At 42.5% G+C, this 144,179-nt stretch overlaps 4 protein-coding genes across 5 annotated transcripts in view; 2 read left to right on the top strand and 2 right to left on the bottom strand.

Annotated features, from left to right (window-relative positions):
* The window catches only part of LOC124789434 (ice-structuring glycoprotein-like), a 12,935-nt gene extending 4,080 nt beyond the window's left edge, over positions 1–8,855 (top strand). Inside the window, exons 2-3 of one of the 2 annotated variants that reach the window (XM_047256781.1) lie at positions 7,011–8,240; positions 8,304–8,855. In XM_047256781.1, the coding sequence (XP_047112737.1) occupies positions 7,011–8,240; positions 8,304–8,711 (1,638 nt within the window). In that variant the 3' untranslated portion in view covers positions 8,712–8,855. Of the gene's footprint in view, positions 1–7,010 lie in introns of both variants that reach the window. The other variant, XM_047256780.1, reaches the window with a different exon arrangement.
* Positions 8,856–25,944: 17,089 nt separating this feature from the next.
* Positions 25,945–120,574, bottom strand: LOC124787663 (cuticle protein 16.5-like). The gene is made up of 2 exons (XM_047254470.1): positions 120,417–120,574; positions 25,945–27,067 (listed from the first exon to the last, which is right to left on the bottom strand). The coding sequence occupies exons 1-2, from the start codon at positions 120,537–120,539 to the stop codon at positions 26,408–26,410; spliced, it is 783 nt and encodes a 260-aa protein (XP_047110426.1). The 5' UTR covers positions 120,540–120,574; the 3' UTR covers positions 25,945–26,407.
* LOC124789214 (son of sevenless homolog 2-like) lies at positions 120,558–130,750 on the bottom strand. Its single transcript, XM_047256508.1, has 2 exons — positions 130,570–130,750; positions 120,558–120,800 (listed from the first exon to the last, which is right to left on the bottom strand). The coding sequence occupies exons 1-2, from the start codon at positions 130,687–130,689 to the stop codon at positions 120,558–120,560; spliced, it is 363 nt and encodes a 120-aa protein (XP_047112464.1). The 5' UTR covers positions 130,690–130,750.
* Positions 130,751–131,673: 923 nt separating this feature from the next.
* On the top strand, positions 131,674–134,605 carry LOC124789213 (zinc finger protein ZIC 5-like; the record flags this gene model as incomplete). The annotated part of the gene is made up of 3 exons (XM_047256507.1): positions 131,674–132,338; positions 132,394–132,401; positions 132,488–134,605. Coding segments are annotated over 3 exons (1,287 nt in total), but the record flags the coding sequence as incomplete, so codon positions are not given.
* Positions 134,606–144,179: the final 9,574 nt, after the last annotated feature.

Raw genomic sequence — 144,179 nt, 5'->3', positions numbered from 1 at the left:
TCGAGACGGCGATAAACGTGGTAATACATGAGATGATGTTGATAGCACGTGCCGTAATAACTTCTCTCTGAAGTGGGAGGGCCTCTTCTGTCTGTTTCCTTATAGGCTGTTGAACGTGAATGTAATATATTTGACGAATGGTGTTGTTTATGAAACATATTTGTTTGCTGATGGTTTGTTCAGTTTTTCTGTAAGTGAGGTACAACGTGGACGTGCAATGTCGGTAAGAAGTTTTAGGAATGCGTTAATTATATTAGGAAAAATGTTATTATATTTGTATCCGTGACAAGAATAATGGAATATTTTAAAATTTCATTGATGAAGATAAGGTATACAAACAAGTGTACTAATCTACTGATTACGTACGTAGCAGCGATTAATAATGCTATAAAAATTCGGAAAATTTGCTTTACTCAGTTCGGTACCAGAAACCAATAAGAAGCTACTCTAAAAAGTTTTTAACAAAAGAAAAAATGAATATGACTAATATCCTGAGACGTATTTACAAGAAATTATGAATAAAAGATCTACGATCTCTTCAAATATCGCTTGAATTATAACATTAGCGAATGATGTTAAAATATAGACAGAATACATAACTAATAAATTTCAGTTAGAATGTTGATTTGTAGTCGTCACGGATCACGAACGAAAACGGACTCATTAAAAGATGAAGTCGAATAGGAGGAGTTTTAATACTTTTATATTGGTAACTATGATACCCACGCTTCACTGGCGAATAATTATTCAGTGACGTTGAGTTGTAATGTAACTTAAATATTTCAGTACTGGCTCCGAAGGTAAACGAATTATCACTTACTCGTGAGTATTAACACGATAAACTGGGCCATGAAAGAAGAATATCTAAATGATTCTTTGTCACTAGCCTAGTTTGAACAGATTTTGTGGAACAAAATGATGTACGTATTACAGTAGTACATAAAAAGTGCAGGATGTTTAAAAACTTAATGGGAAATAAATGATTTTCCTTTTTTCCTGTGGTGATCGATTGTTCTGTCACAAAACAGGATAGCCTATCGTATGTCTGTATATTTAGCACGATACCTGGTTACGTACGGACCGCTTAAACGTTTAGTGTAGGTGTCGGAAGCGAGACCATGTCTACAGTTGTGTAACGACTCGTCAGTTGCCGGTAATGGAAATAGTTGACGGACAACCTTCTTCAGTCCTCAATAGACACATAAATGCAACCACACTTAATGTATCCATTTAGGGGTTGAAACCACTGAGACAGTATCTGAATGCCTCTACTCTGTTCTGCATTGTTCTGACAGTAGTTATAGACCCAAGATGTGATGGTACAACCAGGTGAATAGAGCTTATGGGCAACTAGTTCGCCTCAGGCGTCCAAATTGCTATAGAGAGAATTGATGTTAGACGGAGGTTTCGTCGGGAGTTACGTTTAGAGATTGATGTGAATATCAAATTCAAATGGCTCCAAGCACTATGGGACTTAACATCTGAGGTCATCAGTCTCCTAGACTTAGAACTACTAATACCTAACTAACCTAAGGACATCACACACATCCGTGTCCGAGGCAGTATTCGAACAAACGACCGTAGCAGCAGCACGGTCACGGACTGAAGCGCCTAGAACCGCTCGGTCACAGCGGCCGGCAGTGAATGTCATCTGTGATATTTGAGGTTGGTGTGTGACTAGTACATCATTAACTTTGACTGGTTAGTTCACAAAGAGTTCGTGCTGAAGTACTGGCACCTCCGTTAGACACTACCGAATAGAGTTGTATAAGATAGTTTTACCACTGTGACTAGACGTTCAACCAGTGAGCAGCTCAGTGGTAAATCAGATCGTTAGGTGATACGAAGGTCAGATAACTATTATCACCTGCGAGTGAACGGTGAAGAGCTTAATTTTATTAATAGTTGACACAACCACTCAAAGTGTTTGCAATACATCAACGAAAAAATGAACCGGTATATAGGTGTCACTCTCAAATTTGTACTACCTTATGACGAAATGTTGTCTCTTGAAAGGAGTTACAAATTTTAATGTCTACTCCGTCTTTATTGCTGTTCTTCTCCACTTACTGTATTAGACTGAAATCGTATTCCTTCTTTATTCCATTTGGCTTTTTATCGGTCTATTAATCTTTTTTTTTCAGTTTGGCCTCCATTTTATTACTACTAGAATTTGTAAAGGTGGTGCCTTTCAACTCTCGTGTATTTTATAAAAGGGTCATGTTTCAGAGCTGCTCTTAAAATGTATCTTCATTAATTGCTGGTTCGACCATATAACTATCATCTGGCATTTTAAATTATGTCCATTAGCTGTTGTTGTTGTGGGCTTCAGTCCTGAGACTGGTTTCATGCAGCTCTCCGTGCTACTCTATCCTCTGCAAGCTTCTTCATCTCCCAGTACCTACTGCAACCTACATCCTTCTGAATCTGCTTAGTGTATTCATCTCTTGGTCTCCCTCTACGATTTTTACCCTCCACGGTGCCCTCCAATGCTAAATTTGTGATCCCTTGATGCCTCAAAATATGTCCTACCAACCGATCACTTCTTCTAGTCAAGTTGTGCCACAAACTTTTCTTCTCCCCAATCCTATTCAATACCTCCTCATTAGTTACGTAATCTACCCACCTTATCTTCAGCATTCTTCTGTAGCAACACATTTCGAAAGCTTCTATTCTCTTCTTGTCCAAACTAGTTATCGTCCATGTTTCACTTCCATACATGGCTACACTCCATACAAATACTTCCAGAAATGACTTCCTGACACTTAAATCTATACTCGATGTTAACAAATTTCTCTTCTTCAGAAACGCTTTCCTTGCCATTGCCAGTCTACATTTGATATCCTCTCTATTTCGACCATCATCAGTTATTTTACTCCCTAAATAGCAAAACTCCTTTACTACTTTAAGTGTCTCATTTCCTAATCTAATTCCCTCAGGATCACCCGACTTAATTTGACTACATTCCATTATCCTCGTTTTGCTTTTGTTGATGTTCATCTTATATCCTCCTTTCAAGACACTGTCCATTCCGTTCAACTGCTCTTCCAAGTCCTTTGCTGTCTCTGACAGAATTACAATGTCATCGGCGAACCTCAAAGTTTTACTTCTTCTCCATGAATTTTAATACCTACTCCGAATTTTTATTTTGTTTCCTTTACTGCTTGCTCAATATACAGATTGAATAGCATATGGGAGAGGCTACAACCCTGTCTCACTCCTTTCCCAACCACTGCTTCCCTTTCATGCCCCTCGACTCTTATAACTGCCATCTGGTTTCTGTACAAATTGTAAATAGCCTTTCGCTCCCTGTATTTTACCCCTGCCACCTTCAGAATTTGAGACACAGTATTCCAGTTAACATTGTCAAAAGCTTTCTCTAAGTCTACAAATGCTATAAACGTAGGTTTGCCTTTTCTTAATCTTTCTTCTAAGGTAAGTCGTAAGGTTAGTATTCCCTCACGTGTTCCTACATTTCTACGGAATCCAAACTGATCTTCCCCGAGGTCCGCTTCTACCAGTTTTTCCATTCGTCTGTAAAGAATTCGCGTTAGTATTTTGCAGCTGTGACTTATTAAACTGATAGTTCGGTAATTTTCACATCTGTCAACACCTGCCTTCTTTGGGATTGTAATTATTATATTCTTCTTGAAGTCTGAGGGTATTTCGCCTGTCTCATACATCGTGCTCACCAGATGGTAGAGTTTTGTCATGACTGGCTCTCCCGAGGCCATCAGTAGTTCTAATGGAATGTTGTCTACTCTCGGGGCCTTGTTTCGACTCAGGTCTTTCAGTGCTCTGTCAAACTCTTCACGCAGTATCTTATCTCCCATTTCGTCTTCATCTACATCCTCTTCCATTTCCATAATATTGTCCTCAAGTACATCGCCCTTGTATAAACCCTCTATATACTCCTTCCACCTTTCTGCCTTCCCTTCTTTGCTTAGAACTGGGTTGCCATCTGAGCTCTTGATATTAATAAAAGTCGTTCTCTTCTCTCCAAAGGTCTCTTTAATTTTCCTGTAGGCAGTATCTATCTTACCCCTAGTGAGACAAGCCTCTACATCCTTACATTTGTCCTCTAGCCATCCCTGCTTAGCCATTTTGCACTTCCTGTCGATATCATTTTTGAGACGTTTGTATTCCTTTTTGCCTACTTATTTACTGCATTTTTATATTTTCTCCTTTCATCAATTAAATTCAATATTTCTTCTGTTACCCAAGGATTTCTATTAGCCCTCGTCTTTTTACCTACTTGATCCTCTGCTGCCTTCACTAATTCATCCCTCATAGCTACCCATTCTTCTTCTACTGTATTTCTTTCCCCCATTCCTGTCAATTGTTCCCTTATGCTCTCCCTGAAACTCTCTACATCCTGTGGTTCTTTCAGTTTATCCAGGTCCCATCTCCTTAAATTACCACCTTTTTGCAGTTTCTTCAGTTTCAATCTGCAGTTCATAACCAATAGATTGTGGTCAGAATCCACATGTGCCCCAGGAAATGTCTTACAATTTAAAACCTGGTTCCTAAATATCTGTCTTACCATTATATAATCTATCTGATACCTTTTAGTATCTCCAGGATTCTTCCAGGTATACAACCTTCTTTTATGATTCTTGAACCAAGTGTTAGCTATGATTAAGTTATGCTCTGTGCAGAATTCTACAAGGCGGCTTCCTCTTTCATTCCTTCCCCCAATCCATATTCACCTACTATGTTTCCTTCTCTCCCTTTTCCTACTGACGAATTCCAGTCACCCATGACTATTAAATTTTCGTCTCCCTTCACTACCTGAATAATTTCTTTTATCTCGTCATACATTTCATCTATTTCTTCATCATCTGCAGAGCTAGTTGGCATATAAACTTGTACTACTGTAGTAGGCATGGGCTTTGTGTCTATCTTGGCCACAATAATGCGTTCACTATGCTGCTTGTAGTAGCTAACCCGCACTCCTATTTTTTTATTCATTATTAAACCTACTCCTGCATTACCGTTATTTGATTTTGTATTTATAACGCTGTAATCACCTGACCAAAAGTCTTGTTCCTCCTGCCACCGAACTTCACTAATTCCCACTATATCTAACTTTAAGCTATCCATTTCCCTTTTTAAATTTTCTAACTTACCTGCCCGATTAAGGGATCTGACATTCCACGCTCCGATCCGTAGAACACCAGTTTTCTTTCTCCTGATAACGACGTCCTCCTGAGTAGTCCCCGCCCGGAGATCCGAATGGGGGACTATTCTACCTCCGGAATATTTTACCCAAGAGGACGCCATCATCATTTAATCATCATACAGTAAAGCTGCATGTCCTCGGGAAAAATTACGGCTGTAGTTTCCCCTTGCTTTCAGCCGTTCGCAGTACCAGCACAGCAAGGCCGTTTTGGTTAATGTTACAAGGCCAGATCAGTCAATCATCCAGACTGTTGCCCCTGCAACTACTGAAAAGGCTGCTGCCCCTCTTCAGGAACCACATGTTTGTCTGGCCTCTCAACAGATACCCCTCCGTTGTGGTTGCACCTACGGTACGGCCATCTGTATCGCTGAGGCACGCAAGCCTCCCCACCAACGGCAAGGTCCATGGTTCATGGGGGGGGGGGGGGGGGGGGACCATTAGCTAGGATGAGACAATTGTTGCTGTGCCATCAAATCAAATAAAAACTACCCTTCGTTAGTGCTGCCAACAATAATGAGTATTGCTATTGCTAATCAATATTCTGAGCTGTGTACCGTTTAGCTTTCTGACGAGATATAACGGCTTTATGATCGCAACTGGCAGGTAATTAAGAATTATCCATCAGCATCACTTGATGGTTCTGAATTATGATTTTTTTCAATTTATTACTTGTTTCATCAGTATTTCTTGTCATCTATTCTCCAATATGTTTTCGGACTTCTGCAAACTGTCCTCAGTTTTAGAGTGTAGCCTTACAACTTTAATTCGCCCCTTACATCAACGTTCCTTATGAGGTATATAAATTCTAAAAATTAATCTGTCTGTCTTGTTATTCATTGGGCCGGCCGGTGTGGCCGAGTGGTTCTAGGCGCTTCAGTCTGGAAGCGCGTGACCGCTACGGTCGCAGGTTCGAATCCTGCCTCGGGCATGGGTGTGTGTGATGTCCTTAAGTTAGATAGGTATAAGTAGTTCTAAGTCTAGGGGACTGATGACCTCTGATGTTAAGTCCCATAGCGCTCAGAGCCGTTTTCCGCTGCGGATCTCTGGCGAGTACAGCGGAGCACGCGTTCTAGAGCCCTTGATGCACCTGTTATAACTTAGCGTAGGTCAGATGAGAAACGCAGATTGAAGAGTAAGGAGATTAAAAAAAAACTGATACTGGGTTAGAAAGTGGCTCACCAGCAGCGGTGAATTACAGTGAGAACAGAGATGTGTAGTGGTCTCCGCTTAACAGAAGTCGATGGTTGAGATGACAGCATCCTATATGTAGTCTGCATAAGGTATGTCAGAAATACTAATTAAATTAAATACTTAGACAAATCACAGATCTTATAAGGTAGGCGTGACTCTGTGAGTACAGAGGAACTTGCGAGGACATGCTGAAGAGGTGCCATATGTTAGATTTCTCTTCAGTTGAAATTTTTTTTCAATTTGTGACGAGTTCTATGGGACCAAACTGCTGAGGTCATCGGTCCCTAAGCTTACATACTACTTAATATAACCCAAACCAACTTACGCTAAGGACACAGAGATGCCCGAGGGAGGACTCAAACCTCCGACGGGAATCTCTTCAGTTGAAACCACTGCACTGTTAGGATTTGATATGACACGAGGAACAGGTAGTGGCGTAGTGTTCCAACGAGCAACAGACGAACCAGCATAATGTCTTAATGCTCTACACTAAAATAGTGTCTAATAACAAGTATTTATGTAAAAACTCGACGATTCATCAGTTCTGTATTCTGGCACTTGGGATTTGTGTGCACTCTCTGTTTTATTGGCTCTTTTTATTATTTATAATAACATATACCCCTCAAACTGTGCGCAGGTTGCCCTGTCGTGCGCCGTGGCCGCCGCTTCGGCGGAGCCCGGCTTCCTCGGGGCCGCCGCCCCGGCGGTCGTCGCCGCCGCCCCCGCCGCCGTCCGAGTGACAGTGCCCACGGCCGCCGTCATCCCGCCGTCCATCTCGACCCAGTACCACGCCCAGGACGAGCTCGGCGGCTACGCGTACGGCTACAACGGCGGCCCCTCTGCCAAGCAGGAGGTGCGCACGCCCGACGGCGTCGTGGCCGGCGCCTACTCCTACGTGGACGCCAACAACATCGTGCAGAGCGCCCAGTACGCCTCCGACCCCGTAAATGGCTTCCGCGTTGCCGCCACCAACCTGCCGGTCGGCCCCGCCGCCCCCGCCGTGGTAGCCGCGCCCGCGCCCGCTCCCGTCGTCGCTGCTCACGCCGCCCCCGCAGTACTCGCCGCGGCCGCCCCCGCCGTAGTCGCCGCCGCTCCAGCTCCAGCTGCCGCCGCTGCCGCCGCACACCTAGTAGCCAAGGCGCACCTGCTGGGACGCAAGAAGAGAGGAATCTTCGGAGCGCCCGTGGCGTACGCCGCCCACGCCCCCGCCGTCGTCGCCGCCCCCGCTGTCGTCGCCGCATCTCCCGGGTCAACAGTGGTCACAGTGCCCGGCACCAGTGCATATTCCTTCAGCACCGCCTCCCTCCACCCACCGCAGGTAGTCCCCGCTAGTCCTCAGACTGCCGTGGCTGCCGCTGTCGCTATCGACCCTCACCTCGCAGCCAAGGCGCACCTGCTGGGCCGCAGGAAGCGCAGCCCCGGCTATCTGGGAGCCGCAGGGCTGGTGGCTGCCGCCCCCGTCGCCCACGCCGCCCCCCTCGCCTACGCCGCCCCAGCCGCGGCCGTCGTCCCGGCCGGCCCCGTCGTCGCCACCGCCCCCGGCTCCACCACCATCACGAACCCGCCCTTCCGTAGCTTCTCTTACGCGGCCGCCGCCGGCCACCCTGCTCAGGTGGTACCTGCAGGTCCTGCCGTGGCGTACGCTGCCGCCGCTCCGGCCGTCGTTGCTGGCCCGGCTCTGCCCGTTGCCCCGGCTGTGGCAGCCGCCCCCGCCGTGGCCGTCGCTAACGGAGCTGCAGCTGCTCACGCCGCCAATGCCGCTGCAGCTGTGAACGCCGCCAACGCCGCCAACGCTGCCAACGCCGCCCACGCCGCCGCAGCTGCACGTGCCGCCAATGCAGCTGCAGCTGTGAACGCCGCCAACGCCGCCAACGCCGCCAACGCCGCCCATGCCGCCGCAGCTGCACGTGCCGCCAATGCAGCTGCAGCTGTGAACGCCGCCAACGCCGCTGCAGCTGTGAACGCTGCCAACGCCGCCGCAGCTGCTAACGCCGCCGCAGCTGCCAACGCCGCCGCCGCAGCTGCCGCCCCCGCAGTGGTGGCTGCACACGCCCCCGCTGTCGTCGCTGCTCACGCCGCGGCTCCCGCCCCCGCCGCCGCCGCCGTCCTTCCAGTGACGGCCTCCAGCCAGTACCGCGTCCAGGACGGACTCGGCCAGTACACCTACGGCTACGCCGACAGTAATTCTGTCAAGACGGAGAGCCGCGCCGTCGACGGCTCGACTGTCGGTGGCTACTCCTACGTTGACGGGCACGGCCTGGTGCAGAGCGTCAAGTACCACGCCGACACCCTGGGTTTCAGGGTTGCAGCCACCAATCTGCCAGTAGGACACGCTTAAACCGCCGACGACGATTATCAATAACTATGTTACCCCGCTTTATAAGTTATATTAACTTCGAGACGCCAAACATTGCTCTGTGTAAATACTTTTCCTTCTGTACTTTTCAATAAAAACACATTGATTGTTTGCTCTCACAGGAAACACGTCTTTTACTCTGTCTTAACCTGTTACATGGGTCTGATAGATATATATGTAGTTGAGTGGTCAGCGTGATGGGTTGCCATCCTATGGGCTTGGGTTCGATTCCCGGCTGGGTCGGGGATATTCTCTGCTCAGGGACTGGATCTTGTGCTGTCTTCATCATCAGTACATCCCCATCCGGCGCGCAGGTCGCCCAATGAGGCGTCGAATGTAATAAGACCTGCACCAAGGCGGCCGGACATGCCCCGCAAGGGGCCTCCGGGCCAATGACGCCAAACTCTCATTTACATTTTTTCCGTAGCTGCTCGTTTTCATTGGGTTCGATGGACATATCAGTTTGCAGCATTTTTTTTCTCTTGTAGCTAATTGGAATGACGAGTTTCAAGTTGGCAGGTGTTAATGATATTATTTAATATAACAAAAAGACAGTAATAACCTTCGTAGACTTCACAAAGGCATATGACTCCATCGACAGACAGATTCTTGTTAGGATCCTGAAGAACAGAGGACTTGATGGAACTACACAAGAACTCATAAAAGAAATTCTGACAGACACAAAAGCAAGGGTGAGATTCAGAGGAGCACTGTCAGAAGAATTTGAGATCAAGACTGGTGTTAAACAGGGAGATGGATTGTCACCATTGTTGTTCTACATAGCACTGGACGAAGTGATCAGGCAGTGGAGAGCAATAAACGAGGAAATGGGAAGACCAAAGACCCATGTGGGGGACAAAAAGGACAACAGGGCTCAAGTGGACTGCCTAGCCTTTGCAGATGACATAGCAATAGTAAGTGAGACGGAAGAAGATGCAAAGACACAACTCAACAACTTAAGTAAGGTAGCCAGAAAGGTGGGACTGAGGATCGCCTATAACAAGACAAAGACATTAAACACCACTGCAAACTGGGAAACACCGGAAGGCACTGTGCAAATGGTGGACAAATTTAAATACCTGGGAGAATTTATAACAGGAAGGAACAGGAGCAAGGAGGGAATAACAGAGAGGATAGAGAAGATGAAGTCAGCCTTCTGCATGACGAGAGAGGTATACAGTAAAAAGAATATATCTACAGAGGCAAAGATAAGCCACTACAAGGCAACAGTGAGGAATGCAGTATTATATGCTGCTGAGACGATGACACTAGGAAGAAATGGGGCAGAGCAACTAGAGAAAGAAGAGAGGAAAATACTGAAAAAAATACTAGGTCCCAAAAGAGGTGGAGAGAGGTGGATGCGAAGACCTAGGGAAGAATTGTACCGGAACATGAGAACAACATCCGGGGAAATCAGACTGAAAAGAGCAAGGTTTGCTGGACATGTAGTTAGGATGAGTATGGACAGAATGACGAGGAGAGTGTGGGAAACAACAGGGAGATCAAGGGGAAAGACACGAACCAAGTGGATTGTTGAACTTCGGAAGGACTGGTTGGAATTGGCGATCAAGGTCGAAGTAAAGGAAAATTGGAGGAACAAATATACACCGACAAATATGCCGGAGATCAATGACAGAGAAGAATACAGGAAAAGATTAGAATGTCACCAGTGGAGCCGCCAGGAGAAACGGAAACTGAAGATCTCGAAAGAAGAGCGGGAGAGGAGAAGAGAAAGAATGAAGAGGTTCTGGGAGAAGAAGAGGAAAATGCAGTCCACGAAGGGGCTACCCGTGGTCCTACTGAGGCCGTAACGCAAGAAGAAGAAGAATATTATTTAATGCTTCTTGTAGTCAGACAAGATAAAGATAATTTGATAACAACACAAATAATGCCAGTCACTACCCTGAAGAGAAAACATCTCGCTTTCTCCCGGTTTGATCAGATAGAGTAATTGTACTTATTTCGACAACTTATTAACTAGTCCGGATTTGGTTGACAAACGAAAAGGTAAGAACACAGACATTGTTAGCGAGACAGAAAGGAGCTCCCAGACTGTGTGTAAATGAAAGCATGGCAAATAGATAACGGAGCATAGAAACAAGGAGATGTTCATCAGATGGAAAGACGACACGACCCTCAGACATTCCATGATGCATTTCATGAAGAAAAAAGACTGACACTGTGCAAAAGTCTAGCGTTCTCGTGGATTATAGGAGCTACCAAATGACAAGAACCAGACTGGAAAAATTTCATCGGAAGCTTTTTGACATCCATTGGGTGTTGTAAGCTTAAATTCCTCCGTTTTGTACAAAATATTTGGTGGCGAAGAATGCAAATCGGTTTTCAAGACCAGTGTCGGAGAACAGCTGATCGTATCCTCTCTACATCTTGTAGGCATCTTTTTAAAAGATTGGGAATTCTTACAACAGCCTCACAGTACATTTACTCACTAATGAAATTTGTTCTCAACAACATGGACCAGTTTAAAAACAACAGTGACATTCATGACTATAATACCAGAAAAAAGAAAAACTTAGACTATCCTTTACTCTACCTATCTTTGGTCCAGAAAGGGATAAATATGCTTCTATAAAAATTTTCGCCAAATTACCAGATGAAATAAAATGTCTGACAGAGAGCAGTAATAGCTTCCAAAAATAAATTGAAATCATATATATTTGCACTGCTTGTGCACTTGACACGTTCCACATCATAACGGCTACCGTACCGTGCGATTGAACACACAACAAGCTAACTAACTAACTAACTCTCCACAAAAGAGGTCATCCATTGGACACCCACCTCGAGCACCAAACGTGACTCGTCTTATAACGACACATTTTACAGAATTTTTTCAACGACAACGAAGGAAAGACCAACAAGGTAGTGTCGAGTGTGCACGAGAAGAGGCCTTCCTAAAGAGACATCTTATTGGTGTGCAGAATGTTTTGCGGAGTATACTCGTAGATATTCATAACTCAGTATTGCCTACTGTGGTCAGAACATGAGGATGATGCGCCAAGCTGAGAATACGTACAAAATTAATGTTAAGTTACGTCTTGCAACAGGTTCTACTTTGGGCCCACTCCTTTCCAGTTTGCGTATATACGACTTTCCTCCTTCCAATTCAATAATTTTCAGGAAATCTTGCAGCAAGTAACAGGGACTTTTGTCAATGTAACCATAAGTACTTTGTACATTTGTGGATTTTGTTTGTTTATGGATCAGTGTTAAGATTGCGTGAAACCTTAGAAATTGGTGAGACGTAACGGCCTTACAGTCTTTCTAGTGGTATTAGTGGTATGTCACTTAACGCCTCTCTCGTTAAGTCTTCGTATCATGAGCTTAGTCCCACAGATTGCGCTCGTATCTGATAGGATATTTTGTGGTGTACTTCGGTGTCGCCAGGTTTTTTCCTTGCACTCTTGCATGTCGGTGGGGCAGTTTAATGTCTAGGAGTATAACTTTGACTGAGACTTCACAGGATCGAGAATATCGTAGTGGCCGAATTCGTAGGCTCCATTGGTCAACGTGGCATCTTTGTATTAAAAGTAAATTACGCTGCTGCCCATTAAAATTGGAACACCACGAAGGCGGCATACAACAAATGTCGACCTGGTATGAAGCATATTGTACGTTTGAATATGCAAATGATTAATATTACTTCGCAGCCTCACAAAGTAAGTAGCGGTACCGTAATCAACTTGCTGTGTCCAAAGAAAGATTTTGCCACGCGTTACTCGTTCAGAAACGGCGTCTGAATGTTAGTTGTGTGTGACTAGATTGCATAAGAGGGAGAAAAACATAGCAGTAGGAATTGGAATTCGATATCGGCAGAATCGAGGCCTTTGGAAACAACAGTTAGCCATTCCATGATATTGCTGCAAATTTCGTTCAGGATACTGTTTCTGTTAGGTGAATATGGAACCGATGGATTCGTGAGAGTCATACCGAACGCCACACAGGACCCCAGTAGACCCTCGCGATTAGCATGTGTTCCACCGGCGATCCAGTTAAAAAGGGCCTCATAAGCCTTGTATTTGTGTAGTCAGTGTGCCATGAGATTCATGAAATGGTCTAATGATCGACCACACTGGACCGTTTGGTAGTTGTAAACAAGTAATTTGGGGTGATATGTCCATCATGCTGGACCTTGTGGGACTCCAATGGAAGGGTTTGGGTTTGGCGAAAGCCTGGAGAACGTTACCTGCCATCATGTGTAGTGCGGACAGTGAAGTACGGTTACTGTGGAGATGGTGTTGAAGTACGGGACTGTTTTTCGTGGTTTAGGATGTGGACCTCGTATTTCGCTGAAGAAAAGCTAAATGCGGCCGGATATTAACACACTTTGCAGCACTGTGTACGCCATACAGTAGAGAAACTGTTCAGGGACGATGCATCCTGCCATAAAGCAGCATATGTGAGGCAGTGGCTTGTGGACAACAACATTCCTGAATAAGCTGGCCAGTGTGGAGTCCCTGCCTGAACCACATTTGGAATGATATAATTCTTCAACTTCGCTAGAGATCTTATCGTCCACACTACTACCTTCTCTGGTTTCGGCTCATTCCTTTACATACATTGAAAAGCTTCATTGAAAGTGTCCCCAGCAGAGTTGAAGCCGTCATAAAAGCGAAGGGTTGACAAACCCTGTATTAAAGTGCACTAATAAGTGTTCTGATACTTCCAGGTTTTAAATTGTAAGACATTTCCAGGGGCAGATGTGGATTTCCAGGGACTCTGACTACAATTTATTGGTTATGAACTGTAGGTTAAAACTGAAGAAAATGCAAAAAGGTAGGAATTTAAGGAGATGGGACATGGATAAACTGAAAGAACCACAGACTGTAGAGAGTTTCAGACAGAGCATTACGGAACTCTTGACAAGAACAGGGGAAAGAAATACAGTAGAAGAAGAATGGGTAGCTTTTAGAGATGAAATATTGAAGACAGGAGAGGATCAACTAGGTAAAAAGACGACGGCTAATAGAAATCCTTGGGTAACTGAAGAGGTATTGAATTTAATTGATGAAAGGAGAAAATATAAAAATCAGTAAATGAAGTAGGTGAAAATGAGTACAAACGTCACAAAAACTAGATCGACAGGAAGTGCAAAATGGCTAAGCAGGGATGATTAGGGGACAAATGTAAAAATGTAGAGGCGTATATCAATAGGGGTACGATGGATACTGCCTACGGGAAAATTAAAGACACCTTTGGAGAAAAGAGAATCACCCACATGAATGTCAAGAGCTCAGGTAGAAAACCAGTTCTGAGAAAAGGTGGAAGGAGTATGTAGAGAGCCTATGCAAGGGCAATATTATGGAAATGGAAGAGGATGTAAAGGAAGATGAAAGAAGACATATGATACTGTGTGAAGAATTTGTCAGAGCACTGAAGGACCTAAGTCGAAACAAGTCTCGGGGAGTAAACAACTTCCCATTAGAACTACTGATAGCCTTTGGGGAGCCAGCCATGAGAAAACTCTACAATCTGGTGAGCAAGATGTATGAGACAGGTGAAATACCCTCAGACTTCAAGAAGAATAGAATAATTCCAATCCCAAAAAAACAGGTGCTGATAGGAGTGAAAACTACCGAACTATCAGTTTAATAAGTCACGGATGCAAAATACTAACACGAATTCTTTACAGAGAAATGGAAAAACTGGTAGAAGCCAATCTCAGGGAAGATGAGTTTTGATTCTCTAGAAATGTTGGAACACGCGATGCAGTACTGACCCTACGACTTACCTTAGAAGATAGATTAAGGTAAGGAAAACCTATGTTTGTAGCATTTGTAGACTTAGAGAAAGCTTTTGACAGTGTTGACTGGAACACTCTCTTTCAAATTCTGTAGGTGGCAGGGGCAAAATACAGAAAGAGGAAGGCTATTTACAATTTGTGCAGAAACCAGATTGCAGTTATAAGAGTGAAGGGGCATGAAAGGGAAGCAGTGGTTGGGAAGGGAGTGAGACAGGGTTGTAGCCTATCCCCAATGTTATTCAATCTGTATATTGAGCAAGCAGTAAAGGAAACAAAATAAAAATTCAGAGTAGGAATTAAAATCCAGGGAGAAGAAATAAAAACTTTAAGGTTCGCCGATGACATTGTAATTCTGTCAGAGACAGCAAAGGACCTGGAAGAGCAGTTGAACGGAATGGACAGTGTCTTGAAAGGAGGATATAAGATGAACATCATCAAAAGCAAAACGAGCATAATGGAATTTACTCATGATGCTGAGGGTATTAGATTAGGAAATGAGACACTTAAGGTAAAAAATGAGTTTTGCTATTTGGGGAGCAAAATAACTTATGACAGTCGAAATAGGGAGGACATATAATGTAGACTGGCTATAGCAAGGAAAGCGTTTCTGCAGAAGAGAAATTTGTCAACATCGAGTATAGATTTAAGTGTCAGGAAGTCTGACACTGGAGTGTAGCCATGTATGGAAGTGAAACATGGACGATAAATAGTTTTGACAAGAAGAAAATAGAAACATTTGAAATGTGGTTCTACAGAAGAATGCTGAAGATTAGATGGGTAGATCACGTAACTAATGAAGAGGTACTGAATAGAATTGGGCAGAACTGGAATTTGTGGCACAACTTGAGTAGAAGAAGGGTCGGTTAGTAGGCCACATTCTGTGACATCAAGGGATCATCAGTTTAGTATTTGAGGGAGGTGGAGGGTAAAAATCGTGGAGGGAGACCAACAGGTAGGATTTTCAGTAGGTTAGTAAGTAAGACATTTCCTATATACAACGACCTATCTGCATGTATTTTGGGTGTGGGGGTGGGTGGTTGGATGACCTTGAAAAGTAGTCGAAACTAGGTAGTTGAAAGTGTAGTGGCCACATTTCCATACCTATATGAGATCCTTCCTCTCCACCGATTTCTGAACATTCCATATATTGCCTTGAATCTTCTAAATTGTTGAAATGAACAATATTTCACATAATGAGATTTTCGCTCTACAGCGGAGTGTGCACTGATATGAAACTTCTTGCCAGATTAAAACTGTGTGCCGGACCGAGACTCGAACTCGGGACCTCTGCCTTTCACGGGCATATTGTCTAAATTGTTTAAACAGTATTCCATAGCCAGTAATCGATTTCCCTCCAAATGACCGATCAACAGAGTCTTTTTCCCTGCAATTTAGGGGAGGGAGGGTGACAGAGGAGGGCGTCTACCAGAGGGAGAGAGGTTAATTAATTGATCAATTTAATTAAGTAGTCAATCAAACTGATAAGAGTGAGAGGTACTATTCCAATAACTCAGACGTGAAAGTGTACCTGTAGCAGTGAGAGGTTAGGGGGTGAGTGAGGGGGGGGGGGAATAATAGATTAAGTGCCTGTCAATCGAAAGGAAGAATCCTTTTAGCAGAACAATTGGTTAAGGACCTGTCAATCAAAGGAGAACAATAGGTTGAGTACCTGTTAATCAAATGAGAACAATTGGTTTACCCCTGAGTGCATACCTGCCCCAGATGTAGGCAACCCGAACTATAAAATGCCCTGAGGCCTGCTTCTGCTGCAGTATCCAGCGAAAACGTATCCCAGCACAAAATTTAACTATATTAAATATCCTAAAGATCCTGTATGCGTATAGCGAGTGAGAGAATATGAAAATCTCACGTGTGGTTTTTGTAGCTGCTGCAGGTTGCATAAAACCAATAAGTAGGTACAGCAAAACCACCCTGTATATAGTGTGTTTCGAAGCGTTTGCGACAAACGTGTAAGGTTGATGGACCACGTTATGGTGAACAACTTTTGTTTGAGGAACAATGATCGTTGACGCTGCTCGGCGGCGCTAGAACGTCGTTTAAGACTGCTTATGCCCCTGAGAGATGGCAAGTCACAGCCACTCTGCGGCATTGTTACGTAATGTGTGTTGCTTATCATTCAGTCACCTGCTCCGCGTGAAAGGCGATAGGCTCGAGAAAAAGTGAAGCTCCTTATTCACATCGAAAATATCTTTATCCGCTTACAGACAGTTATTCTTATCATTTTCTGGTCGAAAAACACGTAATCAAGTTACTGGGGCGCTTCACACCTGGTTAGAAGGCCCTCCTAGTTCGAGGAAATCTCGTCATCCCTAGGCCGGCGAATAGTAAAAGCAGCCTATCACTATAGGAGCCAAGATCGGACATTTTGTCTCTAACAAAAGTTGTTCTCCATGACATGATCTGTCACATCTAGACGACTGTTGCAGAAAGTTTGGAACAGTCTGTATACTACAATATACGAGAGGAGTTCAATAGGCATGCAACACATTTTTTTCTGAAAGCAGGTTGGTTTTATTCAGCATTCTAGTACACCATACCACTCATTTGGCTAAGAAACCCTATTTTTCAACATACTCTCCGTTCAATGGGACGTCGTTGCGTCGCCACCCTGGCGGGGCCTTTATATCCACAGCGTACCATTCTACTGGTCGACGTGGGAACCAGAGTTTTGCTGTGTCAATAACTTCCCCCCTTCTAACAGCCGTGTCCCGCAAGTCTCTAGAGGAACGGAAGGTTCCAAATGATTGGAAAAGCAAAGGTAGTTCCAGTTTTCAAGAAGGGTCGTCGAGCAGATGTGCAAAACTATAGGCCTATATCGATCTTTTGTAGAATTTTAGAACATGTTTTTTGCTCGCATATCATGTCATTTCTGGAAACCCAGAATCTACTCTGTAGGAATCAACATGGATTCCGGAAACAGCGATCGTGTGAGACCCAACTCGCTTTATTTGTTCATGAGACCCAGAAAATATTAGATACAGGCTCACAGGTAGACGCAATTTTCCTTGACTTCCGGAAGGAATTCGATACAGTTCCGCACTGTCGCCTGATAAACAAGGTAAGAGCCTACGGAATATCAGACCAGCTGTGTAGCTGGATTGAAGAATTTTTAACAAACAGAGCACAGCATGTTTTTCTCAATAGAGAGACGTCTAGAGACGTTAAAGTAACCTCTGGCGTGCCACAGGGGAGTGTTATGGGACCATTGCTTTTCACAATATGTATAAATGACCTAGTAGATAGTGTCGGAAGTTCCATGCGGCTTTTCGCGGATGATGCTGTAGTATACAGAGAAGTTGCAGCATTAGAAAATTGCAGCGAAATTCAGGAATATCTGCAGCGGATAGGCACTTGGTGAAGGGCGTGGCAAATGACCCTTAACACAGACAAATGTAATGTATAGTGAATACATAGAAAGAAGTATCCTTTATTGTATGATTATATGATAGCGGAACAAACACCGGTAGCAGTTATTTTTGTAAAATATCTGGGAGTATGCGTACGGAAAGATTTGAAATGGGATGATCATATAAAATCAATTGTTGGTAAGGCGGGTGCCAGGTTGAGATTCATTGGGAGAGTCCTTAGAAAACGTAGTCCATCAACAAAGGAGGTGGCTCTCAAAACACTCGTTCGACCTGTACTTTAGTATTGCTCATCAGTGTGGGATCCGTACCAGGTCGGATTGACGGAGGAGATAGAGAAGGTGCAAAGAAGAGCGGCGCGTTTCGTCACAGGGTTATTTGGTAACCGTGATAGCGTTACGGAGATGTTTAGCAAACTCAAGTGGCAGACTCTACAAGAGAAGCGCTTTGCATCGCGGTGTAGCTTGCTATGCAGGTTTCGAGAGGGTGCGTTTCTGTCTGAGGTATCGAATGTAATGCTTCCCGCTACTTATACCTCCCGAAGAGATAACGAATGAAAAATTAGAGAGATTCGAGCAGTTGTTCTTCCCGCGAACCATACGCGACTGGAAAAGGAAAGGGAAGTAATGACAGTGGCACGTAAAGTGCCCTCCGCCACACACCGTTCGGTGGCTTGCGGAGTATAAATGTAGATGTAGATGTAGCCATGCACTGCTTCTTGCGGAATGCATCCTTCATTGGGCCAAACAGACGGAAGTAAGAAGGTGTGATAACCTGATTATAGGGGCGGATGACTAAGAAGAGTCCAATGAAGTTTTGTGAGCTCCTCTTTGGTGCAGAAACTTTTGTGAGGCCTTGAATTGTCGCTGAGAAGGAAAAGTTCGTTTGCATTTTTGCGGCAACGAACAAGCTGAAGTCGTTTCTTCAGTTTCCTGAAGGTAGCACAATACATTTCTGACTTGATCGTTACACTATAAGGGAGGACATCAAACAGGATAACCCCTTCAGAGTCTCAGAAGACCGTCGCCATTACTTTGCCGGCTGAGGGTGCGGCTCTGAATTGTTTTTTCGGATGAGAGGTAGTGTGACGATGTAGCGACACAGGTATCATTACAACACTAAACAGTATCTTTGTTAACTGAATCGAGCGGTTCTAGGCGCCACAGTCTGGAACCGCGCGACCGCCAAGGTCACAGGTTCGAATCCTGCCTTGGGCATGGATGTGTGTGATGTCCTTAGGTTGGTTAGGTTTAACTAGTTCTAAGTTCTAAGGGGCTGATGACCTCAGATGTTAAGTCCAATAGTGCTCAGTGCCATTTGAACCATTTTTTGTTAACAGAATTACTAAATTTCGATCAGGTAAGTTGTTCGTCTTTGTAGGTGCACGTGTGTGGTGTGTGCGTGATTAAAATTGAGCACCTGTTAAAATTAGGGCCGGATGACTGCTGAATGATGCTACTATTTTACAGAAACTGCAGCTAAACTGTGTGTTACGGAGGAACTGGCTTGCTCTGACTTGCAGTGCAGCAAAAAGCCAGTTGTATTGTAAACCAGGAGGCTCTGCAAGCTGGAAGAGACATATTGCTGGCTGTACGTACAACTGAAGATCCTATGGCATTCAGAACAACAAGTAGTGATCTGCCGTTTCACGTTTGAGTAGCGTTTGTTAGAGAGACTTGGACATAGCTAGTCATCAAGTTAAATGCAACGGTTTTATTTGGTCTGTGCTACAACATGTGACACTCTTATTTTGACTGTGCTACAACGTTAAGTGGACTTCGAGTAGGTAAACCACATTAGCAAAATCTGTGAAAGCCATGACATAATTGGAACTGCAAGTTGAGTAATAATACATTGGTTATTGATAAATCAAATGCTTATCTCGTGTGTTTATTTGTGTATTTAAAAATCAAGACCCTTATACTTTCAATCTTTTACATCAAAAGTTTTTACGGTGATAAAAGCTGGTATTTATTGAATACAAAATCGTTGCCGCGCGGGGTAGCCACGCGGTCTCGGGCGCCTTGTCTCGATCCGCACGGCTCTCCCCGTCGGAGGTTCGAGTCCTCCCGCGGGCATGGGTGTGTGTGCATAGCATAAGTTGGTTTCGATTAGATTAAATAGTGTGTTAGCTTAGGGACCGATAACCTCAGCAGTTTGGTCCCATAAGGCCTTAACACAAATTAAAAAAAAAAAAAAACTCGTTCGCCGACTTACGCCGAGATTTCATATATAAATCACAAATCAGCCAAATATCGTAATGGATGCTGTGCGTCTGCGTTACTGTTGACAAGATGACACCACAAGGGAAACTGAATCTTTTGTTTTTCTTCAGAAAACTGCGGTGCCTTGTGTACTTTGCAAATTGAAACAAGTGGCAAGTGACGAAATTTGAGCCAGTGTTAAATAAAGTCAGGTATAGGTCGTAACTGAGGCCTATTATGTAATTTCTGATTACGTTTTGCTAAGTGACTTAAAATTTTTCGTAACTAGTCCAATATTTTTATAGTATTAACGTTAAATATTTTACCACCACAGTAGATAAGTATCTTCAATGCTTACCAGGTTACTCTTTAAAAGTTCATCATGTTAATTTTGATAAAAAATGCTGTGTTATTTAAATTAATTACGTATGTGTGAATATAGGCACACTAATATAAGGCATTCCTGCACATTTAAATTCTCGGTTTTGAACTAACACCCTGTACAATCGTCACCTCAAAGGCAGTTAATACTAAAATTTGCTAGGTTTCCTCTACGATCATTTGCTGTTAACGTCTGTTTACTATCATTTAAACTACTTAGTGTGATAGACTGCACACTCCCATAGACGAAAGAGAGTGATCAGCTATCACATAGCTGAGCACATACTGCACGCGCCGGCCGTTGTGACCGAGCGGTTCTAGGCGCTTCAGTATGGAACTCCGCGACCGCTACGGTCGTAGGTTCGAATCCTGCCTCGGGCATGGATGTGTGTGCTGTCATTAGGTTAGTTAGGTTTAAGTAGTTCAAAGTTCTAGGGGACTGATGACCACAGATGTTAAGTCCCATTGTGCTCAGAGCCATTTGAACATACTGCAAGCGACTGTCACCCGTAATTTACGAGTCCGATTACCACGCATATTTAATAAGGCTTGTTTTGTAAATAAAACTAACTTTTCCTGCTGCTAGTTACTTTATTTGGCCCATACGCGCCGCGCGGGATTAGCCAAGCTGTCTAGGGCGCTACAGTCATGGACTGTGCGGCTGGTCCCGGCGGAGGTCGAGTCCTCCCTCGGGCATGGGTGTGTGTGCTTGTCCTTAGGATGATTTAGGTGAAGTAGTGTGTAAGCTTAGGGACTGATGACCTTAGCAGTTAAGTCCCATAAGATTTCACACACATTTGAACATTTTTGTCCCATATCAGTTTCGCCTTTTCCTTTTCTAAGGCATCATCAGCGGGATCTACTACGATACAGTTTTGATAGTTTTCGCTTATTAAACAGTTTACATAGCGATTTTTTGTAAAACAAAGTAATTACTTACCATTTGCTGATCTGCGTTTCCTCACATCTGCTCTGGAGATCGCACTATCTCTTTTATTACTGCCATATAACCACAGCTTTGTGTTCTGGCCTTCCTCATACTGTTCACCACGTTTCTCACTCTTTCCTGTGGAGTAGTATTGTTCTTTTGTCACTCGATACAACAATTTCGACGGACACTGCTTTTCACAACGTAAATATTGCGACTCCATTATGTGTTTCCTCCTCTTTGGTATGTTTACTTATTGGTTGCCAACGTAACGAAGTATATGTTGGAAACTAACTTCTGTTCATGATGGTTATACCGCGTGTCTGTATGACCGCGCGACCGCTACGGTCGCAGGTTCGCATCCTGCCTCGGGCATGGATGTGTGTGATGTCCTTAGGTTAGTTAGTTTTAAGTAGTTCTAAGTTCTAGGGGACTGATGACCTCAGACGTTAAGTCCCATAGTGCTCAGAGCCATTTGAACCATTTCTGCAGTTACCGAACTGAAATATATATTATGCTACTAACAGTGATTCCACATATCCAGTTTCAGTTCACCGTGCAGAGCGTTTCGTCAGAAAAGAGCAAAATTCAAACAGGGTATCGGAAATGCTAAAGCCAGCGCAGGTTCGTGGATATTTATCCATGCAAGCGAAGTACCATTTGGCGCTGGTTTCCCATCGCCCTCTTCTCCCCTTCCCTTGTGTCCATTCACCTCTGCCAGTTTTCGCTGCTGCGATACACACTGTTTTCAAGTTTTACACTTGGACGTGTCTGACGCTCCTTCAGCTTGGCGCATCAACCAATCACTGGTGGCACTCGGGCCATAAACTCTACCGGACTATGGTAAAGAGACAGAGAAAGTTCACTCGTAATTGAAAAAAATATGGCTTTATTAGTTCTTCATTTAAGCGACACGTCTCGCCTATATTTAAAGGCATCTTCAGACATCTATGAAAAGCCGGCCGCGGTGGTCTAGCGGTTCTAGGCGCGCAGTCCGGAACCGCGCGACTGCTACGGTCACAGGTTCGAATCCTGCCCTCGGGCATGGATGGGTGTGATGTCCTTAGGTTAGTTAGGTTTACGTAGTTCTAAGTTGTAGGGGAGTGATGACCACAGATGTTAAGTCCCATAGTGCTCATAGCCATTTGAACCATTTGAACCATCTATGAAAATAACAAAACCCGTGCGAATGTAATGGCCATATACAAAAATTCTAAAACAACGAAACCACGGAAAAATTCTTTAGCCCCACAACATAAAAGTTACAGATCGTAACTGCGTTCGGGGGTGGGGGAGGGGGGGGGGATGGTAACTAAAGAGGGTACTAGCTCCCATAGTATGAAATATAAAATTTAACACTCTCTGAACTAAGAGTAGGTGGCCCGGATGGCCGAGTGGTTCTAGGCGCTACAGTTTGGAACCGCGCGACCGCTACGGTCGCAGGTTCGAATCCTGGCTCGGGCATGGATGTCTGTGATGTCCTTAAGTTAGTTAGGTTTAAGTAGTTCTAAGTTCTAGGGGACTGATGACCTCAGCAGGTAAGTCCCATAGTGCTCAGAGCCATTTGAACCATTTGAACTAAGGGTAAATAATCATCTCATGAAACGAGTAGTCAAAGGCATAAAATTACACCCAGGAAACAATGGGCCAAGTGCACGTGCAACGCCAAGACACGGAACAATGGCGATGGTCGCAATTTGCTTGAGGAATTCGGAATTTCAAAATGCATTCGCTTCAAATCTCTGAGGCTTTTAAACGAACAGTTACTGTTGCAAAATCATGCGTTTTTCTATGCTATAATGCGCATCTTCAAATGAGTTTGTGACTTTATATTTGTTCAGACTACGGGAATTCTTCCCGATTATTTACATACAGCTTTCCATAGGTGGAAACCGTAGCGTCGCCACCTGGTGAGCTTCCACGTACTACGACACCGTAGGACTCAGTTCTAGCACGTAAGGTTCTGGATACATACCACATGTAAACAGGCTGTGTTTTATGTTTAAGGGGCGTCGTCTCCATATGGTAAGTCAAATAATGTCTTTGTCTTAGCTCGTAAGTCATCCAGACAGTTTGCTTCCTCCTGCTGTACTGCCCTTGGTCTGCTACTATGAAAAGACGTCTGTACTCTTCACCAACATTAGGTATGAAAATAAACAATTCTCCACCAGAAGATGGTGGTGTGACCCATCTAAAAGGGTAGTGGGAAAACAAACTAGTGACTGACACAGAAACTATTTTATTTGTGTCAGAACAGCCTCTGGTGGCGTTGCCTTCCCCTAAAGGCAAACTAACCGTCGTCTAACATATTCTCGATTTTCCCTTCCTTTCTGCTGTGGATTATTGTTGTCAACAACTTGGATTCATGAGCTTTTAAGCTGATTATGCGATAGGTCTCGTGCTTCATCTACATTTTCATCTAATTTACATCTACATCTACATAGTCCACAAGCCACCAGACGGTGCGTGGCGGAGGTTACCCTAGTCGTTTTCTTTCTTGTTCCACTCGCAGATAGAGCGAAGGGAAAATGACTGTCTATGTATATCCATATGAGTCCTAATTTCTCGCATCTTATCTTCGTGGTCCCTACGAGAAAATTTATGTTGGCGTCAGCAGGATTGTTCTGCAGTCAGCTTCAAATGATGGTTTTCTAAACATTTTCATTAATATTCTCCAAAATGAATCTGTTCTTCCTTCCAGGGATTACCACCGGAACTCCCGAAGCATATCCGTAATACTTGCACGCTGATGAAACAGACCGGTAACAAATATAGCAGCTTACCTCTGAATTTCTTTGATGTCCTCTTTCAATCTGACAAGGTACGGATCCAACACTCGAGAATTACTGAAGAATAGCTTGCACTAGCGCCTTATATGTACCCTCCTTTACAGATGAACCCCACTTTCCTAAAATTCTCCCAATAAAACGAGGTCGACCATTCGCCTTCCCTACCACCATTCTCACATCGTTTCGGAACGTTACGCCCAGATATTTAAACGACATGACTGTGTAAAGCAGGACACTACTAATGCTCCATCTGAACATTACGGGCTCGTTTTTCCTATTCATCTGCATTAACTTACATTTTTCCACAGCCTGCTGCCAATCATCACACAAACTAGAACTTTTGTCTATCATCTTGTATCAACCTACAGTCACTTACCTTCTACTCCTTCCTACACACCACAACATCATCAGCAGAGTGCTACCTACCCTCTCTGTCTGATCATTTATGTGTATCTGCCTTTACTGCCTTTGTGGAATATATTTTTACGAAAGTCTGATGATATGTCTCCAAACGTATAGATTCCACAAGCCAACTTGAATAGGCATTTGGTTGCCACTTTTTGTCCTATTGATTTTAGAGATTCCGAAGGATTGTTATCCATAATTTTCGCGTTATTTAATCGCCAGGCTTCGAATTCTCCGACAAACTCTGATTCTAATACTCGTAGAGGCCATCAGTTTACTACTTCCACCTGCCTGCTCTCTCCTCTGCATTTAACAGTGGAAGTCTCACTGCATTCTTAATGTTACCGACCTTGCTTGTAATTTCCTTCCGACATTTATTTCTTTTTTCAATTTCTGCACGTTTTCATACAGTCTTTTTGCCTTAGCTTCCCTGCACTTCCTATTTATTTTATTCCTTAGTAGCTTGTTTTTCTGTATTCCTGAATTTTCCTAAACGTTTTTTTACTTGCTTCTTTGGTCGACCAGCTGATGTATTTCTTCTCTTATACCAGATTTTTTCATCCTTACGTTCATTATTCCTATTCAAGTGTTACAATTGCCCTTTTTTGGACATATCCATTCCTCTTCAATTGAACTGCCTACCGTATGCGACTTACATCATTCAAATGTACTATCTCCCCAGTATAAGCAAAGTCACGTCCTACTACATTACCCAGGTCTCACAACAGTCACTTGAAATTTTTCTCCTCTACATGAGTTATGCACACATTTTAGTTTCCATTCTACAGTCACAAAAAAAGAATGGTTCAAATGGCTCTGAGCACTATGGGACATCTGAGGTCATCAGTCCCCTAGAAGTTAGAACTATTTAAACCTAACTAACCTAATGACATCACACACATCCATGCCCGAGGCAGGATTCGAACCTGCGACCGTAGCTCTACAGTCGCATTCTGCACAGTTTCTTGCCTGAAGCGAATCATCAGCTCGTAGAAAATCACTTCTGTCTAAAAAATAAGATCTGCCAAGTCAAAAGCCTCAGGAACATTACAACGCCTGTTCTATCACTTTTTATTTTCAGCTCTGTTCTTTTCGAAACCATTATGTTAAAGAGCCGGTAGTTCGCTGCTGTTAGCCCACCTGCCCCGACAGGTGAGAACAAGAAACTAAAAACACAGCACAGTTTTCACTACAAGAAACCAATGTTATATTAGTATTCAAAGAGTAACGTTGATAACTGAAGCTCTTATGGAAAGGTGTTTACACAATTTTTACGTTTCTCACTGGCGCTGAGTTACACTTCTTGTTGGTATGAGAGTAAAGTCAGACACGAAAAAACGGAAAACTAAAACAAAAAATTCGAATTTTTTATTTTGTCGCTTTTATTCGGTGTTTCTTTTATTACAGAATTTTATACGTTATTCTATGTGGGACGTGAAGATTCAGGGAAAGAAAGGAAGGTTTCATACATAAAACGATGTAGAGTTCAGAATGGGACAGGGAAGTTACAGTAGCGGAGACTACAAAGAGAGAAAAACGTGGATGGGCCAGGTACACAGTCGCCAGGGAAGATGGGGCTCTGGCTCACGGGGAGCCCATCCTCACTTCTCGCTTTGCTTAGGCAGGTCCGACGGGCAGGTTGGTGGCGGCGACCCTGAAGCCCAGGCTATCGGCGTGGTACTTGACACTCTGGACCAGGCCGTGGCTGTCTACGTAGGAGTAGCCGCCGACAGTGGAGCCGTCAGCGGCGCGGCTCTCGGTCTTGGCGGAGTTTCCGTCGGCGTCGCCGTAGGTGTACTGGCCGAGAGCGTCCTGGATGCGTTACTGGTTGGAGGTGGCCAGTGGTAGGACGGCTGCGGCGGCGTGGGCGGAGTAGGCGACAGCTGCGGGGGCGGAGTAGGCAATAGGGGTGACGGCGGCAGCGTGAGCTGCAAGGGCCACTGGGACAGCGTGGGCAGCGTAGGCCACGGGGGCGGCATGAGCAGAGAGGGTGGTGGCGGCGGGGGTGGAGACCACGGCGGGGCCGAGGATTCCGGGGCTGCGCTTCTTGCGCCCCAGCAGAGCAGCCTTGGCAGCGACGTAAGCCTGGAAGTGGGCGGCGCGGGCGGCGAACACCTCGGGAGCGTCGACGACCTCCGCTGGCGCGGCAGCCACGACCGCGGGGGCGGCGGCTACAGCTGCGGCGTAAGTGGCCTGCGGGCTGGCGGGGACCACCTGTGGCGGGTGCACGGACTGTGTGGAGAAAGAGTAGGCGCTAGTACCGGGGACGGTCACCACGGTGGAGTCGGGGGCGGCGGCGACGACGGCCGCAGCTGGGGCGGCGTAGGCCACTGGGGCGGGAGCGGCCACGACGGCTGCAGCTGGGGCGGCGTGGGCGATGGCGGGGGCGGCCACTGCGGCTGGGGCGACAAGGGCGGCCGCTGGAGCACCCAGATAGCCTGGCTTAGCTGCCGCCAAAGCCACAAGGCAGGAGAAGACCACCTGCAGACATCACGTACTGTTAGTTATTTGCATGTTCTTTGTGCATCATATTTGCTGCCTGTCGCTGTGATGCGGAACTAGACATACAATTATTGTTTACTTTCTCAGTGAAAAGTATGGCGACAGGCTGACGATTTCATTCCTTGTTTCGTTTCCCCACACAACAATAGTGATTTATACTGAACAATGCTCATTCTCTCTCAGTATAGCTTGAAAACGTTCTATCTCTCTATTTCTCTCTCTCTCTCTCTCTCTCTCTCTCTCTCTCACACACACACACACACACACACACACACACACGCACACACGCACACAGACACAAACACACACGCACACATACATACGTACTTACACAAACCATATTACTACAAATTTAGAATTTCTTCTATGGGGTGGAAGATGGTCAAGCAGATATTATTTTAGTTTCTGTTTGAAGTTGACTTTATTATTAGCGAAGACATTTGCCAGGTGATCAAAAAGTCAGTATAAATTTGAAAACTGAAGAAATCAAGGAATAATGTAGATAGAGAGGTACAAATTGACCCACGTGCTTGGAATGACATAGGGTTTTATTAGAATCAAAAAAATACAAAAGTTCAAAAAATGTCCGACAGATGGCGCTTCCTCTGATCAGAATAGCAATAATTAGCATAACAAAGTAAGATAAAGAAAAGATGATGTTCTTTACAGGAAATGGTCAATACGTCCACCATCACTCCTCAACAATAGCTGTAGTCGAGGAATAATGTTGTGAACAGCACTGTAATGCATGTCCGGAGTTATGGTGAGGCATTGGCGTCGGATGTTGCCTTTCAGCATCTCTAGAGATGCCGGTCGATCACGATACACTTACGACTTCAGGTAACCCCAAAGCCAATAATCGCACGGACTGAGGTCTGGGGACCTGGGAGGCCAAGCATGACGAAAGTGGCGGCTGAGCACACGATCATCACCAAACGACGCGCGCAAGAGATCTTTCACGCGTCTAGCAATATGGGCAGGAGCACCATCCTGCATAAACATCGTACATTCCAGCAGGTGTTTATCAGCCAGGTTGGGGATGGTGCGATTCTCTAACATATGACGCATTTCCTCGAAGAAAAAAGGCCCGATAATTGTAGATGTGGTAAATTCAACCCATACCGTGACTTTCGTGCAATGGAGTTTCCACGACAGTTCTAGGATATTCGGTAGCCCAAATTCTGCAGTTGTGGGCGTTGCCAGACCCTCGGAGCGTGAAATGAGCTTCGTCCGTCCACAACACGTTACTCAACCAATCGTCATCTTCCGCCATCTTTTGAAACACCCACACCGCAAATGCCCTCCGCTTCAGAAAATTGCCAGGTAACAGTTCATGATGCCGATTGATTTTGTACGGATAGCATCGGAGGGTACGTCTAAGTGCCAACCAAACAGCAGTGTACGGAATGCTGGTGCGACGTGCGACTGCACGAGCGCTGACTTCCCCGTGCATAGACGAACCCACTACAGTCTCCATTTCTTCCTGAACTGTCTCAGCAGCATTACGCCTTGTGCTCGGTCGACCACTACGGTGTCTCTCGTCTAAACAACCCGTGGCTTCGAACATCGAAATCATTGTCGCCACAGCTGCATTTGTCAACAGAACTTTACCCGTTCGAATCCCTTTCCTATGGCGATAGGATCGTAGCGCTGAACTAGCACATTCCCCATTCTGATAATACAGCTAAAAGCGCCTTTTCAGGTAACGTCAACGTGCTGCGACTGCTAGCGCATCTGATTCTCTCTCTCATTACAGCTCCTTTTATACACGATTGTCATGCGCAGTCACTGTCGTTTTGCTGTCCACCGCCATCCCGCCATCTGTCGGACATTTTGTGAACTTTTTTTTTTTTTGTTCTAATAAAACCCCATGTCATTCCAAGCATGTGTGTCAATTTTTACTTGTCTATCTACATTATTCCGTGGTTTATTAAGTTTTCAAATTTTTACTGACTTTTTGATCACCCGTACATCCTGGACAGATATTCAGAGCTTTTAATAGCTGAATTCCTCACTGCTTTCTGATGGACACTGTCGCTGAGCAATGGAGAGCGTAAATTATATCTGTTTCTATAATTGTATTTATGAATGCTTCTGTTGTTTGTCAACTGTAATTGATTATTGACAGCAAACTGAATTTGCCATTTGTCCTGATGCATCTACAATCATAGGTCAAAATGATTTAGATCATATTCAAACACCCTCCTCCGACTAATTGTACAAACTTTTCTACCATTTCTACTTCTTCTTCTGCGTTTCATAGAATAGGCCAGTCGACCTGTTCTGGCCCCAGTTAAATCTTTTAACAGGCCGTCCTATGTCTCTCTTCTCTCTTCGTTATTATTGTAAGGCCTTGTTTCTTCCTTTCATTCCAGATGTTCCTTCTAGTTTTGTTTATATTCTGCTGTTTTGTCATCTACTACGGAAACACTCATTTTTCAAATGTTTTCATTAGAAATTCTGGCCGCACGGGATTAGCCGAGCGGTCTTAAGGGCGGCAGTCATGGACTGTGCGGCTGGTCCCGGCGGAGGTTCGAGTCCTTCCTCGGGCATGGGTGTGTGTGTTCGTCCTTAGGATAATTTAGGTTAAGTAGTGTGTAAGTGTTTTTTAGAAATTCTGTCCAACATCCACGGGGATTGCATCAATTCGTCGCTACCGAGTTCGTCCAAATTTATTATGTGCGCAGGGCTCGGCCAGTAATGAAAGTGACAGTTGTGGAAGCTCTGGATGGCCAAGAGTTAGAAAAAAAATGGATTTTTGGGCGGATCGGACGGAACAAGAGCGACGTATGTTAATATGGTAATCAGACAGCAGTTGGTGCAGCGGAATGAATACGGAACGGTACTCCAAGGATAGTGGGGTCGCGTCCCGCTGTGGGAGTTTATTTTCAATACTTACGTTATTGCTCTGCTAATAAGCCAAAATAATGCTCTGCTTATTGTGTTTTTAACTCTGCCATAGCCAGTCCCAAGCCCGGTTGAGAAAGGAGGAGGGGGAGGAGTAACATCTCTTTAAAACATCTTGTTTCACCTCACCCGGGCGACAGTATCCCGTGAGGGCCCCTTGCCAGTGTGACGGTGAAGACCTCAACGGCAGGGAAGGCGGAGATGAAGATCATCGGTGCGGTGGAACTGTCGGAAGAGGCAACCCTGCATCCCAATGTATACATCGTGGGAGTAGGCATAGCGAACTCGCTAGGCTGGTACCAGGCATCAGTATCGACTTGCTGCACAGAGCAAATGATGCTTTAGATGGATCAAAATCGAAGAATCATGGGTGAAACCAATCATAGTTTGGTTTCTCGGCCATGATACTGCGGTATGGAAAGGAAAGACTACCACATAATTAAATTTCCTGAACGTCGGAAGACGGAGAACCATGACAGCACTTCCAGGAGTAAAATATTCCGGTGGTAAACTGCTAACCCGTTCGGATCTCGCGTGTTGAGTATTTCAGGGGGAGTCATCGAAAGAGATGATCATTGTAAGTTCAGGATCGGGACATGGAACGTAAGAACACTTCGAACATCAGCAAAACTGGAAAATCTAAAGAGACAAATGGACAAATGTGAGGTGAACGCAATGGATTTAAATGAAGTGAGATGGGGAGAAAGAGGCTAAGTAACATCAGGTAATTACACGTTTTATACAGGTGGAAAAAGTATTGAATATGGTGTGGCAATAGCGATGGGAAATCAAGTAGTTCAAAGTGTGACTAAAGTGGTATGCCATAATGATCTTTTAATGTTTGTGAAAGTAAGTGGACAGCCAGTGGACATGCCAACATCAGACCATGACGACGAAGAAGTGGAGAAAATTTACGATGAAATAGAACATATTATACATTCTGGAGGCAGAGGAAGAATAAACACCATAATTATGGGCGACTTTAATAGTGTGGTTGGACGAGGTAGATAAGCAAACATCGTGAGTCAACATGGATTAGGAAGAAGAAATGATAGAGGAGGGATGTTAGTGGAATTCTGTCAGAGAAACAACTTGGTGGTGATGAATACTTGGTTCCAAAAAAGGAAGAGTAAATTGTACACATGAAAGAACCCAGTACACATTAGCAGATACATACTCGTCAAACACAGGTTTAGGGGTGTTGTGAAAGACACTAAGACTATCAGCTGCTGATGTCGAGTCTGATCACAACATTTTGGTTGCAGACATCAAGACAAGATTGAAGAGAATACGATAGCATGAGAGGAGAAAGCAGAGATGGGACCGGCAAAAGCTAAGAGAGAATAATGAGGCAGTAAGAGAATCCTTGGAACAACAATTTAGGGAAATGGGAGGTGAAAATGTAAGGGAAATTGTGGATGAGCAATGTTAGACAGGTTTTATGGAAAATGTTAAAGATCAAAGTTGTGAGAGAAGCAAAGAGATTGAGGAAACCTACGACATGCTGGAAAAGATGGCGGAAAAGAGGACGTGTAAAAATGTTAATGAATAAGAATATAGAAGTCTTAACAACGCACTAGAAGAGAAACCGACAATGCGAAAGAGAAATACATTTAAGGAATGTGCGACGAAATAGAAGAGCTACAAAGAGGAGGAAGGTGGGGCCTTTTGTACCAGAAAACAAAGGAGCTTGGAGGTAGAGAAAACAAAGGAGTAAGGACTTTCGGGATAGAAGACTTTAGAGGACAAATGGTTACTGAAGAAACGGAGGTGTTGAAAGTATGGGAAGAATATGTATAGGAACTCTAAGATAAGGAACATCGCCCACAAGGCACTGAAATAGAAACAGAGGAAGAGATTGACGAAGACGAAAAAAGACCTAGCATACTGACAACTATAGTAGAGAAGGCAATAAAGAACATGAAGAGGAGGAAAGTCACAGGAGATGACGACATACTGGTGGAAGAAATAGGAAAAAAGGGTTTGAAGGCACTGACGCATCACATAACATAATCTATGAAAGTGGGGAATGATCTATGAACTTTTTTGGATGTCACAATTGTAGTTCTTCAGAAGAAACAGCAAGCCTAGAAATGTAGGGATTTCAGAACAATCAGTTTAATCTCACACGTCTTAAGACTTCATGGTCTCCTGACCTTCATTGCTTACATATTCCGCCCTCACAATCGTATTCCGCACATCAAGACGATTCATTCGAACCCAAACTCGATAAGATAAAGTCAATGTTGTATGAATTCTTGCAAATGCACACTTAGATTGAAATACTCGAGGCTGGCGTACACACACACACATTCAAGACACGACGGTCACAGGGGCTTTTAGTTCGAGAGAGGCAAACCACACGCTGGCGGGCTGGTTCCTTCAGAGGACAAGTTAACCTATCTACATCGGCTGGCGACTGCCCGTAGAGCAGACAGCGTTTGCCTGAGTGATAGGAAGATCGACCCCATGTTCAGCTTAAAAGCAAATTCCACTACATTGTGGGGAGCGCCCAGCCTACACATTCTTTGCAAACGTAGCATGCAGTTTCTGAGGTTTTCACAGGGAGACAGCAAACGCCGATGCTACAGATTTCTGGATTGGTTGCATTAAACGAAACGTCATTCTCCCGTTTTAGAAGAGCAATGCTGATTGGCAGACGATATTCCTGACGCCTTGAGCTGAAGGAGTAATGAAAGAGACCGAAAGATATACCCCTTCACGTCTGGCGTGGTGAGGTGCTGTTCCGTTGTCGCTCTTGGAGCGAGAACACATAACGAGAGCGTGTGCACTCGTACGTGTACTCAAAGAGCGAGGAACAAAGTCTCTCCTCAGTACTTCACTGGGAGAGCACCTCTGTCAAGGGCGAATCGGAGTGCGACTCTATACTGAGTCCTTGCAATTAAGCATTCTTCACTGTGTTGGCTGCCACACTTATTGTGCCGTGTGGGCGGACAGAGTTATAGTTAAACACCTGCAAGCAAATTTTTGAGTGGCATCGCGGTGCACTGGTTATCTGACTGGTGTACCACACCAATAGTTAGAATAGGGGCGAACAGGAGTCCATGACTTCATCAAGGCGTAGGGAGAGTTTGATTGGTGAAGGTCAATCCAGATAGAACGAGAGTTATCTTATTTGTCAGCAACGAGCGGCGCAAACAGCAGTCATCGCAGTTTACGGTATTGTGCGCTACAGCTCTTGCAAGCCCCATATTTGCTCCACAACAGTACACTTCACTGCCTTTCACACACAATAGCCTCGACCGTACCTAGCAACATTCTAACGGATAATTATTCAAGTTGAGTAGGTGCGGCTCTCAGCCATTCTGCCAAGTCAATAACAATCTTAAACTTTGTATAGAAATTTCATTAGCGAATCCTATCCTTAAGAGGTAACTTCACATTCCGAAAAAGCTGGAAATAACTTGTTCAGTTCATAACTAAAAGTGCCATTGTGATTTCTCAGAATTTTTGCAAAATAAATAATATTTTCGTTAGTTTCATGGTTTTCTTACACTAACTAGCACTACTCCAGTACCCAAGTATCCCACTAGTTACTTAAGAAATTTTGTGAATTTTTGTGTCATTTCCTTACAGCAGACGACTCCAGAAGATATTTATTGCTGAATGTTTTTCAGGCATTTCTCTTTAGAACGTTAGGAGTGTCTGTCTGACTTCTGTAGTAGTGTGGGGGTGGAAATTGCATCTTGCAGGAGCCACAGGGTAAAGGGTACATCTCAGATTAATCCGTTGCGCAGAATGACAGAATAGCACCCACTCGCTCACAATGTAGCGAAGATTATTGCAAGAATACTTAACAGACGGCTGGAATACAAAACTGAAAAAGTAATAGGAGAGGATCAGTTTGGATTTAGGAAGCGAAAAGGAACCAGAGACGCCATCGGCATGGTGAGGATATTGTTGGAGAGAGTTTTGGCTGCTGGCAAAGAAGTTTATGTTTGTTCTATACACTGGCAGAGGGCCTTTGACAGAGACTGATTCTCAACTTGTGCCTAGGACAAAGAGAAAGTTACGACTGAACTACGGAGAAACAAGCAGCGTGGAAATAGGAAAAGGCGTCAGACAAGGGTTTTGTCTATCGCCGAGAATCTTCAACTTCTATTGGGAATGGCTGGCGAGAGAAGCTTTGAAAGGATGCGGAAACTTCATGAGAGGAGGGCAACTCATCAACACCATCAAGTATGCAGATGACCAGGTAGTGCCTGCTAAAAATCAAAGATCAATGACAACTGCAACACATAATGAACCAGCTGGTGGAAACTGGAAGGAAATACGTCATAAAAATCAACATCGAAAAATCACAAGTGATGCGGATATCAAAAAGGGAGAAACCTTTGAGGGAACCATCGACAATCGAGAACTGGAGAATGTGATACAGTTCAAGTACTTGGGAAATTTGGCGACAAAAGATGGCCAATGCACCAGTGAAATTCGAACAAGAATCACTGTGAGCAAAACTGCATTCAATAAAGAGAGAAATCTTCTAACTAGCAAGTTAAGCTTGGACTTAAGGAAGAAACCGGCGAAGTGCTACATCTGGAACGTTGCACTGTACAGAGCATAGACATGGACCATAAGAACAAAGGAAAAAAAATACCTTGAAAGTTTTGAAATGTTGTGCTGGAGGGGAATGGAGAAGGTCAAGTGGACCGATCGGGTGACGAGTAACGATGTACTGAGAAGAGTAAGAGAGAAGAGAGACATTCTGAATTCTTCAGAGGAAGGCCAGCTAGATCGGACACGTACTTAGACACGGAGGGCTCATACACGAAGTCATTGAAGGAAAAATTTAAGTAACGGTAGGACGAGGAAGAAAAGAATTCAACTTCTGGATGACGTGAAAGATGGAAAGCGATACTGCAGACTGAAGGAAGAAGCTGAAAACAGGGAACATTGGCATCGGAAATCTAGTACAAAGACACAGACCTGCCACTAGGCAGAATATTACATACTAATGTTTTTGTGTTTCAATATTTTCTCAAAAGGCATGAAAAGAAGTCAAGGCTAGCGAATGAGCTTCGTAATCGTAAATAGTGATTTTGTGCTTTTCTGCCTATGTTTTAATATTGTGCTTATAGTGCCACATATACTTTAATATCTTTGTAATTTAATATCTACATCCTTATTCCCATTCAAAATGATACGGTTCCTGAAGCGGTGAATTCTAATCTGAATTACAATTTTGTTTCATACTGGTTATTTCCACTGGATGCCATTGTTTTAATTTTATTTAGTGCTACTGTAAAATTGTAATCCTTTCGAATTAAGGCGAATTACAAAAAAAATCCATCGTTTAAACCATTCCTAATACCATTACTTATTACCTAATAACATTACTTATGTGATGTCAGTACTGCAAATTCATTCCTTGCTAATATCCGAAGTAAAGCTTAGTAACAGTAGTCCTCTTATTAAATTTCTATTTTGTCACTATCGAAATTCACTTTGAACTTCTAACACAAAATATTTCAGCTTTGGAGTCACAGTAGTGCTAAAAGATATATGCTGGAATCGTCAGAAGCGATAGACCAGTTTTCTAGGAATGCATAACTACCGGCGTACTGCCGACGAGCGAGATGTCATAGTGGTTAAGAAAGAACTGTTTTTAATAAAAAATAGTGACATTATGAATATAATTTTCTCCGGTATTCCTGAAACTGACGCAGCTGATATCAAGTGCCTCCTACCGTGACTGTCATAATGCACCACCTCTGTTGACAACGAAGTCGATGAAATCTTAGGTTTATATCTATCCATACATCCTCTGCCAGACGATGACTGCTACAGTCTTCTGTGATTTACTATGGCAGCTAATGACATTAGCAGTGGTTGACTTAAAGATACTGTTCGTATCTGAAAAGTGGCGTGGTGACATATGGATTACGGACTTGATAAACGAAAGTGTGATATCCTAAATGAAAATCGCTTCAGTGAGGTGAAGAATCGATCTTCATATCAATTGCCTACTCATGAAGATTGCCTATACGTCTGATGTCTAATGAGGAAAGACAGCAATCAGCTTCTGTAATGTCTTTTTTCAGGGCCCCAAAATCGCACGGGGACAGATGTATGGGGGATGTGTAAGGGATTCGCAGCAAAACTTCCGCAGCGCAGTCGGAAGGACCGGCACGCCAGCTCCGAAAAAGTTATGCTGACTTAAGTGCAAGAGTTCGCTGCTTGATTGACTTTTCGGATCACGGTGCAATTGATGCAAGGCGATACGTGGACACTTTGCAAAAATTGAAGCGCCCCATCAAGTCAAAACGCCCAGGAATATTGACGGAAGGCACCATCTTGTTGCAAGATAATGTCCACCAACATGTTGCCAAGGTTGTCCATATTGACAGTTATCGGTTACAAAACAAAAATTAGTCGTATAATTCAGAAATTCAGAAATTTCTTCTCTGCTCCGAATCTCTTAGTGCCTTACAATCACTGCAGAACCTGTACCCGACTGAGGAGATGGTCCAGCTGATATATGACTAACTGTACTTGCTCCAACGGCGGGGTAAAGAGGTATCCTTCTGCTGGGTGCCTGGTCATGTCGAAATATGGGGCAATGAACAGGCCGATCGGGCTGCCAAGGAGGCCAGCAGAGAGCAGGATGTGGTCCAGTGTCCTATCCCCTTGCAGTCTGTCATCTCTGCACTCCACATGAAGTGCATTGAGTTGTGGGACGACGAATGGCTGGCGGTGACGGCCAATAAACTGCGGTTGGTAAAGTCAACCACTCGGCCGTGGCGTTCCTCCTGCCGGTTGCTCAGACAGGAAGAAGGGGCCCTCACACGCCTTCGGATCGGGCACTGTCCTCTCACACATAGCTTTTTATTACGGCGGGAGGATCCTCCGTTTTGTGATGCTTATGGTGTGCACATCTCTGTCCGGCACATTTTAACAGACTGCATTTTATGCCGTGATGCACGGGCAGAAGCACAAGTTGATGGGGATCTGCCCTGTGTTTTAGCTAATGATGAGACGTGTGTGTCTAGGGTTTTTAAGTTTTGTGATGTGTCTGGACTCTGGCCTAAACTTTTAGGCTGGAGGTTTTAGTGTATTGTAAAGTGGCTGACTCCTCCCTTTTTTCCTTGCGGTCAGCCAGCCACTTCCATCTGCTGCATTGTTTTAGCTCCCTCTATCATTTTCTTCCTGTGTTGTCCATGTTTTACTGCTGACGCCCTGCTTCATCCCACGCTTCGGTGTGGGTAGGCACATATTTTTCAAAGCTTGTTCCCTGTATTTTATGTTCCGTTTTATATTACTGTTCTGTGTTTTTTTCTTGACACCCGTCTCACTATGTTACTGAACGGGCGCTGAAACCTTGCTGTCGTGTGCCCAAAAAACCCTCTACTACTAATACCACTACTACTACTACTACTCAGAAAAGTATTTTACATATTAATACATATTCGTAAATAGCTGTTGCAAACTTCTAGGAGTTGTAGAGGGGAGCGTGTACGTAATATTTTGAATAGGAAGCCATGTCCGGAAGCATACAGTTTCCGCTCTAGGACGGTTTCAGGTCAGATGTTTAACTCAGCCACTTCCACTTGGGGGACTGAATTAGCCTAGACGCAGTACAGTTATTAACAATTCGAAAGGAACATAATGAAACACTTATTTATCACTTAAGCGCATTTGTTTGAATTAACATACAAATATTACGTGTTTACTTTATTCCAAAACAAAAAAGATGGCTCTGAGCACTATGGGACTCAACTGCTGTGGTCATCAGTCCCCTAGAACTTAGAACTACTTAAACCTAACTAACCTAAGGACATCACACACATCCATGCCCGAGGCAGGATTCTAACCTGCGACCGTAGCAGTCGCACGGTTCCGGACTGCGCGCCTAGAACCGCGAGACCACCGCGGCCGGCAAAAAAAACAAAAAAGAAGCCAACACAATGTACGTACTGACGCAGTACAACAGCGCCTCGATGTGGCGACCACCAACATTGTTACAGACAATGTACGTACTGTAAGTAGGCTATTTAGGTTTTTATGTTGGTAACGCCACGTAGTGCTCTGTATGAAAATCACTGACTGTGGTGTGTACAATCTTGGCATTGCTGGAATATTTGGTATTGTAGTTTTGGACAGTTGGATGTGAACGGCGCGCAGTTGGAGGTGAGCCGCCAGCATTGGTGGACGTGGGGAGAGAGATGGCGGAATTTTGAAAGCGGACGATCTGGACGTGTGTCCATCAGAGACAGTAAATTTGTAAGACTGGATGCCATGAACTGATATTATGACTTTGTTAACTATGCCTATCAGTAGTTAGTGCCTTCAGTAGTTAGAATCTTTCATTCAGCTGGCAGTACTGGCGCTCGCTGTATTGCAGTAGTTCGAGTAACGAAGATTTTTGTGACGTAAGTGATTTGTGAAAGGTATAGGTTAATGTTAGTCAGGGACATTCTTTTTTAAGGATTATTGAAAGTCAGATTGCGTTGCCCTAAAAAAATATTGTGTGTCAATTTAGTGTTGATCAGAATAAGTAAAGAGAGTAATGTCTGAGAACGTTCAGTTTTGCTCAGATGTTTGAAAATCAAATAATGTAAGAGGTTTATCAGCACAGTAATTCATAAATTTTTCTAAGGGGACCTTTCATATGTCGACCCTTAGCCGAGGATATCTCACTGGAATCTTCTGATTTTTTCTTGTAGTTTGTGTAATTAGTGCATCTTTTGTTTACTGCTAGCGCGTAATTGTAGAGAGAATCTCCTTTGTAGTTGCGACTCACCGACATGATGATTTTGACTATAGGCTGTTTATTACTACACGTAAATTCAAAACATTTAAGAATTCTGGCAACGACATTCATCCACAAGTGTGGCTCCATCAATTCTCTCATTGTTTTCCTCCCAACTGATCATTAGAGCACAGATTAGAATTTATGTGTGGCTACTTAGAGAATGAACCAGCTGAAAGAATGCGATCGGTCATTCACAATTGTCACAGTGAAGGAGAATTTTATCATGCCTTCCTCTCAGCATATTGGTCTCAAGCTACACAAGACCGAGTAAAACATAGCATCATAATGATGAAACATTTCGAAGAAGCTGAATTTTCCAGTATTGTGAAATATTTTGAAGACATGTTGCACAAGGATCAGTACCTGTCAAACCCATACAGCCCCTCAGAACTCATCCACATTTGCTTAATCAGATTACCTGAACATTTACAACATATTATTTTGGCAGGACGTAGCAAAGACGACATTGAAGCTTTTCAGAGACTCTTACAAGAATTAGAAATTGACACTGACAATCGAGGAACGCGAAAACAGTAACACAACAATTACAGGTCACATCCGTCGCAATTCCCCGATGAAAGAAATAATAACTGGACACGACAAGGCTATTCTCACAACACAAGTCGTAACCAAAACAGACACCACCCATATGACAACCGTTGGCAGAGTAGTAATAATTACAGGGAAAGATCACCTCTCTGTGGTAGTGACTATCACAGAGACAATAAGAGAAACAGACAATATGGGAACCAAAATAATTATTATCAAGGGAGACAGAATAGACGCAATGGTCCAGTGCGCAGTTACGATTCAGGGATAAATTCTCCACCACGTGACCGACAAGAAAGAAACTATGGAATCTACCGACACGACGACAGACCTGAATTTTATCAGAACTGGCGGGATTCAAACAGGGCTGGGCCCTCTCGGCAAGGTGAATTTGTAGAAGGTAGGTCTCCTAATCCCCATAACGACGCGCGCCAACAAAGAGACAGACAATGACTCGCACCACAGGCAGCCATGTGCGCCGGCTGGCTCCGCGAAAAATAACATAGACGCTAAACTTGAGAAAAATTTTAGAATTTCTTACCGACATATACCGCATGATAATTGCGTTCAAGTTGAACCTCTGCGTACTAGGAAGAGTAAAGGATTGCACCACATTTCACATGTAAAACCGTTTATTGAGAGATAATCTGCTTTTTAACTTAGTCTTTGCCATAAAACTTTTCACTTCACGCTACTATTACAATTTGTCACACTGAGAAACTGTTAACATGCAACAATGTTTGAAGTTAAATATCCAGTCAAGAACCAAGAGAACTTATTTAAACAGAAATTACGAATGCATTGTTATAGTGAACAGACGACACAGTGTTGTTATTTGTACATTCTTGCTTGTTAGTTGCACAATTACGTAACGACTATCAGGCTTACATACTTAGAACATATACCAGTACTGCTAATGAGACTTTACTGCAACATTTTGGTTTACTAGAAAATACATTATGGATTTAAAGTGCTTTCTGAGAGAGACCATATGACACAGTGGTTAGTTTATTTGACAGCTACACGACTATATCACGATGCTACTAATGTGTGACACAATTTACATTGTTGCTTTTGCGGTGTTTCTGTATTATATCTGCAGCGTTTTTCTGAATTCTTCTGGAAATTAAAACATGTTTTAATAGTAACTTTTGTGTTATAGGTACAATGAGACTGCCTTTTCCATAGCACAACAATACGTTACAGCACAATACTTTCTTCATCACGGCAATAAGCGTAATAACTAAGATATCTATACGCAAAGCATTTCACTTTTGTTTATCATGAGGTAAGTACATTGGCTTCTGCAGAACTTAGCTTTCGGAGGATAATAACTACGACACTTCCACAGAGATTATCTTACAACAAGACGCACATTTAGCGCTACAGGACACGTATTTGAGTGATTAATTTTGCACTTAAATCATTTATTTTTAAAGATATTTGAAGTGCAATGATACAAAGGTTTTCCGTGATACATTTCATTCCATTGCTGTAATCTGTAACACCTGAGGTTATAATTACATTAATCCTCAGGGTGGTTCACTCTTACTTTGTGTATCATGTGTTTGGCAAACACAAGGAGCCCTAGCTAATATGGTATTTGCTTATACAACTTTACACATCGGTACCATATTCCTCTAACACATAAATTACACAGCTATCTGATCATTTAACTGAGAGAGACAAACATTTATTTTACTACATCAGTGACAGATGTTTATGTAATTACACAGTTGGATAACTTCACACTTATGAAATTGTATTTTGTCTGTACTTTGTGAACTGTTCATATATTTTTCGGAACCATTCTGATACTATGAGAGCTCTGAATGATGTATTTGGTATGGGAACATGATTTTTAAAGTACGTTTGAGGTAGATGACACTATTGAAATGAGCAGAGAATTTTCTTTAGGTTTTGATATTATTGGAGGAAGCTACGGCGATTTTGAGATTTGACTGAGCTGTTATGATGTTATTATTATGATGACCATGTGTATTTTTCTGTTGAGGTATGTTTATGATCAATAAGCTGATGCTATATGAGGGATTTGATTATGCTACATATTTATTATGATGAAATATTGAAGAAGTGTCGGCAAATATGTATATGTGTAATAAGGTTAGGAATAATGAGTAGTGGTTAGGGACTCTGACTTGTGAAAATGGATTTTGGAAACCAAGAATCGTACTTTAAGAGTTATGAAATGTGTGTAAATGTGTGAATGTATTACAATGCCCACGAAAATTTTTGGACACTGTTCTATTAATAGGATTTTGTTTCTACACATTTGTAACGCAAATTCTTGAGCTATGAAATTTTGTATATGAGACTGTCACTGTAGCGCAAACTGCTGTCGTAAATATTTTGGTAGGAAAGTTAAGTGACCTTCATGTAATGCGTGGTGGGCACCCAGCTGTGCGATAGTCGCCTGGGAAAAAGTCATTAGTGTGTGCCTATCAGAGGCACAGGTGAAGAAAAAAAAGAGGCCATTATCCTCGCTATTGACATTCCTTTGTAGAAAGCATCGCAAATACGACACCCTCAAACTTGAAAACATATTATTACACTGTAGAGTTCTTAATTTATGATATTTACTGAAATGAAATGATGAGAAACATTTCATGCCTATTGTCTTGATAGTTGAAAGATTGTTTACTGCATTATGAAATGCCATATGGCTAGTGAATGACGTTTCACGCCTTGCTTTGCCTATTTTGTTTAATATCTAGTTTCTAGCTGCACTGCAGCATTGGTTAAAATAAAATTTTATAGATGTACTAATATAAATATTTTATGGCTACAGATCCAGTAAATAATAACTTTATGATGTACTTCAAACAAAAAAAAGGATGGAGCACAAAAAGACATTTCCCTTCACAGGAATTGCATACAGAATTTTCTTTTCAAGTTCTTGGTAATTTATTTCATAGAATAAGTTTTTGTGGTGCACCACTTTAATTTCATAGACATTAAGATGTGAATATACATTTCCCTTATCTGCATTGTTGTCTTTTGTGTACTATTTTTTCTGCTTGAGCTTTGTCATGTTTAGATATAAGTTACTGCATTTGCTGCTGCTGTTTGCCAGGCATAGTGTTACTGATTTTAACTTTGTATTACTCTGTTAAGCCAGTTTTACTACTGATTAATTTTTCTTGTTGCTGCACATTGCCTCATATTAGTTGTAATGTTGCATTTTGCTAATTTATATTTGCTGCTGCTTGCTTTGCCAATTTGCATTTTTTTGTCGTTGCTGTTTGTGTTAATTGTTTTGTACTGCTGCATTGCCTCGTCCCTTAGTATATATATCTGAGCTCAGTAGATTTAGTTAGCTTAAGAGGGAGTAGACTATATAAGAAACTAACTATGATTAATTGGAAGAAATGCATTGAGAAGCTATAAGAAATTGGTTTGGCCAAAAAAGTATTTTGAAAGAGGATATGAACAAAACGTAGGGTTTAGGGACAACAGGTTTAGGTAGGATTTTCTTGGAAATAAATGATGAGGTAAGATAATGGAAAATAAATAATGAGGTAAGAAATATGTGAACATATAAATACAGAAAGCAAGCTTGGATTGGATTTTTTTGGTGGAAACAAATGTTGAAATAAGACGAAAGATCTATGGAATGAAGTTTTGGGTTGGACTGCAGTACCAAATGTTACCCTGAAAACGAACCCTGTCTTTCGTTTTGTATTATTCCGCTATGTGTATATGTATCCTTGTGTATTTGCCTTTTTCCTGTCTTTATGTGTTTAGATAATAAGATTGATATTGTAGAATTTTTCAAATACTATGTTATTTTCTTTGTAAAGCTGTTTAGACATAATTTATTCTGTTCTGTTTTAATGCTCATGTGTGAAATTAATGCTTCAAAAACTATTCTCATTATTTTATATATTCACTTATGTCATAATTCCTGTAACACTGATGTATCTGTTTATTTCTATTCTTTTGTAAAGCCTGTACTACTACACATTTATGTGTATTGTTATGTTCTTTAATAATGTATTTTGAACCTTTGTTATTGTATTCTCATGTTATAAAACTGTAATTGACACCAGTTCATCAAATTTCTGATGGTAATAGTATATGCAAAATATGTAAGAAGTTGGGACTGTTAGTGTTTGGACGTGTGTTAATAATTCAGCAAGGGACTGATTAAAGGCATTGCTGGATCTAAGGACAATTCCAGAAACTCTGTGAGTGCACAAGTGGTGGTTTATGGAATTGCTATATTGTCCGCAAGATTCTTCGATGGGGATTATGCACCTGCACAGTCGCAGCAGATGGCTGCTGGCCGTCTCTACAAGGACTACAGTGGGTCTACACCTTTGATGACTCACCAATACCATTATTTCTACAAGGACTGCAGTGGGTCTGCACCTCTGGTGGCCCACCAATACCATACTATCTACCAGGACTACAGTGGGTCTGCTCTGTGATGACCTACCTATCAATATTCTGCAAAACTTCGACTGACTCCGCTGTGGGTTTGCTCTGTCGTGGCCCATTACCTGTCTGCATGTCGAGAGTCAGCACTGTCTTTCCGTTGGAAGGACAACACTACTTCTTCAAGACTGCAAGGAAATCCACTACTTCCGTGTGCATTTTCTTTTAGTGCTCAGACTTTGAGAAAAACACTGCTATTTTACTGTGATGAACGATCAGGACTGTCTTTATGGACTGTGAGAAAATGTTAGCTTTTGACCAACATTGTATCAATAAGTGTGTGCATTTGATTTCTTTGTCATTGTAACTGTGAAAAAAATTTAACAAATATGTATTGGCCAGTCCCCAAAACAATTTGTAAAATTTTTTGTGGGGAGCATGGGGGCTATGTAAGTAGGCTGTTTAGGTTTTCTTATTGGTAACGCCACGTAGCGCTCTGTATGAAAATCACTGGCTGTGCTGTGTGCAGTCTGTGGCTAGGTTGCATTATTGTCTCCCATTGTAGTGTTGGGCAGCTGAATGTTAACAGCGCGTAGCGTTGCGCAGTTGGAGGTGAGCCGCCAGCAGTGGTGGATGTGGGGAAGTGAGATGGCGGAATTTTGAAAGTGGACGATCTAGACGTGTGTCGAGCAGAAAGAGTAAATTTGTAATATTGGATTCATGGACTGATATATATATTATGACTTTTGAACACTATTAAAGTAAATACTTTGTTTGTTCTCTATCAAAATCTTTATTTTGCTAACTGTGCCTATCAGTAGTTAGTGCCTTCCGTAGTTTGAATCTTTTATTTAGCTGGCAGTAGTGGCGCTCGCTGTATTGCAGCAGTTCGAGTAACGAAGATTTTTGTGAGGTAAGTGATTTGTGAAAGGTATAGGTTAATGTTAGTCAGGGCCATTCTTTTGTAGGGATTATTGAAAGTCAGATTGCGTTGCGCTAAAAAAATATTTTCTAAGGGGGTGTTTCAGGTTTATTTAGTCTTATTAAAACACCTGCTAATATACATCAACTTATCCTAAGTATCCAGACACCTATTAGTGAACGTTAATATTGAGCAATGAACTATGCTGGTGACACTTTCAGCCATGTGTTTGAATGTCCGTGGAGGAATGACAGTACAGTGTTGCTGAAGAGGTGATGCCGTAAAGGGTAGTGACGTTGGACGAAGCGATCTGGGGCGATCGACGTCCAAACCCATGCCAAAGTTGCTCTAGTGGGTTCAAGTAAGGACTGTGAGCAGGCTAGCCCTATTGTCCACAAACCATTACCGGACAGATGCTGTTTTATTACAGGCTGTAGTTTGTTGATATGAGCAACCATCGTCCCAGAACTATTCCTTTTCTGCAAGCAGTACTCAATTCAACAAAATGTGTTCGTATCTTTAAGCATTTTCTTAAGCCCAATAAAGGGACCATATCCTAACCACGAAAAGCACCTTTGTACCGTAACAATTCCTCCTCTCTACTTCGCTGTTGTCACTACACACCACTTTGCGGGCTTTCCAATAATAGGAAATGTTATGATGGTAGTGTGGTGGCCCTCAACTACGTACCCTCCGACTCAGGGTTGAAATATTAAAAGTTTCGGCTGGTTTCATTGTCTGAGGGCTGGGATACGTAGTTGGCGCATTACAAGCCAAATACTGCTGAGTCTACAGTATACAGTATGAATAGACACATGAATCGAATGGTCGAGGGTTCCTATCACTCGGCATTTGAGAATTTTGAACGTAACATATAAATTTTGAACGTAACATATATATGAAAGATTGCAATTAAATAAAATCTGCAGGTACTATCTTAACGACTTTAAATGAAGAGTACAATAGTAGAAGTACTTTTGAAAATGCGGTTATTTCTGCCAAACACTTATTGGTGTCGATGATTCAGCAATAAAATCAAATATAAGTCGAATAAAAGGGAAACAATAGATTTCCACTTCACATAATTAGTTATGAACAACAACGTAGCTCACGAGATATTCACTTCTAAACGCATACTACGTCTTCACTGCAGAAGCCACGAAAATCTCACAAGTGCACTAGTCGGCACTACAAAATATTTCTATATCCCGTGACCGTGTGCCCGTCGCGCCGTACTGCCCAGATCTCTCCCGTGTCCTCTCCCGTACTGTCCAGAGCTCTCCTGTCCTCTCTGAAAACGATCCTCCTCCCCCACTTCCATAGAGCCTCTCCACATGTCCTTTTTGGAGCAATCGCTGTGATTGGCTAGAGTGCTCCCTCCATGTCTACAAGCCAACGCACCCGCGCAACCTTAATGAAACACCTTCGAAATACTGAATTTACACTTAAATAACTTGAAATTAAATAAATATTCCTACGGCTGAACCATAAACATGGTCTAACACATGTTATTAAATACGTAAACTAATTAAATAAACATATATAAAAGGAATACAACAGAAGTAAGCCAGTAGCCTAATGTCTCTGTGCTTTCTAAAAAACAGTAAATAATTGACCAATTTCTTCATGAATAGTACATATCGGATATAAACAAAGACATAGACGAGTAAATGTATTTATAAATATGCTGCTACCGTTTTTTCGTGTAACTCTGGAGTACTTATAGCCTGACGCGATCAATACTAGCCAGCCACTCTGACCTCCAATAACTCATATACTACTCAAGTTACATGCCTGTAATTTATACCAACTTAGGTTTACACTAATAGCTTTCTAAAGACACGGCGATCGACAGAATCCGATGAACCGTTTATATTTTGGAAATTCGTTGCTGGGTGTTACTTGTGTAATTTATCATCAGATACTAAACTTTAAACTAATAAAGATATTGAAAATCTGATTACACCATCAGAATCGTTGTGCAAATAATGGTATTGTACATGTTTCTTTCTGAGGTATCATGATTCACCTGGCTACTATCAATTTCTATACGATCTGTGAAATGTCTGCCATGATGGTTTCACAAAGTCCGCCGTCTTCGGCACTCTCGACATACGCGTCTCTTTCATCGACACAGCGTCACCAAGGAATTCCCAGCCATGTGGTCGTCCTGGACCCCGGCTGTCGTTCGGCACCACGTGGCCACCAACGAGCTGCGGACTGCCGGGAGGCTCCAACGTGGCCACGTCAACTCCGAACATAGAATATTTTCAGGGCTCCACAACTCGTTAGTTACCTCACAAAATCTTGACATCTACATCTACATCTACATCTACATCTACATTTATACTCCGCAAGCCACCCAACGGTGTGTGGCGGAAGGCACTTTACGTGCCCCTGCCATTACCTCCCTTTCCTGTTCCAGTCGCGTATGGTTCGCGGGAAGAACGACTGTCTGAAAGCCTCCGTGCGCGCTCTAATCTCTCTAATTTTACATTCGTGATCTCCTCGGGAGGTATAAGTAGGGGGAAGCAATATATTCGATACCTCATCCAGAAACGCACCCTCTCGAAACCTGGCGAGCAAGCTACACCGCGATGCAGAGCGCCTCTCTTGCAGAGTCTGCCACTTGAGCTTATTAAACATCTCCGTAACGCTATCACGGTTACCAAATAACCCTGTGACGAAACGCGCCGCTCTTCTTTGGATCTTCTCTATCTCCTCCGTCAACCCGATCTGGCACGGATCCCACACTGATGAGCAATACTCAAGTATAGGTCGAACGAGTGTTTTGTAAGCCACCTCCTTTGTTGATGGACTACATTTTCTAAGCACTCTCCCAATGAATCTCAACCGGGTACCCGCCTTACAAACAATTAATTTTATATGATCATTCCACTTCAAATCGTTCCGCACGCATACTCCCAGATATTTTACAGAAGTAACTGCTACCAGTGTTTGTTCCGCTATAATATAATCATACAATAAAGGATCCTTCTTTCTATGTATCCGCAACACGTTACATTTGTCTATGATAAGGGTCAGTTGCTACTCCCTGCACCAAGTGCCTATCCGCTGCAGATCTTCCTGCATTTCGCTACAATTTTCTAATGCTGCAACTTCTCTGTATACTACAGCATCATCCGCGAAAAGCCGCATGGAACTTCCGACACTATCTACTAGGTCATTTATATATATTGTGAAAAACAATGGTCCCATAACACTCCCCTGTGGCACGCCAGAGGTTACTTTAACGTCCGTAGACGTCTCTCCATTGATAACAACATGCTGTGTTCTGTTTGCTAAAAACTCTTCAATCCAGCCACACAGCTGGTCTGATATTCCGTAGGCTCTTACTTTGTTTATCAGGCGACAGTGCGGAACTGTATCGAACGCCTTCCGGAAGTCAAGAAAAATAGCATCTACCTGGGAGCCTGTATCTAATATTTTCTGGGTCTCATGAACAAATAAAGCGAGTTGGGTCGCACACGATCGCTGTTTCCGGAATCCATGTTGATTCCTACATAGTAGATTCTGGGTTTCCAAATACGACATGATACTCGAGCAAACATCCTGGCTCTTATTTGTAAGACAGCGAAAAATGCAAATGTTCGGCTACACTGGTGCAAAATCATTTACCACAAATAGATAGCGCTGGTGAACAGATAAAACATGTCTTCGATAGAATCAATAGTGTACTAAGTAATTCAGCGTCGCTGAATCCAAAAAGTTCTTAATTTTATTTTGATTGGGTCGTGTTGCGAAGATAAGACACACCTTGCTTTCGTATTCCCTCACTGTATGAATATATCATTTAGGCACTTAATGTAACTGTAAACATTAAATATGGCTGTAATAAGATTGAAACAAAGGTGGGAAGAGCATGAGCACTTCTTGTGAAACGTATCTCTTCAACTAATCACATTCTTATAGCTTTTATGGTATACATTCACTAACCTCTTCTGCTTCGAATTATCGTTCCTGTCCTATCCCTGAATATGGACCATTCCTCCCGGGGCACCTGTAGACCAGGTGAACCGATTGTGATCGACGAAGGGAACTCTTTACTAGATCCTATCGAAACGAAATGACCAAAATGTTGAACTAATTTAAGAAAACTTGCGGGGCAACACGAATGGATTTAGCTGAAGATCTTTGTCCAGCTGTGGTTTCAAAAAGGGGTGGTGACAGTGATGATGACGATGATGATGATGATGATAATGATGATGATGACGATGACGACGACGACGATGATGATGATGATATTGTGAGTTGTGCGTTGCAGGTGCAATAACGTCTTAAGATGCTATATGGGCGCAGAAGCAGATGAGTGTTTCACGATTAGAATCTGTTAGCTTGCTCAAATTTCCGTTCACCCATCTTTCGATAGATCATGGGATGACCGCTGTTACTATATATTTTGCAATATGGATGACACCTTCAGCTGCATTTATTTATGTTATTTTATTAGTAATCGATTTCAGTATTAAAGTATGGGGCACCTTTATGATACCAGGTGATCATGCGGAAACCGGCTAATGATCATTATAGATCTCATAGAGGGTACAAAATCGATGTCTGCTAGAACGAACCTTCTTTCCTGCTTATGTTGTGAGCGGCGGCATCACATCAAGTAGACTGTTGATGAGAAGTAGGACTTTCATACTGGCCCACTTACTGATTTCCCATGACCCCCTCCGTCCTCCACCTCCTCTCCAGCGATAGACAGTGTGGCAACCCTCTCGATGGAGACCCAAACGTGTTTCATAAGGCGTTTCGACATTACCCATCCTCAGCAGAATAGCATCCACACTACTCTCTTGCGCCACCAAAAACTGGTTCGATCACTGCTAAACGTCTGACTACTGCGCTATTCGTGGCAGATTGTTGAAATACTGTGGTGACTCATTATACTCATTCAACAACTGGCTTTCTGGTAGATTTAAATACCGGCTGATCAAAAAGACAGTATAAATTTGAAAACTGAATAAATCACGGAATAATGTAGATAGAGAGGTACAAATTGACACACATGCTTGGAATGACATGGGGTTTTATTAGAACCAAAAAAATACAAAAGTTCAAAGAATGTCTGATAGATGGCGCTTCATCTGATCAGAATAGCAATAATTACCGAAACAAAGTAAGACAAAGCAAAGATGATGTTCTTTACAGGAAATGCTCTATATGTCCACCATCATTCCTCAACAATAGCTGTAGTTGAGGAATAATGTTGTGAACAGCACTGTAAAGCATGTCCGAAGTTATGGTGAGGCATTGGCGTCGGATGTTGTCTTTCAGCATCCCTAGAAATGTCGGTCGATCACGATACTCTTGCGACTTCAGGTAACCCCAAAACCAATAATCGCACGGACTGAGGTCTGGGGACCTGGGAGGCCAAGCATGACGAAAGTGGCGGCTGAGCACACAATCATCACCAAATGACGCGCGCAAGAGATCCTTCACGCGTCTAGCAATATGGTGTGGAGCGCCATCCTGCATAAAACCCCATGTCATTCCAAATATGTGTGTCAATTTTTACCTTTCTATCTACATTATTCCGTGATTTACTCTGTTTTTAAATTTATACTGACTTTTTGATCACCCGGTACACAGTGCGGGTACATATCTACAAAAAAAAAAAAAGCAACTGAAGTAATAAAGACATTTTGAACCACAGGCTTCTTTTACCCCTTGCAGGTCCTATAAAAGTATGCGGAGGACCTAACAGAATACTATCTCATTTTCTGAGAATAACTTGTTAACTACATTCCTTCACTAAATCATCAGGTACCACGTGAGAAAGGTTTCAGCGATACGAACATAATGTTAGACTACGCATCTGAGTAGCAAAATGGTGTGTTCATTGCGTTGCATGATTATATTATTTGATGATGTTGTACTAATGTTTGTATGCAAACCATTGCCGGAGATGTACAATAAGGAATCAGCGTGGCCGCTGCGAAATGAAGTTGCCTTCTCCTTGCTAAGAAGTCAGGGAGGTTCGAACGGGCAGGAAATATGAAGCAGCTGGCCATCATTGCAGCGACCAGCGGTTTTGATCAAAAATGCACTTACTACTAAAAAGGACGGAAAGCGCTCTTCTTTTATTCGTTTAATGGTCCATTAATGGGTCCTACACTGACTTAACAGAGTGGCTGTTCTTAAATTTCCATTGCTGTATCTGGATTATCCTCCGTGGGTAACCTTGTAGTATATTTATCTGGTTAGAAGTACGAATTAAATAGGAAAAGGGGGTGAATCAAATATTCCATCTGAGTATAACTGATGTTCGTGAGGTCATCGTTAATGGTTGATGATCTTGTCTATAACGGTTAAAGATGCTTTGACAGTTCTGGGTTTCCGAACGCAGATAACACTGAGATTCGGTTAATTTTATTCTCAAACTCACTCTTTAATATGGATCACAGTTGATTTTGAGACAATATTGAATTCGCCGTTAAATTTTATGGTATCGGAGCGTAGACCGATACATAAATCTGACTGCTTACGAGGGAATATCCGCTCGGACCGCTCTAAGATACCTGAGTGATCCCCCGACAATGATTTGGATTATTGTTGCTGTGAATAGGTGGACTGAGTCCTAGATGAGGACCTAATTATGCAGTATCCTTTCCCTATTTGTGGAATTTGGTTCAGGCGAATTTCACGCTCATTTTTATGAGTTCTGGGACGGAAGGCATTGTTGAGACGGTTGATAACTATTGACCATTAGTCGAAACAGAATAGCTTTCCCTGTACCTTTATTCAACTTTAGGAGGCGTGTCCGATCTTCAGCACTATCAATGGAATTTTAAATAGTCGAGGAGCCAACCTCGAAGAGATAAATAATTTTTGTTGTCCTAGTTAACTTTAGGGTAAAAGTGGCGTTGGTCACGGATTTGTTACTTTTGAATAGGCGAGGTCTGTGAGTAGGTTTGGGGTAATAAGGTTTTTGACACTCATAAAGCTACTGTTTCTGTAGACTGTATCTAAATAAATAAATAAAGGGCTATTAAAAAAGAAAAGGGAAAAGGAGAGAAATAGGAAGCGAAAAGAAAATTCGAGTTCTGATTTTCTATTTACTTCTATAACATATGAGGGTCGCCAATTTTATGGTGAGTAGCCAGCACATAAAAGCCATTACAGAAAGTGTTCATAATCCTAATTGAACTACTTAAAGTAGTATTTAAAAAAGGGTAAATACTAGTATTCAGTTATTAAGGGATCAGCTTCTATCATCGAATTGATACAGATCTAAGTGATCTAAAAAATATTGATATTACTTTGAGAGGACACGAGAACTGAATGTCACGTTACAGTATTCAATCATAACTTTAAAAAAATAAATCAATAAAAAAGAGCAACTTGAAGGTTATTAAAACCTAATGATTAAACACTGAAAGTCTTACTGAAAACTGATAATTCACAGTTTGCTTAGTATCTTGATTTATCAACGTGAGAGTATTTCTCTATCTTTGTCACCTCTGTACGAAGTGGTAAGTTAGCGAAGTAATATCTCAAAAACAGCTGTTGCAAGAAAGTTGCGTCTGATGTTATGAGACGTTTTGAATATTAAAAGACAGTCACTTGATGTACCAACGCGATTTAAGCATCTGAAACGCCGAAAAAAAAACTTGAAACTTTTATTCACGAAAATAGTGACTTTCTAACTTAACCCAATTAAATGAATAGACTCTACTTGCTTTCATCAGTGCGTTTATGGCTCTTAAGAGATATTCTGATTGATTCTTACACCATTGCACGTAATTAGATTTACATGAGTGTAAGTTTGAGAAATACCGTTTTGTGGAGAGGAAGCAAAATAAATTACAACTGATTTCAAGATTATTGTGGGATACGAATTAGAATTAAGAATGCCAGTATGTTCGAAATAGTTCGGCAGATAAATTATCGCTGTAGCAATAAAAATATAGAGAAGCATTCATATTGTTCTTTACCCTTTTTGACAGTACACATATTCTGTCAATAGTTTACAGTTGTATTTGTTGTTTCACCCCGAGTTTGTCCTACAAGTAAAAGAATAATTGCACACGTACGTAATCTAAGAAAGTAGTTAAAGTATTTATAAGTTTTGTGCAGGCGGCGGCGGCGGCGGTTGACGAGACTGTTAGCATTAGCGGGATTCTTCAACTGAGTTGGGGTGAGACTACACCACCAAGCTAGTCAAAGAGGCGTATCCACGAGAAGAAATCAGTGTACAAGGAAACCTCGACAAAAGACTTGAGTGTAAAGCATATTTATTTATCTCTTAAATTTGGAGTGTTAGTACCAGAAACAATTTCCGTGCATTGCGACCATAATTATTTTTTAAACTGTGATTCTTTTCGTGACATTACTTGTTGTTTATAGGTAACAGTGAAGCACATTTGTGTTTCAATGACTTGCCTAGTGACTGTTAAATTTCTGAGTAGAAGAAAGAGCATACGTTGTAAGGCGTCTTAAAATAAGTATTATAAGAATAACGTGTTTCTGTTGTTATGCAAAACATGGAGTCAGAAAACATTAGTCAGATGATGTCCCAATTACTTGATGGTCAAACTGCTACGAATTTTTCACAGGAAGAATTAAACATGGGGCAGAGCGTATCGAAGGAAGGATTGAAAACAGAGTTAAGGCTAGGGTTTGGGGAGGAGAAAAGTAATGGAGAAAAATTGTATACAATATTTTGTAAGAAATATGATAAGATTAATAAGAAAATAACGGGTTTAGAGGAGAAATTAAGTGAACTAGAGCCACTTCCTGGTGAAACTGAGAAGACAGAGGAATCTCAGGAAATTTCTGTCTGTTTATTATTGAGAGATGCGTCTGAGCAATTTTCTGAGACTAACAAACAAATTGGAGCTCAGATTAAAACTTGAAGTAAAGATATAAGCACAGGTAAAGATTTTGGTAAGTACCATTTATAAAGCATAAGCACGGAGAAGCCACCCGTTCAGAGAGACGGTGTAAGTGAAGGAAAGTTATCGGGAGGACGAGCTAATGCAGTGAGTTCTTTGAAGGACTTGTTTGGAGAAATCAGTATGCCAACTGTCGTTAGTAGTCCACAAGCATATGAGAAATGTGTTGAAAATGAAGAGACTAGGTAAAGGGAATCTATGCCAATTACTCTTGAAGAACTTGGGCATAACGGAGTTGTCCTGGAATTTCGGTTATCCTTACGAAGTAGAAAAAAAATCCAGTGAAGTTACAATATTCCATCAGAGTAAAAATATCGCGAAGTTAAAAGGTGATAAAGTACAAAAACCGAGCTGTCACTAAATGGATTGGTTTGTATAAAGCCTCAGAAGAGCTTAGAGTTCGAAATAGGAGGTCGAAGACGTAAAGCTTATAAGTAGCTTGTTCTGTAACAGTGGTTCTATGAGGACGGAAGTTAGTCTGATGTCTTCATGGAGGCCACTGGATTAAGGAGAAACAGTATAAGGTCTAGATAAACGATATAAGAATTTTTTTAAATTAAATGTCATGTATTTGTGTTAATTAATCCTGATAGTGCTAGTTTAATGCAAAAACATAGTTTTGTTTTGTTTAACAAGTGATTAAGTATTAAAAAAGCAGATATGGATGAGATTGGTCGTAAAGGGAACAGATTTTCCACAGAGGATTAGTAGGTGGTGAATATAAGCTGACGTAAACTGGTACATATAGGTAATGGGAAGTATGAAATGATTGGATGATAGGTCTTTATATAGTCAGTCACTCCGTGTCCATAGCTTTGAAATGTTCTGAACAATTAGTTTTAGCGTCTTTTTAAAATGAATCTCTAGTGTCAAATTTTCGAATCTTTTGAGGTATTCTTAATGAAGTCAGCATAGCGGGACGCAAAATTACCAATTATTTAGATACAAAAACTGAACAAAAAATAAAATAGTCAAAGAGGATAGTGTACAGGGTTTACATATAGGACATTATGATACTGTCGAATGGAATTGCCTGACTCGGGCCCGCATCTCGTGGTCGTGCGGTAGCGTTCTCGCTTCCCACGCCCGGGTTCCCGGGTTCGATTCCCGGCGGGGTCAGGGATTTTCTCTGCCTCGTGATGGCTGGGTGTTGTGTGCTGTCCTTAGGTTAGTTAGGTTTAGGTAGTTCTAAGTTCTAGGGGACTTATGACCACAGCAGTTGAGTCCCATAGTGCTCAGAGCCATTTTTGAACCTGACTCGGTGGGTGAATTAGAAATTATCCTGAGCTAGATATATTATTGCAGATTTTAACAATTTTCTGAGTGTCCATAATACGAGTGCCTAATTTGCACCATTACAACTGCGAGGACGTCTGGAGCAGTACTGACTGTCAGAGCCTCGACTACTGCTGTAGATTCACTTCATGCGGAAGCAGCGATAGGCTCGCCGGCGATGGTGAGTCCAGAGACAACACTGGACCCAAGAGTGCCACTACGCTGATTTCTCAGACAAGCCGCGGAACAGTATCGATGGACGTATTAGTGTGTGGAGGATCTGAAGAGAACCAAGATTATCAAACTGCATTTCATCATCACACGCGCACAGCACCTTGTGTTACGGTTTGGAATGCCACTGGCTACACAAAACGATCACATTTGGTTAGCATGGTTGACAATGTGGAAAGCAAACGCCAAATCTTCAACAAGATAATACAAAACCGAAAGCTGCCCGTGCTGTCCTGACCTACTTCGATACAAAGGATGATCGACTGTTTCACTGGTCAGCGTGATCTCCATACCTCCTCTCACAAGTTGAGACAGGGGTTGCCGAGAAACTGGTTTGTCACCATTCGCCGGTCATTAGTGAACTTTGGCATGCAGCCGGAACAGCATCGATTCACAAACCGATATCTATATCGCCCAAGCTCAGTTAGGCTCCATACCCCGCCGCATTAGATTTCCTGATACTGCCAGAAGGGCAGCTGTGTGTACTGAGTTTGACACCCTGTATATCCCCCATAAAATTAATAATATATTCATTCTGTTATACTGTATACGCACAATAAGAAAATTACCGTTATCTGCTATCAATTCTGTTGTTGCATTTTTAATTGCCAGCGGTATAGCTTGCTAGATACGAATGTATTGAAAGTCATATGTAGATATTCATCTCATTTACCTGTGGGACATGTTTATGTTGTATGAAAAACCCATTGGTATATCTTTGATGGCCGTCAAGGCACGTACCCTGCCTACAATGTCACCTGAGCTGCTATCAAGTAGGCTATGCACACCAAAGACCCGTTTCCAGCTATGTCTGTGGGTTAGGAAGGGGTGCTGTATTGTCATAGGTCACAAAGATTAGTGACCATTCTCAATAGAGTTCAGTGGAGTGCTACGCTCCATCGAAATATACGAAGTGTTACGTACCACAGTCTCTAAAAACAAAACCCTTATAGGATCACATCGTTTTACATCTGACTGTCCGTCTGTTAAGACCCTTTTTCTCAAGAACGGGTGGAGACATCAAGTTGCCATTTTTGTCAGATACTAGGGTCTACGGTTCCTTGGCGGTGTAAGAAATTTAGGCTTCTAAGCCGGTTCAATCAAAAGATACGGTCATTTATGTCACATTTGTTGATACTAGCAAACTCACTTATCAAACAGACGGAAGTGTGTTCTCTTCGCTGTTCAAAGCTAAAATCAATGAACTTCATATGTCTTAAATGTATTAAGTTATTTAAGGAATAATGCATTCAAGTAGCAATGAGCTATATTCTGTTTCAACTAACAAGTTATAAAAATAAGTGTATTTCTCATTTGAAGCTAAAATTCATGTATTCCATGTATGAAACATACATTAGCGCAAACCATTTCAGATGAGAATAACTCGAGGTTGTACCGAGATATTCTCACCAGAAATAGATAGAAATAGGCCATTACTAACCAACATGCTACTTAGGCGGTACTACTCATCAAAATACAGCATATCACTTCCCTCTATATTTTACAAACTATTCTTAACCACGATCATTGTGTTAACATTTTCTTTTTTTTTTTTCTTTGACATTTCCATTACGTAAATTACATTCTCATCAACTATGTAGTAACAAATTACATGGAACCATTTTAACAATTGTTAAGCATTCTATTCGCTGTAACCTCAGAGAAATCTTTACATATTATGTTCTTTACATTATTTATAAAAAAAGCATTAACAACTGTATACCAAGAAGACTGTAACAATGAGAAGTCTTTGCTATTAGATTCAGAAGCATACGACCCACCTTACATTTCAAGGTGGTGGATTACTGTGTACTGTTAATGAAATAAATAAATAAATAAAATCATAAATTATCAAAACCTAGAGATGAGCTATCTATGTATATAACTTGCTGAGTAATCGGCGTTGCACGGGTATGTATTTATTCCAATCTTCTATTAGTCCATACTCTCCTTCCCCCTTTCTCTGTCCATCTCCACCACCATGTATCTCAGTACTCCTCATCCACCTCCCATCCCCCCCCCCCCCCACTCTTTCTCCATCTTTCCCTGCCCTATCTCTGTCCATCTCGTCCTCCCACTTCTCTGTCAATCTGACAATCCTCTCTTCCCATTTGCTGATTCCCTGTCTGTCCCTCTCCTCCCCCCTCTAATTCCATCCCCTCCCCCATCTCTTTGTCCATCTCTTACACCCCCTCTCTCTCTGTCCTTCTCCCTCTCACCCTCCCCCCATTCATCTCTTCCTCCTTTCCTACCCCTGTCGTCCTCCTCCTCCCACCCTCTCTGTCTACCTTTTCCTCTTCCATTTCTCTGTTCATCTCTTCCTCCCCCTGTCTCTGTCAATCTCATCCTCTTTCCTTTCTCTATCCATCTCCGTCTCTCCCCTTTCTTTATTCATTTCCCTCTCCCCCTCTCCCTGTGTGCCTACTCGTCACCCCTTGTCTCTCCATGTTATCACGCTCTTCCAAATAGAAGTCTAGTGGTTATTACCCCTACAGTATTTATTTCCAGATTGCAACTAACATTTGTACCAAATTTTACTGAAATCGTTGCAGGCGTTTAGGATGTTTTTTTACCCGTGGCTTTGCCCACACGCACATGACACAATATTTCCGACATTTCAAACATATTTCACACGTATTTGTACACATATTTCATGTGTTTGTCTAGCGAATTTCGCCCTGTAGTTTCATTTTCAGGCAGCTCAATGGCTATGATGTGGTACCTCCTGAACTATGTGCTGCGCTGCGAAATGTGGCACGAATACAGTTAGTTGCAAAGAAGTAATAAATTATGTGTGGCACATTTAATGCATGAACAGCGAAAATGTAGTAATCGACAAACTTTTTCGCTTTCATCATTTTGTGGGGGTATGTCAGTCAGAAAACGTGTCGTTAAGGTTTAAAATTATGTATAAAGCTTGTTGCAAGTAGATATCTGCTCTCATTCTCAAATACTAGATTAGTAAAGTCTGGGAATTCACGCGTCGTGAGCTATGCTTGTTTTCACCCCCACCCCTTTGATGAATGGTTCTTACCCCCACAGCAATTGTTGCCTGAGAGTTAGGTATATGTGTACCAAGTTTGGTAGAAATCGGTTCAGTAATATACAGAATTTGTACGGATGAAGTTTGTACGGAGCCCTCAGAACTGGGTCATACGCTCACATGTCTGGATTTTTTTTTCATATGTTAACTTGTCTAATAAACAGTCTAGTTCCTCTGGACGCAGTACGCCTTACGCAAGGAAACGAATGTCTTCAGAGTTCGATGATAAGATAGAATTAAAGGAGGTAATGGAAAATGTACCACTACAGAATGACAGAAACTACACTACTGGCCAATAAAATTGCTACACCAAGAAGAAATGCAGATGATAAACGGGTATTCATTGGACAAATATATTACACTAGAACTGACATGTTATTACATTTTCACGGATTTGGGTGCATAGATCCTGAGAAATCAGTACCCAGAACAACCACCTCTGGCCGTAATAACGGCCTTGATACGCCTGGGCATTGAGTCAAACACAGCTTGGATGACGTGTACAGGTACAGCTGCCCATGCAACTTCAACACGGTACTACAGTTCGTCAAGAGTAGTGACTGGCGTCTTGTGACGAGCCAGTTGCTCGGCCACCATTGACCAGACGTTTTCAGTTGGTGAGAGATCAGGAGAATGTGCTGGCAAGGGCAGCAGTCGAACATTTTCTGTATCCAGAAAGGCCCGTACAGGACATGCAACAAGCAATCGTGCATTATCCTACTGAAATGTAGGGTTTCGCAGGGATCGAATGAAGGGTAGAGCCACAGGTCGTAACACATCTGAAATGTAACGTCCACTGTTCAAAGTGCCGTCAATGCGAACAAGAGGTGACCGAGACGTGTAACCAATGGCACCCCATACCATCACGCCGGGTGATACGCCAGTATGGCGTTGACGAATACACGCTTCCAATTTGCGTTCACCGCGGTGTCGCCAAACACGGATGTGACCATCATGATGCTGTAAACAGAACCTGGATTCATCCGAAAAAATGACGTTTTGCCATTCGTGCACCCAGGTTCGTCGTTGAGTACACCATAGCAGGCGTTCCTGTCTGTGATGCAGCGTCAAGGGTAACCGCAGTCGTGGTCTCCGAGCTGATAGTCCATGCTGCTGCAAACGTCGTCGAACTGTTCGTGCAGATGGTTGTTGTCTTGCAAACGTCCCGATCTGTTGACTCAGGGATCGAGACGTGGCTGCACGATCCGTTACAACCATGCGGATAAGACGCCTGTCATCTCGACTGCTACTGATACGAGGCCGTTGGGATCCAGCACGGCGTTCCGTATTAGCCTTCTGAACCCACCGATTCCATATTCTGCTAACAGTCATTGGATCTCGACCAACGCGAGCAGCAATGTCGCGATACGATAAACCGCAATCGCGATAGGCTACAATCCGAGCTTTATCAAAGTCGGAAACGTGATGGTACACATTTCTCCTCCTTACACGAGGCATCACAACAACGTTTCATCAGGCAACGCCGATTAACTGCTGTTTGTGTATGAGAAATCGATTGGAAGCTTTCCTCATGTCAGCACATTGTAGGTGTCGCCACCGGGCCAACCTTGTGTGAATGCTCTGAAAAGCTAATCATTTGCATATCACAGCATCTTCTTCCTGTCGATTAAATTTCGCGTCTGTAGCACGTCATCTTCGTGGTATAGCAATTTGAATGGCCAGTAGTGTAGTTTAAGGATTCTGCTACGTGAGAGAGGAAGAGAGAGTGAAGTTGGCAACAGCACGTGACAGTGCTTAGTCTATTCCACTTTACAGTGTGGCCAACGAGATAAACGTCTCGTATGACGCACCCATTACCGTCAGCCGATGGATGTGCCCTTACTCCACGAGACAGTGCATGAATGTTTGGGATTTAAATCATTGAATGGTTACAAATTATAGCGACTGGGAATAACTGCCCACCACTCTGGCATCCTTGTTACTCAGATACCAATAGCTGAAATATTTTGCGCTAGCTAGATTCACACCACGTATTTACAGTCAGAGAATCGCAAAATGAACCTGCGTTAGTTACCATGGCAAAGGAAGCGGCTGTTATAGTTTGAATAAATAACTGCTCCTCGCTTCAACCTCGTTCTTCTTCGGTTTCTCGCACTGGTATGTGTTCATCTGTTTCGCTCCAGTATTGACCACTGAACCGTAGCCAAAGTTACTTTTACAAAGGTACCTTATTTGAAACGAGTATGATATCAACGACTACTTCACAACTACGTTCTCAATACGATGTTGTTCTTGTGGTCTTCGGTCCAGAGACTGGTTTGATGCAGTTCTCCACGCTACTCTATCCTGTGCAAGCTTCTTCATCTCCCAGTACCTACTGCGACCTACATCCTTCTGAATCTGTTTAGTGTACTCACACCTTGGCCTCCCTCTACGACTTTTACCCTCCACGCTGCCCTCCAATACTAAATTGGTGATCCTTTGATGCCTCAGAATATGCCCTAATAACCGATCCCTTCTTCTAGCCAAGTTGTGCCACAAATTTCTCTTCTTTCTAATTATATTGAATACCTCCTCATTAGTTATGTGATCTACCCACCTAATCTTCAGCATTCTTCTGTAACACCAGATTTCGAAAGCTTCTATTCTCTTCTTGTCTCAACTATTTATCGTCCACGTTTCACTTCCATACGTGGCTACACTCCATGCAAATACTTTCAGAAACGACTTCCTGACATTTAAATCTAAACTCTTCTTCAGAAACACTTTCCTTGGCATTGCCCGTCTACATTTTATATCCTCTCTACTTCGACCATCATCAGTTATTTTGCTCTCCAAATAGCAAAACTCATTTAGTACTTTAAGAGTCTCATTTCCTAATCTAATTCAGGCAGCATCACCCGATTTAATTCGACTACATTCCATTATCCTCGTTTTGCTTTTGTTGATGTTCATCTTATATCCTCCTTTCAATACATTGTCCATTCCGTTCAACTGCTCTTCCCGGTCCTTTGCTGTCTCTGGCAGAATAAAAATGTCATCGGCGAACCTCAAAGTTTTTATTTCTTCTCCATGTATTTTAATTCCTACTCCGAATTTTTCTTTTGTTTCCTTTACTGCTTGCTCAATATACAGATTGAATAACATCGGGGATAGGCTACAAACCTGTCTCACTCCCTTCCCAACAACTGCTTCCCTTTCATGCCCCTCGACTCTTATAACTGCTATCTGGTTTCTGTACAACTTGTAAATAGCCTTTCGCTCCCTGTATTTTAGCCAAGCCGCCTTCAGAATGTGAAAGAGAGTATCCATCTCAACATTTTCAAAAGCTTTTTCTAAGTCTACAAATGCTAGAAACGTAGGATTGCCTTTCCTTAATCTATTTTCTAAGATAAGTCGTACGGTCAGTATTGCCTCACGTGCTCCAACATTTCTGTGGACTCAATACGATAATGTTGAATATACTATTGACAAGCAATATTTAATATAGTCCAATTAAAATTACCTGATAGTTGACTTGTTGCTACTATGTTGGCACATGAGCTGCCGGCTACCGTTCGGTCATGGGTGAGACACGAACACAGTGGGTCACCTTACAAATGTTGTTAATGTATAACGCGGTACAATGTCTGAAGTGGCCGCCGCGAGGTCTGTCGGAAATGCGAGATACCCTTTCGACAGATGAATTTAAGGGACCAACGACTAAACTGCGGGAAACTACATGTTTTGTAGTCCTGAATTTAAGCTCATGTCCTAAGCTAAGCCCAACCACGTGATGTGCAATGTATCCGAAAAGACGGCAGTCAACAACCTGAGGCGGAACTAAATTCACGATCGCTTTGTTCACGCAGTTAAAGCTAACCTCTACGAGCAAATTCAAGTCAGGAAAAATTCAGTTTCAGCGCTAAAATCAAAACGTAATTCCGTGCTGTCGTTGGCTGATTGAGACTACCCTCACACTAATTTACACGAGCTGCCGCTTTAACAACCGATGAGCAGATGACACTAGGTTGCAAATTACAGGCGAGACAGGCAGATTCCAAACGAAAAAAACAATGATACGAAGAAAAATAAGAGCAAATAAAAAATAGATTGATGAAAATGGCGCGGCTAAGAATTAGAAATAAAAAATACATTTAAACTAATTAACTGAATACAAATAACAATCAAACTCTTTTTATTAGATTTAGAAATGAAAAAAAAAAAATCCGCCTCGTTTGACAAGATTCGGACCTGCGACGTCGACTTTGTATGCTCACCATTGCGCTACGCCACAACCCTGGGTTAATTATTAATATTAATAGCTATGGTGACGCAAGACGGAGCGATAATTGCAGACTCCAAAAAGTCGGCATCACGAAATGTCGTGTGAAGCTTATCTGATGTCAGCCGATCTCTGTGATTACGACTTTATGTGTGACGCAGAATAGTGTTTTGGCTACTATTGCGTGTGGAACGTGTGTATTTCATTATCATTGTTTTTGTGCTTGCGTGTGTGCGTGTGTGTTATTTCGGTGTGGATATTATGTTTGATGAAGTTCGAAATAAAAGTGTCAGACCCATAATTCGGGACCCAAGCACGTCAAGAAAGAAAGCCGGACAAGGAAATGGACGCGAATTGACCAATACTGTTGTGGCAGTTTGGCAATTACGAACGCTTTGGACGTGATATTGAGCGATCAGACTGGAGAGAAACAGCTCCAACCCGTGAAGTGTCAGCTATCAAGTAATTTTAATCGGACTATACTATAGTGTGCCTTCAAGTGTTAAGCAGAGTGTTGAATCGGTATTTCTGCCCTCTCCTTCAGGCGCTGCGAGTTTTGTTACTATGAGTACCGGAAGAAAAGACTTAGTCGGTAGTAGAAATGTTGTGCAGAAAAATAAGAAACAAGACTATTTGGATGAATTCAAAACAAACATTGAAATATGGAAGGCTGAATTCTGCCGATAAAATTTTAAAAGAGAGGACGCCAGAATTAATGCAGACAACCAAGAACCATGGATAAAAAATTACAAAAAAAATTGCTATAATACAACTGCTGTAACAAATAGGGAGTATGTGACTCAAAAATACGGGTACAATAACGAAATTGACTCAGTAACATTAGACGAGCTCCAACAGGCTTTAAAAAGCCAAAAATATCCTACAACTTGATGTCCAAACAGATAAAAATATCGAACTTATTAAGAATAGTGGGACGCTGCACGAGATAAGACTTTTGCCTTTAATCAATGAACTCTGGCCAAGTTATAACGCCACTCCAAATTGGAAGACTGCAAAGGTAATCTCCATTTTAAAAAAAATTGTTAAGAAATATATCTTTCATTTACAGAGGTATAAATATTTTAAGCGCAGTTTATAAACTCTACTCAAAAATGCTAAATAATTGCTTGGGACCAGTAGCAGATGTTTGCGTAGGATAAGAACGAAGTGTATTTAGAAATGGGCACCTCCTAGCGAAGTTATTTTCAGCGTTACAACAATTCTAGAATAACGACGCGAAGTCAATCTAGAAATACAAGTTGCTGCCATTAACTTCGAGAAAATGGACAATAATGGAAGAACTAGGATACCCCATATATCTTACGCAGCAAAAAAAAAAAAAAAAAAAAAAAAAAAAAAACAACTTATATGATGGTTAAAAAATATAATCATAAACATAGGTGCCTCAAGAACAGAAGCGATAATAATAAATAAAGTTCTCACTCAAGGATATAACTTGTCACTGACACTCTTTAACATACACTGAAGAGTCAAAGAAACTGGTACACTTGCCTAATATCGTGTAGAGCCCCCGCGAGCACACAGAAGTGCAGCAACACGACGTGGCATATACTCGACTGATGTCTGAAGTAGTGCTGGAGGGAACTGACACAATGAATCCTGCAGGGCTGCCCATAAAGCCGTAAGAGTCGAGGGGGTGGAGATCTCTTCTGAACAACACCTTGCAAGTCATCACAGATATGCTCAATAATGTTCATGTCTGGGGAGTTTGGTGGCCAGCGGAAGTGTTTAAACTCAGAAGAGTGTTCCTGGAGCCACTCTGTAGCAATTCTGGACGTGTGGGGTGTCGAATTGTCCTGCTGGAATTGCCCAAGTCCGTCTTGATGCACAATGGACATGAATGGATGCAGGTGATCAGACAGGATGCTTACGTACGTGTCACCTGTCAGAGCCGTATCCAGACGTATCAGGGGTCCCATGTCACTCCAACTGCACACGCCCCACACCATTACAGAGCCTCCACCAGCTGGAACAGTCCCCTGCTGACATGCAGGGTCCATGGATTCATGAAGTTGTCTCCATACCCGCGCACGTCCATCCACATGATGCAATTTGAAACGAGATTCGACCGACCAGACAACATGTTTCCAGTCATCAACGGTCCTATGTCGGTGTTGACAGGACCAGTCGAGGAGTAAAGCTTCGTGTAGCGCAGTCATCAAGGGTACATGAATGGGCCTTCGGCACCGAAAGCCCATATCGACGACACTTGTAGACGACAAAGCATTGAAATCTGCAGCAATTTCCGGAAGGGTTACACTTCTGTCACTTTGAATGATTTTCTTCAGTCGTTGTTGGTCCCGTTTCTTGCAGGCTCTTTCTCCGACTGCAGGGATGTCGGATAGCTGATGTTTTACCGGGTTCCTGATATGCACGGCGCACTTGTGAAAAGGTCACACGGGAAAATCCCCACTTCATTGCTACCTGGGAGATGTTGTGTCCCATCCCTCGTGCGGCGACTGGAACACCCCGTTCAGACTCACCAAAATGATGATAAACTGCGGGCAGTAGCCGATCTAACAACCGCGCCAGACACTTGCTGTCTTATTTAGGCGTTGCCGACCTCAGCGCCGTATTCTGCATGTAGATGTCGTGTGGCTATGCCCTCCCGTCGGGTAGACCGTTCGTCGGGTGCGGGTCTTTCGGGTTGACGCCACTTCGGCGACCTGCGCCTCGTTGGGGATGAAATGATGATGATTAAGGCAGCACAACACCCAGTCCCTAAGCGAAGAAAATCTCCCACCCAGCCGGGAACCGAACCTGGGCCCTTAGTATTGACATTCTGTCGCGCTGACCACTCAGCTACCAGGGGTGGACATTCTGCTTGTTTACATAGCTCTGTATTTGAATACGCAGACCTATACTAGTTTCTTTGGTGCTTCAGTGTACGTATTGAAGATATCAGAGGTAAATGGAAGAATAATCTGAACGCTGTGCTATAAGCAGAGAGTGCAGTCCTAGTACAGAATAAGGAAGCAAACTTACAACATTCGGTGAATGTTGTTGTTATTGTTTTGGTCTCCAGTTTGATGCAGCTCTCCATGCTACTCTACCCCGTGCAGGGCTCTTCATCCCCGAGTAACTGCTGCAACATACATCCTTCTGAATCTGCTTAGTGTATCATCGCTTGGTCTCCATCCACGATTCACCCCCGTGTCCTTCCAGTACTAAACTGGTGATTTTTTGATGTCTCAGAATGTGTCCTACCAACCAACCGATCCCGTCAGATTGTGTCACAAATTTCTTTTCACCCCATTTCTGTTCAGTACCTTCTCGTTAGATACATGATCTACAAATCAAATTTTCAGCATTGTTCTGCAGCATCACATTTCAAAATCGTGTATTCTCTTCTTGTCTAAACTGTTTATCGTCTGTGTTCCATTTCCATACATGGCTACACTCCAGACAAATATCTTCAGAAAAGACTTCCTAACACTTAAATCTGTATTCGATGTTAACAAACTTGTATTCTTCAGAAACGCATTTCTTGCCATGGCTCGCCTACAATTCGCCTGCTCTCTTCTTCGGCCATCGTCTATTATTTTACTGTCCAAAGAGATTATATGAACCAGGAAGACACAGCTGCAATCAGAAAAATCAAACACTAAAACTGAAGTTAGGACTCACTACGGAAAACACCCAGTCCGATCGAAAATTGTTGTTGAAGAGAAGGCAGTGGAACAACTGCCCAGTGTTAGATATTTAGGGTGTGATAACAACATAACCAACGATAATGAGTTACAAAATAAGAAAACAAATTTCAGCACATAAGTGGAACCATAAATAAAACCTTAAAGAACAAAATGAGAAAGACACAAAATTAGAACTTTACAAAATACTGGCTGTGTCTATCTTGTCGTAGAGCAGTGAATTTTAGACTGGAGGAAAGAAAGACAAACGCAGCATACGAAAGGCTGAAATGAGATTTTTAAGATATGTCAAAAGTTGCTCAAGGAGGAGTCTTATAAGAAACGAGAGTATACGAGAAAAATTACTAGCATTTAACTTAAACGACAAAATGAAAGAATGTAGTGAAAAATGAGCGAGGTGGCGCAGTGGTTAGCACACTGGACTCGCATTCGGGAGGACGACGGTTCAATCCCGTGTCTGGCCATCCTGAATTAGGTTTTCTGTGATTTCCCTGAATCGCTCCAGGCAAATGCCGGTATGGTTCCTTTGAAAGGGCACGGCCGACTTCCTTCCCTCATCCGATGAGGCGGATGACCTTGCTGTCTGGTCTCCTTCCCCGAAACAACCCAACCCTAACAAAGTTACCGCGAAGAAAACTATGCATTGGCACAGAGTTAGCACGGATTCAGAAAATTTCCTTCTTGTGCAACACAATTCGCTATTTCTTCTCACGAATAATGTTATCGACATTCTCAAACTGAGTCCATGCTTCTAGATTTTTAGAACGCTTCGGATATCATTTCTAACAAGCAGCTTCTAATCAAATTGCATGCCTTTGGAGTATCGTCTCAGTTGTGTGACTGTTCACAAGGAAGTGTTTTGCTCCCTGTGCTGTTCCTAATTCCTTAAAATGCTCATTTTACTAAGGTTTGAAGATCCTCTTTTCGTTCTTCCGTGTTTGCGATTTAAAAACTGGGTTGTTTTGGAAATCAGCCTTATGCAAACACAATTAGTTTATTTTGATATTTCTCCTGGCATGTTTGTCCCAATAACATGACACCTCTCACTGACTGTATTGTCAGAAGCGTCTGCTCAGATCATATTTCGCCACATTTTGTGTAAGTGCATGTGAGGTGAAGTAGTGAGCGGAAATTTATGAAAAAATGAGTGAAAGCAATGGACTAAATAGTAGCTGATTGAGACACCAACCAGGGACACGAAACAGGACGGAAAATTTTTCAGATGACATGCTGTCAAAGAAAACGACGAAAACGAGCACTAAAATCGATGTACAATAATACAGTTCAATTAGCGATGTAATTTTAAGAAATAAAAATTTAACCTACAGAAGATGACACACTGGCGTTGAAACATGTCTAGGGAAATATAAAAATAAGCTAATTGTGTTTGCATAAGGCTCATTTCCAAAACAACCCAGTTTCTTCAAATGATTTAAGAGAGTATCTAAACAGCCATCGTAGACTGTTTGCAGATGATGGTGTCATATACCGTCCAGTGAAGTCGTCAGAAGGTCATAACCAAATGCAAAATGATTTACACAAAACATATGAAGATGAGGAAAAGTGACAATTAATCATAAATAATGAAAAGTGTGATGTCATCCATATGAGGTCTTAAATGAATCCATTAAATTTCGGTTACACGATAAATCATACTAATCTAAACGCTGTCAATCCAACTAGATATCTAGGGATTACAATGAAGGACCACTTAAATTAGAAAAATCACATGGAAAATATTGGAAAGGCGAATGAAAGAATGCATTTTATTCTACTGGCAGAACACTTAGATGATGCAACAGATTTGCTAGAGACTGCCCACACTACGTTCCTCCGACCTCTTTTGAAATACTGCTGCGCCGTGTGGGATCCTTACCAGATAAGTGTGACAGGTGACATCTAAAAAGTTCAGAGAAGGTCGGATCGTTTTGTATTATGCTCCGAAGGGAAGAGAGTGTCAAGGATATATTATGCGAGGTGGAGTGGCTATAATTTTTTTTTAAAAAGGCGTTTTTCGTTCTGGCGAGATATATTCAAGAAAATTCAATCACCAACTTTCTCTTCCGAATGCAAAAATATATTGTTGAAATGATAATCATAATAAAACAGAAGAAATCAGAGCTCCCACGGGCAGATAAAAAAAAACGCTTATGTGTGAATAGTCAGGTATATGTAGGTGTATGGAAGAAGACGGAATGCCAGTCATTGTAAACAAGTACAAACCTCAGGAAAAACAGATGTTGGAATGCCGGGAATAGATTGGCTGAAAAATTTTAGTTCGAAACTAACATATTGCTTAAACATAAGCGAGGAAGAAGAATAGAATCGAGAACTTGGCTGAGCACCCGAAAGAACATGATTACTCAATCACGTCGAGAAATCCTAAAAGAACCAATCCATAATAAATCAATCAACTACACAAAATTGATCGGGAGACAACGTTATCAAAAACATCAAAGGAATTTGTTACCTTGCGAACATCATAATAGCAATCCGATTTGCCTCCAAACTGTTCTTCAGAGAAAATGATGTGTTAAATTTGAAAAAAGGATACTGAGCGAAACTGTTAGCAAACTACGATGCCTTCAGATGCAGCAAAGAAACCGGCAAGATATAAATTTCTCTTGTACGTTTTATGCGAGACTGAACAGGTATAAACTGTATGTAGTGAAATAGCTCCCAGGGCATCAGCGGTCCCGTTGCTTGTCTTATGAAGCCCGCGTGACTAAATGACATGCACTGGGTGTGTCTAGCGCACTTGGCCTCCACAAGCATATTTGGCTTCCGTAAGTTATGACTCAACGGCAGGCTGGCTTGACAGAGGTCACGAGCCGAAACATGCACCAAGTTGAACAGCACGCTGCTCGTGCTGTAAGGTAAAACTTCGCCGTCACCCGCCTCTCACCATTTCGTTATGAGCCTCTAGATACATACGTTTCCAGTAATATATTACGGCTGTCGTCCGAGTAAGCGTACCTAGAGTACTTTTTGAACAACTTTGTTTGCTTATCCACAACTACAGATCCAGTTGGTGTAGGCTTGCAGCGTGACACGGACCATAACGAACATGGGGAATATTCGAAGTGCACCTGACATACATTACGACCTTCTCTTAAACGTCACAAGCGCGGTTAACGCAATTAGTGGTGTCATGGTGTTTTGGGTGTCAGTATTCAAAGCGGGAAGTGGGCAGGGGGGGGGGAAGGGGGGGTCCAAAGTTTTGTCATGGTGGAACGCCATTAGATAGTGCTAAGTATGCACATGACTAAGAGTAAACTCGATCTCTGAGACAAGAAGTACTATGTGACGCAACTACTGGAATATGAATCAGAACATATTCAAGAGTAATCGTGCGTTTCACAGGGTGATGAAGTATGATGGAAAGTAGAAAGGAGAGCAGTTAATTGATGAAAAATTTCAGATATGGTAGTAGAGGAAATTAACGCAGTCTCCCACCTGAAAATTAAGACGAAAGGAGGTAACGGAAACCTTATTTAACGAAATACCTTATTTGTCCAGTAATAAGCCACAACCTTGTACAAGCCGCACCCATAAATTTTGAGGAAGAAAAAAAAAATATTTTGCACGAAAATACGGTCCACCCTCATTGAGAGAAGAAATTACCAGAAATGTACTTGTAGTTACATATAAGACGTAGGCACGTACCATAAACATTTGTTCTAACATATCATAGAATACACTGGCACCTAACGTGGCCTTACAGTATTTCATCTTACTCATCACCATCAGTATCGGTATTCACTTCAGCACTCAAAAATGGCTCTGAGCACTATGAGACTTAACATCTGAGGTCATCAGTCCCCTAGAACTTAGAACCACTTAAACCTAACTAACCTAGGGACATCACACACATCCATGCCCGAGGCAGGATTTGAACCTGCGACCGTAGCGGTCGCGCGGTTCCAGACTGAAGCGCCTAGAACCGCTCGGCCACACCGACCGGCAGTTCAGCACTCACTACGATATTTTCTCCTTTCTCTTCACACATTACGCCATCCTCGCTGCTATTCAGCGCAGTCGGTATGAAGCATTTCTTGAACCTCTTGATGATACTGATGATATGGAGGATCATCAGGGAGGAATTCTCTCGCACAGAAGGGTCACTAACGACTTCTTAATTCTACCGGGACCAATCTAAATACGTTTTTCAGATGTTGTCCTTGAACGGCTTGCTTGTGACCACATCTAGCTCCTGTAGTTTAGAAGTCATTCTTCCTGTTATTACGACAAGGTCTATATTTTCTCCAGCAAGTCGATCTTTTACTTCAGCAGTTAGATGTCCCTTAAAAACTAGCGTGGCTCTCTTAGCAAGCAGTGCCCCAGGTCCGCGATTGCAAACTGTAGACAACCATTCAATAAGTACATGCGTCTTGGCATCGAATCACCAAGCCCCTCGGAAAGTTTTCTTTGAGAATAGTTTTTCTCTTCAGAAGGACATAAGGCGGCGACTTTCCGCCATCAGCTGTGAAAGTTATCATAGTTATTCTTTTTTTATTTATTTATTTTTATTTTTATTGCCGGTGCGTCTTAATGGGATAATTTTTGCCCCTTACGTGTCGAATGGCGTATTGCTCGGCATGACATTAAATATTGCCGTTTCATCAGCATTGCAGATCAGATGAAAACTGTATGGGTGACACTTTCGCAACTGGAAATCTTAACTCTGGAAGTTAACCAGCTCCTTCTCGAATTCTGCTGGCATTCTCAGTGCTTGTGCAGTGCTTAGTGGGAGAGCAAGGCCATTTCTGCGCATTAAGCGACGATACGACGCACGGAATTCTCCTTGTGGCACGTTTATGAATCAAGTGATTTCTAAGGCCTTCACTTGGATTATTTCTTGTGAGGCAGATATTGCAACTTTCCTCTTATCTTTCACATAGGAAAGAACTGTAGCTTCTAACTACCGCTTATTTGCCACATTTTGGTCCCCTGGATAATTTTCTCGTTAAAACTGCCTTCTTTCATCTTTCTTTTGAAGCGACCCAACGTTGGACATTAGTTACGTCAGTCCATAGTTTCTACCGACCTCTCTGTTGGTTGTGGTTTTGGCATGATGCACAAATGTACGTTTGAAGCTTGCATCGTAAATGCGCCGACTTCCTTGACTTGGTGATTCTTTTCGCTATAAATGGTCGTTCATATCGGCATAAATCAGGTTTCCTTATCAGTATCCAACTGAAACTGAATTATGAGCCAACGAAATATTGGTAGTCCTACAAAACATTAGCACCTGCATTGTAAAGTGGTTTTCCAGCAGTGTCCGTTACAGACACTAGTTGTGTAGTTGTAAATGAGCTTATTTTTTTTACAGCAAGGGTATGTAAAATAAGGTAGCGAATATAAGCTTCAATCGGAATTTTAGACGGTAAAATTTGGATAAAAATTGCGTCTTATTTTCGGGCCAATGCAGTAGGTTTCCTTGTTGGGTCAGGGAGATTTGCATCCCTTCCCGTCCCACTATTTCTGAAGAAAACATTATAGAATTTACCCCTTTGCAAACAGGTGGCAAGTGCCAACGAAGATAACTTAATCGCCCCATGTTCATATCACGACCATATCGGTTGATAAAAGCTGATTCAAAGAACAATTTTTTTTTTACTTTAACAGCTTTGCATCTACAGACGTGAGATTCCTGTTACATATAAATAAATAACGTTGTCTTCAAACTGAAAGCTGTTTGAACACTGCAGCGCTTTTCTAAGGGAGATGCCATGGCCTTGTCTTCATTTGGTCTTTGAACAGACTTAAAACGAGACAGCGCCTATTCGGCATCACCGATGTCGTCCAAATTACGATATTTGCAGAACTTGGCTAGAAGTGAATGACACACGAGTGAGAGCTCCAGACCGCCAAGCACTTGGAAACTAAGTTGAACAGTTACGTGTAGGACTTGTGCACTGAAGTTTCCGTACAAACTTAATTATGTAGACAGACAGTTCATCCATTCTACGAATCGAGAATCTCGACCATTTTTACCTGTTATCGACACTGGTACCGCCAAGATATCGACTGATACCGCCAAGATATCGATTCCAACATTTTCGAAATTTTACGTTTCAGGTTGCATGTGACACAGACGTTCGCAGATTAGTCTGCGAATTTTTGTTTCATATACAACTTGAAATATCATATCTACACACAGCAATGGCTCCTGGACATGTGATGAGGGCTAAATTCCGAAACGTGTCATATGAAGAATAAAGTCATTCGTTGACTGATGTTCGGCTTTTACCATTGCGACCTAGTGAGCTTGAATGCATAACTAGTGTTTGTTTTAACTTCAAGTTTGACTTCGGATAAAAAAATGACCAGGAAATATTTTTTCATGTGATACAATTACAAATTATTAATCTTTGGAGTCTTCTCCTTTCCTTGTACAGTGAAACCTGGCTTCTTGTCAAATTTCATGATACAGGGTCAATTGGAAGAAACCTACAGGTTTTGATGAGTGAGATTGCATCAAAATATATGACAAATGGCAGTATCATTTGGTTGCATCGACTTAGAAGCTTCAGTTTCTTACAGGTTTCGGTCCGGGAACGCGCTGCTGCTATGGCTGCATATTCGAATCCTGCCTCGGGCATGGATGTGTGATGGCCTTAGGTTAGTTAGGTTTAAGTAGTTCTAAGTCTAGGGGACTGATGACCTCAGATGTTAAGTCCCATAGTGCTTAGAGATGTTTGAACCGTTTTTCTCCCAGCTGCCAAGGGATCGTATGTGACATAAGTTTCAGCTTTATATGTCTGTCCATTCATGAGAAGAAAGGGTTTTTAACAGTCGGACAGACAGATAGACAGACAGACGAACAACAAAGTGATGTTACGTTCCGTTTTTACCTTACCGGCTGAGGTACGGAACCCTAAAAAAAGCATTTTGGACATAGGACGGACGAGGCACTAGCTATTTCTGTTAGAGGTCACGCAGTTTTTGCCGCAGCGGAAAGAATAGAGAACGGTAATCCCACTTCGGCGGGTACAGTCCCTATACAGTTCTTTAATCTCTTTATTTTCGATATTTACATTACATACACTGCAAAAAAGTGAACTAATCCTCGATATACTGTGTTTATTAATATTTTCTTAAAAGACACGAAAATGCATTTATTTGGCAAGGAAAGGCATTTTTTGATTGATGTGATGACGCCCTAGGTGCAGGAGACCGAACTTCTTTTTGTAAATTGACTCGTGAGGTTCACAAACAAATCCGCAATTCTTAGACGAGATTTATCAAGATGATTCCACGAAACACGCTACGCTAGTGGAACCTTCCCATGGCTACATATTTTGTCATGCAAAGGATTTGATCAAAAAGCTTTGAAACTGCTAGTAACGTATCGCGAGGAAAAAATCACATCTAGAGAAGACTCCATCAAAATACACTACTGACAATTAAAACTGCTACACCACGAAGATGACGTGCTACAGATTCGAAATTTAACAGACAGGAAGAAGATGCTGTGATATGCAAATGATTAGCTTCTCAGGGCATTCACATACGGCTGGCGCCGGTGGCGACACCTACAACTTGCTGACATGAGGAACGTTTCCAACCGATTTCTCATACACAAACAGCAGTTGACCGGCGTTGCCTGGTGAAACGTCGTTGTGATGCCTCGTGTACGGAGGAGAAATGCGTACCATCACGTTTCCGACTTTGATAAAGGTCGGACTGTAGCCTATCGCGATTGCGTTTTATCGTATCGCGACATTGCTGCTCGCGTTGGTCGAGATCCAATGACCTGTTAGCAGAATATGAAATCGGTGGCTTCAGGAGGGTAATACAGAACGCCGTGCTGGATCCCAACTGCCTCGTATCACTAGCAGTCTAGATGACAGGCGTCTTATCCGCATGGTTGTAACGGATCGTGCAGCCACGTCTAGCTCCCTGAGTCAACATATAGGGACGTTTGCAAGACAACAACCATCTGCACGAACAATTCGACGACGTTTGCAGTAGCATGGACTATCAGCTCGGAGACCATGGCTGCGGTTACCCTTGACGCTGCATCACAGACAGGAGCGCCTGCGATGGTGTACTCAACGACGAACCTGGGTGCACGAATGGCAAAATGTCATTTTTTCGGATGAATTCAGGTTCTGTTTACAGAATCATGATGGTCGCATCCGTGTTTGGCGACATTGCGGTGAACGCACATTGGAAGCGTGTATTCGTCATCGCCATACTGGCGTATCACCCGACTTGATGGTATGGGGTGCCATTGGTTACACGCCTCGGGCACCTCTTGTTCGCATTGACGGCACTTTTAACAGTAAACGTTACATTTCAGATGTGTTACGACCTGTGGCTCTACTCTTCATTCGATCCCTGCGAAACCCTACATTTCAGCAGCATAATACACGATCCCATGTTGCAGGTCCTGTAGGGGCCTGTCTGGATACAGAAAATGTTCGACTGCTGCCCTGGCCAGCACATTCTCCTGATCTCTCACCAACTGAAAACGTCTGGTCAATGGTGGCCGAGCAACTGGCTCGTCACAATACGCCAGTCACTACTGTTGATGAACTGTGGTATCGTGTTGAAGCTGCATTGGTAGCTGTGCCTGTACACGCCATCCAAGCTCTGTCTGACTCAATGCCCAGCCGTATCAAGGCTGTTATTACGGCCAGAGGTGGTTGTTCTGGGTACTGATTTCTTAGGATCTATGTACCCAAACTGCGTGAAAATGTAATCACATGTCAGTTCTTGTGTAACATATTTGTCCAATGAATACCAGTTTATCATCTGCATTTCTTCTTGGTGTAGCAAGTTTAATGGCCAGTAGTGTACATTCCATTTTCTTCAAGAGCTACCCTCGAAAGATTTCTTCAGACGATGCCTTTCCTGAGGTTTTCTCAAACTTTGATAATAGAGAATCTTTTATGAATATAACCAAGTTTATATTTCTATAGAAACTTTAAAACAACCATGTAATTGAAAAAAATGAGCTGTTTATAGCGTTTGAAACAAAATGAGAAAGTTACTGCTTCCCCTGTTTCTACGGTGCAGATAACCCTTGCATGTATACGTCGTCAGCTGTCCAACAATAGGGGTATCTAATTTTGTATACGAAGTTTTCGTGTATATGATTACATTAACATCGATGATTAGTTGCAGGCGACATCCTAGACACTCTCTGAAAACGACTCAAAGATTTGTTTCTAGATGTCGGTTGTTTTCACCAAAAACTAAACCCTTAGGTATTGTAGCAATGTTCAACATGTCTTGAAGAATTTTTCCATGGAAGTAAAATAATGCAAAGATATGTCCTTAACAACAGCGATAATCGGTGCTAAACAATAATCTTAGAATGCCAGAATATGCGAAACCTGTGGTTATTACTGTTATTTTGGAGAGATTACACTGTGTGTCGATAATGTGGCTGGACCAGTGCAAGTGATGAACGGCCCAGATACAAGTTGCTCAGGTTCTTTTACGATGGGGTAGTTCCGGAGTATGGATGTGAACTCTCACTGCAGTAAAGTAATAAAATGATTTAAACTGCTATTTTATATGACCCATCTAACTGCATCCTGAAGACTGAAGCCGGACTCTGGATTCGTGGTCAATCACTCACTTAACGATTCGCCCCTGACGCTGAGTGTTCAGCGCGGCTAGCTGCCAAGCGGAGGAGACGCGTTCGATTCCCGGTTCTGCCAGGGATTTTTCTTGGTGGAGGACTGGCATGGAGCGCATTTACCCTCCTGAGGCCTACTAAGTAGCTACTCGACCGTTAAGTAGCAATTACAAGGTGAAGAAACCCGACAACGACGAGGTAGCGGTGTGCTGACCACGTATTCCTCCTTACCACATCCGATGACGCCATTAACATAGGATGACACGTTGGTCGGTCGGCGACAATTGTTCGTCCAGGGCCAGAACGTGGAACTTATTTTTTTAACTCAATTAACGAATGGAAACAAAATGTTGACCTGAGAAGTTCATAGAGAAAAAAATGGTAGCATTTGAAACGTTGCTGCAGAAGGATTTGAGTTGTTATAAAAGGTCATTGAGAACATCACCTGAAACAAAAATTCTTCCTCCCTCTACTCTCTCTCTCTCTTTATTTCTCTCTCTCTCTGTCTGTCTCTCTCCCTCTGCATCTTCTCCATTTCACTTCTACCTTTCTCCCTTTCCATTACATTACCTACCCACTCTCCGTTTCCCTACTTTTGCATACAACTTTCATTTCCTTTTACTCATCTCGCATAATATCCACTTTCTTTCCAGTTTTGATCATTAACTTCGAGACTGCACCTTCAGTCCAATTCGCTACAGATCAAAAGAACTTTAAAAAAAAAAAAAATAAGTAGAACCCCAGAACATGCAGATAAATTAATGACCCTAAATACACAAAACTCAGAGACATAAACACTAGTATGCATTGTTTTATAGTGATTTTTTTTTACTTAAAAAATGTATAGTGCTGCAAACTAATGGGAAATTAGGCCAAACGCAGCAATACGTGAATGTGCAAAGAGACGAAATTCCAGGTGTAAATGGAAATCAGATAAAATGGTGTAAATAAAAATCAACTTGAATATCTCTTGTGACAAAATGGTTTTAAATTTAGGAGACACCCACAGTTCTAATTATGTTTCATTCCAGACCAGTTACAATGTTTTAAATGAATGAAACTAAATCTCTGTGGTTGAATAAGTAGACATTCTTTTGTTGTTACGAAAACGGATTTCAGATATTTTTAATAGCTGAGCACTCAGCCCGGAATATGTAAGACCGAAATATGATACACACATTGTTATATCTCACGTCAGTACTTGCGTTTATGTTGTGAGATTCCTATGTTGTCTTTTCTATGAGTAAACAGTCCCATAGAACGTGAATGTACGCTAAGAAACCGTTCCGTTCATTTGCAGTAGCCACTTCACTAAGACTTGTCGTATATTCTTGTCTCGACAACAAATGTGTTGAAGGTTGTGACACTACAGCAAAATCTACGACACAAAATATTGCCTTTCTGCACTATTTGGCTGGCATTAGCGTTTGGTAATTGATTCAGTCAGAAAACTCTGGCGAGACTCCCACTGCGTTGATTCCTCTGTCTAACTGCAAGTGCACTCTTACTTCGAGCTCATAGGGCACCACCGCCAAGTAAGAATCCCGTGTTATAAATATTCAGTGTACATTACTCCAGCGATATCGTCTGCTGTTGTTTGTGTTGATGATGAAGTTTTTGCTTAGAGCCGGGAATCTATGAAATCCGATGTTGTGACATACGCGGTGGCAAGGGGAGGAGATGGGGCAGGGGGAGGGGGGGGGGCAGAGGGTGTGGAGGCGCGGAGCCCTCCCTTAACGCTCGGGGAAAGGAAAAAAATCAGTGTAGTCGGATATTATCCTCTCAAGTACACGATTTAAAAGTCGGTATTACGCAGGTTTTCAACGGGGTCGGAACTGTAACTCTTTTATGGCTATTTACAAGTCATTATTCGTCTTCCAATATATTCAAAATATTCCATGGCCCCCAGTTCTAGACCCCCTCCCCCACAAAGTATAGTATGGGCGCCATTGGCGATATATACTACTTCTCTAGAGCAGCACCACAATCGCCGACAAATGAATATTCCCTCGCTAAAAGCTTCACATGCCCACACTCCAAGACAGACCGCGATCACGTTACAAACTGAAATCAGGACAATAGCGTGCTCTGGTCAAGTCCTGGTGGTGAAAATTTTTTCTCTCGCCAAGATTCTAGTAGACACTTTCAGATAGAGTGAACATGCCACTGTAAATTACTGTTCTCGGCTAGCATATTTGTTTTCTGCAAATTCTGTTGCAATAGATTATGAAACTAGGCAATAGAGGTGCAATCGGACAACAGATACACTTCAAACAACGGGAGCTGTCAGTCCATGCAACATCGATAAAATTTTTGTTGGACAATGAAGTCATTCTTAGAGCCACTTACCTGGAGAGAGTGTAGATGGATATGTTTTCTAGTTTCAGTTGCTTTATAAGTAGAGTTAAGTCTGCGTTTCTAAAGCATCAGCATCTAATTCGTCAAGGGACAACCAGCATGACATTCTTACATTTGCACTGTGTGACTGTGTGCGAAACAAATTTATGATAATCTGTACACCGAAGCACTTCAGATTTAAAATGTAGCACACAATGTAACACTTAAACATGTTTTATGCGCTACTTCTGCGATTGTGTATTAATACCACACATAAAAATGAATACAACTTAACCAGTCGCTAAACGTTAATTATTCAATTACGACGGGTTTCAGAGGCTTTGTTCCATCATAGGTGACAGTTTTCTTGTTCAGCTCAGCACAACTGCCCATGACAAACCAGCAATGTAGAAAATTCCAGAATGTTTTAAATTAATGACTTTCTATGGAACTGCTGAAAATAACATATTTACCAGCAACCTAACGGTTTGTCTCTTAGCACATTTTTCAGACATCCAAACATCTTACAAACATGTGTGTGTGTGTGTGTGTGTGTGTGTGTTCCACACCTCCTTCTATTGGACCGATTTCAACCAAACTCCGTACAGATATCCAGTACTGTGGGAGTAAGAACAACAGTTCATGAGATTTGTCGTCATAAACAAAGAGTTTTATGAAAAACAACCTGCGTCATAGTAATGTCTTCTGTCCAATTCGCTCAGGGGAAGACCGTTTTCTAAATACGTGCATACCGTAGAAGTTTTTCCTTATTCTTATATTTGCCCTCAATATCTATGGTATGTGTTTATGTGCGTGAATGTCGCCATTGAAAGATTCCTCTGACCCTTCCATAATTAATGATAAATTCTGCTGGGGTCTCCAAGACGCAGTTGTAAACGTAATTATGTAACTCAGCCTAGAGTGTTATGAAGAACAGCAACCATCAGCCACTTATTAGTTGTTTATTTTATTGGTTTCTCCAGTTGTTCTTGAATAAACGTGATATTTTTACAAGAGCACGTACTTACGTATTCCCTCGCAAACTTCTATTTTTAGAAAATACTGTTATTCGTTGTGCAACAGATAAATATCGACAAGCTATTTATGTAATATTTATTCAGCTATCATAAACGTGCAGATCCGGCAGCTCAGTTCATTTAGACATCAAAGGTTTTTCTGTCATGTGCATCCAGATACCCTTTTCCCACTTTCAGTGTTAAGAGATATCGCATTTTTCACCCCCATCATCAGCACCGCTCCCCAACCAGATCTTTCACGTATAGATACCCTTCAATACACAGAACAGTAACACTGCCTCGGTCAGAAAATGTACCTGGAAACGAAATCCATATAAGAAAGAATGGTTGAAACATTGAAAATATCAGCAAAATAATAAAAATAGGACAGGTTAAGGCCAAGTTAATCAAGAAGAACGCCATATATTATGGTATCTCGTAAGGGATAGAACGAACCTAGAGATACATGCGATTAACAGCGAGTTTCCAACAAAAGATCAGTTAGTAGTAACACTGCGACATAAAATAAATGGACAAGACAAATTTAAGAAAACTGGAGTACATAAAACACTGTGTACTTGTAGAAGCTTCTGTGTCAGACAATGGTGAGTCTTTGATATTATATTTTGTGAACAAATAGTATGAAGAAATATTTCATCTATTATTCACAAATACCTGTCGGCACTAAAATGCTCGACTCGTGAACGTAATAGAATTTCATGAGCTGGTTTTTCTTTTCTTGGAAACTTCATGGCAATATCTGAGGAATTCAAGAAGACCTGAGCGAGACTGAATTAAACTCTACTCAGTACGTGAAATCCGCACATGAGAGATTACGTTGTTGAGTATCCTCGCTCTCAAAGGGTAGTTACCTAGAAGGTTTTCTCGATATCGATAACTGTACACTGAGGCACTTACTAAGCTACTGCAAACAGATGGGTTTCTCATTAAGAGATTGCAATGACACTTTTTCTCCAAATATTCTGCTTCGGTGTGCAATTGTAATGTTGAAATTTTTCTTTTATTTCTCTTTTGTTTTGTCTCAACTCAAGGAAAGTTTTTTTCATTTCCATCACGACAAGAAATTATGTGCTGAGTTCCATGTGCAAAAATTTCCTGTCATCATATGTTGTTTGCATCTGAATAATTCGTTGCATGGCGTCTAGAAAACCCCAGAAAAGTTCTACAAAATGAAACGCAACCAGATCTACGAGTCTACCCTAAAACTTAATTCGAGTGGTTTTCACGCTGGAGGTTAGCTACAAAATGGACGACGTTCCGTTTTTTCTCTCTTTACATAGTGTGAATTCCGTTGGAAGCGGTGATGGTTGATAATCATCAAGAATACAAAGATGCTGATGATAGTGGAATATTAAAATATTTTAGCGCTGGAAATGCGTACGATCGAATGATATAAGTGAAAAGAGAGCATGGCGTCACTATACGTATATGACAAACTCATGACAGTGAGCAAAATTGTGGCAACATATGTAACAGGTCATATCAGATGAGATTTTCATTGCAAAAGTAAAGTACTGAAAGCCTAAAACTTGTGAGAAACAAGCTTTGATTCCGTTTGATTGTAAACAGTAAAGATTGAGAACAGTAAAATTTCATTCCTTCAACTCGAATCTGTTGCAAGCGCAAGACGGAAGATACTGTATTCGTCACAAAGGAAGTCCGAAAACCAAAACAATTCATATCTTTGGGAAAGTTATGAACATTATCGATCGGTTAGCGTTGCAGTTTGGTTGAAATTTTGATCTCAGATCATATGAGAAAGGCGTCCGTTGCCTCGTGCGACTAATAACTTGAAAAACTTAATCCTGTTGGTGACATCTTTTGTCTGATATTCTCATTTGGTGACGCGAAAACTGAGAGCGAAATGCGCGAAAAATCTTCGACTTTTCGCCTCCAGTCTAATTATCAATATTTGGGTTCTGTGAAGGGACAGGGGTTCAAACCCACAACTACTTGGTGGTCCAGGACAAATAGAGCGTAGTGTTCCAGTGTTGCGGTCTGGTGTAATGGAGTTACACGCCTCAAAAATCTTTACCTTGCAGAACAGAGAGGGAAAATTCTGTCGTGAATATCGAAGCTACGAGCGGCGCTCAGTAAGTAATGCAACACTTTTTTTCTGAAAGCAGATTGATTTTATACAGAGTTCCAATGCATCATATTATTCCCCACTCTTTTGACTACAAAATCATATTTTTCAACATAACTCCGCGAACGCCTTACGCCGCCGCCTTACTCCCTGTTTGTCCGCATGGTACGACTCCACTGGTCGACGTCGAAGTAACGGCTTAATGCATCAGTAACCTCCCTATCAGCCACTTACCGCTTCCCACGTTGCATTAGTTATTGAAAGCCCGTCGTATGTGATAAAGAGAAGAAGAATGACGAGCCACTCGGAGCGTATCACTAGGTACAAAACTAAAGAACTCAGACGATTCTGCAAGGGAAAAACAGTTACTAGGTGGAAATCACAACGAAGTCCTAGTGGGTTCAAGTTTAGGATCATTTCTATTCTATATATCTCTGAACACACTAACAGAGTTAGTACTTTTTGCAGATGACAAAAGTGTTTCAATTGATCTAGTTAGAGAGATAGAGACAGAGTCAAATTTTTTATGTGTTTCAAAGGATTAATAAGTAGTGCACTGCAAATAGACTACCTCCTAACTTCAGAAGAACACAGTATGATCATTTATGTCCAACAAATAGAGGAGTACCAAGAATTATTGCATGATCATGAATCTGAATGGTTTAGGATGCTCCAAATGTTCATTGTTCATGCTGTTGAAAGTTTGAACTGGAAGAAGCAGGTTATTGTGATTCTCTAATAACTAAGTTCAGCGAATTTTTCTCTTCGTTTAAATATTAGTGTAGGAAAAAAAAAACAAAAAGACATACAAAAATATTTTGTTCGTTTTCACTAAAAGTCGTATGATATAATCTTTTGGTTAATTCATCATTTAGGAAGAAGTAATGATAGCATAAATGTGAGCAGCGAAAGCGGATTCCGACATTCACCCACAGACGATTTGTAAGGCGCTTGAAGAAGTTACGTGTTATAACTGCACGTTGACTATATTCTTTGGAAACGTTAGTCCTGTCTACAGTTACAGCACTAAAAGAAATAAATGAATTTCATTGGCATTGCTACAGGTATGGAGACCTAATATGCAGCCAAAAATTAGCTCTGATTATTTGTCTGATGGACCAAAATGCAAATTTTAAATCTAATCTGAAATCATTTCTCCTAGGCCACTCCTTCTGTTCTACAAACGAACATTATTTGGAACAGCAGGTGAAACGCATCAGTCAACGTCCCCGCAGTTTGATATCTGCACGGTACCCACTCATCAATGAGTGGGTTCAGCAGAATGTGGGATACCTAAATAAAGGTGTGTCCTCTTGTCCTCATCTAATTGAGGCCGTTAATAAGGATAGAGATAGTGTTACATATTATTAGGGTAATGTCTTCTAGAGATGACTAACTGTCTGTCACGTTTAATTCAACAGAGGACATACGTTACATGCACCGTAACGAATAAGAAGTGTTACATACTGTGTACTAGGTCTCTTAATGCTCTTATCAATAAAAGTTATAATAACGTCTCAGCTTAGTAACCACTCCACCGCACCACTCAATGAATATTACTTTTCAACCATAATTGTTTACCCTCTCCGCATTAACTATTAATATAATCGCTGATTTTTGGATAGGAAATAATGCTTTCCAGAATTATAAGTGGCCGTTATTGAACTTTGTACTACCGCTACAGAAGACGTTTATTCAGCTGTTACTTTTTTCCCAGTATCTGCAGCCAGGGATCCTTGCGTTGTTTAAAAGAACAAAGGATAACCGTAATAGTGAAGAGGACATTTCTCGTAAGAGAAGCCACGCGAGTGGTCTCATGTCATCAGTGTTCATAGATCTTTTTGGACGCTGTTTTGAGCCAAACTGGGGTGATGCATAGTTGTGAGTACTAGCGTAAACAGGTGAACAAACTCTTCCCCACCAGCTGGTTTCTGCTGTTATCATCTCAGAGAGCACTAGCAAACTGTATCAGCAGTCTAATTTCATGCAACGTAAAATTTCCCGAAATTTAGATGCCGAAAATCTCTTCAACTGGCCCAAACTCCGGGAAACTTGTTTCAAAATGTGTTGAAACTTATCAATTCATGTGTCCTGCACTCATTTCTACTGTGAGGCGTACTGTGAGCGCAGGTACTGTCATAGGACATCGTCTGTACCCGGAAGTAAGGAGTGAATCTCAAATGATGTGACTCCTCATTTGTGGGTTGACATTGAATTGATAAGTAATGTCCTGCACTGTGAAGTCTCTACTTGTTCCCGTGCTGCAGTTTACTTGCAGTTCCCCTGTAAACAACATGTTTCTGGAGACGCAGGCCATGACGGTAACGATTCGATACAACTGCAGGTTATAGACCTTCTGTAGAAGGTTCAGCGCCTTATTTATTTATTTATTTATTTAACCTGATCAGATTAGGGCCATCAGGCCCTCTCTAACATCGGACCGATGTTTCACATATGCAGCATTTCACACATCAGAGTTACATCATGACAATACTTTAAATAAGAAAATTAGATTACTCTAGTCACAATATGAATAAAGAATAATGACTAAGACCTAATAAAGTAAGTACTGGTAGTATTTTTACGACAGGTGCTATACATACAAATTATGATAAAAGTAATAATAGTAACAGTAAAAAAATAATAATAACGATAAACATGAGAAAAATGGGCAAGAGTAATGAAGATTTGTGCAGATGTACATTAATATCTTGGTGTGTAAAGTAGATGTTTACTAGTACAGCGAGTTTTGGGGGAGGGGGACTTAAGGAGGGGGAAAGAGGGAAGTAATGAGGTGAAGTGCATTCGTGTACAAAGGAAAGCATTACTGTTGCTTAAGTAGATACGTCATTAACTGTTTTTTGAAGCTGGACATGTTTTTAAGTTCTCTAACATACCGAGGGAGGTTATTCCAGAGTCGGGTTCCCGCTACTGTAAAGAACTTGGAGAAGGTGACTGAGCGATGCAGTGGAACAGAGAGGATTTTATTATGATGGGAACGTGTGTTTCTGTCATGTTGTTCAGACATAAGCGTTACGGACGAGGACAGATATGAGGGACAGTGTACATTTATAAGGCAATAGATGAGACAGAGTGTATGGAAATCTCTGCGTTTGTCTGCACGCAGCCAGGACAATTTTGGATATGCTGGTGAAATGTGGTCAAAAAGTCGAATGTCACAGATATATCGGACGCAGGCGTTCATGACCAGTTCCAGACGTCGCGAGTTTTCCTGAGAGAGGTTCAAATGGTTCAAATGGCTCTGAGCACTATGCGACTTAACTTCTGAGGTCATCAGTCGCCTAGAACTTAGAACTAATTAAACCTAATCTAAGGACATCACCCACATCCATGCCCGAAGCAGGATTCGAACCTGCGACCGTAGCGGTCGCTCGGTTCCAGACTGTAGCGCGTAGAACCGCACGGTCACTCCGCCTGAGAGAGGCCTTGTAGGATAATTTCGCTGTAATCAATGATTGGGAGTATAAGCGTTTGTACTAATTTCTTTTTCAGATCGAAAGGGAAGAGTTTTTTATATTTTTGTAGGACATGAAGGGATGCTGATGCTTTTTTGCACACTGCAGTTACGTGCTCTGTCCAATTTAGATTTTCATCTATTATTACTCCCAAACTCTTTGCTGATGGAGAGAAGTTAATATTTGTTCCATTTAGGATAAGAGATGGTACAGATTCCCGATGTTTTGGGCTAATGAGCTTAGAGTGACCAACAAGTACCGCTTGGGTTTTAGATGGGTTTAGTTTTAGTCCTATGTCCTGTGCCTATTTTGATAGTGCATCGAGATCAGTATTGAAGTTTTCAATAGCTTTCTTAAGTTTGTTTGGTTCCGCACTTAGATACAACTGAAGGTCATCAGCATACATATGATATTTGCAATAAGTCAGAACCGATGACACATCATTGACATACAGAGAGAAGAGTACGGGACCTAGTACTGAGCCTTGGGGAACGCCTGACACTACCTGCCGCTATCGTGATTTTATATTCCCGGACAGGACGCGTTGCTGACGAGACGTCATGTATGAGCGAAACCATTGCACTGCACTTGGTGAGAAATTTAGACCGCTAAGTTTGGCTTGTAAGATGTCGAAGTCGACAGTATCAAATGCTTTGCTGAAATCTAAGAAACAAATGATAGTCGCTTCTTGTCTGTCCATGGCAAGTTTCAGGTCATCTGTCACCTTTATCAGTGCGGATGTTGTGCTTCGATGTTTACGGAAACCTGATTGGTATTCGTCTAGTAGGTTGTTAGTAGTTAGGTAGTTGGTGAGATGGTCATGGACTATATATTCTAAGGCCTTTGATAGTGCAGGAAGAAGGCAGATGGGGCGGTAGTCAGAGGGTGCTGTGGCGATGTCCCTTTTAGGCAGTGGCTTAATTTGTCCCAGTTTCCAGGCCTCAGGGAAAACACTTGTGATTAATGAGCTGTTGAAAATGTCTGTTATAGAGGGCAGTAGTTGATCAATAATAAGTTTTACCACCTGGATAGTGATGCCACCATGTCCAGTAGATGCTGATCTAATCCACATTATGGCTTTCTTGACAGTATTGCAAGTGACATGCCGTAGATAGAATTTTTCTTTGCTACAGTCGTTCATCCCCATGAAGTAATCAATGATTATCTGTTTTTTTTTTTTTTTTGCGGTTCAATTGTGTTTGCAGGTAATGTGAAGAATCGGTTTAGTTCTTCAGCTGGGACCATGGGATTTTCTGCAACTTTTATTTTGCCTAAACCGAGACTACAGAGATTTTTCCACAGGATAGCTGGTCTACATTTATTGTCAGCTAATTTACGGGCATGCCTGAGCCTAGAGTTTCTCACCACTTGACTGACTTTGTTTCGCTTCTGTTTGTATACTATGTGATTTTCAGGTGTAGGGTGTATCTTGTATGCTCGATGAGCAGCGTCTCTGAGATTCATGAGCTGTTTTAGTTCATCAGTCAGCCAGGGTGCAGGTTTCATTTTTACTTTTCTGGTCTTTATTGGAGCGTATTTGTCATATAATTTAGTAATTTTGGTAGTGAAATCTTGGAGTTTGTCGTTTATGTCCATGAGGGGAGTAGAGGTCATCCCCCAAACTATTTCTTGTGCCTCAGTTTCGAGTTGAGGCAAATTTATGCGTTTGAAGTCTCGGTATGTAGACAGTTTTTGTTTTTTTCTAGGACATTCTAGTGAATACGTCATGAAAATGATGTCATGGCCCTTATGTCACAATTGTCTTACGTCTATCATCTGCCTAAGGTCAGATGCGTTGAGATTTCATTTCTTATCCATCCTAAGTATGGGCAAGTACTTACGTCTGATTTCATCACAGTCATGTCACTTTCCAAACCACTCCACTCACCAAGGTATGCCATCTGTCCAATACTGTCGGTCTACCTAGTTGGATGAAAACGCCAATTGATTAAATTAGAGGATTTGCACCGGTTGTACACATGCAGCTGTTTTGATGCCATAACCCTAAACCATTTGTCTGTAACCATCAGACGACAAGCAACGTCCCCTCTTCCTTCACTCTCCCCCACCACTCTCCAGCCAATCTTAGCATAGTATCTTAGTGGCAATTAAAGTGAAACAGCCTAGTATTTAAGGGTCATTGCAATGAGGCACACTATCACTATATAGCTATGGAACTACGTAAGCTTCACTAGAACTGCATAAAAATGGTAAAATCAAAGATACACAGTATTTCCAAAAAAATATGTAAGCTTCACTTGGATTGCGTGAATATGGTGTCATGTTCAAAGATGTCTCTTAGCTGTGTCATGCTCAGAGGTACAAAATATTTCCATGTTGAAAAAAATACATAAACTTCACTTAAATTACCACGATGTTCAAAGATATTTGACTGCTATTTGCGTAAATTGGTGCTATCACACACACACACACACACGCACACACACACACACACACACACTGCACAACATTACACCTCTGTAAATTCTGTACTCTCTAAGTACTGTACTTGACACCAAATTTCATCTCACAAGCGTGCACACAACATCAAGAAACTACGTACAGTATTTCCACTTCTGCTTCATCATCATCATCAAAAATGTACCACAGTTTCCCACTCTCTCACTCTTCTCTCTGTCCGTCTCTCTCTCTCTCTCTCTCTCTCTCTCTCTCTCTCTCTCTCTCTCTCCCCCCTCTCTATCTCTCTCTCTGTATTTCTCAGACAGTTACATTAAAGAGGCAACAAAGTTATAATGTAATGCAAAGGGTGTAGAAAGTAAAGAAACTAACCAAACAATAATAGACATAAATTTTATTACAAAAAACTTTTTACACACTGTTAATTTGGTCTTGCAGCAGAAACTGTTTCTCATTTTATTCTGTCACACAGTGGAAACGTACGAATTTTGTCTCTATACCATTATAATTCAACGCTTTTTAGAATATCAACTATTGCAAACAGTAGGTTGTTACAATAAGAGGAAGTACTTGATCTATTAAACAACCACATTTTGACAGCTGTATCTGCCTCAAGAAAATCCAAATGACACTGAATTGCATTTTGAGGGCAAACAGTATACAGTATGACAATATATTATTATAATAACAATCAGCCTTTTTCTTATACTGAAACAGAAACAATTCATTGTAATAAATACTTTCTGTTTATCGTGCACTTCGAAACAACAAAGTTCTGAGTCTGTTAAGTACTCCCTCTTAAATAATTGTATTATTTTCACATTCACTACTAAAAAGAACATTTACATCGCAACCCAAATCATTGACTTTATATGTGGGAGCTATGCACTCTCGCGAGCTAAAAACACTCACAACAATTTTCTTTTATAGAGTTCATTACTATCTCTTGTAGTTCCAACAGGTGACATTTTTATATACACATAGTTCTCTACTAGTCAGATATGAAGAAAAAATGTTAGTTCCTGTCACTGTTTTCGAAATCAACTGAGTACGTGTTGTTGACTCACACGCGTTATATCATGCACACAGTGCCACTGTTTAGAGTGTCAAGACCACCGTCACAGGTACTCGAGGGCCTTGATGGCAGATACGGTTTGGAGTTCTTCAGGTAGACCAGTGCTGCCATTCCATATCTGGTATTGATGCATTTTGCACTCAGTACTGGATGGTATTCTCCCTTTCGCAACGCCGTTAGTGTTCAGTGCATAGTGCGCTCCTACTCTAGCCAAGATGCGACTAGTTCTGCACATACTTGAAGGATAATCTATGATTCTTGTTTTACAGCAAGTAATTATTAAAAAAAATATAAATTATAATACTGGAAGTAGTATTTGTGCATACGATACGTAAAATTCGTGCCCCCCCCCCCAAAAAAGTGTTGAACGCTGATGGTGAATATGACAACTACAAAGATGGCGATATCTTTTACGGTCCGGCAACAATGACAATATACTCACAGTGGGTGTTCTGCCTTAATAACACACCATCACGCTGAGTCAATAAGTTCAAACCGATTTTATAGGCAAAAAAATGCGATAGTTAGCAAGTCCTGTCTTTAGTATTTTATCCCTCTTCAGCAACTACAGTCGTAAATAATGAAATAATAAGCAACCAGTTGCATAAACGAAATCTAATTTATTTACCGGTTCCTGGCACCTAGTGCCCTTCTTCAGAAGTTTATGCTTATCGCGTTATTTGCGGGTGTCAATAATAAAGTGTGTATAGCAAAATGCCATGGTCGTGTTGTTCATAGTGTCTGCATAAAACTAGTGCTTCTAGTAGTTTTATGCAGCCACTGTGAAATACATGACCATGGCATTTGCTGTATGCACTTTATCACTGACCCTCGCAAATAATGCAATAGGCATAACCTTCTGAAGAAGGACACTGAGTGCCAGAAACCCGTAAAGAAAATAAATTTCTTTTATGCAACTGGTTGCTTATTATTTCATTGCCAACATAAGCATCATATTTCTTTTTTCACATTTCAAGGATCTCAGAGGTATGTATGTTTTGAGATATGCATACAAAAAAAGGTATATATATATATATATATATATATATATATATATATATATATATATATATATAAATTTAAGGAATTCAAATGCGTGTGATTCTCTCTGCATCTCTGTGCTGCATGGATTACAATGGCTGGTAAAAATCATAGTTTTTCATCGTAATTAGCTACTGCTGCTTAAGTCACGTGTGTGAGAGGTCAGGGAGTCACGTCTCACCTGTAAAAACAGTTGCCAGCGATCGACAGCCTTTTCCAGGAGGAACCATAGCCGCTTGCCCTGTGTTCGCACTCCTCGAGTGGAACTGGTCCAATATTTATGCCTGTGGCCTTCCGCCCGAAAATGGAATGGCAACGTTCCAGCAGATCACAGTAAGCGCGAGAGGACCACAGGGGAATGATTGGTACCACAGACGGGATTCCAAACGCACCAGACCGAAGATGGACACCCAGGAGCTTGTCTGGCGGGACCGGCCGATGTGGCCGTGCGGTTCTAGGCGCGTCAGTCTGGAACCGCGTGATCGCTACGGTCGCAGGTTCGAATCCTGCCTCGGGCATGGATGTGTGTGATGTCCTTAGGTTAGTTAGGTTTAAGTAGTTCTAAGTTCTAGGGGACTGATGACCACAGATGTTGAGCCCCATAGTGCTCAGAGCCATTTGAACCATTTGTCTGGCGGGTGCGGGCCGCAAAGAGAACACCTAGGACTGCAGGAGATGGAAAAGTGAACGGCAATGCTCCAGAAGATCGCAGCGAGCGGGCGCGGACAGCAGAGGGAGCGCCTGGTGAAGGGAGAAGCCCACAGGCGTAACTACTGGACCAGGTCCACTCGAGGAGTAGTCTCAGGTCGCACCTGATGAAGGTAACGAGTTACGCTACCGAAATATCGTGCAAGTACGACGCTGATATCCAGAAGAACACCCGACAAGCCAAGATGTCATTAGATCGCTGGGAAAGACTGAGGAATTAAATCAAGAGACTCTACGGGGAGGAGATGTACCAAAATATCAAGAAGTGGACAAGCTTCGACAGAGGAAAGGTAGGATGCTGAGTTCTCACAGTTTTTTGCTGAGATGTCGAGATGATGAAGTGGTACCAGTATTTGCCAGAATAAAACATCACATTAACTCCAGGGCGGCGAACAAGATAAAACGCACAGTGCGCATGGCACTGGTGAGAGAAAGGATTCGAGATTTGCGCCACAGATTAGATGTGGTAGCCAGGGAGCTGTTACACTTTCATCTGTATATGGCAGCCAGAGGAAGACTGGGGACTGGGTAGACCATGCCTCCTGATCTTTGTCCGAGTGTGCCAGAAGGAATGCCTCATCTTGCCAATCTGCAAAGTTTGACCACATGAGTAAGAAAGTGCAGCAGATGGAGGAGACTCGTACTGTGTCGAATCCAAGTGGCGCACAGATGATATAATCATGAAGGTACTCAGCAAAGGTCTCAACTTCGCAACGACCCCCAGAAATGTGCCCATTTCAGGTTTCGTCAGTGCAGTAGAGCAAGTTGCAGCCACACTTCCACCCAATGTGGCAGAGGAAGTCCGCCGAAAGACTTTCAGGGCACTCGCCAACGCCAGGCCTCCAAAATCGAACATCACATCTGAGGAGAGGCTTGCACTGAAGGAGCTCCAGGAAGACAGCGGTATTGTAGTACTGCCAGCAGAAAAAGTGGACTCTACAGTCATTATACAGTGGTTGGATTATGATGAGAAAGTATGTCAACTTCTGGAGGACCCATCATATACAACTTTAGAGTGTGACCCCACAAGGAGGCACGCCTCTACGCCGTATTGTCAGTAATATTGGGGCACCTACGTATGAAACAGCCAAGTGCTTGAAAAATCTGCTGTCTCTGTATGTGGGGAAATGTGTCCACCACATCCGAAACTCTGAAGACTTCCGGCCACACCTCAAGCAACTACTCATCACACATTAGGACATCATGGTTAGTTCTGTTGTGGTATCACTGTTCACCAGGGTCCCACTGAGAGACTCACTAGAACTAATTGCAGAAAAATTTGATGGTGCTCTGCAGGACCTGTTCAGGCATACACTGACATCCCCATATTTCCTGTACGGGAACTAATATTATGAGCTTAGTGAAGGTGCAGCTATGGGTAGCCCACAGTCTCCTGTGGCTGCCAACTTGTTCATGGAGAGATTTGAGGAGAGGGTATTAGAGACGGCCAGATATAAACCCACATGCTTCTTCAGGTATATGGATGACACCTTCGTAATCTAGCCTCATGGGAAGGACGGGCTCAATGAGTTTCTGGAACATCTTAACTCGTGTCACCCAAATATCAAGTTCACCATAGAAGAGGAGAAGAAGGGCCAGCTGCCGTTTCTGGATATACTTGTAAAATGGAAAGCAGGTCGATCAATTGGCCAGTGTGTGTTGAAAACCCACACACACTGATTTATATCTGCAGGCCAGCAGCTCTCTCCACCCTGCACAGAAGAACAGTGTTCTTAAGACATTGGTCCACAGAGCACATGCCCTGTCAGACCAAGAAAGCCTACTGACAGAAATAGAGTATCTCAAAACAGTGTTCTGCAAAAATGGATATACAGCGAAACAAATTGAGATGGCACTCCAACCAGCAACTACACCACAAGTTCCAGAAGCAGAACAAGATGAAGCAATGAAGGTGGCATATTTGCCCTATGATGGCTCTATTTCTGCCAGAATTAGTAGAATCCTCCGTAAACATAATATCAGGTGTGTTTTCTGTCAATCCAGCATGATTGGGAGACTGGTGAGAAATGTCAAGGATGACCTGTGCTGTGGCTTTCTCCACCAGACATCACGGCGCCTAAAGTATCAGCAACCAAACTGATAGCCTGCAGCCGCGGGTTGCCCACTTCGCAGGCACACTGAAGCACTACACAACCGACAGGCAATATTGATGAACGGCCACAACAACAACAACAACAACAACAACAACACAGCAAAGACACCAGCGGCCATCAGGGGCCACTACCGGCCCACATAAACATAAGGAAGAGGTCGCTGCAGATACCAGAACTATTTTCACATGTCAAACCACGTGATGGAAAATAGTTCTGAGGTACTCATCCGCCGAAGCGCTATAAAGGCAGGCGCTCGGCCGCTCATCGGCAGTTCATCGACCGCCAGTAGACGTGGATAGCTGCCGCCCCGGCAGCCCGGCTTGGATCTTCTCGCTGATATCTGGATTAGGCTTGGTATATCGGAGAAGTCTCTGGCAGAGGCTAGTAGGAAATTATTTCAGTTGTTTTCTATATTATTCTTGTATGTAGTTGTGATTCGAAGATGGATCACTGTTTTGTGTTGGTGTTATACTTGGAGAATTTGTTTTGATTAATTGTTTTCGGACTTTGATCGTTAGTTTCTTCTGCTTATGCAGACATATCAACCTGGGTTTACAGAAACCAGGGATTTATTATATACTTTGCCAATGTGGCATGTCCTGCATTGACCAGACGACAAGAACAGTAGGTATCAGGTGCAAGGAACATCAGAGGCACACCTGATTAAGACAGGCAACAAAATCAGCCATTGCTGAACACTGCCTAGAACTAGGTCATGCAATGAATTATGAAGAAACCAAGTTTCTAGTACAGACGCCCAGATTTTGGGACAGTGTTATAAGGTAGTCCATAGAGATAAAAGTGACTGATAATCTCATGAACCGTAACACGGGGTACCAGCTAAGTAGAGCCTGGGATCCTGCTCTGGAATTGCTGAAGAAGCAACGGGGACAGCTGCAGCAGTCCACAAATAGAAGAACTGAAGGCACGGACATGGAGAACGATCCTCATACAGAGTTTCAGGCGCAACAGACCGAAGATGGAGCGCCCAGGGTCGGAACTGACGGGCGAGAACCACAGAGGGAACATTTAGAACCACAGCAGACCGAATATGGAACGGCAACGCGCCAGCAGATTAGTGAGCGGGAGAGGACCACAGGGGGAATGCCTGGTACCACAAACGGGATTACAAACGCACCAGACCGAAGATGGAACACTTAGGAGCGTGTCTGGCGGGCGCGGACCGCAAAGAGAAAACCCAGGACTGCAGGGGACGGAAAAGGGAACGGCAGTGTTCCAGAAGATCGCAGCGAGTGGACACTGACTGCAGAGGGAGCGCCTGGTGAAGGCATAAGGCCACAGGCATAAATATTGGACCAAGTCCACTCGAGGAGTAGTCTCAGGTCGCATCTGATGAAGGTAACAAGTTACACTACCAAAGTATCGTGCAAGTACGACGCTGATATTCGGAAGAACACCAGACAACCCAAGATGTCATTAGATCGCTGGTAAAGCCTGTAACCTCCACCTCACTTATCGACCTTAATGACTGTGAAAAATTAAACCGCGTGTACCTAATGGAAATTTGGGAAAAGCAATCGTCACCGAAGTCAATCTGTCGGTAAAGAGGGAGGAAAGGGTTACATCTAAATGAAAGGAAAAATGCAAATGAAACTGGTGGAAATTAATTTTAAAAAGGGGTAAAGTTAATAAAGAAAGTAATGTGCAGCCGTTGCGTTAACAATTAACTAGCGGTAATTAGATATTTGTGATTTGGGGGAAATTATAGTCGCCAGTCCTAAGGACAATTACTATAGTAACTGAAAAAGAAAGGTTATTACACATATAATTAGCACTAGAAGCGTGGCAACTGAAGGTTGACACGTGTAGTGTGAAAACTGAAAGTTTGTCAGAAGTAATAAATTTCGCTACACTCTGACTTAATTTAGCAAAAGAATTAATAAAACCAGAAAATCGAAAGTTAATTTAGTGACTGAAGTTAATAGTGAAGTTTCTTTCTGAAGCACATCGAAATTCAGTAAAATACGGTTAGTCTTGGACTACCTCAACAATCCTTTCAAAAGCTACTTGAATCTACGCAATTTAGAAATAAGAGATTTACCTTTGAACTTGAATCAAATGATTCTGAACAATTAAGAATAGTAAAATTTAGTACGTACCAAGCTGAGCTGCAGTCACAGGTAAACTAAAATACGGTAACAAAACTCGCACTGTTAATTTGTGCTTGTGTAATCTAAATATTGTTGGCAGCTATGAATACCTTAACTGAACTTTGAATTTCAACGACACTCGGGTTCATTTCGGAAAAGGATGGGACCCTGCTTGGCAATGCAATTGGGACAAAGAGCAACAAATGTTCATGCTACGTTGCGTAATTTAGTTATGAAAATGGAACAGTTTGAAAAGCTGAGGTCTGCCATACAGTTCTAAAACTTTACATGCTTCCAGTCTTCCTTGTTGGTTGATTGAAGGTTTGAAGCCGTCGATCGAGGAGGTGGCGACAGTCACTCATTGTCGCTGTTGCAGAAGCTGGATGTTGGTGTGCCTTCTCGACATGGTCACCAGGCAAAACGGGCTCTTGATGTGCGCCAGCTAATGCTTCCCGTCCGCGACACCGTGTCAGAAACTATCATAGCAAGTCGAGCGCAATTACATGCTGCCCAACCCCGAAAGCGCGGCAACTCGCGGGAGCGTCACACAACACACCTGCTCCACTGCACTACCCCAGCCAGACTTACCTCTGCTCGCGCTCCACGCGGCAGCGTTAACATTACCAAAGATCCTAAACACTTTGGTTCTCCACACAACCTATCGATGTATTCGTTCGATAACATAGTTTTCCCTAGGCCAGACCCAGCGTATAAATACAAATAATATTCACAAAACAAACCAATTATAAATCGACATAAATGCATATACATACAAATAGTAAAACAATTACAATATACAAAGACATAGAAATGTTATATCTTCAGGTAACAAAATAAGGAAAAACATTTGCAGTGCAATAGATGGAAATAGGAGGATATGCATTTCCGGCGTTACAAGCCTGAAGAATTACATTGTAATAGTTGATGTAAATATTGCACTTTTTTGCCTTTATGATGCAATTTTGTTTATATTCTTTGTACAGCAATTTGGCTTTGAACATTTATATCACTGCAGCCATCTGTTGTCGAATACAGGCAATAGGGAACAAAAATCAAAAGATAATTTCATTTCATGTTTTTGAAGTTTTACGGAGTATTTAAAGCAAAACCTACGTTATACAACTACTTAATGCCTATTCTCTAATTCCATTGTATAAGTAAAGGTTGGATTTAACTATGTGAGGAGAGTATTTTTATATTTGTTCTAATATTCCAGAGCTAATGACATATAGCTTCCAACGAAATTCACAGATGAGACTGGTGAGACAGTCCATAAACCATATTCCGTAGTCACTGATGAAAACATTGTCACGATATTGCAGTGCCTGTTTTGTTAAGAAAATGTATTGTTTCTTTTGAAATGCATGCATGTCCTAAGGAATGGGCACTGTGGCGACTACAACCGTTTGAAACACACTAAATGTCTTTGCAGTTACGAATAAGAACATCAGTTGTTGTAGGGAATGACGGCAGTGAAAATTTGTGCTGGACCTGGCCTGGAACCCGTATTTCCCGCTTTACGCGAGTGACTATGTTAACTGCTTTGGCTATTCATGCATGTCCACGGCCAGACCCAAAATTCCATGTGTCGTTGTTACCGTTACTGCGTCACAACCTGTGCTCGTACACATATTATTTTATTCCCTTACAGGGGAGCACATTTTAATTGACAGACTCTGCCCAGTATCGGCGGATGAATATCATACTGCTGTGCCTTGTTTTAAGAAGACCGATGCAATGTTCCTTCAGATATATATACATACAATTCAGGTATTTCTTTAAAGTCCACACACACACACACACACACACACACACACACACACACACACACACACACACACACACACACACATATATATATATAAATTAAGGGTAATGCCGATTCATGGTGAAACAACGCTCTGGTGGGCGGTTTGCGGGCTTAGATCACCTCGGGGTATGAGCATGCGGTGCATTTGACCTGCGGTCGTCGCACGGTGGCGCTAGCAGCAGAAGTGTGTTGGTGCATGTTAGAGTACGGTGCAGCAAGTGTGCAGACGTTTTCAGACGTGCTAATGGTAACTGTGTGTTGAAAATGGCTCAAAGAACACATATTGATGACGTTATGAGGCGTAGAATACTAGGCCGACTGAAGGCTGGTCAAACACAGCAGGTCGTAGCACGGGCCCTCCGTGTGCCACAAAGTGTGATCTCAAGATTATGGCAACGATTCCCACAGACAGGAAACGTGTCCAGGCGCTACAACACTGGACGTCCACAGTGTACAACACCACAAGAAGACCGATATCTCACAATCAGTGCCCGCAGACGGCCACGGAGTACTGCAGGTAGCCTTGCTCGGGACCTTACCGCAGCCACTGGAACAGTTGTCTCCAGACACACAGTCTATAGACGACTGGACCACTGAACAGACATGGTTCATTCGCCTGTAGACCTGCAAGGTGCATTCCACTGAGCCCTGGTCGCAGGAGAGCCCGTAAAGCCTACAGTGAAGAACACAGTGCATGGTCATTGGAACAGTGGTCCCACGTTATGTTCACGGATGAGTCCTGGTATAGTCTGAACAGTGATTCTCGCCGGGTTTTCATCTGGCGTGAACCAGGAACCAGATACCAACCCCTTAATGTCCTTGAAAGGGACCTGTATGGAGGTCGTGGTTTGATGGTGTGGGGTGGCATTATGATTGGTGCACGTACACCCCTGCATGTCTGACAGAGGAACTGTAACAGGTCAGGTGTATCGGGACATCATTTTGCACCATTATGTCCGCCTTTTCAAGAGTTCAGTGGGTACCACCTTCCGCCTGATGGATGATAACGCACGGCCCTATAGAGCTGCCTTCGTGGAGGAGTACCTTGAAACAGAAGATATCAGACGAATGTAGTGGCCTGCCTGTTCTCCAATCCCTAAACCCCATCGAGCACGTCTTCAAACCCCTAGGACACTTCAGGAGCTCCGACAGGCACTCGTGCAAGAATGAGAGGCTATACCCCAGCTGCTGCTCGACCACCTGATCCAGAGTATGCCAACCCGTTGTGCGGCCTGTGTACGTGGGCATGGTGATTATATCACATTTTGATGTCGCGGTACATGTGCAGGAAACAGTGACGTTTTGTGGCATGTGTTTCGGGACGGTTTTCTCAATTTATCACCAATACCGTGGACTTACAGATCTGGGTCGTGTGTTTTCCCTATGTGCCTATGCTATTAGCACCAGTTTTGTGTAGTACCACGTTGTGTGGCACCACATTCTGCAATTATCCTTAATTTATGAGCATGAGTATATGTGTGTGTCTTTATGATAAATTTTAGGTGCGGACGTGCTGCGATCGTTTAATTTGGATACTTTCGAGCGCAGCGAAGATGGGGTACACAGTGTAAGTAGGCTGTTTAGGTTTTCTTAGCTCTCTGTATGAAAATCACTAGCTGTGCTGTGTGCAGTCTGTGGCTAGTTTGCGTTGTTGTCTGCTATTGTAGTGTTGGGCAGCTGGATGTTAACAGTGCGTAGGGTTGCGCAGTTGGAGGTGAGCCGCCAGCAGTGGTGGATGTGGGGAGATAAATGGCGGAATTTTGAAATTTGGACCATGAACCATGGACCTTGCCGTTGGTGGGGAGGCTTGCGTGCCTCAGCGATACAGATAGCCTTACCGTAGGTACAACCACAACGGAGGGGTATATGTTGAGAGGCCAGACAAACGTGTGGTTCCTGAAGAGGGGCAGCAGCCTTTTCAGTAGTTGCAAGGGCAACAGTCTGGATGATTGACTGATCTGGCCTTGTAACAATAACCAAAACGGCCTTGCTGTGCTGGTACTGCGAACGGCTGAAAGCAAGGGGAAACTATGGCCGTAATTTTTCCCGAGGGCATGCAGCTTAACTGTATGATTAAATGATGATGGTGTCCTCTTGGGTAAAATATTCCGGAGGTAAACTAGTCCCCCATTCGGATCTCCGGGCGGGGACTACTCAAGAGGATGTCGTTATCAGGAGAAAGAAAACTGGCGTTCTACGGATCGGAGCGTGGAATGTCAGATCCCTTAATCGGGCAGGTAGGTTAGAAAATTTAAAAAGGGAAATGGATAGGTTAAAGTTAGATATTGTGGTAATTAGTGAAGTTCGATGGCAGGAGGAACAAGACTTCTGGTCAGGTGACTACAGGGTTATAAACAAAAAGTCAAATAGGGGTAATCCAGCAGTAGGTTTAATAACGAATAGGAAAATAGGAATGCGGGTAAGCTACTACAAACAGCATAGTGAACGCATTATTGTGGCCAAGATAGATACGAAGCCCACACCTACTACAGTAGTACAAGTTTATATGCCAACTAGCTCTGCAGGTGACGAAGAAATTGAAGAAATGTATGATGAAGTAAAAGAAATTATTCAGATAGTGAAGGGAGACGAAAATTTAATAGTCATCGGTGACTGGAATTCGAGTGTAGGAAAAGGGAGAGAAGGATACATAGTAGGTGAATATGGATTGGGGCTAAGAAATGAAAGAGGAAGCTGCCTGGTAGAATTTTGCACAGAGCACAACTTAATCATAGCTAACACTTGGTTTAAGAATCATGATAGAAGGTTGTATACATGGAAGAACCCTGGAGATACTAAAAGGTATCAGGTTGATTATATAATGGTAAGACAGAGATTTAGGAACCAAGTTTTAAATTGTAAGACATTTCCAGGGGCAGATGTGGACTCTGACCACAATCTATTGGTTATGACCTGTAGATTAAAACTGAAGAAACCGCAAAAAGGTGGGAAGTTAAGGAGATGGGACCTGGATAATCTGAAAGAACCAGAGGTTGTACAGAGTTTCAGGGAGAGCATAAGGGAACAATTGACAGGAATGGGGGAAAGAAATACAGTAGAAGAAGAATGGGTAGCTTTGAGGGATGAAGTAGTGAAGGCAGCAGAGGATCAAGTAGGTAAAAAGACGAGGGTTAGTAGAAATCCTTGGGTAACAGAACAAATATTGAATTTAATTGATGAAAGGAGAAAATATAAAAACGCAGTAAATGATGCAGGCAAAAAGGAATACAAACGTCTCAAAAATGAGATCGACAGGAAGTGCAAAATGGCTAAGCAGGCATCGCTAGAGGACAAATGTAAGGATGTAGAGGCTTATCTCACTAGGGGTAAGATAGATAATGCCTACAGGACAATTAAAGAGACCTTTGGAGAGAAGAGAACCACATGTATGAACATCAAGAGCTCAGATGGAAACCCAGTTCTAAGCAAAGAAGGGAAAGCAGAAAGGTGGAAGGAGTATATAGAGGGCGATGTACTTGAGGACAATATTATGAAAATGGAAGAGGGTGTAGATGAAGATGAAATGGGAGATGCGATACTGCGTGAAGAGTTTGACAGAGCACTGAAAGACCTGAGTCGAAACAAGGCCCCCGGAGTAGACAACATTCCATTGGAACTACTGACGGACCTTGGGAGAGCCAGTCCTGACAAAACTCTACCATCTGGTGAGCAAGATGTATGAAATAGGCGAAATACCCTCAGACTTCAAGAAGAATATAATAATTCCAATCCCAAAGAAAGCAGGTTTTGACAGATGTAAAAATTACCGAACAATCAGTTTAATAAGCCACAGCTGCAAAATACTAACACGAATTCTTTACAGACGAATGGAAAAAGTAGTAGAAGCCGACCTCGGGGAAGATCAGTTTGGATTCCGTAGAAATACAGGAACACGTGAGGCAATACTGAACTAACGACTTATCTTAGAAGAAAGATTAAGGAAAGGTAAACCTACGTTTCTAGCATTTGTAGACTTAGAGAAAGCTTTTGACAATGTTGACTGGAATACGCTCTTTCAAATTCTAAAGGTGGCAGGGGTAAAATACAGGGAGCGAAAGGCTATTTACAATTTGTACAGAAACCAGATAGCAGTTATAAGAGTCGAGGGACATGAAAGGGAAGCAGTGGTTGGGAAGGGAGTGAGACGGGGTTGTAGCCTCTCCCTGATGTTATTCAATCTGTATATTGAGCAAGCAGTAAAGGAAACAAAAGAAAAATTTGGAGTAGGTATTAAAATCCATGGAGAAGAAATGAAAACTTTGAGGTTCGCCGATGACATTGTAATTCTGTCAGAGACAGCAAAGGACTTGGAAGAGAAGTTGAATGGAATGGATGGTGTCTTGAAGGGAGGATATAAGATGAACATCAACAAAAGCAAAACGAGGATAATGGAATGTAGTCGAATTAACTCGGGTGATGTTGAGGGTATTAGATTAGGAAATGAGACACTTAAAGTAGTAAAGGAGTTTTGCTATTTGGGGAGCAAAATAACTGATGATGGTCGAAGTAGAGAGGATATAAAATGTGGACTGGCAATGGCAAGGAAAGCGTTTCTGAAGAAGAGAAATTCGTTAACATCGAGAATAGATTTAAGTGTCAGGAAGTCGTTTCTGAAAGTATTTGTATGGAGTGTAGCCGTGTATGGAAGTGAAACATGGACAATAAATAGTTTGGACAAGAAGAGAATAGAAGCTTTTGAAATGTGGTGCTACAGAAGAATGTTGAAGATTCGGTGGGTAGATCACATAACTAATGAGGAAGTATTGAATAGGAATGGGGAGAAGAGAAGTTTGTGGCACAATTTGACGAGAAGAAGGGATCGGTTGGTAGGACATGTTCTGAGGCATCAAGGGATCACCAATTTAGTATTGGAGGGCAGCGTGGAGGGTAAAAATTGTAGGGGGAGACCAAGAGATGAATACACTAAGCAGGTTCAGAAGGATGTAGGTTGCAGTAGGTACTGGGAGATGAAGAAGCTTGCACAGGATAGAGTAGCATGGAGAGCTGCATCAAATCAGTCTCAGGACTGAAGACCACAACAACAAGACTGGATGTCATGAACTGCTATATACATTATGACTTTTGGACACTATTGAGATCTATTAAATAATTATTTTCTGATCCACATTCTTCGAAAATGGAGCTCTTGGAATGGAAAGAACAATAAGAAGGGACTAATAACAGTAACTGCACATATAATTTTCTTTTCAAGTGCATGGTAATATTTTTTTTACAGTAAGTTGTTACGATGCACCACTTTAATTACATAGACATTAAGATGTGAATAGACATTTCCCTTATTTGCATTGTTGTGTTTAGTGTACTATTTTTACTGCTTGAGCTTTGTCATGCTTAGGTACAAGTTATTGCATTTGCTGCTGCTGTGTGCCAGGCTTAGTGCTACTAAATTTAGCTTTGTATTACTCTGTTAAGCCAGTTTTACTAATGATTTGTTTTTCTTGTTGCTGCACATTGGCTCATATTAGTTGTAATTTTGCATTTTATCTGTTAATTTAGATTTACTGCAGCTTGCTTTGCAAATTTGCATCTTTTTTATCATTGCTGTTTGTGTTAATTGTTTTGTGCTGCTGCATTGCCTCGTCCCCTAGTTTAGCATCTGAGCTCATTAGATTTAAGTTAGCTTAAGATGGGGTAGGCTATATAAGAGAACGAGTTGTGATGATTTGAAAGAAATGCATTGAGAAGCTACAAGAAAATGGATTGGCCAAAAAAAAGTATTTTGAAAGAGGATATGGAATGAAGTTTTGGGGTGGACTGCAGTACCAAATGTTACACTGAAAACAAACCCTGCCCTTTCCTCTTGTGTTATCCCACTATGTGTTTGTGTACCCTTTGGTATTTGCGTTCTTCCTGTCTTTATGTGTTCATCTGATGAGAGTTACGTTGTAGAATTTTTCTGATAAAATGTTATTTACTTTGTAAAGATGTTTGGACATTATTTACTCTGTTTTGTTGCTCATATGTGAAGGCGATGTTCCAAAAGTTATTCTGATCTTTATGTATGTACTTATGTCATAATTCCTGTAACACTGATGTATATGTTAGTTCAATTCTTTTGGAAAGCCCATATTACCACAAATGTTATCTATATTGTTATGTTCTTTAATGATATATTTTGTAACTTTGTTATTGTATTATCATGTTATAATATTGTATTTGACACCAGTTCAGCAAATTAAGTAACTTGTAAGCATTCATTTCACTGCACACATTTCTGATGGTCATAGTATATGTACAATATGTAAAAAAAAAAAGAGAGGAATGTTAGTGCTCCCACGTGTGTTGATAAGTCAGCAACGGACTGGTTAATAGCATTGCTGGTTCTAAGGACAATTCCAAAAACTTTGTGAGTACACAAGTGGTGGTTTATGGACTTACTATATTCTCCGCAAGACTCTTCGATGGTGATTGTGCACCTGCACAGTCGCAACATTTGGCTGCTGGCCGTCTCTACAATGACTACAGTGGGTCTGCATCTTTGATGACTCACCAGTACCATTATTTCTACAAGGACTGCACTGGGTCTGCACCTTTGATGACTCACCAATACCATACTTTCTACCAGAACTACAGTGGGTGTGCTCTTTGATGACCTTCCTACCAATATTCTTCAAAACTTCGACTGACTCTGCTGTGGGTTTGCTCTACTTCTTGAAGACTGCATGGAAATCCACTACTTTCGTGTGCATTTTCTTTTACTGCTCAGACTTTGAGAAAAAAAAAAACACTGCAATTTTACTGTGATGAATGATCAGGACTGTCTTTATGGACTGTGAGGAAATTTTAACTTTTGACCAACATTGTATCAATAAGTGTGTGCATTTGATTTCTTTGTTATTGTAATTATGAAAAATATTATCAAATCATTATTGGCCACTGCCCAAAACAATTTGTAAAATTTTTTGTGGGAAGTTAGGGGCTATGTAAGTAGGCTGTTTAGGTTTTTATATTGGTAACGCCACGTAGCGCTCTGCATGAAAATCACTGGCTGTGTTGTGTGCAGCCTGTGGCTGGTCTGCATTGTTGTTGGCTATTGTAGTGTTGGGCAGCTGTATGTTAACAGCGCGTAGCGTTGCGCAGTTGGAGGTGAGCCGCCAGCAGTGGTGGATGTGGGGAGAGAAATGGCGGAGTTTTGAAATTTGTAAGACTGGATGTCATGAACTGCTATATACTTATGACTTTTGAACACTATTAAGGTAAATACATTGTTTGTTCTCTATCAAAATCTTTCATTTGCTAATTATTCCTATCAGTAGTTAGTGCCTTCAGTAGTTTGAATCTTTTATTTAGCTGGCAGTAGTGGCGCTCGCTGTATTGCAGTAGTTCGAGTAAAGAAGATTTTTGGTGAGGTAAGTGATTTGTGAAAGGTATAGGTTAATGTTAGTCAGGGCCATTCTTTTGTAGGGATTTTTGAAAGTCAGACTGCGTTGCGCTAAAAATATTGTGTGTCAGTTTAAGCACAGTCATGTATAATTTTTCGAAGAGGACGTTTCAGAGGTTAAGTGGTCCTCAGGTATTTGCCCAGTACAGACCACAATGGTCCGATAACATTTAAATTAGACGATTTTAGACACCGGGGAAGAATGATATTTCATTGTTATGTCTATCAAACCAATCTAGGACGTATCCAGTAACGTGATTCGAACTGTTATCATTTTGGAGGATGGAAAATTGGGAAATATGTGGTAAAGTCTTATGGGACCAAACTGCTGAGGTCATAGTCCATAAGCCTACATACTACTTAACCTAACCTAAACTAACTTACGCTAAGGACATGCCCGAAGGTGGACTCGAACCTTCGACGGGGTGGAGCCGCACGGACCGTGACATAGCGCACGAGACCGCGCGGCTACCCCGCGCGGTTAGAGGATGTAATTGCCTCTTAGAAACAACGGCAGCACTGCTGAATGTGAATAGACATCTAACATTGTTTGATATATCGTATCAGTTACCTTTTGTTTCACTAAGACTGTTGGACCGACTGAAGACCACAACAGACCAACCTAAATGGGCACAGAATCCCCCGTTTCATTGACGGGTGTAGGGCCCATCAGCTTGGACCCTAGTTCTCGTTATTTTTTTCCACTCAAAACGATCAGATAACAGCGGAGTGAGAAACTAGATGCTTTTGCTAATGGCTTCTGTTCCTGCACTAAATTGCACATATGTAGATTTTTTAACAGCAGGGATGCTAACTGTTGGTCAGTAGTTTGACTTGCTTGGAAATTCCTCCTTGGCTTTGTCAAACAGTGGAAATGAGCTTCCTGTGACAAATTTCAGGAAGTGCGGTACTGATCCTGTGTATTATTGTTGTTGTTCTAGTAGCTGATGAATAGTTTCCAAGCTTCCCAAATTAAAATTCACTTGGTTTTATTTTAGCAATATTCTACATCACTGTCCTATTACACTGTGAAACTCAAAATAGCAGCACAGATATCTGGTGGCACACCTCTCTTGTCGTCCTTTTTGTAACAGCACTGAGTATTTATTTCGACATAAAACACTGTAAAAACACATTAAATAAATGTGACATAACTAATATGAAAACAGATAAGTTCACTGTAGGATAAAGCAAGCAAGTCAGGAAAAGAAACCTACCACAGTCCAAGAAAATGTCCAATGTAGTGCGTACGAGCACAGTCCAAATAACAAAAACACATACCGCCGAAAGAGTTACACAGTTTAAGTGCAAATAAGGTAACACAAACTTTTTTACACAGCTTATCACCTGAGGAAACCTTGTGCTCTACATCACACGCCACCAGATTACTGAACTATTTTTAGTGTTTATTAGGAACCAGTTATTGTCTTCATTGTAAAAACTGTCGGTTTTATTTACTACATAACTACAATCACGGCACTGAGTGTCCTACATACACCGTCTCTTTTCGATGTTTCCATATTCTTTAGCTTGGATAACAATTATTTGGTCAGTTTGTAACGCCGGAAATTTCTGTCTCTTTATATATTGTAATTGCTTTACTGTTTGGATATATATATATTTATGCACTTATGTCGATGTATAATTGGTTTGTTTCGTAAATATTATTTGTATTTTTACGCTGGGTCTTGCCTAGGGAAAACTGCTATCGAACGATTACATCGATAGGTCGTGTGAAGAATCAAAGTGTGTAGGATCTTTGGTAGTGTTAACTCTGCCGCGTGGAGCGCGGGCAGAGCAGTAGGAGTCTGGCTGGAGTAGCGAGTGGAGCAGGTGTGTTGTGTGACGCTCCCGCGAGTTGCCGCGCTTTCGGGGTTTGGCAGCATGTAATTGCGCTCGACTCGCGATGATAGTTTCTGACATGGTGTCGCGGACGGGAAGCATTAGCTGGCGCACATCAAGAGCCCGTTTCGCCTGGTGACCGTGTCGAGAAGAAGGCGCGCCAACATCCAGCTTCTGCAACAGCGACGGCCGACAATGAGTGACTGTCGCCACCTCCTCGATCGACGGCTTCAAACCTTCAATCAACCAACAAGGAAGACTAAAAGCACGTAAAGTTTCAGAACTGTATGGCAGACCTCAGCTTTTCAAATTGTTCCATTTGCCTCGCAAAATTACAGCAACTTAGCATGAACCTTTGTTGCTCATTGTCCCAATTGCATTGCCAAGCAGGGTCCCTTCCTTTTCCGAAATGAACCCGAGCGTCGTTGAAATTCAAACGCCAGCATTAAAATAATATAATTCGATTTCACTGCTTTAATTTCAAAGTTCAGCTGGCTACAATATTTAAATTGCACAAGCACAAATTAAGAGTGCGAGCTTTGTTACCGTATTTTAGCTTACCTGTGACTGCAGCTCAGCTTGGTACGTACTAAATTTTACTATTGTTAATTGTTCAGAATCATTTAATTCAAGTTCAAAGTTAAATCTCTTGTTTCTAAATTGCGTAGAGTCAAGTTGCTTTTGAAATGATTGTTGAGGTAGTCCAAGACTAACCGTATTTTACTGGATTTCGATGTGCTTCAGAAAGAAAGCTCGCTATTAACTTCAGTCACTAAATTAACTTTCGATTTTCCGGTTTTATTAATTCTTTTGCTAAATTAAGTCAGAGTGTAGCGAAATTTATTACTTCTGACAAACTTTCAGTTTTCACACTACACGTGTCAACCTTCAGTTGCCACGCTTCTAGTGTTAATTATATGTGTAATAACCTTTCTTTTTCAGTTACTATAGTAATTGTCCTTAGGACTGGCGACCGTGATTTCCCCCAAATCTCAAATATCTAATTACCGCTAGTTAATTGTTAACGTAACGGCCGCACATTTACTTTCTTTATTAACTTTACCCCTTTTCAAAATTAATTTCCACCAGTTTCATTTGCATTTTTCCTTTCATTCAGATGTAACCCTTTCCTCCCTCTTTACCGATAGATTAACTTCGGTGACGATTGCTTTTCCCAAATTTCCATTAGGTACACGCGGTTTAATTTTTCACTGTCATTAAGGTCGATAAGTGAGGGGGGAGGTTACACGTGGCGACCTGGTGACAGGACAATCTTCAGTTTTGAGGTTGTTCTGGACACGAATTTTGTTTGGTGCAAATGTCGTAACAAAGTATTGGTTACGAACAAATAGTTACGTCAGCGAGATTAAGTAGTGGGAGGAATCCTAATTAGATTTGAGATTTGTTATTTATATTGAAAATTATTAAAATGAGTGAAGGCAACAATTACCAAAATTTGGTAGACTTGGATACGGAATAATCGGTCGAACAGTGGGAAACGCGCGCCGCGGTACCCATTGTTCAGGGGCAGGCGGCTAGCATGAAAGACGCGACCGCCGAAACGCAACAAAGAGCAGAAATGGAATTCCAAAGGTTAGAAAATGTTTCGGAATCAGAAGTGAAAATCAAATCTGAATCCCTTGATGACGAATACGGGGGGACAATTAAAGAGGAAGCCGCTACGGAAGTAAAACCGGTAGTTTCCGGGAATTTAACTGATTTATTGAATGTTTTGATTAACGAAATCAAGAGTCAATCGGCCAAGCAAGAAGATCAGGCTGCCAAACAAGAAGCTCAGGCTGCCAAGCAAGAAGCTCAGTCTGAAAAATTTGAACGGATGCTAGACAATCAGAACAAAGCTATTAACGTTGTTATCAACAATGTTGGAGTTGTTAACACAAAAGTTGATAAAATCAAAGAAGATATTGTTGTAATTAATACCGAAATCGGTAATCTTAAACAGGAAATGATAGGCGTTCAGGCCGAAATTGCGAGCATAAATACTCGTTTTGATTCCGAAATTAGCAGAATCGAGAAAAGTGTAGGAGACGCAGTTGCTCCGATCATCGAGAATAAGGTGACGGAACAAATTCAATTAGTGAGAAAAGAGGATCATCAGGAAGTGGAAACGCTTGCGACAACCACTTGCCAAGTAATTACGAGAGTGTCGGAATTAGAAAAGAAACTTGACGAAAAACAGAGCTATGTGCCAATCTGTGCACATAGTTCGGAGTTGTTGACGAAAGAGGAGCGGTTCGACCCCTTGAAAAAAGGCGGTATACACCCGACGGATTTCATTAAAAATTGTGAAAGAGTTTTACCCAGATCATGGACTGATGAGAGAAAAATTAATGCGATTATTGATGTGTTGGCTGGTGATGCCAAGCGTTGGGGCTTAAACCTCAACATTACGAACCTGACTTTTGACGAATTTAAAAACTTGTTTCTGGCTGAATACTGGTCAGAGCAAAAACAGCAAAGTGTCTGGCGCGAATTTGTCGTATCGAGGCCTTTCGATGCGAATTCGCGCGGTTCGATGAAGGAGTTTTGTGAGGGCTGGATCCGCAAGTTGGAATATTTGCGTGACCGCCGCTCGGAATCCGAAATAGTCTGGGAACTCTACAAGAAGCTTCCAGATGATACAAAACGATACGTAGGAAGCAATTACAGGACAATCAATGATTTCCTGGAAAGAGTGGAGGACGAGGACAATTGGCGCAATAATCGCGACAGTGGCAGAGGCCGTGGTAACAACAACGGGTACCACAGCAACCACAACAACGATAACCACGGGAATAATGCATACCGCAACCATGGCAGCAATAACAATAATGGTTCGGACCGTAATAACAATCGGTACAATGCAAATAATAACAGGAATGACGGAAACCAGTATCATACTAACGTGATACGGGCTTCACAGAATAGTAATAACGCCAGAGGGTGTGATCAGCCGCCTCAGCAGCATCCGGGGAGCGTATCTGCTGGGACGAGACAGGGAAACCATTAGCCGCGCCGGTGAGGGGCCGACCGGGCGTGGAGAAATTTTGGCGGCCCAATAGCAGGAGAAAACCCAGGTGTCGTCGGTATGAAAATTCCGTGTGGAATAATCAACGGCGGGAGAGTGTGCCAGTGTTAAGAGAAAGGAGTGCGCCCACAAGTAGTAGATCAGCTGTATACACGGCAGTAGAAGGTACATTCACTGTCAGTGAGAACAATTTAAGTAGTGTTCCGGAAATCGATTATAAGGTGCCAGCTGTAATACCCACAGCGGAACTGGAGATTGAGTTTAAGAATGATTCGCAATTGTTGAGAGAAGATCAGATGTCGGATAAAACGTCCGTCATCGAGCGAGGGGATGCAGAGAGGGATGAGGTCTGGTTAAGGCAGTTCGGTCGCATATACGACGAACTAAGAGATTATAGGGGTCTGTATGGGAGAAGTGTTTATGGGGAGCGCGTGCAGTATTTGCCGCGTCTCGTCCCACAGGAAGATAGTATTTGTGAAGTGATTGAAAGTTCTGGCCCTAACCGGCAGACTTTACCAGAAATAGTTGATGTTAATGGGGAGCACGAGCAAGATGCGTCGTGTTTCGTCCCGCAGGAGTTGAATGTTGAAGTAGTAACGGAAAGTTCTGGCCCTAACCGGCAGACTTTACCGAAAGTTGTAGTGGTAGAAGTAGGCGACCCATCCGACGCGAACATCCAGTTTAAACATTGCGAGAGTATTAAGGAGAAAGATTACGAAAATTTTAGTGATAGCCGGAAACGATTGGTAGAAAAGCACGTAGATTACAGCGTGTATGAGGTTAGAGCTGACGTTATACGGTCAGACGGTAGCAGTGTGGGTTGCGCAGATCCAGAGGAAGTAATTTCAGATGCGACTGGGCACATTCCTCCAGGTAGCTTGGCAGATGAGATCAATCTGATTAAAGAGGAATCAACGAAGGTGACAATTAGTGAATTGATAGCAAAGCAACACTCACTAGTTGACGAGTTACAGGAAAAGGTTTCGGTATTGGAGGCGAAGCTAGAGACTAAGCCTCAGGACAAACGTGTTGAAATTAAAACTGTATGTGAACAGAGGCTGAAAAAGCCGCCAGATAAGCCGGATTTAGGATCAAAGCCGGATGGTTTTTTCTGGAATGACCTGGATATAGACGAGGATTTACTGTGGGAAAATAAAGAAACAGTCGAGGACAAGTGTAGACAGATAGTAGTGTCTGTTAATATGCACGACCTACAACTAAACGTGTTGATTGACACCGGTGCAGAATTGAGTGCTGTATCTGGGAAAATATTTGAGTTACTGAAAGACAGGCCTGGCATCGTAGTTATGCCAGTAACAGGAGTGAAAATTATCGGTGCTACTGGGAAGGCCAGTAAACCGGTCACAAAACAGATTTTTGTCAACTTCGAGATATGTGGGGCACGATTTGAACAAGAGTTTGTCGTCGTGCCAGACTTAACTACGGAAGTAATTATCGGGTTAGATTGGCTGTTAAAGTACCGTGCAGTGATTAACTGCGAAAGCAAAACGTTGACATGTACGTCCCAAGATAAAACAATAGTAGTTAGTTTTGACGAGGCAGGAGACGGTGTGCATAGGCAATACCAGCCTATACACATTGTTAACTGGCCGAATGGTATTGACGTAGGTATGAATTTGAACTACTGTAATGTGAGGAATCTCGGCATTGACAATAGTGTAGAAAGTGAATTGGAAAGTATTGTAGACGGTGTGTCAAACGTAACACACGAACAAAGACGAGGCCTGTATGAAGTAATAATGAGGAATAAGAGTGTGTTTTCAGACAAACCGGGTCTTGTGGAAGGATATAAATGCAAGTTGCATGTAATTCCGCACGAACCATTCTTCGTGAGACCGTATGCTATACCGCTGTCCAAAAAGGAAGCAGTGCAACGGGAGATAGATAAGATGATCGAATGGGGAGTGATTGAAAGAAGTACAAGCCCATACAATAACGGTTTGGTCATTGTAGCAAAACGGGATGGTAGTGTGCGTATTGTGATTGACGCACGCACGTTGAATAGGGTCGTTCAACGTGAAACAGACAGACCAGAGAGTATGGAGGAGATTTTGCAACGTTTTCATGACGTTAAGTTCATGACTAGCCTCGATCTGACAGCTAGTTACTGGCAAATAGAACTCGAAGAAGAATCTAGGCCATACACCGCCTTTTTGTTTGCGGGCAGGTGTTATCAGTATAGAGTACTGCCGTTTGGACTTAATATATCTGTGTCCGTATTCATCAGGGCCCTAGATAAAGTGCTAGGACCGGCTTTGAGTTCAAGATTAACTGTATATGTTGACGACCTATTGTTGGCCAATGCCACTTGGCATGACCATTGTGACCTGTTAGATGAAGTTTTTAGAGCATTGCGCCGTGGCGGAATGACTCTAAAGCTAAAGAAATGCGAATTTGTGAAGCAGGAACTGAAATTTTTAGGGCATGTAATTACCACTGCTGGTATTACGAAAGACCCAGAGAAACTAGAGGCAATAAGGAATTGTCCTCCACCCAAGTCTAGGAAACAGTTAAAAAGTTTTCTAGGGCTCACAGGATTTTACCGTAAATTTGTAAAAGGACAAGTGTTTAATGATGAAAATTTGAATAACCTCTTACGCAAAAATGTTCCGTTTGTGTGGACTGACGGGTGTCAGACCGCTTTCGAGAGATTAAAAGACGAGTTGTTAAGATCTAACATACTATTTCATCCTGATTTATCGCTACCCTTCCATCTGGGAACGGATTCGTCGAATTACGGGGTGGGGGTAGAACTGTTCCAAGAAGTTGGTAAAGGAGAGGATAAGGAACACCGGACGATAGCGTTCGCGAGTCGAACTTTATCAAAAAGTGAGCGAAACTACACGATTTCTGAGGAAGAGTGTCTCGCTATCGTGTGGGGATTCAAGAAGTTCAAGGGTTACCTATGGGACCGTAAGGTGATTATTCATACGGACCATAAGGCGCTCACTTATCTGAAGGATTGTAAACTACTTCACGAAAGACTGACTAGGTGGTCGCTGTATTTACAGCAATTTAACTATGACATCTGTTACGTAAAAGGGACCGACAATTGCGTAGCGGATGCGCTGTCGCGGTTGCCCGAGTCTAATCAAGGTCTATTGAAAGATGAGGCAGATGGAGTGGTCAAATTGTACTATTTTAAAGAAGTTGAGGGACGTAAATTAATAATGAACATTTGTAAGAATCTACGTCGTCATCAGAACGAGGATGGTTGTTTAAATATGGTGAAAACCCGATATGATGAAAAGAGTCCAGAAGGAGAGAAATTAAGGAAGTATTACAAGATATACGATCATATCTTGTACATACGTAAGGGTGAAGATAGTAATATTTGGCGGGTATGCTGGCCCAGCAAATACGTCACGGAAATAATAGACTACTACCATTTGGCGTATGGTCACTGTGGACCAAAGAAATGTACGGAAAAGCTGAGTGAAGTAGTGCATTTCAACAACATGTTAAAACGAGTTACTGACAGAGTGAAAACTTGCGATTTATGTCAGAAGGTGAAGGTTACCAACTGTACGAGTCGTGGTCCTATGCAAAGTATAAGGCCTAACGACACCTTTGAGTTACTGTGCGTGGACTTGTACGGACCTTTGCCCAAGTCATCAGGAAACTTTGCTTACATTTTAGTAGTGCTAGAAGCTTTTTCCAAGTTCATCAAACTATACCCGATTAGGAAAGCTACAGCCAAAGCAGTCTATAGCAAGCTTGTGAACGATTATTTTGTTCATATTGGTAAGCCCAAGGCGATTCTATCAGACAATGGGGCACAATTTACTTCTAAGTTGTGGAATGAAGGCTTGGAAAGTAATGGGGTCGAGGTGATCCATATTTCAGCTTATTGCCCGGCTGGGAATCCCGCTGAGAGGTATATGCGCGAGCTAGGCCGACTGTGCCGTACCTATTGCCATCACAACCATAGGGCATGGGGCAAATATGTAGCAGTATTTGAGAGAATTATGAACACCTTGAGACATGAATCGACGGGATTTTCTCCAGAGGAAATACTGTTGGATGACAGAAGTAAAAGTTTAGTGGAAGAGATAATCAAATTCCCTCCACGGATTGACATTAGTATTGGTGTGAAAAAAGATCGTTTGCGAGAAGTAATGAAGCTTAAAGCCGAGGCTCGCATACGTCGTCATGACGCTAAAGCGCGTTTTGCTAAGTTTGCGATCGGAGACTTAGTACTTGTAAAAGCTCATGAGAAATCGAGCGAGATAGACAATGAAATCTCTAAATTTAAGTTTGTTTATAATGGACCATATAAAGTCATTGGTATACCTCACACAAATGCTTATTGCTTAGAGTATCCAAGCTCTGGAAAGCTGTTAGGTATACGAAATATAATAGATTTGAAATTGTACCAACCTAGGATAGATTAATACCACACAATGGGTAATTTGTACAATATGTAAATATAGAGTGTAAGATTTAAGGTTTGCTAGATTGCCATGATTTTGACTGACCAAGAGGACATTAAAGAAGTTGTAATTAATAAGTAATTAATTTTGACTAAATGATTTAAGAGAGAGTGATTATTTATCAATTGAAAAATCCAAGCTGCTAATTTAAGTTTTCAGCTGAGTCACAGTAGATTAAGCAACGTAAATATGATTTTGTAACTAGCTGTAAGATTTCATGAATATGTGTTTTACTAGTCATTGCCGATGTACTTAGACGCTGTTTTAAGTTTCAGGCTAGTACATGCGTGTGATGATGGACAGTGTTGAGTTATCCACTGTGATAGTATTAAGGGACTCCTTGAGATTACTCGGGAGTGAGTTTTTCCCAAAGAATTCAGTGAAACGGACGTTCTGGAAACGCCGTCACAAGGGCGAGTGAGATCAAGCGTGCCGCACACGCGGGCGCAACAATACTGGCGAGGCGAGCCGCTGTCGGCTCTTGTGCCGCTGTTGGCTCTTGGGCCGCTGTCGGCATTCTTTGTACTTGCGAGTACGGAAGGCGGAATTGTTTTTCTTCCTGGACAGCTGAAAGAATTCTACTGTCAATATTTATGTTTTTTTCGATCTGATGTGTGTTATTTTCTTGTTTAGCGTTTAATGGACTCCCATGACGAGAATATTAATTATGAAAGGGTTATGTAAAAATGTGTATTCTATGTAATTAATTATTAATTTGCGTATTTTGATCTACCTGTTTTTATGACCATGTACTCTGATTAATTTTGTAAATAGTATTCCATTTCATGATAGTGTTACGGATTTTGACGATTTTGGAATAGCTAAACCATTTTCTATGTTTTCTATGAATTTTAATATGTTGTCAACCTGTTTTATTTTGTGCAAGATGACAGAGTGGAATAAGATTAGGAGTGTCTCCACTCAATTATTATGGTCTAAAAATTGATTTATGCTTAATTAGACGAATGCTAAATTTTGTTGATGTTTTGAGCATATGCATTTCCGCTGTTTCTTTTTTGGGACATTTTCTGAGTCTGTTTACGTTACACGAACATCCTCAGACAATGTGGGGCACGTGTAACGCCGGAAATGCATATCCTCCTATTTCCATCTATTGTACTATTATTTTTTCCTTGTTTTGTTACCTCAAGATATGACATTTCTGTCTCTTTATATATTGTAATTGCTTTACTGTTTGGATATATATATATTTATGCACTTATGTCGATGTATAATTGGTTTGTTTCGTAAATATTATTTGTATTTTTACGCTGGGTCTTGCCTAGGGAAAACTGCTATCGAACGATTACATCGATAGGTCGTGTGAAGAATCAAAGTGTGTAGGATCTTTGGTAGTGTTAACTCTGCCGCGTGGAGCGCGGGCAGAGCAGTAGGAGTCTGGCTGGAGTAGCGAGTGGAGCAGGTGTGTTGTGTGACGCTCCCGCGAGTTGCCGCGCTTTCGGGGTTTGGCAGCATGTAATTGCGCTCGACTCGCGATGATAGTTTCTGACATGGTGTCGCGGACGGGAAGCATTAGCTGGCGCACATCAAGAGCCCGTTTCGCCTGGTGACCGTGTCGAGAAGAAGGCGCGCCAACATCCAGCTTCTGCAACAGCGACGGCCGACAATGAGTGACTGTCGCCACCTCCTCGATCGACGGCTTCAAACCTTCAATCAACCAACAAGGAAGACTAAAAGCACGTAAAGTTTCAGAACTGTATGGCAGACCTCAGCTTTTCAAATTGTTCCATTTGCCTCGCAAAATTACAGCAACTTAGCATGAACCTTTGTTGCTCATTGTCCCAATTGCATTGCCAAGCAGGGTCCCTTCCTTTTCCGAAATGAACCCGAGCGTCGTTGAAATTCAAACGCCAGCATTACAATAATATAATTCGATTTCACTGCTTTAATTTCAAAGTTCAGCTGGCTACAATATTTAAATTGCACAAGCACAAATTAAGAGTGCGAGCTTTGTTACCGTATTTTAGCTTACCTGTGACTGCAGCTCAGCTTGGTACGTACTAAATTTTACTATTGTTAATTGTTCAGAATCATTTAATTCAAGTTCAAAGTTAAATCTCTTGTTTCTAAATTGCGTAGAGTCAAGTTGCTTTTGAAATGATTGTTGAGGTAGTCCAAGACTAACCGTATTTTACTGGATTTCGATGTGCTTCAGAAAGAAAGCTCGCTATTAACTTCAGTCACTAAATTAACTTTCGATTTTCCGGTTTTATTAATTCTTTTGCTAAATTAAGTCAGAGTGTAGCGAAATTTATTACTTCTGACAAACTTTCAGTTTTCACACTACACGTGTCAACCTTCAGTTGCCACGCTTCTAGTGTTAATTATATGTGTAATAACCTTTCTTTTTCAGTTACTATAGTAATTGTCCTTAGGACTGGCGACCGTGATTTCCCCCAAATCTCAAATATCTAATTACCGCTAGTTAATTGTTAACGTAACGGCCGCACATTTACTTTCTTTATTAACTTTACCCCTTTTCAAAATTAATTTCCACCAGTTTCATTTGCATTTTTCCTTTCATTCAGATGTAACCCTTTCCTCCCTCTTTACCGATAGATTAACTTCGGTGACGATTGCTTTTCCCAAATTTCCATTAGGTACACGCGGTTTAATTTTTCACTGTCATTAAGGTCGATAAGTGAGGGGGGAGGTTACAAGTTCAGTTAAAATTAATTTATAACGTTAACATTTTTGATTTCCATAAGGGAAATTTAATTTTATTAAATTGTTAAATAATGATATATTTCCTTGTTTTAGATTATATTTCTCTTTTTTATTTTATATAAGCTTTGAAAACATATACTGCCACAAAACGTACGTCGCGAGAACGTATTAATAAACTTCCCTCCGCCACGCTCCATTTTGTGGCTTGCGGAGTTATGGTGTAGATGCAGAAGAGACTCTGATTTGTATAAGTCACTAGTGTTCTCCTTTCGTAAACACGGTCCGTAATTGGAATATTACACAATTAAAATAACTCGTCCAAATTACATGTTTCCATTGCTCGGGAGCCCAGATTGTATGGTGCTTATTTTAAAAATTAAGTCACCTGGTTGCAAGAAGTACCATGGACACATTGCTCGTAATGTCAGTCTATTTAGGTTAACACGGTTCTGTAGACTCCTACCAAGCTCAGTCCTTACTTTTGTGACAATGGTCATCTTGCTAGGGATAAATATCATCCTGTTGATGTCGCTAATTGGTAGTATCGATAAAAAGAGTTTTGTTTGGAAAATGAGTCCTCATTAATTTCATCAGAGTTTTGCGTAATGGCGTCTTTGGAAAAGGATGAAAAAAAACACGAGAAGCTATGACCAACATCAGCTAATTAAAAATTCGCCAGGTGTGAATGGGACTCGGGCTCTGAGAGCTCCGTACGAACTTAAATATGTATGCAGACAGTTCATCGATTTCCGGAATCGAGAATCTTGACGATTTTTGCCTGTTGCCGACATTGACATTGGCAAGATATCGCTCCCGGCAATTCCAAGACTTTCGAGAATGTTTAAACTTTGAGTTTGAAGTCGTTTAAGAAGTGACAAATAAATATTTCTTTTTGTGAAGTATAATTACAGTTTTCAAATATTCTTCCTTTGCTTATACTGCGAAACGTTGCTTCTTCCCAAATTTCTTGATACTATATCAACGGGATGTACACTATTAGTTTTAATGAGTGGGTTTGCGACTATCAAAATATGTTACATAAATGGTCATTATTTTGACTGGATTGTTAGAAGCTTGTTTTCTTTACAGCGCAAAGTGACTACAGACCTTAGTAAGTGATACAAATTTCAACTCGATACGTCTATTTGTTCCTGAGAAAAAAGCGTCTTAACAGACGGACGGAAAGACAGGACGTCGTTCAAGAAATGAAAAAAAAAAAAATTCTTGTGATAGAATTTCAGTTCCACAATTTTCGAACTTTTTTATTTATTTGTACTGTGAAGACTTGCTTCTTGCCAAATTTCATGATTCTAAGTGAACAAGAAGTACCCTACAGCTTTTAATGAATCAGAGTACCAAAATATGTAACATAAATGACCGTAGCTTTTGGTTTCATTGACTTAGAAGCTTCAATTTTTTACACCGCTAAAGGGCCGTCGGCCTTAATATGGGACATAAATTTCAACCTCAAATGTTTACCTGTTCCTGAGAAAAAGAGTTTTTAACAGTCGCGCAAACAGAGAGAGAGAGAGAGAGAGACAGATAACAAAGTGATCCCACAAGGGTTCCATTTTTACCGACTAAGGTAATTATAGAGAATGCTTATAACAACGGCAACCAGCTGGAATTTGGTTTTGGTTTACTTTTTGGAAAAACCACTGTTCCCTGTTTCGAATTAATACATTGGTCGTCAGACAGCTTGCACGTTTTTATGGAAGCACATAGTAAACAGATTTTTCTTGATAACACGTACAGTAAACATTTGTGGATGTTCTTAGTTTAGTTTAGTCAAGTCATGTTCAGCAGATCATTTTCACCATTATTTTATCCATATGATATGGAACAAGTCAGTTTAATACATACATATATATATATATATATATATATATATATATATATATATATATATATGAATAGTGTTAATATTAATATTACTGAAATTTTTAGTTCTACACATGCAACTACATTTAAAGGTACAAATTATTATTATTATTATTATTATTATTATTTTGCAGTTCTGAAACAGAAACTCGTCCATGGAATAGGAGTTGCCTAAAAGAAATGATTTTAAGCTAGATCTAAAACTTGATCTGCTGCCCGCCAGACGCTTTATGTTATTGGGCAAATGATCAAAGATTTTTGTTGCTGAATAATGTACTCCCTTTTGAGCAACTGACAGCTTCAGTAACGGATAGGATAGGTAATTTTTTTCCTCTAGTGTTGTACATGTGAATATCACTGTTCTTCGTAAATTGAGATGGATTATTTATAACGAATGTCATAAGCGAGTATATGTACTCTGATGGTGCAGCTAAAATACCTAACTTTTTTAATAGGTGCCTACATGGCGTCCTTGGGTGAAAACCACTAAGTATTCTGACTGTTCTGTTTTGTGCAATCAATACTTGATGTCTAAGTGGTGAGTTACTCCAGAAAACTATTCCATAAGACATTATTGAGAGGAAATATGCAAAGTACGTTAGGAGGCTGATCAGTTTATTACCAAGACTAGCGACTATACGGAGAGCGAAAGAAGCTGAACTTAAGTGTTTGAAAAGCTCAGTAATATGCTTCTTCCAGTTCAAGTTCTCATCAATGTGAACACCCAGAAATTTGGAGAAATCTACCCTGTTAACTGAGCCCTGTTCATATGCTACATCAACTGTCAGTATGACTCTATTCGGTGTACAGAACTGAGTATAGTGAGTATTTCAAAATTAACGGAGAGTCCATTTTCTGAGAACCATCTAATAACTTTTTGAAAGACATCCTTAACACGATTGTGCACGTCATGCGGTTTCTGTTTTTGCCACTATGTTGCGCGCAAGTCAGTTTTGGCAGGTTTTTTCGCATCCTGAAACTTCCGATCTGAAGGACGGCGTCATCTGCGACACGCGAGAAAGGTAAATTCAGTTTCAGTATTCGTTTTTTAATTTTATTGCCACTTTTATCGTGTCTTACTCGAAACAAGACATCAAGGAAGTGATATGTGCATGCAATTAAAACGATAGCCAACTAGAGAAAGCAGTTGTGACAGGGTTGGCCACCTTCCTGGATATATTGAGAGTATTTTTGCCTCAAGGTGTCGGCTACCAGGGTGCAAGTAACGTTCTCGCATAATGTGTGAAAAGTGCAAAGTTTATTTGTGCGTATTAAAAAACAATTGTTTTACTAAATTCCATAATGTGGTCATAAAATGTAATGTGTACATAAAATGAGAAGTAATGTGAACATTTTTCATTGTAAATAAAAATATGAAAGTACTAAGAGATCGACATTTTTTTCTCTGTTAAGACACAATGTACACACACGTCTACATTCAATTATCCAAACACTGTCTAAAATAAAATTTCAAAATTAGTTTTTTTGTGCTACTTTGAGATCAACTGCAGCAAACAAAGTGACTGAAATATTTTTCCATTCTTTGTTTATCTTCGGCACTGAAGGGGATAAATGAGAGGTCATTTACATGAATAAGGAACAGCAGAGGACCCAAAATTGAACCCTGTGGGATCCCCTTTGTGATAACTCCCCATTCACTAGAATTTACCGCCCTCTCAACATTATTTGTGCTATTCAGCACAACTTTTTGCTTTCTGTTCATTAAGTATGATTCAAACCAGCTGCAGCCTTCGATTCCATAAAACCTGCGTTTTTCTAAGAGTGCAATATTTATTTGGTTTGCGGACTGGTTTGCGGCTTCCAAGACTTCCGTTAGACAACACTTGGATGTCGTAACAGATTATACGAAGTTGATGGACACCTTTTGACAGATCTGACTATCTTAACCCATTACTGGTCATTGTCCCTTTTTGGGGACGCATATATTTTACTTATTTCTACGTAAGCAATGGAGCTTTTAGCCTTTATTGTTGCACCTGTAGGTTCAACTAACTGCTATAATGCCTGTAAATGTAAAATAAATAACTTTTTTCTAAGTACTTCACGTCAGGAAAATTATAAACTTGCCGATTTTTTGTTCTCGCACTTGACAGCACTGTATCTCTGCTGGTAGTTCCTGGACGACAATGAGCTGTGATTTAGTTCTCTGGGCGTGTTTGTTACGAACATATGGATGTCCATGTAAGATTAAGTATACTTCAGATTTTTTCAAGTAAGTGCAATATCGATATATTTTATGCGTCCCAATAATGGGACAATGGCATGTTACACTAGCATTTATTGTTGATGTGCCCTATTCCTGTATACACGTATTAGACAGAGAAGAATTGCATTTTACGTTCTTTATATCTGCTTTTTTCATGTTCTATTCGAATTTTAAGATTCCAACAGAATAAAAACATGCTGCATGGACTTACACTTGAAGAAATTCTAGCAGAACTATCAGATCATTAAGAGAGTGACGATGAAGATGATGACGTAGAATTGGCGATTATTCCACCCGATGCAGATGTAATAACAGATGAAGAAGACATGGACAAAAATGTATTGAACATTGAGTCTTGTACAAGATGTAGCCAGTACTTTAGAGAGAAGCTCTCACTTTTGGATGTCAGACTGAGAATAGTGATGTTTTACCAATCAAAGAAAACAGGATGAGTACGAAAACGCAGAGGACCACAAGAAAGCAAATTGATGGGAGGACGGGTGAGCACAGATGTACGACTAGATCCAGGAAATCATTTCAGTGTGTCAAGTAAAACACAGAAGAGAGTAAAACACAGAAGAGATGTGCTTACTGCAAGAAAAAAACAACAAAAATTTGTGATAGGTGCAATGTTGGTGTACAAGACAAGTGGTTTGCTTCATTTCATACTGAACAGACATTCAATAATATTAAAACATTCTTTATTTATTGTTTGTGTTGTTTCTTACAATATTATGCATGGAGAATAAGGCTGTGAATTTGGATAGCGCATTTGGCCAATGTCCCAAATATGGGACGGTCTGTAGTTTTTGTTCTCATAAACTGAAAATTTTCAAAACAACTTTTTATTCAATTAATCACTCAGTGTAACGTATTTATGTATAAAAGTTTGCAAAAAATGATCCGATAGAGTTTTGGCCAGTAATCGGTTAAAAGACTTTAGGTAACTGAAGAACAAATTTTAAAGGTAGTACGAGTGGAAGATGTCTCAAAACTCACAAGGAAGTCATCCGTCCTCGTCGGAGAGCACGCAGCCGACGTGCGTTAGAAGCTTCGGCGCCGCATCGTGTTGGCTGTTCTTACCTGGTAGTCCTCGCGCCAAGCCGTGGGCTTCCAAAAGCATTCCGAGAAGGAGTTCCCCCAGCGTGTGAAGCGGATGGAGCGGAGCGGAACTGAGTTGCCGCGTCGCGGAGCGGCGCCGAGCATAATGCGCCATCAAAAGTGCTAATGCCACCGGGGGGGGGGGGGGGGGGGGTGGCAGGGGGCATCCGTGGCCCCCGGGGGCGAGGGGCGGCGGCCCCGCACGGCCCAGCACGGCGGTGAGCGGCGTGGGCGGCGGCGCGCCGCCCTATATATATAGAGGCGGCCGCCTCGGGGCAGAGGCGACACCGCTACACGCTCTTCCTCCAGGCCGCAGCCACTGCCTCCGACATGAGGACACTCCTGGTGAGTAGCCGCCGCTGCCGTCTGCAAACAAAGCAGTTTCTCTGAGTTCTGAACGTTCTCAGCGCGTCTACTACCAAGGATGACTAGTAAAACATCTACAACGTGCTTATGTCAAAGAGGTAGGTGGATCAAAACAAAATGTCCAGACACTCTGTGACCAAAATGGTACTGAAACAGAGGATGACAGACTAAAGGCCGAAATACTAAATGTCTTTTTCCAAAGCTGTTTCACAGAGGAGGACTGCACTGTAGTGCCTTCTCTAGACTGTCGCACAGATGACAAAATGGTAGATATCGAAATAGACGACAGAGGGATAGAGAAACAATTAAAATCGCTCAAAAGAGGAAAGGCCGCTGGACCTCGTGGGATACCAGTTCGATTTTACACAGAGTACGCGAAGAAACATGCCCCCCTTCTTCCAGCGGTGTACCGTAGGTCTCTAGAAGAGCGTAGCGTTCCAAAGGATTGGAAAAGGGCACAGGTCATCCCCGTTTTCAAGAAGGGACGTCGAACAGATGTGCAGAACTATAGACCTATATCTCTAACGTCGATCAGTTATAGAATTTTGGAACACGTATTATGTTCGAGTATAATGACTTCTCTGGAGACTAGAAATCTACTCTGTAGGAATCAGCATGGTTTTCGAAAAAGACGGTCGTGTGTAAACCAGCTCGCGCTATTTGTCCACGAGACTCAGAGGGCCATAGACACGGGTTCACATGTAGATGCCGTGTTTCTTGACTTCCGCAAGGCGTTCGATACAGTTCCCCACAGTAGTTTAATGAACAAAGTAAGAGCATATGGACTATCAGACCAATTGTGTGGTTGGATTGAAGAGTTCCTAGATAACAGAACGCAGCATGTCATTCTCAATGGAGAGAAGTCTTCTGAAGTAAAAGTGATTTCAGGTGTGCCGCAGGGGAGTGTCATAGGACCGTTGCTATTCACAATATACATAAATGACCTTGTGGATGACATCGGAAGTTCACTGAGGCTTTTTGCAGATGATGCTGTGATGTATCGAGAGGTTGTAACAATGGAAAATTGTACTGAAATGCAGGAGGATCTGCAGTGAATTGACGCATGGTGCAGGGAATGGCAATTGAATCTCAATGTAGACAAGTGTAATGTGCTGCGAATACATAGAATGATAGATCCCTTATCATTTAGCTACAAAATAGCAGGTCAGCAACTGGAAGAAGTTAATTCCGTAAATTATGGGGGATTACGCATTAGGAGTGATTTAAAATGGAACGATCGTATAAAGTTGATCGCCGGTAAAGCAGATGCCAGACTAAGATTCATTGGAAGAATCTTAAGGAAATGCAATCTGAAAACAAAGGAAGTAGGTTACAGTACGCTTGGTCGCCCACTAATTGCATACTGCTCAGCAGTGTGGGATCCGTACCGGATAGGATTGATAGAAGAGATAGAGAACATCCAACGGAGAGCAGCGCGCTTCGTTACAGGATCATTTAGTAATCGCGAAAGCGTTACGGAGAGGATAGATAAACTCCAGTGGAAGACTCTGCAGGAGAGACGCTCAGTAGCTCGGTACGGGCTTTTGTTAAAGTTTCGAGAACATACCTTCACCGAAGAGTCAAGCAGTATATTGCTCTCTCCTACGTATATCTCGCGAAGACACCATGAGGATAAAATTAGAGAGATTAGAGCCCACACAGAAGCGTACCGACAATCCTTCATTCCACGAACAATACGAGACTGGAATAAAAGGGAGAACCGATTGAGGTACTCAAGGTACCCTCCGCCACACACCGTCAGGTGGCTTGCGGAGTATGGATGTAGATGTAGAATCTGTGGGCTTCGCATAGATCTTAAGTGCTAGGTAAAAGTACATCAGGAAAGTAAATGTTTGTGTTACATACACACTAGTTTCATTTTATTCTCAACCGCAGAGTATCATCTTAGTATAGGGAGTACCACAAATTCTGTTAGATTCGCCAGGTTGATCGAAATCATTGCCTATATATGATTATCCTTGTACTGGCAGGTGAAATGAAATGAGAAATCATTCCATTACGCTAAGTCCAGTAGGGCCTAGAAACATTCAACGAAGGCTCTCACAAGTATAATCTAGTGTATGATCGTGATTTCGTCCAGAGCTGCGCTACACATCTACAGAGGTGTTCATGGATACTCTTAATATTGCGGAAACAGAAGCACCTCTGAAGATGTGCATCGCAGCTCTGGACGAAACGTCGGAACGAGAAAGATGCATGGGCCACGACTATACAAACCGGAAGATTCACCTGCAGCATAGAAATATTCTCGTCACCTACTGCAACCTGCTCTCGCGACGGAATTACATGGCAGGGTCAGAATTCATAGGAAAGTCCTGGATATGATGCTGACCGCTGGATACTGCAGCCTATGGAGTGCCTTTTTCTCCGTATCTTGCTACCAGAAATCTGTTCCTGCCGCCCCACATTCAAATCGGCAGCGGTATGATTCAGTAGATCGCCTGTCACCCCGTATGGCTCTGAGATGGCAACGTGACGTTCGTTCGTCGTATCAAACCCGATCGCCTCATTAACGACTTTTGGTGTGGTACGCCAGCCAGTCCTTTGGGTGCTTCACCCAAAAGTTATTAGGTGAATGCTGAGCTGGGTTCTTATTCTCGCCACAGAAATACGATAGTCAATGTTCAGTGAAAGAGTGTTTACGTCCATAGGCAGAAGAACGTCAGTTCTTTTTTTATTTTTGCAGATATTAATTAACAAATGGTTCCGTGATACTCTCTCACTGACCGCAGAGGGAGAACATGAACTATGCAGGGTACAGTAAAGTTAACCTAATCTACCTGTTCATGGCAATGAATTCTACTGTTAAGGCAAAGACGAATCATGAGTGATATATCTGAATTCTTCCCACATTCTCATTAATAAACGCAGGACAGGTCATTTTTATAAACTGAAAATTTGTAGTTTGCGCTATAAAAGGTGCAAGGGAGCCTACAACATTTTTGCAATCATCTACCAGTCTTTCAAATTCAAAAGACACATGAACTGATCAAGTCAGTGCTTGATTTGTGACTTTTTTAATCTGTATGTCTTTATTTTTGGTTAATAAGCGTTTTAATGTGTGCCTACCTCTATTTACAATGGTAATTTTCAATCGCCTATGAGCCTATAGTTGCTATTGTTTCATCCTTCTCGAGACAGAAGCCATTCAGCAAAACTGTGACGTAACTGACGTGAGTTTACTCTTCACGCAAATTTCTATAAGTTTATTTTTCTTTTGATATCGACTTGGGGTTATATCTTATCTCACTTCGTGTTTTACTCAATGCTCTTGGTGTATTGTAACCTAATATTTTTCTGTTCTCTGCGTTTTCCTCAGATGTCAGGACAGAATTGTTTTCACTGGTTTCATTTTCAATGTTTCGTTTTTCTAACACAGAGTATGTTGTTGTATGACTGTGCGTTTGTTATCTCATCCCGTAGGATATTCTTGCACCAGTTTTGACACTGTTAAAATGTCTGAACAGAACTTTAGCCCTCCCTTTACACTTTGTTCTCACGAAAGGAGCGTTTGCAATCACCGAACAATACTACACATAATTCTTAGTACCTGAATTACTTCCATTACCCTTCTGTATTGCCCAGGAGACCTTCAAATTGCCAGATAGTATCAGCTTTACAGTGAACAGTATGGCATTACATAGTCGGATAGTCAGTACAACAATAACACATCTCTGCTGCTTTCAAACAAGTTGTCCACCACTACTACAGTTAGTGTCCTGAGGGTCGATTATTCATTTCTGAAATGCCTTATTACAGGTTCCTGATTCAAACTCATTATCCGTCCATTAAACAGACAGATGATTTCTTGATCGCTTTATAGAAATATAAGAAAACAAAAGGCACGGATTTTTGCTTTTTTGGTGTGTATTGAATAGCGAAAGTTGTTATAAATACTGACGGATGGACAACCGTTGTCGCGGAGTTGAATCACAGTTGTAGTTATATTTCAAAATGTGCCATTGACTTTGTTTGACAAATAAATTTCAAGGTGTAAAGGAGTCCTTGTCAAAATCATTAATATTTATTTTAGTGTTATGGAAGTATTAAAAAACTGTTACTTCAGGTATTCAATTATTGCGAGAAAAATAGTTCAAGGTAGTTCTCCATTACGTGATCAGGAAAATCGTCGGATAATTTAAGCCACGATGTTAGATGCAAATCTATTGCAGCGTCCAACAATATATGTATTCATAAGGAGAAGGGCTATTTTAAACAGTTCTTAGGCTAAAAGTTCTTAACAGTTATTGGCAGTAATAACGTATCATTATATTATAAAAAGAATATGGAGCACAACGGACACGCCGGCCGGAATGGCCGAGCGGTTCTAGGCGCTACAGTCTGGAACCGGGCGACCACTACGGTCGCAGGTTCGAATCCTGCCTCGGGCATGGATGTGTGTGATGTCCTTAGGTTAGTTAGGTTTAATTAGTTCTAAGTTCTGGGCAACTGATGACCTCAGAAGTTAAGTCGCATAGTGCTCAGAGCCATTTGAACTATTTGAACCAACGGACACTAACGAAGTTTTAAAATGTACGGTAGCTTTCTGTTTCCTTTGATTTATGACACCTATGATCAAAAACGAAATAGAAAGGTATCATTGTGTCACTAGAGGCGACAGAGATCTTTTGTAGTTTTATGAAGGAAACAGTGTAGATCTTGGTTGTTTAACTGTAATTATCGGTTTATGCCTAACAGGACATTATAGCTAAATACAAAAGAAACGAGATCCATATTATTCTGTTCTGTTACAGTACGCCAAATAACCCTGGAGAAAAATCTGTAGGTCGTCTGTTTCCCGCCACTTAAAAAGCCTGGTCGTAACAGATCTCTGTACCAAAAACAACTTTTGCTGCCTACCTGATTCTGCAAACTGTAGTGTTCCACAAGGAATTCGCGTGAGGATTAATTCCGACACATCACGAACTACAGTTTTCCCAAGTGGAACAAATTTCATAGGAGCACTACGGTACTGTTGCAGTCGAAGAAATCGCAAATTCCGTTCGTCACGCCAACGAAGTTCCTCTAAGTATAGAGAATTATTAACGAACCTTGTCATTGATTATCATTTCCTTGTGAAACCCTTACGCTCACCAGATGAAAAGTTTTTCTTGATAGCCTATCAGACTTGGAAAACTTCAGGCATAATGGTCTTCTAGTGCAGAATAAATTAGCAATATTTCCTTAATAGGGTTTCTAGAAATTTATTTTCTTCAGCCACAGGGGAGTATTGCCAAACTACGTCAAACATTGACATTTACCGCCAAGAATTTACCAAGTGAACGAGGTTTGCTACTGATTTGTCCACTGTAGCTTGTGCGGCTTTTGGAACCGTTTCCGGTATCCCATATTTCATAACAAATCAACCGCTTTTTTCACGAAATAAACTACTCCAGTCTTAAATAATTAACTGGTGCCACTAATACGTTAAAAGTACTGCAGTTCTAAGATAATTATGGCATAATCGGCTTGTGACTTCTTGGGCTGCTTAGACATTTACGAACTATGAAGAAATTCTGCGGTCCTGATCCACACGACATGGACAATGAAATATGAAGTCCGCTCCTAGAATACTTGCGAGTAAGTGCTCTTTCCAAGTGTATGACGTTTTGGTAAAGGGGAGCCTTTAAATGGCATTACAAGGTACTTAGCTTAGAACTAAGCGAACTATGAGCAAAAGTTCGAAGCCAGGAATGAGAAGCAGCCTAAAAGGAAACAGCAATGAGCAGAAGGACAACACTGATTAAGACAGCACAGACAAACTGGGATGATTCTGGTGTTCGATACACAAGTCTCCACATAATAATCATAGAACATTAGTCTTACTAAAGAGACTATGGCAGGAGAAGAAAATTTCTTCGGTTACAGAATTATGTTCAGACGCGACTTATGCTAAAAGGCTATATGACTATTAAATGCGGTACTGTACTTCAAAGTGAGACAGATGCAGGACACTATCTTTCAACATAATCAACGGTCAAAACATTCTACCTATCATTCGATTTCTTGGCTATAGAAATCCTCTGCTTGGTCACGCAGCGATTCGAGAGCCGCCGAGTGAACGTCCTCATTGCTGGAAAATCCGCAATATCTGCGAACCGGTTCCTCGACTGCCGAGACATTGTCATCTGCGGTCGTTGTCGGTGAACCACTTCCCCGACCAGCATCAACCACGTCTGTGAGGCCTTGGTCAAATTGTTGGCACTGTTTCACTACAGCTGGACATAGCATTACATTCGGTCCTTACGCAGCCAGAATTTTGCGGCGAATCTGTTGGATGTGTTGTCCACAAGAATCGTAATGTCCTGCGTACTTAAATTCTGCAGTACGTTTCCAGTTGCCGAGCTATTGCCTTTGCACACTGCGATGTACCCCTTAACCGTACCGCAGTACAACTGTGCCCGCAGTGAGCCCAGAACATGTACCCACTTCTGACAATGCGCCTCTTTGCCATCTCCTACGCAGAAAGAACTATGGCATCTGTTCTACAGAATATTCCGAACGAGGAGTCATCAAAATTGCATAATGATATCACAAGACGAATGAAAATAGCAGACACTCGTCGATGGGTGGTGATGATTTTTTTTTCACTTTTCTTTCCCTACTTGTAAACACAGTACGGGCTGTTGTAGAACTACAGTCTGTTCTCAGAATGAAATTTTCGTTCTGCAGCAGAGTGTGCGCTGATATGAAACTTCCTGGCAGATTAAAACTGCGTGCTAGACCGAGACTCGAACTCGGAACCTTTGCCTTTCGCGGGCATCTGCACATGCAGGAGAGCTTCTGCGAAGTTTGGAAGGTAGGAGACGAGACACTGGCAGAAGTAAAGCTGTGAGGACGGGGCGTGAGTCGTGCTTGGGTAGCTCAGGTGGTAGAGCACTTGCCCGCGAAAGGCAAAGGTCCCGAGTTCGTGTCTCGGTCCGGCACACAGTTTTAATGTGCCAGGAAGTTTCATTCTGTTCTGCTAAATATCCCAGTTGACTGGGAGTGAGGCAGAGGATATTCCAATTTGGAACGTTACGGGAAATATTTCCACTTCAGGCATTCGCCTGCCAACCAAGGAAAATTTCCCGAAAACCTTGGAACCAGAGAACTGGAATAATTTTAATTTATTTCTGGGGCAATGTTGTCCATTATCTCAGCCAATATATATATATATATTGGCTGGGACAATGGACAACATTGTGTGTCTGTGTGTGTGTGTGATTTTCTTAATCGCCCGTTCATCTCCATACTCTTAACTCATTCACACACAATGTATGCCGCAAGCAAAGTGAACAGTGAACCGAGTTTTGGACGGGGGCGTTCCGGATACTGCAGAGTCCGGGATCGGCGCTCCATCTGCATAACGACGTGGCGGCGATTAGCGGCGACCTTGCCCGCCTCAAAACACATATTGTCTTCGCCGCCGCCACGCTGTGTCAAGGACACGCGCGCGCTTCTGGGTCGTGGGCTGACTCAAGTCACGCACTCGGCTGTTCGCGCACGCTGCTGACAGCCACTGCGACTCACTCTGCTCGCCACCTCGTGTACGAGGATTAGTCACCCAACATCGGATTTCTGCAGATTTGCAACACATAAACTATACCTACTTTTGCACTGCATGAGCGCTTCGGACGAATTCGATTTCACTGTCCCGCTCTTCCTCTCCCATAATGTCTTATTTTGTTTCCAAAAGCAAGGCGAGAAAACATTTCTTTTTCCAGTTTCTTGGTTGGTTCCTGACACGACATGTGTGCATAAGTGAGAGAGGTTTTTGACATTCTGAACGAAGTCTTTAGTAAGTTGCGCAGTTTGCATCTTACGTGGCATCCCGGTAAAGTTCGTTAGGTGGACGAAGTGAGTCATCTGGCATATCGCTGTGGAATGTTTTCAGCCTCGCCACTTCTTTGCTGAAAGAGGTAGGCTGTCGTCAAATCACTGAACTCACATGCGGAAACAGTAACGGTTCATATATCTGTGAGGCCATCCTGATTTATATTACTGCTTGTATCCTAAAGTCCGTGAGATGGCTGACTGAACAGTTCCTTTGTAACTAGAACACCACAACTATCTTCTGTCATCCTTGCCTAACAGAGTTGTTACTTATTTATTTAATCTATGGATAGGATCCCCCGTCGGGCAGACCGTTTGTCGGGTGCCGGTCTTTCAATCTGACGCCACCTCGACGACCTGCAGTCGATGAGGATGTGAAGGATGATGATGAAAATACAACACCCAGCCGGAAATCGAACCCGGGCTCAGAGGATTGACAATCCGTCACGCTGACCATTCAGCTACCGGGGGCGGACACAAAGTTCCTGCTTCATCTCCACTCAGCCTCTCTTACTAGTCCTTCTGGCTTGGCACGTATCCGTAGCCGATACAAAAGAAGAGTTCCTTCAGTCAAATATCATGATAGTTTTAATCTGTCTTCGGTAGATGAGCTACATTTCTTACAAATTCCTCCAATCAAGCGTACTTCACAGTTTTTTATGTGAGTACACAATAGAAGTCTCAAATAATTGCCATTTAGATTATGTTTCAAGATTTTAAAGATTTTACAATATTTGTCCAGGTACGTTAACACTGTGTAAACAACACCGAAGTTTTAAAATCAAGCTGGAGAGCTGTCGATGTAATGTTTTAAGTCTCTCGTGATACCACAACATCAATCCTACAGCATTTTTCTGAGACACGGGGGAACGAGTTGCCACACTAAGCTCTTATTCTATGCGAGAGGATTTCAGATCGGTTAAAGGACGCCTGATTTCTCTAAATCATTTTAGTTTAATGCTTCCTTTTATTGACCACATCTTCTTCGCCATTCTTTTCAACTTAAAGAACGCATCTAAAGACATCGTTTTTTCTAAACATTATCTCATATTCTATTCCTATGATGACTCTTCATACAAAGCGATGTAATATCTACCTCACAACAAAATACTCGTTTCAGTGTCACACGTAAGTAGTATCTTCCATCCGAGCTCCTATTTTTTACACATTGGTCGAGGACAGTACAGCGTTTCAAGTTGCACAATGTTTAAAGCCCTGAAATTGAACTACGGGCTGTCATAGGAATTAGGTTTTTCGTTGTTTCCCTAAATCATTTACGGCGGAGCTCAGAATGGTTTCTTTGAAAAGGTCACCGACTATTTCATAACCCATCCAAACTGAAAATGGGACAATACCTTCGATTCCGACCAAGGCTTTTCAGAAATTTCCTTGGTCACCCGGCGAACGCTAGGGCCGGCCGGAGTGGCCGAGCGGTTCTAGGCGCTACAGTCGGTCGCAGGTTGAAATCCTGCCTCGGGCATGAATGTGTGTGATGCTCTTAGGTTAGTTAGGTTTAATTACTTCTAAGTTCTAGGTGACTGATGACCTCAGCAGTTAAGTCCCATAGTGCTCCGAGCCTTTTGAACCATTTGACCCAATATTGACGAAACTTGGTGACTACGTATCAAGGCAACCACTAGAAGTATGTTATTTCACTGGAGAGGAAGATGTTCATTTGTGGAAAATGTTTTGTGATTTTAGTGCGTGTATAACGTAAATTTCTGTACTGGCCTAATTCGCCTTACACGAACTAGGTCTATGTTGCTGATTCTTCAGATAAAATTTTTGAAACGGTGACCAACATGTATGTAGAGTTACGTATTAGAATTTCAAGGCAAAATGGCACAGTTTTTCAGTATTTACAATGGAAATCTGTTCATATAAGAATGTGTCTTATATTCAGACTAAGAAATTTTGACCTGATTCAACCAACCTTGCAATGGCCTTGCCATAGTGGATACACCAGTGCCGTCAGATCACCGAAGGTAAGGTCTGTCGGACGGGGCGGGCGATTGGGTGGGTGACCATCCGGGCCGCCATGTGCTGTTGCCATTTTTCGGGGTGCACTCAGCCTCGTGATGCCAACTAAGTGCTACTCGACCGAACAGTAGCGGCTCCGGTCAAAGGAAACCATCGTGACGACCGGGAGAGCGGTTGCTGTACACACGCCCCTCCTATCCGCATCCTCTGCTGAGGATGACACGGCGGTTGGAAGGTCCCCATGGGCTACTTGCGGCCTGACGACGGAGTGCTGCTGCTGCTGCAACCAACCATACCCTACATTCATCTCGTAATAGGAAGTAAAATAAACAGTCCAACAGCGGGACTAGTTGAGAAATCGTTAAAGAATAATGCTAGGATGGGTTACATCTTGGGGAGTGTACAGGAGACCAAAATCTGAACAAATCGTGAAACTCGAAAGGAGGCGTTGCACTGTAGGTCTAACGTTTTAGAAGTGAGTCAAAAACTCGGAAATTAATAGTGATATACGTATGAAAATGAATGTTACCTTATACGGTAAAGTATAGCTTCATAGAAATTATCTAAAAACTACCGAACTTTTGGACCTGTTTAGCGTCTTTTCTTTTCCCAAAACAAAAAAATGGTTCAAATGGCTCTGAGCACTATGGGACTTAACATCTGAGGTCATAACTTAGAACTACTTCAGCCTAACGAACCTAAGGACATCACACACTTCCATGCCCGAGGCAGGATTCGAACCTGCGACCATAGCGGTCGCGCGGTTCCAGACTGAAGAGCCTAGAACCGCTCCGTCACAGCGACCGGCTTTTTCCAAAACAAGTTTGATTATCTTCCTGCTTCTCATTTCTTCAGGTAGCAGTACTGTTGTGTCCGGTCCAGCGTACTGAACTCGTTTTGTCTTCCACAGGCTGTGCTGAGCGCCCTGCTGGCGTTGGCGGCCGCCGCCCCCAAGGCATCCCCTGGCTTCCTGTCCTCCTTCCTGCCGCCCCCACCGCCCCCACCGGAACGGTTCGAGGACTACGACTACAACGACTACGGGGGCGGCAACGGCAACGGCAACGGCAATGGCGGCGGGGGCGGCGGGAACGGCGGGGGCGGGACGGACGGCGCTCTGCTAGGCGGTTACTCGTACGTGGACGCCAACGGCCACCTGCAGAGCGTGCACTACGTCAGCAACGGCTTCCGCCTGCTGCACACCTACCCCGCCTCGGAGGTGAAGCCGCAGCAGCCTCAGCTGCAACACCACAAGCCGGCACCGCCGCCGCCTCCGCCACCACCACCACCACCGCCGACCACGACCACCACGACCACCACGACCACAACCCCACCGCCCAGTCAGAACGGAGGCGGGTTCTCTGTGAACGGCATAGGAGGCTCCAGCGCCGGCGGCGGCAGCTTCAACGGTTTCGGCGGCTCTGGCAGCAGCTTCGGCAGTGGAGGCGGTGCCGGTGGCGCCAGCGGCAGCGGCAGCGGAGACGTCCACTCGCTGAACAAGTTCTTCTACTCTTTTACTGACCCCACCACATTCGCCACGGCCAACACGGGCTTCCCCGTCCAGCACAACACGTACCTCGCGCATTCCGGCTACCCGGTGGCGCCGTCCAACCTGTACGGCTACGGATACGCCCCTGCCGCCCCCGCAGCCATCGCGACTGCCGTACCTGCGCCGACGGCTGCGACGTACACAGCCCCCGCGCCGATCACATACACGGCCCACACGTACGCCGCCGCAGCGCCGGCGAAGATCACGTACACATCCGCCGCGCCGGCCAAGATCGCCTCGTTCGCCGCGGCCCCGGCTCCAGTCGCCACGTACACCGCTGCCGCCCCCGCCGCCGTCACGACGTACACCGCCCCGGCGCCGGTAGCGACGTACACGGCGGCCGCCGCTCCAGCTACGGTGACGTACACCGCCCCCGCGCCCGCGACCTTCACGTACACGGCCCCCGCGCACCCCACCACGCTCACGTACGCGGCGGCGGCTCCCGCGCGTATCGCGACGTACGCCGCCCCGGCGCCCGTAGCGACGTACGCGGCGCCCGCCCCCCTGCCGTACGCGACGACGGCGGCGGTGCTGCCGGGGGTGCAGACGCAGTACCACGCGCAGGGCGAGCTCGGCCAGTACACGTACGGGTACGTCGGGCAGCTGTCGGCCAAGCACGAGGCGGGCGGCGGCGACGGCACCGTGGCCGGCGGCTACTCCTACCTGGACGCGAACGGCGTCGTGCAGACGGTCAAGTACCTGTCGGACGACCTGAACGGCTTCCGGGTGGCCGCCACCAACCTGCCCGTAGCGCCCTCCGACCACAGCCGCCAGCAACCGCCCCCGCAGCAGCCGCAGCAGCCGGACCAGAGGCCCGTCGACTCCGGCTTCGTGGTGCCGATGTCGGTGACCGAGACGCCGGAGGTGAAGGCGGCACGCAGAGCTCACGAGGCGGCGCACCGAGAGGCCATCGCCAGGAACATGAACATGTCTGACTAGGCTGCCAGGCGTCCACCCTGCACGGGCAGCACCGCGAAATACCGGCCAAAAAGCAACCCGACCGCTCTACCTTGTTGTCGCCTTCGAAACCAATTGTAATCCGTACACCCGCAACCACTAGCAGGGTAATCACTTTCCCCCCCACCTACAGATCCATGAAACACACTGTACGAATTACACTGTGCTCTCCCAGCGCAGTAGTTCACGCATTTTCCACCTTTTCCCTCTCACACACTACTTTGCCCGATAGTGATTGTAGCAGCTGTCGAATTCATATCAATTTCAGCATAAAACTAGGGAACACATTTTATTTTGTTTATTATTCCCGTTGAAGATTCTGGCCAGTTTAGATGTAAGAATGGTGGAAATATATGACTGTAGCCTTTGTGAGCCGGTATCCAATGAAAAAAAAAAAAATTCTTAAGTCTTAAACACAACATCTTAAATAAAAAAAAACTGAATTTTTGCTGTTGTTGCAGATAAGTTTCATTAGCGAATATGAAGTACACACCTTCCTGGCGTTCTGATAAATGCTATTTATATAATCATTAACTGGCTTCCAGTTTCTTAGGCCGTCATCTGGTGACAACAACGATAGCTCGAGAAACCGAAAGCAAGTTCACGATCAAATCAATAACTTTTTGCAGAAGATCAGCAAAGTTTTTTTCTATTCAATATTACTGTCATATTTGGTTAAGCACCGACAAAAATTGAATTTAATGTTCCTCAGGGCAATTCACTCCAAGGCTGCTTATCAAAATAGCCGACACGTTGGCCTTCGAAAAAAATTCACTTTTATTCCTGCAACAACGGTGTATCAATAAGGTCAATACCCTATGTAGAGGTGTTTCAGTAGGTTACATGTTTCAGTAGCACCAACTACATACACAGCGAGTGCCGAAAGTGAACGAAGTAAGGACTACTCTTTACAAACGGATAGTCGTGTGTGCCATTGATTTCTTGTCAGACTAATTTCTAAACTGATTACGATTGTTTCAAAGAACAAAACAGGGGAACCATTAACAGTCACATGCCTTCATGAACAGCATCACTGATAATAGTGGCTATTATACAAAAAATGTTAACTAGTAGCTATGTGGTAACCAGTTTTCTGAGGTGAGCTCAATATCTATTCCGATTATGAGACGCTCTCCCCTGGGACTGATTCCTGGTTATGCTATGTGAAGCAAGTCGCCAGTAGCCCGACGCAAAAGATGAGATTCTGCTGCTAACATAAGCACTCGAAGATTCGCAAACATTTGAGGCACGTAAACCTTACTGCTGTCTTAAACATAACAGTCGGTTTTCCTCTTAGGTAGTGTAAGCTTCACATTGTGATTTTTTACTCAGTAAGAAGTTAGAACATCTGAAAAATTTGGGTTGTTTAATGTCTGTCCGCCCGTGAATTGAAGATTTTAGACTGTTGCTGTGCAGAAATGACTTTTTAGAATGTAATTTATTATTAGGAGTTATTTTTTTAAAATTTAAGTTTTGTGTTAGATAATGCATGCATTTTTAAAATAAACTTATAAAACTGTAAGCTGAATGTAGTTTCTTTTTGGTTCCTTAATACAGTTTCCGTCAGTGATACAGCTGTACTAGTATGGTAGTAGACGCAAGTGGATGCAACTAAACAATAGCTTCCATTGTTTCATGTTCATTCACATCAAAATTGAAACTATCCCACTGATACATACTGATCCAATTCTACCCTCCCCACCCCCCCCCTCCCCTCGCCTCCCCTGACAACAGAATACCATTAAGTTCTACTCCTCCTTCCTGTCTTTATGCTGTAGTGTTTATTGCGTAATCGTACACCGTGTGCAGCGATATTAGAATACAACTCCTCCACTCTCCCCCTTCCCCATATGCCAGACTTCACCTGCCTCGCCCGTTGGCCACTCAGCTGTAGAATCTTCCACTCGTGCCATCTGTGCTACGCTACCCCTTGTGTCATGTGCTTGATGCCTGCCAACAGTTTCAGGATGTACCGAACAATATTTCACCACATCGATTTCCTCTCTTCTTGCGGGCCCACTGTGATACACTGTCACTTATCACAGTCACTTCTTTCCGGTTGCGTTTGTCAACTACAGCTTGGCCACGATAACTTGACGATTTCGCAAGTACTGCCAGAAGCAATCAGAACTACTTTAAAGATATTCGTTGGACTCCAAGCGCTGCCAACGTCAAGCTGCCCCTAGATCCGAAGTGATGATGATACGTGGTTTGTGGGGCGTTCAACTGCGCGTTCATCAGCGCCAATTTTCAAACAATCCAATTTTTACACAATCCAATCTAGCTACTGTTACGAATGATGATGATGAAATGATGAGAACAACATAAACACCCAGTCCCCGGGCAGAGAAAATCCACAACCCAGCCGGGAATTGAGCCCAGGACCCCGAGATCCAGAGGCAGCAATGCTAGCCACTGGACTACGAGCTGCAGACTAGATGCAAAGTAGTACAAAAGGCCTGAGTCCACCAACAAGTAACTTCTGTAACTACTTCCTGAGGTGTTTACATTACAACAAAAACTCACTCAAGTTTAGTTTTTCATGCCACTGGAGAAAGTTTATTTCAGAAACTCGCCGCAAGTACTTGCTGCAGTACTGCAGTTATTCTCAATAACCAGAGTTGTTGGCACTGTTGTTGCACTATTATTAGTGAATAAAAATCATGACGAAAGAAAAAAATAAGGACATAGAAAAAAATATTAGAGGAGTACATGTTGATGTTACCAAGAAACACAATTCAATTAACTAAAATCAGACGATTTCACTCAAATTGAAAACTTTGATGATGTCGTATGCAAATTTCGAACATTTCTTGTCTATTGCATGTTCAAACAATCGGTAACAGGAAACAAAAACGCGGGGAGGCATCTCACCAAGACTGTGTTTTAATTACTCTTCGATTTTTGAAAGCAGTATTTACTGCTTTTATCACGAATGTAGCGCATTTGTGTCTACGGTAACATAAAAAAAAATCAGTCATAATCTAAAGACGTCTGTGCTGCCATTCTGCTTTCCCTTCTGGTAAAACAAACTGATTGGTGAACACATTTCACAGCTTCTTTACTAGTGGTGACAATTATGTGGGTTTTAGAGGATCCAACGGTACATTTCTTTCGGCCCATCTGTCTTTGTGTCATTTCCATTCTCGACAATGATATTTTCGCACCGGTGTTCTGTAGGTTTGAGAAGAACTTCGACGAAAAGACAAACTGGACAAGTACTTGCACCAAGATTCAAGAAACTGGAACGAATTTTCACCCTCAGCGGAGTGTGCGTTGATTTCAAACTTTCTGACAAATTAAAACTCTATGCCGGACCGAGACTCGAACCTGGGAACTCGATCTGGCACACAGTTTTAAGCTGTCTGGAAGTTTCAGGCACAAAACTGTTTCCAATAACTTGCGAAGTACTTCAAAAAGACGAAACTAGTGGACGTCGACTGGTAGGGGGGGGGGGGGGGGTTGCAGATTTGGTGGTTCATAAATTACAACCAGTTCTGTGATTGTATGGATAATGCGACATACCATAGTGGGAGTCCGACAGAATGCCTAATAAATATGATTTCACGATTACGACGTTAGAGTGGTTGCAATATGAGCAAATAAACTGCAACGACTCAGTGACGAAGCCTGAACTGTTATCTACAATGAAGGGAAAGAAGCCAGTCGTGAAAGTGTACACCGTGCATAAAAGCACTGAGAGCAGAGGCTGCAAAGGGTAGTGCGTTTATCACACTAACACTGCGATCAACGTCCGATAGAATTGGCGTAGGCCAAAATAAACACAATTTCAGGGAGAACAATGTCACTGGTGACATGTTGCATGATACACTCCTGGAAATGGAAAAAAGAACACATTGACACCGGTGTGTCAGACCCACCATACTTGCTCCGGACACTGCGAGAGGGCTGTACAAGCAATGATCACACGCACGGCACAGCGGACACACCAGGAACAGCGGTGTTGGCCGTCGAATGGCGCTAGCTGCGCAGCATTTGTGCACCGCCGCCGTCAGTGTCAGCCAGTTTGCCGTGGCATACGGAGCTCCATCGCAGTCTTTAACACTGGTAGCATGCCGCGACAGCGTGGACATGAACCGTATGTGCAGTTGACGGACTTTGAGCGAGGGCGTATAGTGGGCATGCGGGAGGCCGGGTGGACGTACCGCCGAATTGCTCAACACGTGGGGCGTGAGGTCTCCACAGTACATCGATGTTGTCGCCAGTGGTCGGCGGAAGGTGCACGTGCCCGTCGACCTGGGACCGGACCGCAGCGACGCACGGATGCACGCCAAGACCGTAGGATCCTACGCAGTGCCGTAGGGGACCGCACCGCCACTTCCCAGCAAATTAGGGACACTGTTGCTCCTGGGGTATCTGCGAGGACCATTCGCAACCGTCTCCATGAAGCTGGGCTACGGTCCCGCACACCGTTAGGCCGTCTTCCGCTCACGCCCCAACATCGTGCAGCCCGCCTCCAGTGGTGTCGCGACAGGCGTGAATGGAGGGACGAATGGAGACGTGTCGTCTTCAGCGATGAGAGTCGCTTCTGCCTTGGTGCCAATGATGGTCGTATGCGTGTTTGGCGCCGTGCAGGTGAGCGCCACAATCAGGACTGCATACGACCGAGGCACACAGGGCCAACACCCGGCATCATGGTGTGGGGAGCGATCTCCTACACTGGCCGTACACCACTGGTGATCGTCGAGGGGACACTGAATAGTGCACGGTACATCCAAACCGTCATCGAACCCATCGTTCTACCATTCCTAGACCGGCAAGGGAACTTGCTGTTCCAACAGGACAATGCACGTCCGCATGTATCCCGTGCCACCCAACGTGCTCTAGAAGGTGTAAGTCAACTACCCTGGCCAGCAAGATCTCCGGATCTGTCCCCCATTGAGCATGTTTGGGACTGGATGAAGCGTCGTCTCACGCGGTCTGCACGTCCAGCACGAACGCTGGTCCAACTGAGGCGCCAGGTGGAAATGGCATGGCAAGCCGTTCCACAGGACTACATCCAGCATCTCAACGATCGTCTCCATGGGAGAATAGCAGCCTGCATTGCTGCGAAAGGTGGATATACACTGTACTAGTGCCGACATTGTGCATGCTCTGTTGCCTGTGTCTATGTGCCTGTGGTTCTGTTAGTGTGATCATGTGATGTATCTGACCCCAGGAATGTGTCAATAAAGTTTCCCCTTCCTGGGACAATGAATTCACGGTGTTCTTATTTCAATTTCCAGGAGTGTACTTGCTTTCCGCGGCCTCGGCAGGCATCCTCAGTTTTATAAATGGGACCTGTACTATAGAAGACGCCGGTCGCCATTTGCAGCAACAAGCATCAATACTCAAACTAAGGTTTTATTCGGTGGTTTTGATCAAGTTAGAATTAGAATATTATTATAATGAAGTTTTAATACCACCTTACAGAGTTTATTAAATGAAATATGCCCATAAGTGGGGCATAGACAGGTGATTAACTGAAATACGCATACCAAATATTCTGTGAAATGATAAGGGAATATGGTGTGGCTGGGAGAAGTCACTGTAACATATTTATATAATAACACAATCACATTTATTCAATAAACATTACCATCTCAAATATTCCCTCTCACTTATCACGGAATGCTGGCGTGATACAAATAGTATCATATCTAAGTAAACTTAGTTAAACATCCGGCTAACATGTGCCGTGAATCGACAATGACTACCGCCTGCACATTTCTATCATCATTTAGCCACACACACCCACACTAACATTCACTCTATTCATTTTATCTAACAGATAAAAGGGGAAGGTTCCCATACACCAAGTGGGACAACATTGGGAGAGAGCACATGGTTCCAACTGTAACTTTAATTCGGGCAAGTCCCGTATTCACGTTTAACTAACTCCGCGAGTTTTACTGGATATTATGAAGGAACAATTAAATCACACGCGTGAATTAACGTAGAAGATCCAGCTCGATCACGAAATGTGATTACGTCGTGCTGAAGCTTCTCACCAAGAAATGCACGGGGTGCGGACCACGTGTTACCAATCTCTCCACAATCAGTAGTCAATAAACACATTTAAATAAAATACACTTTGCATATATACTTCACACTCACACTGAAATGCAAATTGAGCAATTCTGAGTATAACTCGGCAATGAGCGCCTGTTCACTCCCAAGTGCAGTGAACACAACTCCCATGAAATTACTTGGCAAAAGAAATCATCTCCCTATCTCTCCTAACCGAGATGATTCTAGGAAATATCATAGTGTCTTTCCTCAGCAGGGAAGCTGCTTCCAAGTTCAAAGTGAACATGGAATTCTAAATCTTCGCTAACTATCGGAGCGATAGAGCAGAGCGTGCTTACTCACCCAGGTCTTCCCAGCAACAATCCCGATACGGTCTCCCCCGTCCGGGTCCACACATCGTGGCCGCAGGGACTCAGAGATGCCGCACGCTGTTATTTGCCAACCTAACGAGCGCTAATGACGCGCGTGGAGATTATGCCTCTCTGGTCCAGTGCAGTCGCGCTCTACTAGATTCGAGGTTGGCTACACTTCCACTATGCCTATAGCACACCCACAGCCGACATCTCACGCATCCCTCATCAGACGTTCGCATTCACACTTTGCAGACAATTACCATATCTAATATTAAAATGATCGTCTATATTTAAATAACCATATCTTACTAATTATCATCAGGCTCTTCCCTGACTGTCCGAAGGGCACTCAGGTGTCTTTAGTTGTGGGGTCGAGCTATGTAGCGGCTTACATGGAGCCGTTACAATGTCGAAGGAAACATTACAGAATCTTGTTAATGCTGCTTCTCTTTCAGTTACTGCACGAGACTGGCAGGATTATTGCAGAAATGTTCAGCGGCTGGAGCAAGAGTATTGGACACAGGATGGAATGATGGGAACGGCCGTCGATGAAGTTATCAATACCACGGCCTCAAGCGCTGGTTATGATGATCTTCAATCAAATCCAAATGACAGTGTATTTAGTGAACATCGGTTTGACAGTTCGTTCAGGCACAGGTGATTTCCGGTCAGACGGAAGTGTCACTTAAGCGTGCAATATTTCCGCAAGCGCCGCCTTTGATGTCACCGCCGCGCGCAATGGCGCCAGCTCTGCCCCTGCCAGCAGCAGACGCAGCCGACGCAGCCTAACCCTTACCGCTCCTCAACCCTCGGCAACATTAACCGTGACGCCGCCGTTCCTGACAGCCACCGTGCCAATCGCAACTTATCGTGGACAAACAGTACTTCCATATTTGGAAGACTTTTATTACTCCCGGAACATGATGCACCATGTAAGACACCATCCGTTTTTTTTTTTTTTTTTGCTTATTTCAAAATTACTAGCGTTGGCATCAGTCTGGATGATTGACTGATCTGGCCTTGTAACACTAACCAAAACGGCCTTGCTGTGCTGGTACTGCGAACGGCTGAAAGCAAGGGGAAACTACAGCCGTAATTTTTCCCGAGGGTATGCAGCTGTACTGTACGGTTAAATGATGATGGCCTCCTCTTGGGTAAAATATTCCGGAGGTAAAACAGTCCCCCATTCAGATCTCCGGGTGGGGACTACTCGAGAGGACGTCATTATCAGGAGAAAGAAAACTGGCATTCTACGGATCGCAACGTGGAAAGTCAGATCCCTTAATCGGGCAGGTAGGTTAGAAAATTTAAAAAGGGAAATGGATAGGTAAATGTTAGATATAGTGAGAATTAGCGAAGTTTGGTGGCAGGAGGAACAAGACTTTTGGTCGGGTGAATATAGGGTTATAAATACAAAATCAAATAGGGGTAATGCAGCAGTAGGTTTAATAATGAATAAGAAAATAGGAGTGCGGGTAAGCTACTACAAACAGCATAGTGAACGCATTATTGTGGCCAAGGTAGACACGAAGCCCATGCCTACTACAGTAGTACAAGTTTACATGCCAACTAGCTCTGCAGATGACGAAGAGATTGATGAAATGTATGATGAGATAAAAGAAATTATTCAGGTAGTGAAGGGAGACCAAAATTTAATAGTCATGGGTGACTGGAATTCGAGAGTAGGAAAAGAGAGAGAAGGAAATGTAGTAGGTGAATATGGATTGGGGGTAAGAAATGGAAGAGGAAGCCGTCTGGTAGAATTTTGCACAGAGCACAACTTAATCATGGATAACACTTGGTTCAAGAATCATAAAAGAAGGTTGTATACATGGAAGAATCATGGAGATACTACAAGATATCAGATAGATTATATAATGGTAAGACAGAGATTTAGGAACCAGGTTTTAAATTGTAAGACATTTCCAGGGCCAGATGTGGACTCTGACCCCAATGAATTGGTTATGAACTGTAGATTAAAACTGAAGAAACTGCAGAAAGGTGGGAATTTAAGGAGGTGGGACCTGGATAAACTGAAAGAACCAGAGGTTGTACAGAGTTTCAGGGAGAGCATAAGGGAACAGTTGACAGGAATGGGGGAAAGAGGTACAGCAGAAGAAGAATGGGTAGCTCTGAGGGATGAAGTGGTGAAGGCAGCAGAGGATCAAGTAGGAAAAAAGACGAGGACTAGTAGAAATCCTTGGGTGACAGAAGAAATATTGAATTTAATTGATGAAAGGAGAAAATATAAAAATGCAGTAAATGAAGCAGGCAAAAAGGAATACAAACGTCTCAAAAATTAGATCGACAGGAAGTGTAAAATGGCTAAGCAGGGATGCTAGAGGACAAATGTAAGGATGTAGAGGCTTATCTCACTAGGGGTAAGATAGATACTGCCTACAGGAAAATTAAAGAGACCTTTGGAGGAAAGAGAGCCATTTGTATGAATATCAAGAGCTCAGATGGAAACCCAGTTCTAAGCAAAGAAGTAAAGCAGAAAGGTGGAAGAAGTATATGGAGGGTCTATACAAGGGCGATGTACTTGAGGGCAATATTATGGAAATGGAAGAGGATGTAGATGAAGATGAATTGGGAGATACGATACTGCGTGAAGAGTTTGACAGAGCACTGAGAGCCAGTCCTGACAAAGCTCTACCATCTGGTGAGAAAGATGTATGAGACAGGCGAAATACTCTCAGACTTCAAGAAGAATATAATAATTAGAATCCCAAAGAAAGCAGGTGTTGACAGATGTGAAAATTACCGAACTATCAGTTTAATAAGTCACAGCTGCAAAATACTAACGCGAATTCTTTACAGACGAATGGAAAAACTGGTAGAAGCGGACCTCGGGGAAGATCAGTTTGGATTCCGTAGAAATGTTGGAACACGTGAGGCAATACTGACCTTACAACGTCTCTTAGAAGAAAGATTAAGGAAAGGCAAACCTACGTTTCTAGCATTTGTAGACTTAGAGAAAGCTTTTGACAATGTTGACTGGAATACTCTCTTTCAAATTCTAAAGGTGGCAGGGGTAATATACAGGGTGCAAAGGCTATTTACAATTTGTACAGAAACCAGATAGCAGTTATAAGAGTCGTGGGGTATGAAAGGGAAGCACTGGTTGGGAAGGGAGTGAGACGGAGTTGTAGCCTCTCCTCGATGTTATTCAATCTGTATATTGAGCAAGCTGTCTAGGAAACAAAAGAAAAATTCGGAGTAGGTATTAAAATCCATGGAGAAGAAATAAAAACTTTGAGGTTCGTCGATGACATTGTAATTCTGTTAGAGACAGCAAAGGACTTGGAAGAGCAATTGAACGGAATGGACAGTGTCCTGAAAGGAGGATGTAAGATGAACATCAACAAAAGCAAAACGAGGATAATGGAATGTAGTCGAATTAAGTCTGGTGATGCTTAGGGAATTAGATTAGGAAATGAGACACTTAAAGTAGTAAAGGAGTTTTGCTATTTGGGGAGCAAAATAACTGATGATGGTCGAAGTAGAGAGGATATAAAATGTAGGCTGTCAATGGCAAAGAAAGCGTTTCTGAAGAAGAGAAATTTGTTAACATCGAGTATAGATTTAAGTGTCAGGAAGTCGTTTCTGAAAGTATTTTTACGGAGTGTTGCCATGTATGGAAGTGAAACATGGACGATAAATAGTTTGGACAAGAAGAGAATAGAAGCTTTAGAAATGCGGTGCTACAGAAGAATGCTGAAGATTAGGTGGGTAGATCACATAGCTAATGAGGAGGTATTGAATAGAATTGGGGAGAAGAGGAGTTTGTGGCACAGCTTGACAAGAAGAAGGGACCGGTTGGTAGGACATGTTCTGAGGCATCAAGGGATCACAAATTTAGCATTGGAGGGCAGCGTGGAGGGTACAAGAGATGAATACACTAAGCAGACGCAGGAGGATGTAGGTTGCAGGAAGTAGTGGGAGATGAAGGAGCTTGCACAGGATAGAGAACATGGAGAGCTGCACCAAACCAGTCTGAGGACTGAGGACCACAACATCAACAGCGTTGGGTTTCCAGAAATACGGCTTGTCCTGGAGCTATGTGCACTGAAGGACCCAAAGAAACTGGTACAGCTGCGTAATATCGTTTAGGCCCCCCGCGAGCGCGCAGAAATGCAGCAACAAGACGTGGCATGGTCTCGACTAATGCCTCAAGTAGCGCTGGAGGAAGCTGACACAATGAATCCTGCAGGACTGTCCATAAATCCGTAAGAGTACGAGAGGGTGGAGATCTCTTCTGAACAGCAGGTTGCAAGACATCCCAGATATGCTCAGTAATGTTCATGTCTGGGGAGTTTGGTAGCCAGAGGAAGTGTTTAAATTCAGAAGAATATTCGTGAAGGCACTCTGTAGCAATTCTGGACGTACGGGGTGTCGCATTGTCCTGCTGAAATTGCCCAAGTCCGTCGGAATGCACAATGGACCTGAAAGGATGCAGGTGATCAGACAGGATCCTTGCGTACGTGTCACCTGACAGTGCCGTATCTAGACGTATCTGGGGTCCCATATCACTCCAACTGCACACGGCCCACACCATTACAGAGCCTCGACCAGCTAGAACAGTCCCCTGCTGACATGCTGGGTCTACGGATTCATGAGGTTGTCTCCATACCCATACACGTACATCCACTCGATACAATTTGAAACGTCCGACCA

The sequence above is a fragment of the Schistocerca piceifrons genome, chromosome 3 (genome assembly GCF_021461385.2).
Source record: "Schistocerca piceifrons isolate TAMUIC-IGC-003096 chromosome 3, iqSchPice1.1, whole genome shotgun sequence".
NCBI classification, from domain to species: Eukaryota; Metazoa; Arthropoda; class Insecta; order Orthoptera; family Acrididae; genus Schistocerca; species Schistocerca piceifrons.
The sequence above is the reverse complement of the archived record's forward strand: the minus strand, read 5'-3'. Positions and strand labels throughout refer to the sequence as shown.

Coding starts and splice junctions, on each gene's coding strand:
- LOC124787663 (XM_047254470.1), bottom strand. CDS start 120,539: ATGCTCGGCGCCGCTCCGCGACGCGGCAACTCAGTTCCGCTCCGCTCC. Junction 27,068..120,416: donor CTTGGCGCGAGGACTACCAG/GTAAGAACAGCC, acceptor TGATGTCTGCAG/GTGGTCTTCTCCTGCCTTGT.
- LOC124789214 (XM_047256508.1), bottom strand. CDS start 130,689: ATGGCAACAGCACATGGCGGCCCGGATGGTCACCCACCCAATCGCCCG. Junction 120,801..130,569: donor TATGGCAAGGCCATTGCAAG/GTTGGTTGAATC, acceptor CTTTGTTTGCAG/ACGGCAGCGGCGGCTACTCA.